Source organism: Lonchura striata, chromosome 13, assembly GCF_046129695.1.
Source record: "Lonchura striata isolate bLonStr1 chromosome 13, bLonStr1.mat, whole genome shotgun sequence".
Classification (NCBI taxonomy): Eukaryota; Metazoa; Chordata; class Aves; order Passeriformes; family Estrildidae; genus Lonchura; species Lonchura striata.
Genome location: NC_134615.1, coordinates 20,744,985 through 20,888,131, shown reverse-complemented (window position 1 = coordinate 20,888,131; position 143,147 = coordinate 20,744,985). Strand labels below are relative to the sequence as shown.

General features: G+C 44.7%; 3 protein-coding genes across 4 annotated transcripts; 1 reads left to right on the top strand and 2 right to left on the bottom strand.

The window, feature by feature from the left end:
* Positions 1-35,342: 35,342 nt before the first annotated feature.
* LOC110476243 (uncharacterized) lies at positions 35,343-49,495 on the bottom strand. Its single transcript, XM_077786244.1, has 12 exons — positions 49,275-49,495; positions 43,604-44,456; positions 42,587-42,721; positions 41,685-41,809; positions 41,346-41,414; positions 41,052-41,165; positions 40,163-40,278; positions 39,821-39,876; positions 38,450-38,502; positions 37,631-37,758; positions 36,909-37,065; positions 35,343-35,827 (listed from the first exon to the last, which is right to left on the bottom strand). Exons 1-12 carry the CDS (start codon positions 49,493-49,495, stop codon positions 35,749-35,751), a joined length of 2,106 nt encoding a protein of 701 aa, XP_077642370.1. The 3' UTR covers positions 35,343-35,748.
* Positions 49,496-50,359: 864 nt separating this feature from the next.
* ZDHHC7 (zDHHC palmitoyltransferase 7) lies at positions 50,360-70,179 on the top strand. 2 transcript variants are annotated; one of them, XM_077786383.1, is made up of 8 exons: positions 50,360-50,443; positions 55,901-55,985; positions 58,228-58,556; positions 61,214-61,338; positions 65,652-65,748; positions 65,996-66,077; positions 67,228-67,358; positions 68,353-70,179. In XM_077786383.1, the coding sequence occupies exons 3-8, from the start codon at positions 58,245-58,247 to the stop codon at positions 68,527-68,529; spliced, it is 924 nt and encodes a 307-aa protein (XP_077642509.1). In that variant the 5' UTR covers positions 50,360-50,443; positions 55,901-55,985; positions 58,228-58,244; the 3' UTR covers positions 68,530-70,179. The 2 variants fall into 2 exon arrangements, with proteins under 2 accessions (XP_077642509.1, XP_077642510.1); XM_077786384.1 differs by lacking the exon at positions 50,360-50,443 and adding an exon at positions 50,750-51,168.
* A 1,654-nt stretch (positions 70,180-71,833) lies between these two features.
* Positions 71,834-97,952, bottom strand: LOC110476369 (hepatocyte nuclear factor 4-beta). The gene is made up of 10 exons (XM_021541249.2): positions 97,724-97,952; positions 91,084-91,255; positions 89,129-89,223; positions 81,949-82,055; positions 80,837-80,992; positions 80,223-80,310; positions 79,308-79,460; positions 76,709-76,945; positions 75,456-75,569; positions 71,834-74,406 (listed from the first exon to the last, which is right to left on the bottom strand). Exons 1-10 carry the CDS (start codon positions 97,836-97,838, stop codon positions 74,270-74,272), a joined length of 1,374 nt encoding a protein of 457 aa, XP_021396924.1. The 5' UTR covers positions 97,839-97,952; the 3' UTR covers positions 71,834-74,269.
* Between the last annotated feature and the right edge of the window lie 45,195 nt (positions 97,953-143,147).

The window sequence follows — 143,147 nt, the reverse complement described above, 5'->3', positions numbered from 1 at the left end:
ATTTCACTTCAAAGCTTGACCTAAACAGCTCTTTGATGTCTTAGACTTCAGAATAATTTATTCACCCCCTATGTTTTTTCATTTCCCTATAGATTTCTGTTACAAAAACACCAATGTATGTGTTTTGATTTAAACAACTAAAATGCTGATTAACACAGGTCATTTTAAATGGTTGAGGTTTGCTTAGCTACATGGAACTTCCCCTTTCTATGGAAAATTGTAGGAAATTAATAAAATGTTCTTAGTTTAAGCTGTCTAAGCTTATATACACTGAGATTTGGGTGGTGGTTATATAGGCACATAGGAATGGATGGATGGATGGATGGATGGATGGATGGATGGATGGATGGATGGACGGATGGATGGATGGATGGATGGATGGACGGACGGACGGATGGATGGATGGATGGATGGATGGATGGATGGATGGATGGATGTGTGTGTGGGGGGGGAATGGAGAAGAAGCTAGGACACGCTGGGAATTTCCAAGCAGCACAAGTGGTAGGCCATTTTTCTTAAGAGTTTTATTGGGGTTATTTTTTTTTTGCTAAGGTGTGAAAATTGGCAGCTCGCTGCATTTTCTGACAGACTGCTGAAGATTGGCTAATTAGAAATCATGTCTAATTCCAAGTCAAACAAGCTGAGGCCACTAAATCTTCATGGGGTGTTTGTCTGAAATGTTTCAGTGAGCGCTAATGTTTGCAGAAAGAACAATATTGTTGATCCATGTTCACAGGCCCAATCCACCACTTGCTACAAAGCAAAAATAGTATAAAATTTGCTTTATGTGAGTGATCAGTCTTCACACTCCTTCCAGGCAGGAAGTAGAGCCCAAAGCATACTATTTGTTTGTTATTTGTGTAAGTGATAACACTGATTTAAGTGCAGAGTTGGCTTTTTAGCAAAGGTTTGATGGTTTATTCAGTTCCCCAGCTGGGGTGATTAACGTTAAAGGATTTCCCAAAGGCCCCAAAATTTGGTGATGCACCAGCCCCTGTAGAAGCCCCCCATCCTCCTCCCCTTGTCATTCAACAGGCTCCTCTGCGTTCTAACAAGCACCACACCAGGGAAGCTGCGGACAGAATTTTGGCCTCATTTCCTCGAGCTTATTAATTTCAAAGTGCTCTTTTACTAAATACACACCGTGGGCTGCATGAATCCACATTCCAGCCCCAGAGACCTGGTAGACAGTGAAATAATTTTCCCCAAAGATGTGATGGAAGCTCCATAACTCAAATCAGGCAGAATTGGGTCTGACAAAGCCCGGGCGAACACATTGGTGCAAAGAGAGTTCCTCTGGCAGTCAGAGCAGAGGACTCAATGTGCTCTCGTGCACCATTACTCACCCTGTGGTCTGTGAACCACTGGTGGTCCATGAGACATCAGAACATGGCCCCAGAGATGATGGAAATGTCTTTGTTGTGTTTTTGTTCTCAATAAAAAGGCACATTCTGAAACAAAAATAAATGAAAGGGGAGAAAATGTAAGCCCAGAGCACTTAAAACTTACCCTCGTTTTTATTTGGTTATAAAGGAAAGGCCTCACAGCAGCACCACACAGGAGGGCCCTTGGATTTTACATCCTGCAGTAGAGAGGTTGTCTGTGGATTTAAGGATCATAGAATCATGGAATGCTTTGGGATGGAAGGGGCCTTAAGGGTCATCTCATTTTAACTCCGTGCAGGGAGACCTTCCTCTGCACCAGGCTGCTGAAAAACACTCAGGCAGCAGGTGAAGATGAAGAATGGAATGGCAGAAGCCTTCTCCTTCTGGGAGCGATGGCAAGATTTCCAAATGAAAAGTCACTCTACATGAGTTCTTTTGCCTCTGCTTGTAGTAAAATCAGGACTATTTTATTGAGAGCCACATTTCTTCTACTGACTAAACCATCCAAGCCATCTGCAAATGCCTGAGATGCTGCTGGAAGGTCTCTTCCAATCCTGCTGCCTGAATCTCCCATCCAACACAGCCCTCGACAAAATGAATGCTGCTGGTTGAGAAGTTTTTGGTAAAATTTTGGATTTGGTGGGCAAAGGATGGGCACCAGGAAAGGTGAGATTATTGTGAAAACCAGTTTTGACAATTTGCGTTTTCCTACAAGGAGACAAAATAATAATTTCATTGATTGCAACACTACATGGATTCACAATGGCATCACAGAGGGGATTATCCTAAAACATTTTAAGGATGAAAAAAGACTGGGTGAAAGCAAAGGGGGCAATTCTTTGTCTCTGAAATCAGCTATTTTTATTCCATGTGAAGACTGAACCCACAGAGAAAGAAACATCCTTATTTTTCCCCTGTGAACAGTTTGCCAGAATATTGGGAATATCCCAATTGCCTCACATCATGCTTTGAACATCAGCATGATTTGAAAATGAGAGTAAAACGTCTGGGATTTCATGGCCACCACGGGGCCATGCTGAGGTGGCCTCGGAGGCCATCCACATTCCCGAGATGTGTGGTCTGTACCATGCAGGCTTGGGAATGCTCTTCGTGGTCCAAAATTCAGCTTTCAGCCTGTTTTATTTATCCTGACCATTTAAACCACTATCTCTTTTTGAGCGTGGCCATTTTTTTAATAGATTTTGGAGATCATTATTTGCACAGTTAACTGCTCTCCCTTTAGTCTTTAGCTGTTTTTCTTATATACATATGAAGTGCTTTGGATCCAGCAGAGTTCATAGAGTACAAAGACTTGTGCTGCAAAAAAATATTTGCATTTCGCTCGTATTCAAGAGAAAGGTCAATAAAATAAAGCAAGATGAGAAATCGTGGGGTGAAATGTTGGCCCCACCATAGTCAATGGGAGTCTTGCCATTGCCTTCAGTGGTGGCCAGGATTTCACCCGTGTTGCCTCAGACATGGTGAATGACTCCTTTTTGTCCACATTTTTCAAGCCTTAGGAGGCAAATGGAACAGAAATAAATCAATATCCCAGCAGAAATGCAGATTTCACCTTGTCCTTTCTGTTTCTGAATCCATAAAACATAAATTCTGGGCAAACTTTGATCTGTGCGTTTGACTTAGATTTTTGTTATTCCTTCGTTTTTCAGGGAGGCTGACTTTGCAGAGGTTGCCTGGATGGGCTCAATAGGTGGAACAACCTGAAATGCACAGCATTCTTAGAAGATGAAAGCATCTCTCATATAGATCCAGGACTGGACAGGCTGTCTGCTGCACACAGTAACAAAGCCTGAAACCAGATTGGCCTGGTGCCTGACACAACACTCAGATCTTCCCTGTGGCTTTTTACTCCCAGGGAGAGAGAGCAAAGGAATCAGCAGGGAGACCAGTGGAAATCATGGTTTGACAACATCAAAGAGCAGCTTGGACCCTATCCTTATAGAGAGAAAAAGGTTGCCAGGATCCCATGAGTTGGCTGACTAATAAGTGAAGTGCTGCCAGCTCTCCGATTCAGGAAGACTTGGGGTGACCCACTGAGTGATGGCCACTGCCAGTGGAAGAAGTTAACAGAGAAAAAGCAGAGAGATAAAGAAAAATACCCGAGCAAATAGAGGGATTTGGAATGCATAGGAGCACGGGGGGAGTCGTCTCTTGGATCAGAGCTGTCTGTGTGAGTAGTGAGGTCAACAGTGACCCCCTGAGAAGGCATTTGCAGCTTCTGTCCCCTGACAGAGACACTGGGGTGTGGTGCCATTTGTCTTGTCCACACTGGTCAGGACAAATGGACAACACTGGGGGAAGGAGGAAAACACATCCTTTATAAACCAGGACAGCCAGAGGTACATTTAGGGGCTCACTGGGGGCCAGCCCTGCTCATTATTACAAATGACCTGAGGTTCCTTTATGGAGACCAAGTCCCCAGGGAGGGCTGAGTGACTTGACTTGCAGAGCTGTGAGAGGCAGCAATGACAGCCTGGGACAGCCCAGGACACCCTGCTGTGGACAAGGAGGAGGGACAGGCGGTTGCTTTTGGGCAAGATTTGGTGACTGCTTTTTGAGACAACAATTGCTCACAGTGGATAGAAAATATTTTCTAGTTCTCCAAAATTTGAATAATCCATAAAATGGTTGAAAAGTGTTGTAATCTTGAAGTTCATTTTCCAAAATTAGATGTTCAGAGGGATGTGATGAGCAGCGTGGCTCCTGGTCCGCTGCATACCATTTTTCCTTTTTCTAGAGGTGAATGTAGAACCATGGAGTCATTAAGGCTGGAAAAGACCTCCAAGATCCAACCTTAGAGCTATCACCACCCTGCCAACTCAGCCACAACACTCTGTGCTGTGCCTACTCATTTTTTGAACACTCGCAAGGATGGTGACTCCACCACTTCCCTGGGGACCCTTTTCCATATTCTCTGTGACTCCTGAATTTCAGCTCGTTCTGAACAGCACTGCCAGACCTTGCTTTCCCCAAGCACAGCATTAAAGTCAACACCTTAAAAAGAGGAATTATTTTATCCACAGCCATGCCTGTGGCAGCTGGGTCTTGTCTTTAGCTGGACCACTGGGTGACCAAAGCAATGGGGAAGGGGAGCTGCTTCCAGCTTCCCTGGATTTTTTGGCAAATCACCTCCCTGTATTTCCATACCTCAAATTTTTGCCTTGGCTGTTTACACTGTCAGCTCTTCAGAGGGTTTTGTACAGCACCCTCTGCAACAGGACCCCGATCTCTGCTAAAGCCTCTGAACACCACAGGAACACAAATAGAACGAGAGCATTTATCAAAACTTACAAAGGCGACTCTCTGTGCTTTGATTTAAAGTGTGTAAAATGAGTCTTGGAAAACATTGCTCCAAGGGAGCCGAGGATTCACGAACAGCACGGGTGGTGCTGGGAGCCCTCAGCACCCACTGGCTTTCCAGCAGGATTGGCTTTCACCAAGGGGTGCAGACAGGCACTGGATCTCACAGGACACCACAGATCTCCTTGCTTTCATTGGGTTTGCTTTTCTGCACCAAAACCAAATCAAAAATAAAGGGGCAAAAAATGCTGATATATTTAAAGAGATAAGGATGGAATAGTTCAGCATCTTTGAGGCTTGAAGTGCTTATGGCTAAGCCTCCTGCATATTTGATTAAAAACCATTTTCAAATGGGAAATCAATGAATCTCCTCGTGGATTGAGAGGCTACCCACAGGGGTTCAGCTCTGTCCCATCATTTATCCACCACAGGTCCACGGGGATTCACATGGATCTGTGGGGAGGTCAGCTGTTAAAAACCAAGTTCCCAAACCCCATTTGCTCTGAGTTCCTCAGAGCTACAAAATCATGGAATCAGAGAATGGTTTGGATTGGAAAGGACCGTAAAACTCATCTGCCATGGGCAGGGACACCTTCCACCATCCCAGGTTTCTCCAAGCCCTGTCCAGCCTGCCCATGGACACTTCCAGGGATGAGGGATCACAGCCTCCCCTGTGCCAGGGCTTCACCACTCTCACAGAGAAGAATTTCTCTCCAATATCCCATCAAAATCTACCCATTTTTCATCTTAAAGCCAAGCTGGAGTTCACTGTCTCACATGGTTCAAATTGCAGAACCCAAGAAGGGAGAATGTGTTTCCAGCTTTTAAGCCAGGATAATTTGCTTGCTTTATTTTTATTTTATTTTATTGTAAAAATGGTTTAAATCAATCAAGTCACTTTTCAGAGTTATAGACCTGCAATAAATCCTGGTCTGTTTGGACTCAATTTCCGATTAATTTTTTTGCCAAGCGCCCTAATAAAAATGGATTAATTTAAAGCTATGTGGAGAAAATATAGATAGAATTTTACAGCAGCTATTTCTTTAGCTGGACTATGCTTTTCTTGTATGCATGTTCAAATCATTAGAATGGCAATAAAAAGAACTGGTAATTGCACTGCCTGTAAAAAGTCATTAGACAGGAATGGAAATTTATAAAACCCCACAATTAATGGTAGGTGAGTCCATACACACACACACACACAGATGTGCTCGAAAAAGTATTAATATAGAGGATAATTTGGGATATAGGCAAGGAAGGGGCTTCTGTAAGGTTTAAATGAGTTGTCTTCTAGCAGTCTTGAGTTGCCTAAGAGTCCTTAAAAGTTAAATTCTCACTGTACCATCACTAGATACATCCCTGCAGGAGATTCCTGGGCAAGGAAGAACATGGAGTGTTTTGGGGTGGAAAAAGGGTGCCCCAGTCACGTGTGGAGCACTCCAACCTGCAAAACTTGCTGGATGGGAACTCCCACATCCACAGCAGATCCTAAAAGATGGATAGAGAAGTCACAGTTAGGAAAATTATTCAAACTTTGGAGAACTAGAAAATATTTTCTATCCACTGTGAGCAATTCTTGACTCAAAAAGCAGTCACCAAATCTTTCCTTGCCCAAAAGCTGTGCCATTTCTGTAGCCAGACATAAAAACAACCTGCCCTAATTTCTCAAATTAATTTTGTAACAATGATGGATGCCAGGACTTGACATTTATTGTCCACAGTCCTGACCATTGGCTCAAAGCAGGGACAGCAAATAAACACTTCTGGATTGGGACAATCCCTTGTCTGCAGGGAGAAATACTCCCTGGGAGTATTTCTGAACCCCAGAGTGACAGCTGCTGCCCAGAGGGGCAAAAATCATCCTTTGGATAATCTGGGAGCAAACACCTCCTGATCCAGGCTTTTGTAGCCTCAGGATGTCAGAATCTGAGCTATTGATGATTCTGAGATTGTAAAAGTCTCTGTCTGTCAGCCCACTGCCAAAGCAGAAGCCATAATTGGTCTGTGCTGGTTTCCAGGTTGTTTATTCTGTTTATCTCTCACATGTTCTGCTGCCCTGCCCAGCTCTGTCCTGCAGGGCAGCGTGTGGGGCTCTGCCCTCAGTGGGATGTGACAAACATTAAATACCAGAAACTCCCTGGGCTGCATTTACAAGAACGTGCCAATATCTGTCACCTACGTTGGACAGTGTGTCCCCAGCCTGAACCAACAGAAAAATGCCAACACCACAGTGAGACATGGAGGGCATGAAGAAGGAGAAAAAGGACAAGACACACCCAATTTCCTCCAGCTTGTCCCCTTTGGACCCCCAATCTAGAATCCTAAAATTTTACTTTTGCATTTGTGCCATACAATTATTACTGATATCAAACACTCAGAGCTGGTAATTCATCCTGTAAGATTGAAAACTCTTTTCCATGGGCAGAGATCACAGACAGTGTCTCTGGGGGCTCTGTCCAGGGGGTTCCTGACCCCTGCCAGGGTCCCAGGGCAGCCAGAGGGAAGCCCTGGATTCCCACACCAGGGAAATGATTTTTGTGTGGTGATGCTGCAACAGGACCTTGCTGAGCCTCTGCCATGGGGAATTGCTGGAATCCTGCAGGAGCAGGTGATGGGAAAATTGGAGCAGCCCCCCCTGGCCTGGGAGAGGAAGGCAGGAGTTGAGCTATGGGTCTTGGGAAAGAAGAATTGGTGTTTAAATACTCAACTTCCACCTCTCCAGAGAAACACGCTCGGCAAAGACAGGGAAGCACATTTCAGGGAAGTAGAGATGGGGTCCTGTCACCCACCACAGAGGAGGTCTGGGCTGGACTTGATAAATATGTGGGAAACAAAAAGAAAAGGCCACAGGAGAAAATCATCCCTTCTTCACTCAACCATCACAGTGCAAAAGGATTATTCTTAAATTTATGATTTAAAGGCATTGTCAATCCTTGAGGTCAGTTGTTAAATTTTAAAGGGAGTAGCAGATGCTCAAAAGCTGAACAGAGGGATCATTTACATGCTCAATTCAAAGAAAATGTAACAAAGAAAAATAATCTCAAACGAGTGAGATTTTCTTGCCAAATTCATTCAAAGGATATTTTTTCCCCTCCAATCAGCTGCTCTTGTATCCAAGGAGAACGATCTCTTCCCCTTTTCAGAAAAGCTTTGGACTGACATTTGTTTATAATATCTTATTAGAAATTACTAAAATATTTTCAGCATAAGACCCACAGCATCAACTCATCTTTCCTCACTGAAGCAATAAGCAGCCACTGAGGCTCGACGCGTTGGGCTTCCTGTTTACATCCCCAGATGGCAAATTAATGTCTGCTCATTCCTCACGTGGATTAATCTCTCCTTTTCCCACATAATCTGCAAATGAAGCCCAGATGGAAAGAATTAGCTCAAAATCCCCCCCTCCTCCTGCCCACCCTCCCTGAAAAAATGTTGGGAGAGGGGTTTTGGTAGCAGTGATTACACTGCAAAATTGTTCAGTGATTCCTTAAGTCTATTGGAATCTCCCAATAGAAATATAGGATTATTCTGCTGGTGTAATACAGCACATGATATATTATGTTATTCTCTGCTCACAAGAGCAGGGGTATTGAAAAGAAGCCATTGGAAATGTATAAAACAAGGAGCTCGAGACTGAGAGACACTAATCCCAGCTCAGGGAATCCAGGGAAGAGACTTCCCAACAGCAGACACAGGATTAAACCTCTCCAAGCTTTACCAAGCTCAGTTTGGTGCAGATCAAGCTCTTCCACTGTTTAGATGTTTTTGACACTGCTCTGCCTGGATAGGAGGTCATAGTTGCGGGATTAAGTTTTTTCTGGTCTAGAGATGGGGTAATTCAGAGGTGTTTTTAAAATTTGTATTTTATTTTTAGTCTTATTTGAAGGGTGAGACAATACAGATGTTATAATTCATGCTGTCACAATCAGAAGCCAACTGTTTCCTAATTACAATACACTATTAGTGGTTTTTAACATAACAACTTTTACTACACCATATTATAAATATCTTAAAACAAATAATCTAAAATTACCCCTTATAAATCTTACTATATTACATCTTTTATAATTCTATTTCTCTAAAGTATTTAATCTGTTTTACAAAACCATCTTTTAAAACTTATTTCTATTTCCATTTCTCTGTCAACAACATCCATCCTCTTCCATAACATTTCTAAATCAACATTTCTTATCTCAAAATTTACACACTATATAAACCTTCTATCAAATTTTAAAAATTTTCTACAAATCCATTTCCCACAATAGTCTGTATTCTTTATTTTTTGAAGGAAAAACTTGCCATAAGATGCCTGTGATGCATTTTGTAGGCAGTGGCTCTGAAAGCTTTGGATGGATGCTCCTTGTGGCACCTTGGCCAGGTGACTGATGTCACATCAGTGTCACCAGCTGTGTCCAATTCCCACTGGAATTTAGGGAATTTATAGCACTAAAAAGCACTGATGGATGCCTTCCTTGCACAGATGGCAAGGGAGGAATTGCAACATGAGCCGTGCCCTAAAAAAATGGGAGCAGGAAGGGTCATGTCCAGCCCAAACCTAAATTCTTGTGCCTTTATTAACTGCCTTATTAACAATATTAACAATATTCACACCTGCCTTATTAGCAATATTCACCACTTCCCAGGCTCCAAACACATGCCTGGATCTCTGAAGATCATGGAAAATGGCCTCAAGTTGTGCCAGTGGGGTTTCAGGTTGGATAATAAGAACAATTTAATCACTGAAAGAGCGATTAAGCAGTGGAACGGGCTCCTCAGGGAAGCGTTGGAGACACCAGCCCTGACAAAGTTCAAAAACAAGCAGAAGTGACACATGGTGACACAGTTTAGTGGCAGTGCTGGTATTTGTTGGAAGGTTGGACTGGATGATCCTGGACGTCTTTTCCAACCTTAATGACTCCATGATTTTTTGATTCTGTTAAAAAATGAGCAGAAGTGACACGTAGTGACACAGTTTAGTGGCAGTGCTGGTATTTGTTGGAAGGTTGGACTGGCTGATCCTGGAGGTCTTTTCCAACTTTAATGATTCCATTATTTTTTGATTCTTGCTGCTCTTTTCCATCATGCCCAGCTCCAGAGATGTTGTGTTGATCAAACCTTTAAGGCTGGGGATGTCCCACAGTAGGAATTTTCTGCAATCCCAATTTTGCACGACGAGTTCCTGCTCATCCCTTTGGGAAGAGCTGAGGCTGTGCTTCCAGAAGGACTTTCCCACCTGACAGTGGATTTTTCCCTGACTTGTGCAAACCATGGGAAAAACTCATCAAAGGGAATTAATGAACTGCTCCAGCCTCACTTTCATCCCATTCTACTGGAGGCCAAACCACAGATACACTCATTTTAATCCTCAATTATGAAATTGCTCAAAGGAGTTGCCGGCCCTGGGGAACTCTGAAACATTTCAGACGTGATGCCAACAATTTATTTGAAGCCCCGCGTGCTGCCACATGCCCTGAACTGCTCGTGAACCTTCCCAAAGCCCAGGTCATGAGCAGCAGAGCAGAGTCTGGATCCCAAGGAGAGGAAATCCATGTGCCAGGGATTGAGCTGGGAGGAATTAAGCCAAGAAGCCACCCAAAAAGGTGGGTTTGGGTTTGATCCCACCATATTCTTCCTGCAGAAGTTAGTAAATTCCATTGGGAAATAACTCTTTAATGACCAGGAAAAGCTGGAAGGTGAGAATTAATTGTCATGAAAATGACGCAGTTTTTAAAAGATTTGTTATATGGGTGATTTTGGAGTTATTTGGATTATTTTATTTTGTGAGCATTTTAATAATTAAAAATGTTATTTCTCTGTTTGAGTGCAAGTAGCTTGTGTCAAAACAATGTTTTACCTTCAGAAACACCCCACTCTGTGAGGAAACAGAAATCCCTGTGGGCAATGAGGAAAACAGATCTGAGCTGAAAACCAAATGAAAAATGAGAAGACAAACAAGAAAATTAAAATCTCCATCCAAAATATAGACATAAACCCAATTTAATAATGACCAGTGACCTTTAATGTTAAAAAATGAGAAAATAGCTAGAAAATAAAAATGATTGCAAGAAAATTTGTAATAAAAATAGTAATTTCTCTCCCACTGAACATCAAGGTAGGACTCAGTGGAGAGTTCATTATTTCCCACCCACAAATGCTTTTTAAAAAAAGGATAATAGTAAAAAAAAAAAAAAAGAGTTACACAACTTTAGTCTGAGCTAATTGTTCAAGGAAACAGAGTTTCCTCCAGGACTGATAAATCCCACAGGCTATTTCAAACAACTGGGCAGTAAATCACAGAGAAGTGCTGGTACATTATACAATGAAATCAAAGTGATTTGCAGAACCCTAAATGTTTCTTCATTACTCTTAATCCTACACCATTAAAGTAACAAGGAACTCTGATAAGGTTTTCAGACAGTGACAAGGCAACAGGAAAATTATGGGCATTTTTATTTCAGGCATTTTCTCTTAGTGCTTTTGGTTTAAAATATAATGAAATATTGTAAATACTTTTATGAGGTTGTAATAAAAAACCCTAATGAACCTAAAACTGTGAGCTTTGTTAGAGCTGAGAGCAGGACTGAGTCATGCTGCTACCCTGGATTAAGAAAAAAAAAACAACAAAACAAAACAAGAAAAAAACAAGAAACAATGGAATGTTTTATGTCTTATCATATAAGATATAAAGATATCTTAGTATAAGATATGGTATATAAGTATAGAAGTATATATATAAGTATAGAAGTATATATATAAGTATATATTAAAGTATATAAGTATATAAGTATATAAGTATATAAGTATATAAGTATATAAGTATATAAATATATAAGTATATAAATATATAAATATATAAGATATAAGATTTTTGCATTTAGAACATTTAAAAAACTAATAAGACATTACTGTTGAGTGGCCCAGGGAACATATTTAGAATACAGAGAACTAAAAACTAAGAGTTTATAATCAATACAAAGAAGCGAAAAAAGAGTTATTTCCTTAAATCCCCGATGCCATTAGGACTTTTTGGCATCATATATAATATAAACATGGGTTACATCAAACCTCTGTCACCTATAGACAAGAGCAGAAGGATTTTTAACATAGGGGATGTGCTGGCAGAGATCATCCCTGCTTTTATATGACCTGTGTGTATGGATGTAGTGGGAACAAACATTTGTTGTGTTCATTTTATCCTGCAGAGTTAATGACATCTGAGATAAAACTTCCATCTGCATGGAAGCACAAAACCCCAGAATGGGCTGGGTTGGGTTGGAAGGGACCTTAAAGATCATCCCAGTCCATGGGCAGGGACACCTTCCACTGTCCCAGGCTGCTCCAAGCCCTGTCCAGCCTGGCCTTGGACATTCCAGGGATCCAGGGGCAGCCACAGCTGCTCTGGGCACCTGTGCCAGGGCCTGCCCACCCTCTCAAGGAACAATTCCCTCCCAAAATCCCATCTGACTCTTCCTTCTGGCAGTTTGAAGTCATTCCCCTTTGTCCTGGCTCTCCATCCCTCATCCCAAGTCCCTCTCCAGCCTGTTCTGTCTGAAAATGCGACACTGAAAATGTGTCAGTACACACAGGGAGACATGGAGAGAAATTCAGAGCATCAGGCATGACTGAATGAAACTGCATGGTTCATTTGCTGGTTTATTTGGGCATTTAACAGCTCCTGTGGGCTCATTTGCTCCCAGAAAATTGCTCAGTTGGGGGGACACTCATTCCTCTGAGGCCAGTTGCTTATGGAGTGACTGAGAGCAGCTTTCCTTTCAGCTGGGCAGGATTTAAAGGTTTCTCTGTTAAAACAGATTTTTTCAGGAGTGTGGATGATTTTCTGCAGCAAATCTGCATTGGCAGGTGTGAGAACCCAGGGCTTCCCTCTGGCTGCCCTGGCAGGTCTGGGACCCTGGCAGGGGTCAGGAACCCCCTGGACAGAGCCCCCAGAGACACTGGCTGTGATCTCTGGCCATGGAAAAGAGTTTTCAGTCTCACAGGATGAATTGCCAGCTCTGAGTGTTTGATATAAGGAATAATTAATGTGGCACAAGTGCAAAAGTAAAATTTTAGGATTCTAGATGAGGGGTCCAAAGGGGACAAGATGGAGGAAATTGGGTGTGCCTTGTCCTTTTTCTCCTTCTTCATGCCCTCCATGTCTCACTGTGGTGTTGGCATTTTTCTGTTGGTTCGGGCTGGGGACACACTGTCCAACGTAGGTGACAGATCTTGGCACGTTCTTGTAAATCCAGCCCAGGGAGTTTCTGGTATTTAATGTTTGTCACATCCCACTGAGGGCAGAGCCCCACACGCTGCCCTGCAGGACAGAGCTGGGCAGGGCAGCAGAACATGTGAGAGATAAACAGAATAAACAACCTGGAAACCAGCACAGACCAATTCTGGCTTCTGCTTTGGCAGCGGGGCTGACAGACAGAGACTTTTATAATCTCAGAATCATCAATACCTCAGATTCTGACAAGCAGGGGCTGCCCAGGGAGGTTTGGGGTCTCCATCCCTGGAGGTATCCAAAGATGACGTGGATGTGGCTGGGTGACAAGGTGGGGATCAGTCACAGGGTGGACTAGATGGTCTTGGAGGTCTTCTCCAACCTCAGTGATCCTGGGATTCTCTCTGAGCATCTCTTCCACATCAGGGGAGCTCTGACCAACTCCTGTCACTTGTTAGCAGCAGCAGAAGCTGCCTGAGCAGAGCTGTACCTGCACAGCTGATCCAAACCACGTTCCCCAGTGCAGGGAACACTGCTGGAATTCTTCAGGAGGGCACTGAAAGGCCCCTGTGCTGCTGAGGGGTGGCTGTGAGTGCAGCTGCTGGACACAGCCATAACTCACTGCTACTACTGAGCTCGCTGCTATTTATTTACTGAGTTCAGCCAACAGACTCCAAAGTGATTTAGATGTTCCTCCAGATAAAAGCAGCAGAGTAGTCAGGGATATTTTTTTTTTTTGCATTACATCAGCAATGGAAAGGGAGCAGGCAGAGAGGGGGAAATGGTTTGGGTGCCAATAGGCACGGTTTGGTCTTTCTGCTGAGCAAAGTGCAGGAGGTTTTACTGCTCCTCAGGCAAGTCTTTGGTTTGCTTTTAGCACAGAAAACAGACAATATAGGCACGAAGGGACAGGGGTGGAACAGTGACAGTTCTCCAGGGTGCCAAGTAAAAAGAAAAGTAATAAATGAGAACAATCAAAACAAGGCAGGCTCTGGGGAGAGGCAAAAAAAATCAATTACTAAAGGGAATAAAAAGATCACTGTCAGAGGATGACAGGAATTCCTGATATGAGGGATTTAGCAGTAAAGGACAGATTCCTTTCTTTTCTTCTTGTACTTAAAGGAAAAATGTAAGTTCAATCTGATGAGCATTTTTGAACTTTGAACTCTGTGACCTTTAAAGCCTCTGAAATAAATCCTGGCCAGCTCAGAAGAAATGGCAACAACCAGCAGAGTTGGTCCCTTGGCTGCCTTTGGTCACACACCCGTGGCATCTTTTGGCTGCATCCAGCACCACAGTGGTGGCAGCAGCTCCTGGGGACAGACAGACAGACAGACAGACAGTGGCCAAAATCTGCTCCATGCCCCCAGAGTCTGGGGCTGCAAAAATCCTCGTGGATTTTCAGAGGATTATCCTGGCATTCTGGCAGGGGTGATGGAATTAGGATGGGGAGGCAGAATGTGCTTTACCACGGATACCAGAAAAGTCACATTTTGCCCCAATTTGCAATTTTGGTTCCTCCTCCAGTTTGCCCAAGTGAGGTTACAACACTGAATCAACAACAGAGTGATGAATGCCAAGATCTAAAACACCCAGAGCCATTTTACATTAGAGAAACTTTTAAATCCTGCCCAGCTGAAAGGAAAGCTGCTCTCAGTCACTCCATAAGCAGCTGGGCTCAGAGGAATGAAAGTGTCCCCCCAACTGAGCAGTTTTCTGGGAGCAAATGAGACCACAGGCAGTGTTTTGGAGTGATAGGATTATTTTCTGAGCAGGGTTGGCTCCAGATATTTAATAAACACGTGGAGGCATCTCTGCCTTAGCATCCTCAGAACCATAAATGACAGAGCTCTTCTTAAAACTTAACCTCTGCCAAAGGCTCGGCCCAAGGAAAGGGAAGAGAGGAAATCACAGAGAGCAAAGCCCTCTCCTCTTCTGCTCTGATCCTGGTGGAGCATTTTTGCACGGAGGAAGGAAATTGTGTTCACATCTCCTGAGCTTTACTGCTCCTCCCTACCTGTCCTGGGGCCTCATCCAGTATAAAATAGTGCCATCTACTGATATATGTTAGCAGTCATGGGTACTCAGAAAAGCTGATTTTACTGCTTAAAACATACTGATTTTACCTTGAAAGCTGATTTTTCTATCCCTTCATCATTGTATTAACTCTCTAAACAGAACATGCTACTCCAAAGGGACTAAAGCAGTTGCAACCTCATCCTGGAAGAAATTATCCCAATGTTAGCAGGGCATTAAACCTGCTGGTGTCAATGGAAAGTCCCTGATGGAAAGGCAAGGCCACTGCAGTCTGGATTTTCCTCTGTGGAGCACAGGGAGGTGTCCAGGGGAATGCAAAGAGGGTGAGGTGTCTTCAGCAGTGCTCAAAATCATCTTGTTGTGTTGTGAGATGCAGTGAAATCCTTTTTTTCTGGGATTTAAGACAAGAGGAACCACCTGAAAGGAAGGACCAGAGACAGGGAGATGCAGCTTGAGGCTGTCAGGTGAGTGTCTTATTTACAGAGGGGAAAAATCCTTCTTGGGAGCCGCACACCTGTGGAGGAGAGGATGTGACATCTGTCAATTCAGGCAGAGTTTTATTAAAAGTCACTTCACAGAGGAAATATTTCCCTGCTAGACTAAAAACAGGGGCAAAGGGAGAGTGATTTTCCTGGTTTGGAGATCTAGGCTTGGAATCTGCCAACATTGATATTGTTGTTTTCTGATCACACCAAACTCACAGGGGAAAAACGAGACTGGCCCCAAAGGCAGAAATACTCGGAATATTTTCACATTGCTCACAAGTGCTCCACTCACAAAAACCAAACATGGCAGCAAAAAATGTGCAGTGGCAGGCTGGGAGAGCTGGGGGTGTTCAGCCTGGAAAAGGCTCTGGAGAGACCTCAGGGACCTGCCAGGGCCTGAAGGGGCTCCAGGAGAGCTGGACAGGGACTGGGGACAAGGGATGGAGGGACAGGACACAGCACAGGGATGGATGGGATATTGGGAATTAGGAATTGTTCCCTGGGAGGGCTGGCAAGGGCTGGGATGGAATTCCCAGAGCAGCTGGGGCTGCCCCTGGATCCCTGGAATGCCCAAGGCCAGGCTGGACAGGGCTTGGAGCAACCTGGGACAATAGAAGGTGTCCCTGTCATGGCAGGGGTGGAATGGGATGAGTTTTAAGGTTCATTCCAGCCCAAACCACTCTAGTGATTCTTCATGGCTCCAGATCCCTGGAGGAATTTTAAGGAATGGACCTTAAAACTCATCCCATTCCACCCCTGCCATGACAGGGACATCTTCCACTCTCCCAGGGTGCTCCAAGCCCTGTCCAGCCTGGCCTTGGGCATTCCAAGGATCCAGGGGCAGCCCCAGCTGCTCTGGGAATTCCATCCCAGCCCTTGCCAGCCCTCCCAGGGAACAATTCCTAATTCCCAATATCCCATCCATCCCTGTCCTCTGTGTGCTCCTCCAGCCCAGCAGGCTCTGGCTCCTCGTCCAGAAATCCCAAATGATTCCGTGTCACTTCCCATGTGCCAGCCTCCCCCAGGAGGATGTGCCAGCACTTATTGCAGCCCATTTTCAGATCCCAGCTCTGGGATTTTCCCCTCTCCTGTTGTTTTTACGAGCAGGAGAAGTTGTCACAACCTTTATTTTACAAGGCAGCGCTCGCAGCCCGAGCAGGGTCGCTGATTGCCCTGACTTCCCTGCAGGTATAAAAGCTGCTGATTTATGGCAGGGGAAATTCATATTAACCATAAATATCTTAATAAGTGGCCATCTGGGAGGGAGGGCAGGCTTTGGATCCAGCAAGGACTAATTGCTGTTTAATGGGCAGCATCTCCAGCACCGTGTAAAACAAAGCTTTTGGCAGGGGGTGTTGCTGAGGTTACAGAAAGGGCTTTTCGTCTGCCAGGGGAAATGTGGCTGCTGCTCTCAGCTCAGTCCTCCTGGCCCGTGTCCCACAGGAGATGATTGTCCCAAATTAAACACAGAGATTCAGGCCCCACCCTCAGCCACATTCAGACATCACCGGCTTTTGCATCAGCCCTGCTGTGATGCCTCAGGTTTTAGTTTTTATATTTTTTACATTCTGCTTTAGTGATGCCTCAGGTTTTAGTTGTTATATTTTTCACATTCTGTGCTGCTTTAGTGTGAGGGTCTGGGTTTTACATGAGGGGATGGTGAGCTCTGTGCACAGAGCAGGGAGACAAAACAATTACTGCTCCAGCTGGGCACCAAGGACAAATGATCCAAAGCTCAGCCCAGGAGCACAAACAGCGTGGGCTGGAGAGAGAAAAACAAGCAGGGTGGGACTGCCTGGGCTGGAGCTGGAATGGGACAATGAACTCCAAGGTGCCAATGGAGCAGAACTGATCCCAGGGAGAGCCCCGGGAGCGCTCGTGCATTTTGGGACCATTTTGGTTCACCTTGGGTTCATTTTGGGACCATTTTGGTTCACTTTGGGTTCATTTCGGGACCACTTTGGTTCATCTTGGGTTCATTTTGGGACCATTTTGGTTCATCTTGGGTTCATTTTGGGACCATTTTTGTTCATCTTGGGTGCAGCCCTGGCTGGGCTCTGGTGCTGCCCAAGGTGGATCCATGGAGGAGATCCTTTAATAAATCCCTGCTTTATTCTGGAACTCTGCCCAGCTCTGTTCTAGGTCAGCCCTCACAAGGCATCAGCTGAGCTCCCCCTCCAGGTCCCAGGTGCCCAAAAGGGACCTCACATCCCCAAGCTTCAGCATGGGAATGGAAACTCTGATAAAAGCTCGCTGATTTTGTAACATTTTGTGTCTCCCTGCTGCAGGGAGGCTCACAGGTAGTGTGATGCCAAGTTGGCAGAGGATGTGGAAGGTGGGCACTGAGATGCTGTGGGTTTTTATTCAACCTTCCTGCACAAAATGGGAATTATGGAGACTTCTTGGATCTGTCTGACCCCCCTGGGTGTCTCCTGTCCAAAACAAGCTGCTTCTCACCAGCTCACCCACTGCTTTTTCATTTTAGGAGAAAGCACTCTTTGGTCAATGTTTTATCCCAGATATCAACCTCCCTCTCCTCTCTTGAATCAACAAATCAAAATCACCAGATCTCAGCAGCTCTTGCACTGCAGGGGGAGATAAATGAGGAGAAATCTAATTTTTTCACACAAACCCCATGGTTCTGGTTCACAGGAAGGTTCCATCTGCGCCGCAGCCTCTGCAGAGCCCTGAGCCAAGGGAGCCCCTCAGGGTTAACACCCAGCTAAAGCATCAATGAAAATAATAATAAATATCAATGAAAATAATAATAATACTAAATAATCTGCCTCAGTGTGGGAGCATTCACAGGGATTTTGGGATCAGCTGAGGCCTGGCAGGCAGCAGTGCTCAGGTGTGAGCTGTGTCTCCTGCCTTTCTGTTCCAGATGCTGATCAGGAGAGAGTCCTGTGCAGATGTGAGTGATGAGGAGACACAAAAACAGTTCAAAGGTCTGGCTATTTCCCTGCTTAGCCAGGATATTTGATGGAGTGTAGCTGAAAACATTATTAAAGAACTCATCTGGTTTAGCACAACTCTTCAGAGTTCTCTGAACCAAGGTGAAAACAGCTTTCTGCTGATCTTCCCTTTCCTCACTTCTAATTAATTTAAAAGCAAGAGCTATGAAATACATGCTATAATTTTTTTTTTAACCTGGAAATGGGCTACAAAAATATGGTTTGGGTTACTTATAGTACGTAAGCAGTAGACATTGACAGAATTAAATCACAGGAAAATTCCCTATGGAAGGAAAAAAAAGAGAGAAAGAACCTGGAGAGCAGAACACGCCCATGGACAAGGAACCAGGTTTCTTTAAGTTAGTGGCCAAAACACCAAGGAACAGGGCAGCTGGTGAAGGTCTGGTGGAAGGTGACAAACACTTGTTGTGCTGTATTTATCTTCCAGCCCTGCTCCTGTTCCCCACGGGCCCCTCTCAGCTGTCCTGAGGCCAGGCAGGCTCCTGGAGGGTCCATCCCAAACACAGCAGGGCAATAAATGTGGGCTGGAGATCCTGCTGGGTGGGCCACACGCCCAAAAAATTCCCTCACAGTGTGGGGGGTTGCTCCTCCTGTTCATGTCTCCTTGTTTTATTGCTTGTCACTCAATCCTCACTCAGCACTTTTGGTTTGAGTATCAGTACTGACACATCAGTGTGCTGGCTGCAGATAATTGTGAGTGTTTGGGTGTTTAAATCCCCCCCAGCATCACCCAGAAGAGTTTAACCTGTCAGAAGCTGATGGGGAAATTGCTGCATTCATCACCACGAGGTGCAGAACCACCTGGAAAAATAAACCCCAGACCCACTCTGCCTGGCACAAATCAGCATTTCCTGAGGGATAGCAGTGCCTCACGCTGCACTCTGCAGCTCTGTGCTGGTTGTCATGGGGTAAAAAGCAGCTTTTCCAACTCCTCTGGATTCAGGATGCAATGCAGAACGTCAGCAAGCTTTGACTGCTCTGAGTGTGGTGACTTTTATGCTGAAGAACATTGACCTGTGTGAACAACCATCCCTTGGATGTCATATTTTGGAATTGGAAGTGAGCACCTCACTTCTCTGCCCATTTAGATGACCAGGCTGGAATTCCTCTAGCTGAAATTTGCCTTTTGCAAGCAAATCCCCTGCCAGAGCACCAAGAAGAGAAATAAATCTCCCAAAGTGGTGCCCTCACTTGTGAAAAACCACTTCTGCATTGCCTCAGCAGCACATTCCACATTCCCAGGTGTTACCATGGGGGTCTGGGGCAGAGGGACCCCAAGGGACACACGCAGAGCCCAGCGTGTGCTGCCTCAGGGACTGGGGAAATGCAGGAGGAGGAGCTGGCTTGTGCATGTTATAAATGAAAATTTGTCCAGCCAAATTTAAAATGAAAATATAAAATATTTATTTGCAATCCAATTCTATCTAGCTAGCCATAAGGAAAGAATAGAGCTGAGCCTTGGGTCGGCCCTGGGTGTGCAACAAGGAGTCAGCCTCAGCAGAGGTTTTCCTCCATGCCCACACCTCCATCCTGGCACAAGTGGGTTTTATAGGGAAAATTCCACCTGAGGCCAAGAGTTCAGCAGTCTTTTCTTCCATTCAGAGTCCATAGGTTGATGAGATTTTCTTTTTGTTTGGTGATGAGGGAGAACAGTTCATTGTCAGGAGTTGTTGAATCCCTTGATGAAATTTATGGGAATGCTGCATTCACATGGATCTGCTGAGGATTTCCATGGTATACATCCCAGGTCCATGATATCCATCTTGGGACCATGGTATCCATCATCTCAGGTCCATGATATCCATCCCAGGTCTATGATATCCATCTTGGGACCATGGTATCCATCATCTCAGGTCCATGGTATCCATCTCAGGTCCATGATATCCATCCCAGGTCTATGATATCCATCCCAGGTCCATGATATCCAGCTCGGGTCCATGATATCCATCATCTTGGATCCATGATATCCATCTCAGGTCATTCATGCCATGATCAGTGCCTGGGGTCCCCCATCTCTCCAGCCATGGCCCATCCCCATCTCCTGGCCGAGCCACATCCTTTTACGTGTAAATTGGGTTTCAACATACACCAGGTTTTGATGGGGGGGACTCCTAATACAAACGTGTATACTCCAGCAAATATTCAATATCACATATATCATACTAGAAATGGCATGAATTATATCTACCACACATAACATGCAGGAGAGAAATGGATTTCACCAAAGCAGGTGAGGAGAGGTGAAGCTCCAGGTGTGCTGCCTGTGAGCTCCATCCTGGGGATGGACCAGGCTCCACCAGAGCTCAGTCTGCTCCCCAGAAACTGAATTTTCTCATCTCTTTTACAGCTTTCCAGTAGGACAGAAAATTAAAAACCACCTTCCCCAGCCAAGACAGAGACTGAGGGGTGGAGGTTTACCGAGCTGTTCTTAGATACATTCCCAAATCCACCTCCCAGCAGACCTGGAGGCAGCTTTTCCACACACTCCCTGGATTTACATTTATCTCCACCAGCTTTTCCTCAATCCTGCAACCCAGAAATGCCCGAGGCAACACCGTGTGCCCACCCAGCTGTGCCTTCATCCCCTGCAATCCTCAGCATCGTCTGCAGCCCACAGCTCATTCTCCTCTTGGAAATAAAGCTGACCTGAGGAATTGCAGTGATAAATGAACAAGCAGATTCACTCCTCAGAGGAGTGGGGAGGGTTCAGCTTGGCAGTAAAACACCGGGCAGTTGGCACATAAATTTCTCCCGAGTGTGGAGATGAGTGGCAGGCGATGTCAGAGGCATTAACACCTCCCATCAGGTGTAATTATTCCAGGCTGTTCCCAGTCTGGGGGTCGAGAGGCATTTCAAAAACTCGGAGAGAAATCAAAGCCTGGGAGGTCTGTGGGAGCCATTTCAGGAGGCTGTAAATTTTATTTTAAAAGGAAGAATTTGGAATTGCATAAACAGCCAACCTTTTCCTAACAAAGAGTGGAGTTTCACATCAGCTTTTGCCAGTAATCAAATCACTTGTTGTATTAAAATAATGGTGACATTCAAAATTATATGCACATTCCAGAGAAAAATACCCTTGGTAAGATTAAACAGTAACAGAGAAAGCCTCAACAAATGTCTCTTTGAAACACAGTGAGTGGATTTTGATAAAGCCCACTTGTAGATGCTTTATTCAGACAAATCACTCCTATTCCAAAGAAATGTTATCCACGCTACAGACATTTCCCAGGGAATTCAGAAGCAGCCAGCTCATGGAAAAGTCTTCTTCTAAATAACAGCAAGGAGCAAAGTCAGGAGCAGGAAAAGCTCAGCTGAGAGCTGGGGGGGAATTGTCTGCGCTGGATATTCACAGTTCAGGGAAGGGCTCTGCTGCCAGGGCTCTGCACTCCTGTTTCACACCTGCACGTAGCAGGGCAGAGCTCAGGGCAGGTCTCACCCCCTCCGAGGTGTGGGAAAGGTTTCTGGGTTTTAGCTAAGGAGCAGCTCAAAGCTGGCCCCATTCCTGCCAAATTCTGCACCACAAGGACTCCTGTGGCTCTGGTCTTGCGGGAGCTGAGCATCCATCTCCTGGAAAACAGAGAAATCCCATTTTCAATGCCACCTTCTTCCTTCTCCTTTCATTGGTTTTTCTGGTATTGAAAATTTGTAAAGACTGGAGATATTTCCTGCCAGGTTATAGCTGACCTTATGAGAACATTCTGCCAAGGTGTGCAGGGAAAAGGGACTGGATATTCATGAGAGCAATGGAAAGCAGTTTGTTTTATCCAGAGAAAAAATGGAAAATGGAGACAATCCTTTGCTCTGAAGGATTTAAAGGATGATTTCTGAAGACTTTTCTATTTAGAAGTGACACAAAACCTGTTACGGATAGGAGTGAAGCACAGGAGCTCCAGGCAGCAAGTTAAATTTGTGTATAATAAATACACACCAAACAATGGCTGGTGCTCAGAGATAATTTCTTAGATAGGGGATTTAAAAAAAAAAAATCTGTTTTTATTTTTCCCTTATGAATTTGCAATAAGAACATAAAGCAAACCCACCCTGACACCTTTGTTGCAAGGACACTGCTCCTCTCTGCTCTAACAACAACCTCTGTACACACCAGGGAAAATCCATCGATTCCCTCTGAGTCTTCCTGAGCCTTCTTCTCTTGGAGTGAGGAATCACAGAGAGGAACCAGAGAAACATCTGTCCTTCTGCAGGACTCTTATCTCAGTTTCTTCACTTCACTTCTGCCACATCTTTGCCTTTTGGCATCTGCAGCCCCAGAGGTGCCAGCTCAGGGCTGCAGCACCACCAGCTACAAAAATCTGCATTTTCTTAGTCTTCTCAACAGCCTAATTTCTTGATGCCAAACAAAAAAAGTGGTTCAGAGACCACTTCTCCAAACACCAGACTCCCCAGCTCTTGCTTTCTCCTCCCCAGCCTAGGACAGCAATCTGGCTGCACTTGAAACATTTTGCTTCCCATCTTTAATCCCTTGGAAGGGACTGGAGAGGTTTATTACACTCTGTGATCTTATCACAGCCCTTGGCAGGGAATGGAGTGTCCCACGGAGGTTGGAATTGCACCCTGGCATCAGTGCAAGGGCTCCCTTCCCATCAGGAGCAGCTATATTTAAATTTATTTATTTATTTATTTATTATATTGTAGATGGATAAATGTTTATCCAAACTTTTCCAAGCCATGCTGGCAGTTTATTTGTGCACCAAATGGTCGCTGGGAGATTTTCATGGAGTGTTGATGAGGGTTTAAACCTATTTTGCCAAATTGAAGGTGAAGTTAAGCCACACACTGAAAGCTCTTCCAGCTAAAGGCTGTTGGGCACTCATAGTGCTCATGGCAGCTACAGCAAAGAGAAAATAATCTCCTTTTTCAGTTATCTCTGTCATTAACTGTCCGTGGGTTGGGTTGCCCTATGTATCAGTCACCCATGAAATAAGTTTAATGGCTGAAGAGCAATGCTGAGAAAAGAAAAAAAGAAATGTGAAAATTATCCTCTCTCAATGTGTTCAGCACTCCCAGGATCTGTTTATATGGGGGAGGACATCATTTCATGTTTTCCAGAGTACAAATTCACCAGGATTAAGCACCATGAGCTAAACCCTTGTCTGAGGGAGGCCAACTTGACGCTGATTTACACCTGCCCAGGAATGAATCCTCTGAATCCAGCATTAAAGCTCTTTGAGAAAAATAAACCCACCACCAACAACTTGTTCTATTCAATAATAACAACTAAAAAAAAGAATAAATACCCTAAATGATACGTGGAGAGGGGGAAAATCTTCCAAAATCAAAGCTCAGGGCAGCAGCCAAAAAGAGCCGGTCTCCTTCAGGGGCAGATGAAAGAACATGTAAGTTCAGCATGATGTCATGGCTGTTTATGCACTTCAGTGGCCCTTTATCATCCACCAGACACAAAATGACTTTCTAAGGCTCCCACTGGACGGATGGTCCGTCTCTGGAATAAATGTTGACAAGTTTTATATCAAACCGTTGATCATTTTCAATTCCCAGCGCGGCCGTTCGAGCCTGTGATTAATAACCTCCCAAATCTTATCTGTTTGAAAATAAGAGGAGCTGGGTTTGTTTCCTTCAGATTAGGGTTCAGGGCTTAACAACAGGAAAATCTCCTGCTGAGCTCACTCTGCTTTTGCAGAGCGGCGCATGAAAATCCAAGCCCAGAAAACAGAATTTCGGAATGGGCTCAACCTTCCTATCACAAAGCAAATAAGATACTCCAGGAGTGGTGATAACGTCGATTCCTGGAGCCTGGGAGCAAGGAATTGTCTGATATCAGGCAGAATAGCTGTGGACAGAGAGATAGGCACTTGTACGTTTCAATTAAAACGCTAATTGGCCGATAAGATGTACCACGAGAAATAATATCCAGCTCCAGCTTCCTGGTGGTTTGTCAAAGTGCAATGAGAAACTTTGGGGAGCGAGAGAGAGCAAAATGGGGCAAGGATTTGGGATTCCAGATCTGTGCTTGGCCTGGATACAGCTGATAGCCAGCACTGGGGAAAAAAAATGGGAAAAAAATTTAAAATCCATTGCCACCACATTTCTCCAGGCTTTCCCTGATGCCTGGAAATGACTTTTGTTGTGAGAAGATGTTGGTTTGCAGTCAGCACAAGGAGAAGGATCAAACAAAAAGTGGTGTCAGAATTATGCAGGTCTTGAAGTTGAGCAGAGCAACCAGCTGAAGAATAAAAATTCCTTTAAAATCTACTTCAAAATCCACTTAAAATGTGCACAATATGTAAGGATATAAAGCATTCCTAGCACAGTTTGGGAAAGAAGAGCTCACCCTGAATGCAAACGTCTTTATCCTTCTCTCCCCAGTTCCAACATTCCATCTTTGCACCTACAACCAAAGAATAATTTAAAAATATTGCCAGACCTTTCCTCTGCTGAAAAAGGGCAGAGAAGAATTAAAAAGGATTTTTTTCCCCCCTGAAAAAAAATCAAAGAGCATTCAGCTGAAATACGTTTGGTTTTCAGCACTCTGGCACATTGAAATTTTCCTGTGGAAAAAAAAAGATTGTAATTTATTTTTGAAATTGAGCTTTTTGTCCCAAATGGTCAGTGGATTTTCTCTTAAAAGAGCTTAGAGTTATTGCAATATTAAAAAGAAAAATTGCCTTTGCCTTGCACACAGTGGGCTGCTCACAGGGGCTGGAGATAAGCACAGAGGGCTGAGCAACTCCTTAATTACCTCTCCTTAATATTAAATTCTTTGTCTGCCTTTAATTTTACAGCACTTTCATGCAAAGCCAGGGCGGGGAAGTAAACAGGAATTTCTCCTTATGCTTTTTGTTAAGTGAGAACATCAAGGGCCACCAATAACTCACCCAAGTGAGGAAAGAATGGAGCTGGAAAATGAGGCGGATCGTGGAAAAAATCAAATAATCCCTGTGGAAAAAGCAATTTATCCCCACACTGGCAGATGGCTACAGACAGAGGATTTGGGGATAAATCTCATCTCACAGGAGTCACCTCCCAGGGTCTGGGCACAACCAGGTTTACGCATTTCTCAGGGGAGAAAAAATCGAGTTTTTTTATCAATAAATAAAAATTCAGTCGCTGATTTATTTCTTGTTTAAGAGTGATGGGTTTCAACCATTGAACTCCCCCTGCCAGCCCCAGAAATGCTCAGCAAATTCCAGATTTCTCTCTGGTTCATGGAAATTTTCTGCTTTGTGACAAAAAATGGGCATTAAAATTGAGGGGGGGAAGACTCAATAAATTGAGTCTTAATAAGTTTTTCAGATGAGGGAAAAAAAACCCACATTCCAAATAATTTACAGTCAACAATAAATACATAGAAATGAAATGTAGTGCTGCTGGTTTTTCTTCCTTTTCTAGCACCTTTATTGTCTGATAAATCAAAATAGTAAAAAGCCCAAACCCAATGTGAACTGAAATTATTTTCCACTGCCAAACACCACTCCAGAATGCAAAAGTCCTAACAGAATATTAAATTGAGGACAAGGCAAAGGGGGTAGGTGGGGAGATATTTAAGATGCTATTTGCTTAATCATCACTGTAGGAGTAGAAGCCACGTTTGTGTCACCATGGAATATATTAATAACATGGAATATAATTATATTATATATTATATTACATTCTATTATTATGTAATACATTATATTCTATTATTATGTAGTACATTATATTTCATTATATTATATAATATAATTATATTGAATATAATGTTGTTATTATAATGTAATATAATAGTGATAAATGAATGATCAATAATAATAATAATAATAAAGTATTCATCATAATAGTAATAAATTATTGGCAAATAAATACACTTTATATCTAAAACAAACATGTCACATGAAGAAAGCAAAAGTGTTTGTCCACGAGAGGTCTCTAGAGCCCTGATAATCAGAATATTTCCATGGATTTTGGCTTTGAAATGCTCCTGCTTTGAAATGAGACAAATGTTTGGAATTTCACGTCCTCTCACCAACTTATTGGGTTGTCCCCTCTGGATCTGGCACTTTTTGGGCTTCTTCAGCCAGAGGAGGAGGAGGACACAAAAAATCCCTGTTAGCCCATGGCTGTGAGAGCAGATCAGGCAAAGAGCAGCCTGAATGATTCTGGGATTTTGGGATTCTCCTGCTCGTTCATCCCAGAAGAAAAAGGAATTCTTCCCGGTGAACACCTCACCCAGTGCCACTTCCTCCTGTCCCATCTCTTGTCACCTGGGAGAAGAGGCCAACCACACCTGGCTGCACCCTCCTGCAACAGAGTCATTATGGACCATTCAGAAATCAAATGAAATGCCATTTTGGTTGCATAATTAGCAATATTTCTGTTTAACTTACTGACCAGGAAGCACAAGAATTGCCAGATGTTTACAGCACAAACACTTCTATAAGTAAATCCCATTTCGAGAAGACTTTAAGAAACAAAGAGAGCCTGGAAATATTTATAGCTGATAATGGACACATTTGGAGAAATCTCTGGAGAAGCCATTCTCAAAATTTCACAAGTTTGTGTTTCTCATCTAAACAATAATTGTTGGCCTGTCCCAATATTCTTGTGGGATATTGGCTCTTCAGTCTCAGGAACTGCACTTTTGAGTCAAGGTAGGATTAAATCCAGGTTCTACATATCATTCCTCAAAATACAGCTCCTTGCTGAAGAGCTGGAGCCTTCTCAGCTCCTGGGGTTCCCCTCAGTGCCCTGTCACCAGACACTAAAGCAGAAGAAACATTAAACAGCTCACCTAAAGGAAAAAGCAGAGTTTGTTTTTGGAAGTCCCCATTTCCCGGTGTTGGTGACTGGGAATTGCAGAGGGAATGAATGCAGAACCCAAAGGGAAGACAAAAACTGAAATATGCTGGATTAATGCTGGTTTTACCACTTTTGAAAATTCCAGCCACCACTTTTGACTTGGCCAGCCTTGGTGACTATTGAGTCTCATCAAAGGATGCCATGAGGAGAGCAGAATTCTGCTTTAAAGAAGCTTTAAAGAGGAATAAAATCAATCTTTACCTCTTCCAACACACATTCCAGCAATCCCCTGCCACCAGCAGGGCATTAATCTCCATATCTAATACCTCGGCAGATTCTCCCTTGGAAATTTTTCTGCTTGCTTCCAATCCCAAAAACGGAAACATTTCCCTGAAAAACAGAGAGTGCCTGAGAGCAGCAGCCCCACCCAGCCCTGGGTGAGGGGGCTCCCACAGCCCACCCCAGCACAGAATTCCTTGGATCCACCCCCATGGAGCCTCCAGCAGTCCCAGGGATCTGGGCTTTGAACAATGAATGCCTTAAGTGTGGTTTTCAACTCTTTTTTTTTTTTTCTTTTCTAATTTGTGGACCATTACAAATGTTCCAGCGGGGATACAGGATACCCTTTAAAATATGGAGATTTCTGTGTAGCACATGTGAACTCTTCTTCCTCACTCCCCTTTCATGGAGCCCCAGGGAGCTGCTGGAAATGCCGGCCCTGGGAGATCAAACAACTGGGGGTCAGTGAATCAGACAGGAGAAACAAATCCAAGAGGCAAGGTCCTGGTGGAAAAACCCTCTGGAGTCACCGGAGAAGACAAATTGGAAGTGCTGGACTCGGGAGGCTGAAAGGGGAGAGACAGAGAAACCATCCCAGATTCCTGGAAAGTGAAAGCAGCATCCTGGAGGTGATGCCTCAGGTTTTAGCTTTTCTATTTTTCACATTCTGTGCTGCTTTAGTGTGAGGGTCTGAGCTTCACATGAGGGGATGCTGAGCTCTGTGCACAGAGCAGAGACAAAACAATTCCTGCTCCAGCTGGGCACCAAGGACAAATGATCCAAACCTCAGCCCAGGAGCACAAACAGCATGGGCTGGAGAGAGAAAAACAAGCAGGGTGGGACTGATGGGCTGGAGCTGGAATGGGACAATGAACTCCAAGGTGCCAATGGAGCAGAACTGATCCCAGGGAGAGCCCCGGGAGCGCTCGTGCATTTTGGGAGCGTTTTGGTTCACCTTGGGTTCATTTTGGGACCGTTTTGGTTTATCTTGGGTGCAGCCCTGGCTGTCCGAGGTGGATCCATGGAGGAGATCCTTTAATAAATCCCTGCTTTATTCTGGAACTCTGTCCAGCCTCTGTTCCAGCTCAGCCTTCCCAAGGCATCAGAGAGAGCAGAGATGGGGATGGGGTGGTGCTCTCCTCTGGGGTTGTGCTGTGTCAAAACAGCTCCAGCAGATGTGGGAGGCACAGAACACATCTGGGGCCTTTTCTGCTCCATTTACACCTCAGCCTGCACAAAATCCTCACTCCTCAGTCAGTGGGAACTAATAAAGTGCCATAATTTACAGCTTTTCTAGGAAATATTGCTAAATAATGTTCGTAAAAAGCATTGAAGTCAGATGCGGTGTGAGTGAGGATGGATTTAAATAAAATAAACACAGAAAAGAATCTCCAGCTTATGATTTGATATTTCTTCCTTGAGGAAGTTGGTCAAGTCCATGTAAAACAGGATGCAGAGTCACAGCTCAACAGTGGCACTGGGAAAGCCTGAGGGAGAAAGGGATGGTGAGAAATGGATTTTCGTTACCCAGTTTTTATGGGCTGCAGAAGAGCCTCAAGTATCACCAGAGCCTCAAATGTGCTCCAGAGCATCCCTAAGGGTACAGGAGCCTTTGAGGGGCTGAAGTGAGGATCCAGCTGAAACCAAACCCAATAATCCCTCCCCAGAGCAGAAACATTTGGTGTTCTGGTTGTAACAGGAGTGGTTATCCATGGAAAACCTTGTGTTCTGGAGATCCTGTCTGAATGCAGATCCTGAGTCTTCCTGTGAGCATCACTCCGTGGGTTTGAGAGGAGAGCGGGACTCCAGTGGAAAGTGCCCTACCCATGGCTGGGGTTGGAATGAGATGATTTTTAAAGTCCCTTCCTTTTACCCAAACTATTCCATGATTCTTTTGAATGCTTTGCCAAGATGAGACAAATGTTAAAAGATGGAAATAATGTTTAAGGAGCAATTTATCCACAGTTCATTAAGGTGAGGGATAACAGATCTAATCCTCACTCATTTCAGTGCTTTTCCATCATGTCCAGGATACCAAATTACCCAGGAACAAGGTGCTCCACTAAGTATTCATTCGATGCTGACTGAGTAGATCCAGTTGTGACTATGAAACCCAAAGCCAGGCAGTGACTGGCAGGGAAAACCCTGGCATTATCATCATGGCACATTCATAATGTGCATGAAAACTGAGGATTCTTCATAGTCCAACTCATCCAACATCATTTTTTGCAGTCACAGTTATAACCATGTTACTGGGGGTGTTGCAGAGCGTTTACAAGGAGCATCACACACACCCCATGTATCTCCAGTGGGTGCTGCCAGGTTTCATTTACAGGTCTGACCATATCTTGGGTTTTTTGCAGACTCTCCCCCCTTTTTTCACCTTGCCTGCTCCGTGTCCCACCCCAAAAAGCTGAAAGGCTGCTGTAGGTCTGGGCAGAGCCCAGGAGGGGCTGTGAGGGCATACGGGTCTCTGGGTTTGGGTGTCGAGGTGACCCCAAGATTATAAAAGTTCTTATTCTCCCAGCCCATGCAGCCAAAGAAGGAGCTGGAATGTGTAGGGTCGGCTTCTCAAGGTTGTTTATTTTCCCTTATCTAGAACATTCTTTCTCTGACCTGCTGAGCTCTGTCTAGCAAGTTGTCCATGGCATTCTATCCGCAGTCTAGAGTGGTGTTTACATTTTATATCAAAAATTACGTGTGTTATGTTTACAATAACATGCCAATATCTATCATTTATGTTGGACAGTGTGTCTCTACCTTAAACCAAATAGAAAAGTGTCACTATCACAGCAAGACATGGAGGACAACAAGAAGGAGAAGAAGGACAGGACATGCCCAAATCCCTCCATCTTATCCCTCTGAACCTCATTCTAAAAACCCAAAAATTTCATTCTTTTTCACCCTGTGTTAATTGAACTGCCACACTACTCAAACCCTTGTGGTTTGTAATTCCTCATACAAAGTTGGCAGTTTTTTCCATGGGCTAAAATCGAAGCCAGAGGTGTTTTTGACTTCTTGCCAAGGTCTCTGAGCCCCTGCCAGGGTCTGGAGGCAGCCAGGGCAGCCAGAGGGATGTGCTGGGCTCCGACACACGGGAGCTGCGAGGAGCAGAGAGCAAACCCTTGGGTTAACAGTTAAAGAATGCTGCTATAGAATTGGCCAGACAGCCTCTTCCCCAGAGTTTTCCCATGGGTGAAAGGCAGATTATAGCTCTTCCTTCCCATGAAAGGCACTTTGATCTCCCTTGATGAAATGCTTTATGTATCTGGGGAGTTTTGTGTAATTGGCTGCGGTGGCTCAAGGCTCTTCCCCGTCCCCTGAACTCCCCTGTGCTGGTGTTTGCTCTGAAAGCCTCACACAGCACACGGCTCCTCCGAGCACAGCACAGGTCAAGAGCAGCATATTTATGGCTTTGGGAAAATCTCCAAAGAGATCAGTTAAAATCCTCCTCCTGCACTATGAAAAGCATTTTGTGTGGCTGCTCTGCCCTGCTGGGAGTCCAGATCTTGTCATCAGAAGCTGCCTGACATGTCCAATTATGAATTGCTCAGCAGTGGCTGCACAAGGGCTCGGCAAAGTCTGCTGGGATTTACTCTCAGATATTTGGGCTGAGCATTTTGTCAGCCCTGCTGTCACCACTGAGGGTTGCCAGCCCAGCAAAGCAGTGGTGTGGCACCAGTGTGACAGCAGAGCAGAACATTTCTCATCTACAAGGAGATGCACAGCTCTTACAACAGCATTTAGACAAGAAACTCTTCTCACCTCTCCATAAATTGTGACATTTATTCACAAATATTGTTTTGGTGTAGAAAGTCAGGTAAACAAGGCTATATCTGCAAAGTCACTTATTTTGTTAATGCAATAGAGGAAGGAAAACATTCCTGGCATTATGGTTTTATCAGCTTATAAACATGTAGGGAGAAGCTTACATGCCTTAGAATAACAGCAGGAACAAGAGTGGGAAAGGAAACACTGGGATCTGGATGCTTGAGCAAAGACAGCAGCACAGCCCATTGTGTAACCTCACAGCTTTTGCCACTCCTCACCTCTGCAAAGCACTATAAGTATCCTTAAACCTTATTTTAGAATTAATTTTTTCATTCTTTATCAACCACTTACCTAGCCCTCTCTCAAAGGACATTTAGGAGTGACAAAAGCAACAAAGAGTGGAATTTCCTGTGCTAAATCCAAAAGGGAGGTTTGAAAGTTAAAAAAGGTTATTCAAAAGCTATCAAGTGTGCATAATTTGTGGCGTTTTGCAGAAGGAAAAAATAGAGAGTCATCATTTGGATCTCCTTCTGCAAACCCATTTTGGACACCTACAGCAGCCAGGAGTCCCTTGCCAGTCTCTGATGTCCCCAGGGCTGTGACACGGACTTCAGCCACGAACCCTGCCCAGGTTTCTTGTGCCCAGGGCCACTTCTGGCCTTCTGTGACCGAAGCATTTGGGGTCAGCACTTCAGACACGCTGTCCCATGCTCAGCTACCAAGAAATGAAAGAGGACATTCCAGCTGAGAATGTCACTCCTACTTTCCCCTTCCTTATCTTTCCTGGAAAACGGGATAAAATCGTGACACGCTGGGACATGTCAGATCTGCATCTCCTCCCCAACCCTGTGGATGAAGGAAAAAGAAAAAGGTCATTCAGCACTCAGCACATTTGGAAAGTCTCTCATGCACCGAGCAGACACCTCCAGATGTCTCCATCAGTGACGTTATTTATAAGAGGACCAAGCAGCTCGTTAGGCTAATTGCTCCTGAAGGGATTTAACTCCACTGAGGGAGCCTGAACAGGGCTCAACTGTTCCAGAGCATTTGCTGCCACTCCTCCCTTTGATTTACACCTCTCATAAAATTTTATGGCCAGATTAGAATGAACTTCACTTGCACTATGGTTTAATAAAAGTTTTTTATGCTGAAGAAAAGCAAAAATCAATGCGGTAACTAATTACAGCTTTAACGAGGAGAGGAAAATTCCTCAAAAGGGGGGACTCACAAAACCCCCCAGGACAGATCCCTGTGGAGACTTTGCTTCAGACACCTGAGCTCAGAGGCTGTTGGGAGGGCAACAATAAAAAAGTCACATTTCAGGGAAGAGTAGTTTTGGACGGAGAAAAAGCAATGTGAGTTTTTATGGCAGATGTGAGGGAGTTGGGGTTCCAGTAAATGGGAGAAGGGAGTGAGTGGTTATCAGTCACTCTGGCTGGAATGTCTTTGAGTTATTTGGCTGCTGAGCATGTTCTTATGGAGGGAGAAAAGTCCACTTTGGAAATAATCAGTTGCTTTGCAGAGATAATTTGGCCATACAGTGCATTTCTGTTGATAAATTACAGAGCTCCCTGGGCTACACTTTGCTTCACCAACTGTAAAGCTACAACATAAATCCAAACAGAAAAAAAGACTTTTTTTTCTTCCTTTCTTTCTGACATTGAAATACAATGTCACTGAAAATGGCCTTTATAGCTATGCTATGACCACATGAAAAATTGCAAGAAGGAAGGAGAATAAATAAGCACGGTAAAATATTTACCATTTTAGACATCAGTAGCCAGGGGCAGATTGATGGGAAATGCTCAAGTTTGGGGCTGACAGCCTTTAAATGACCTCTTTACAGCCTGAATGCTGAAATTCAACGTGCAGGGAGCTCCAGGGGGACGTGCAAGGGTTTGGTGGGAGCAGTTGGCCGTGACAGCAGCAGGAATTACAGGTGTTCCCTCCTCCAGATGCTGGGAAAGCAGCTCATCCCAAGGAGGCTCCAGCTGCCCGCCTTCACACAGATCACATGCTGCATTTCACTTCTGGCCAGGGCTCACCTCCATTTATTGCTTTTTTGGCTCAAAATTAATGCTTTTGGGCTGCAGAAGCACTTCCCAAGATGGATTTTTCCACTGAGAAAGGAGCCACAAGTGAAGGACCACTTCATACGGTCAAAGCGTGGGGCTTGGGAGATTTATTTTAAATTAAATAAGTTATTCCATCTGTCCTGGACACAGGCTTGCTCTAAAGCAATTTGAAATCCAGGGAGAAAAGCCCCAACAGTCAATTATTTCAGTCCTTGGAGCTGAAATACCCTACCAGTAGTTCATCACCTGGCAAATAAACCTGCCAGCTCCAAACTTTATTAATCATTTGCTGTACCCTGCTTGAACTTTTCCCAACTGAACTCAGGAGTGCTCTAATTCTCCACCCACTGGTACCAAAAGAAACAAGAAGACAAAAGGGGAGTGATGAAGGCTTCATGTCTTCCTCCTCCACTGCAGGAACATGAACTTCCAATAATCTGGGGGGACACCTACCTTTTCCCCACAGCATTCCTAATTCTAAGACCAGTTTCTGGAATTAGGAGATAACCAGACCAATCCCTTCCTTGATGGGATTTTTTTTTCTTTTAATTTTTGGACTGGACAGGGAATTCTTTTTACAGTGATTTCTCAAACTGTGATTCCAGAGTTCTAATTAGCAATTCTTCTCATAATCTACATGCTCTGACACCTCCAAAACCTTGCTTTATTATGTGTCTGTCTTCCACCTTCTAAATGTTAATGTTTTAGCCTTGAAGAAGTAAGTGAAAGGGAAAGAGATGACAAGAACTCCACAGGAAAAAAAAGGAACAGATGTTCCTGAGATCATAGCAAAACAAGCCACACACTTAATAGGAACAAACTGTGATGTATAACATCATTATTTTTCTAACCTTTCTAAAATTACCTATTTGACTGATTTCTGAGGTGTAAAAAGAGGCATAAGGCCTTCCCTCCTGTCAAAGTACCATTGTCTGGAGAAATTTAGAAGCTCCCTGTTTCAGCACCTCGAGACCACGAGAGCACAGACAGATTTAAGGCATCTTTGAGGTTGTGCAAGGCTCACAAGAATGTGGCCATTAATACCACTGTAACTGGAGAAGTGTTTATAGAGGTCCAGCTCGAATCCAAAGCTCTGAATCAGTGCCAATCCCAAAAGAAATGCACCCAGAAGCCAGCTTGGCTCATCCAGAGGTGCTTTGGGATGAAGGAGGGGCACAGCACCTGCACCTGTTGGGGTGCAGCTCAAGGGCACGATGCAGAACTGGGATAAGGGGATAACTGGGATAAGGTTAGAAATTGGGGAATTAATTAGGGAATTAGGGAATGGGAATCTCTCACAGCTGCAGGAGGGTGCTGATAAAACCAGCCTGCCACAGCACATCAGGCTTGCAGCACCCCAGTCTTGTTCAGGGTCACATCCCCAATTGCGACATGCATGTCATAAATACAGGTGGAATCATTTTATATTCATGCACCCATTCTGCAGAAAAGGTTGTTGTAGCAATAAGTGTAAGAACTGCCTCAGAAAGGAAAAATTATTCTTTAAATTCTATTAAAGTGTCATCTTCTGTCAGCCTAAGCAGGGATTATAAAAACACAAAGCTGTGCACCCAGATGTCACTATTTTCTGAAATATAATGGTGGTACTATTCTAATTATAAAGTGTCTTTCCTTAATTTCTCCTCTCCACACTTTCCACTTAACTTTTTTTTTTTTTTACATATTTTAAGTATGTTTAGTTTTCAGTAATTAATAGCAAGATGCATCTAAGTAGGGAATACCTACCTTGGGCCAGTGAATACTGTTGATGCTGTGGTTAATAAGGCACTTACAAGGGAATTATGAGGAATTCAGATCCCTTTCTAAATTGGATTACCAGACCCTGCCTTCCTTTCAGACAAGGGGAAATCGTGTTTGTACCACTTATTTCATTGGCCATTAATGCTATTCCTAGAGGACACCTCATTTAGATGTGCTTTCTCCTGCTCCTTCATGTTTTACCCAGCCACAGACAAAACTATCAGTTTCCTGTAACAGGTTTTTCCCACGTTTTAATGACTATAACAACCAGAGAGTTCAGAAATACACAGTTTTTATTTCAAAAACAAATCTGAGAGAAGAGAGGAGCTGCTAAATTGGGTCAGTGATTCACATAGCCTGAGATCCTGGTCGTCACGGTGGGGAGCAGCTGGAAGTTTAGGAAAAACACCAAAGGACAAAGCATGGAATGATCCCTCCCAGTGCATTCCTCCTGCAATCAGACATCCTTCAAATTGCCTCCAGACCACCCTGGTTAGCAACCACTGAAAGCTGCACTAATAAAAATAGATCTCATTTCTCTCCAAATCCTTTTATACTCCTGACCTCCCCAGCATCCTGTGACGAGTTCTACACTCAAACCAGGGGTGTTTTTTTGCAGGGAATTACATTTTTTTGGAAAGCTGCTGCTTGCTAACGTTGCTGGGATGAGCTGGTGGATGATCACAGGGGAGAGGCAGCGGTGGCAGGGTCAGCTTTGGAGCCAAGCTGCAGATTTGGAACCGGCTGGGCGGCCTCGTCCCTGCGGGAAGAGCAGCGATGCTGAGCTGGTGTCTGCTGGAGAGGAGGAAGAACAACCCCACCCTTCCATTTCTCCCATGGGGTTGATTTGGGAGCAGATAGGAGGTGGAATTGTGTCAGCACTGCCAGATGAAGGCTCCCTGGGGCAGCTCCAGGCCGGCCGGGGCTGTCTGGACTTGCGGAACCGGCCCCGTTTGGGTTTTACCCAAGACTTTCCCTGCTGGGTCATTTCCTCCACCAGGCAGGTTTGGACAGCCCAGGAGGGGAGGGAGCAGGGAGCTGGCAGCACCTGCAGGTTCAAGTTCAACCAGCAGGTATTTTGTACTTTTGGCCTGTTTTATGTGCTTTAAATTTGTCTGGTTTTTGGAAGGAGCTGCGGTCTCCATCTGCTGAAAGTCATTTTTTGGCATTTCCTCTAGCAGCCAAGGATTAGTGTTTATTTTTAAAAAGCAAACAAAATGTATGCAACAAAATTTGCCTTTTTCTTTCACAAGAGCGAAGACTCCATATGGAAAAGGCTCCAGGGAAAGAGTGGCAAACACGTGGCAGGAGGAGCAGCACTCCACTGAAAAGGGAAGCACATTCTTTGTGGATGTAATTTTATCCCAAACATTTCTGTGGGGATTTTATGAAAATTTATCTGTTCAAATAAATCCTGTCCACACAAATCCTTGAGTAAGCAAGTTTTACCCCTAAACTGCCTCTGTTTGCGGTGAAGACTCTTTTTCTAAACAGAAAAATACAGATTTTCTAAATATGAGAGTGTCCAGAATGGAGCATCCTACAACTCATAAACCTATATGGAGTTTAGGTTTTATGGACACCTATATAAAATCCACATAAACCTATAAAACAAACAAATTTCTGCACCCATGAAGTGCTTGTGCAATTATTCCTTTGTAAATAATATGAGTGCTTGTCAACTTAATAAACACATTAAGCACTAAATGGGCAACATTTTTTTTTACATGAGGTAAAAAAATCAGTGCGTTTATGCTTCAAATATCAATAGAGTTGTAACCATACAAGTCAATATAGGAGGATGGGAGATTTTAACCTCTTCTTTCCTGACATTATTTTACCTGTAATAAAATTCAACCAGGCCCCAGCCTGGTGTCAACCCATTGAGCTGGAAATCTGCAATGCACTCGTGGAAAACTCCACTCCCTGTCAGGCCATTGTACACCACGGGGCAGGTCTGCTTATCCAGAGCTGCAGAAACATCAAAGCTCTTGCCACCTTGGAGAAGAGTAAAAAGGGAACAATGTCACCAACTTTCAGTAGTATTTTATCTCAAAATAATCCCAATATCTATTATTTTTGTGTATAGGGGTTTTTATGCTTTTCTGAAGAGTGATAGTTCTGTCTGCTCTGTAAATCAAGTAAACTGATCAACCATATTTCCAGCTGAATCCACATCATAACAGATGTTCTGACACCCCCCAAAAAGTGGAAATTGTTATTTTTTGTGGATTAGCACAAACAACAGTCACCACAAACAGAATCTGTAACACTCCCTCTGTGGCCTCTGGCCCTGATCCTGCAGTGGACACATTTCACCAAGGACGCACCACAACTATAATTTAATTTAAGCAGGGAAGTGCCCATGGCAGCGGGGTTGGAAGCAGAGGATCTCCAAGTCCATTCCAAGCCAAACCATGATTATCTGGTTCTAAGTAGATTTCTCAGGGTGTAAGATGATGCATTCCCCAGGATCACACGGGATCTCACCGAACAGTCTCCCCTCCACTAAAGGAACTGCAGGCCAAGAAATGAAGATGCAGCTGGACTGTGTTGAGCTTACCAGCAGTAAAACTGACTCCATACTCATCCTGGATAAGCCCATCCTCAGCCAGCTGAGCCAGGGAGGCGTTGGACCACTCAATGCCAGCCTTCCTCCCATCAGGAAAAAACACATAACCTACAGTGAGGCTGAAGGGGAGAGGAATGCAGCAGGTTTAAAGTTCAGACAAAACTCAAATGCACCAGAACAATGGCAGAGAGAATTGGGACTGTTGTGCCTGGAGAAGAGAAGGTTCTGGGGACTTCCAAGAGAGCTGGAGAGGGACTTTGGAAAAGGGCTTGGAGTGCCAGGATAAGGGGAAATGCTTCCCACTGCCAGAGGGCAGGGTTAGATGGGATATTGGGAAGAAATTCTTCCCTGTGAGGATGGTAAAGCCCTGGCACACGTTGCCCAGAGAAGCTGTGGCTGGCCCATCTCTGGAAGTGTCCAAGGCCAGGTTGGATGAGGCTTGGAACAACCTTGGGGCCATGGACACTGGTCTTTAATCTTCTGGATGCAGGGAACACCAGGCAGGGCTCCTTGTGGAATGTCCCACTACAGCTGGAACCTTCTCAAACAGCTGGGAGTGCCCAGTTTGTACCTCTAAATCATCCAGACACACAGGCAGCTCCATCTGAAGGGAAAGGAAGCAAGGGAAGGTAAAAGCTGTCCTCGTGACTAACTACAAATAAAAACTGGGAGTAGGGAGCATGAGGGCGTGGATGGAAACTGGGCTGTACAGGTTCAAAGCAGGAATTTGCACACAGGTGTCCTGCAGAGAAGCTTTTGCCACCTCTAAGATGAGTGGTTTTAGCAACATAAAGTTCTTTGGTCACTTACTGAGTTGTGGTAGCTGGCATGTTAATAACTGTTAAATGTGCTGCAGTCCCATCCTGCAAGAGAGAGAAAGAAAAAGCAGCCAGAGTTGTGCAGGTTCATTTCTGAGGGCCCTTCACTGGCTGGACCAAGAAGACACTGGATAGAATTCAGCTTATGCAATGTGCTAAAATCCCCTCACTACATCTTCTGTGAAAATCTGCCTGCAAACAAATCCAAACACATTCAGGACAAATTAAGGACAATGGGAACAAAAGAAAGTCCACAGCAAGAGGACACAGGAGGGAAACAAAGCCTGCACAGAGGTACAAAACTGGTGTACTATGACCTGACTTCTAACCTGTATTCATCTTTGTCTGGGAGCAGCAGATAGGGAAAATGTTAAGAAGGAACTGGAATCTCCTGGTTTTATTATTTTCCCTTCTATCCTTAGGTCTGGACTCTTCATGGTCCACTTGGGCTGCTCTGAGGCAAATTTAAGCCTCCTCTGTTGCTATAAATGTACAGACACTCAGGGTAAGAGGACTCCAAACTTCCATCTGCAATAAACTTCTTAATGAAGTCAGCTGGCTTTTAATTAGGGGCAGAACAGCCACAGTCACTTTGAAACTTGAAAAACTGGCCAACAGGGAGAAGTTGGTCATACACATTGTGGTGCCAAAGCTCAGTCTTAGTAAAAGATACACAGGCACATGATTTGCACAGAAGTGGCATTTTCCAGGCTGGGAAAAGAACTTTTATTCTGAATTCAGTCTAAACCCCTGTAATGCTGCCTGTAATAGAGAGTTTTGATTTAATGGCTGGCTTGGCAAAGGAAATGCCTTTTCAGGAGCATCTGCTGGGCTTGGCTGGCAGCTGGCAGGGCCTGCCCTCAGCGTGTCCCTGGGCTGTGTGCTCTGAGCAGCCACAGCTCTGCCTCTCCCCCACACAGCACAGCAGAATTATGGCTCAGCACAGGCAGAAATATTTGCTGACTGCTGTCATGAAGGCTTAGGATGCTTCAAACACCTCAGGCTTCCCATTAATGGGAATCAGCTCTGCAGCAGCTCCATGGAGCGCTGGGCACTTGCAGCAGCTGAGAATCTCTCCTGTAAAGCTGTCAGCCTAATTTTTCTTGAAAGAGCCAAAACTAACTGTTTCAAGTATCAAACAAGTTCTGCTTCAATCAGTCTTGCAAAATCTCAGTTTTTACACACACAGTTCTGCTTTTGAGAGCTTCTCCCAACACTGATCTGGGCTAATGGTGCCACCAGTGAGCACTTCTGACTGTGCACCATGGATGTACCCAAATCCTTATTTCTGGATGCTTAAATATGCCTGGAAAGCTCAGAAAAACTTCCTGGTTCAATAGCACATTGCCATGTTAATACCTACTTCAAAGTGTGCCAAAATCATGACATAACGGTAAATCTCAGCCCAATTCCGGACACCTGCAAAAAAAGAACAAAATCCCCCAACCTGGAGTTTCACCATTCCTGGGAAATGTGAACTAACAGTACCTGACTTCACAATAATTTTTTTTTTTAATATAAAGCAATATCCAGTAATTGATAACAAGGTAAGCAATGTATGACCCCAAAACAGTGATGGTATTTCCTCTGGAATATCTTAATTGTTATTTTAATAGATAATCCCTAATCTCACTGCTTTGCCTGTGCCAGCTACAGTGAAGGCATTCCCTTCTGGGAGGGAGGGAATTCTTTCCAGGGCTGTTACCATAGGAGTGGCTCCGAATGCCTTTGAGGGAAAGTTCCGTTTTCCCACAATTTTCGATTTCAATCTCTCCAACAGAGCGGCCCCACTGCTCGTGTCGGAAATGCTGCTCCCTTTGTCTGGAAGGAAGAAAGGAGTGGATCAGCACAGGCAAGAGCTCCAGTTCTCCTCAGGAAGCCTCAATGCCAACCTGATGGATTTATCCCCCAAAATGAAGGAAATTTCAGAGAATTTGGACCATGGCTATCCCAGATTTCACACATCATTTCTACATTTCCCAGTTACTGTTATATAATGAGACACCTGAGAATGAATGAAACAGCAGCAAATTCTCACCCTGACAGAAAATAAAGTCACCCTTTGTTTGAAGAAATGCTGGGCTGCCAAACAGCTGCTACTTAGAACTCAGCAAGCATCACCAAACCCCACACATTATTGATATACATCATTTCTGCTTCTATTTAGATAACACACCATTGATTCTCATATTTAACCCACCCACTTCAGCTCCTTTCTCACAGGATTATATTCCTTTTCTTAGCTATACCTGGACCATTGACTTTGGAAGCTGACTAAACCAATGAAAATAGAAAGAAGAAGAAGAAGAAGAAGAAGAAGAAGAAGAAGAAGAAGAAGAAGAAGAAGAAGAAGAAGAAGAAGAAGAAGAAGAAGAAGAATATGCTGAGGGTTTCACTCAGATGTCAGGAAGATCCCACCTGTGTGCAGGATCCCCCAGGTGTGGTGTGGCATTGAAACCAAGAGCCATGTCCTTTATTAGAGCACTTCAAATTAAACCTATCTTCTAAATTCAACTATAACACACATCAGACCTTGAAGAGAACTGTAGAAAAAATTATTATTAACCCCAGAAGACATTAATCTTGTCCCTCACTTTTTGACCCTCTGGAAGAGCTCTATGGTCCACGGCTCCTGGGCTAAAGCACGAGCAAATGTGCTGGGGTTATTATCAACATTAAAGTTAAAAACATCTGTGGAGTTCTCCCAGCTAGAAAAGAGAAAAGAAAAAAAAAATACATTATTAGCATCCAGCTCATACAAGGCCAAGTTGTGCACTTGCTACTTTGACAAAAGTAATCTTTGTATTTTATTGGAAAATTCTGATTTTTGCCATTTTAAATTAGCCATGAGCTTACTGTACAACCCAAAGCAAAGATGAAAAACTTACTGCAAAGAGAATTTAACTGGTACAAGTTCTCCTTCCTCTTCACTCCACTGCTGTCTGTAGGGTCCTTTCCTGCAAGGCAAAGCACTATAATTTTATATCAGTCCTGAACAAACAACAAAATATTTCTTGCATGTTTGGAATTGGGTGGAATTGAAGAATCTATAATACTCTACACCACCAGTTTTATTTTCATTCCTTAAAAACCAAAGTGTCTTAGTTACCAAGCAGCTTTTTGTTCATGCTGGTTAAATTTAAAATAAATTAAATCTATTTCCAGATAGTGCTGAAACAACCTTGGTTTTATCTGTAGATAAATGAAATTAGGGAGTGCTACAGTACCTGAGTAATCCATCAAAATTTATCTTCCAGCACATTTGGGGCTCCAGGTATTCCATAGTGAGTCCTCCTCCACTCCAGATCTCTTTGGATTCATCTCTCACCATCATGTTTGGGTGCTGTGGGTGCTAAAAAGAGGAAACATTTCAGGAAAACATTTGCTTAATTCAATTGTGAGGATGCCACAAAGCAGTCTAGTTATACTAAATAATACTAAAAAACAAAAATAATGCACATCAATCCTCTCTTTTTCCCCCCTATATTCTACAAATAGGATTTATCTTGCTTTTTCTGGTCATGGCTACTTAGTGAAATAGATTTGTGAACATAAAGAGAGTTGAGTGCAAAGGGATTTATGTCCTTCTTTACTATGTAGCCGGCTCTTAATAAAAAAAGAAAATCCGCAGACAAAAATCTGATTAATGATATCTGATTAAGCTTTCTTTTCAGCAAGAATGAAGCAGATGTGCACAGAACACCCAACCAAAAAGCTTTTCCCTTTCTTTTAAAGAGGCAATTCCAAATGGTTTTTATAGCATGAAAATGAAAAAGGAGGGGGGCGGGGGGGAAGCAACCATACGCAGAAAATGGAACTCATTAACCACGTGCTGCACCTGATTGGAAAAACTGGATGCTCAAATTCTTCCTGGGGGATTTAATAAGGCACTTTTTAGAAACTGTTCTGTTTTGTGCAGATTGTGGGGAAGGGCAATGAGTGTCAGATCCTACAAAGAAAGAGCCATACCCAGTACTCTGACCAGTTCTACCGCTGCCTTTAGACACAGCACGGGTGCCTTACTGGTGTGAAGATGCAGAGAACATAAACCTTGGCTTGGGATCCCATCACAGGGTCAAGAAAGGAGTTAAGCACTGCTCCTGAACATCACCCCACATCCAGCACCTACTTCAAACTCGCCTATCCCATCCAGCCTCAGGAAGAGCCACATCTCACAGAGGCCAGCGGGGCGTCGGGCCAGGCGAGCAATCACAAAGGTCCTGTTGGTCTCTGCAAAGCCCGTGAAGTACAAGGAATCCAGAGCCTGGGAAAGGGAAATGGATTTCAGCTCCCGCTGGAGGCAGGAAAGGGAGGGGAGAAGCTCAGCAATCCTTTGTTTTCCATAGGCTTCTGCTCAGGGATCAAATTTTGCTTTCACTTTTTGCATGACATAGCAGGCATCCCGAGAACAGCCAGGCAGCTTTAAAAGCAGCACTGCAACTTCAGCCAAAAGAAAGGAAAACTCAAAAAAACCCCCAAAGATGTTGGGCATTGAGGGGTGCCAAGCACCGGGATGCAGGGAACGGGAGTACCTGAGGGATTGCCAGGGCGACGCAAGGTGCTGGAATGCAAAGGGTGCAGTGGGGTGGAGGTGGTGTAGGTCTAGGGAAGTTTGAGTCCAAAGGGGAAAGGGTGTTCTGAAGGAACGTGGGGATGCCGAGGATGGAAATTCCAAAGCTGGGTGAACAAGGGAATGCTGGGGATAGGAGCTCCAAGTCTGAGGGAACGTGGGGATGCGGGGGATGGGAGTTCCAAAGTTGGGGGAACGAGGGGATGCCGGGGATGGGAGCTCCAAGACTGGTGGAACGAGGGGATGCCGGGGATGGGAGTTCCAAAGCTGGGGGAACGTGGAGATGCTGGGGATGGGAATTCCAAAGCTGGGGGGACAAGGGAATGCTGGGGATGGGAGCTCCAAGACTGGTGGAACGAGGGGATGCCGGGGATGGGCGTTCCAAAGCTGGGGGAATGAGGGGATGCCGGGGATGGAATGCCGGGGGAACAGGGAGATGGGAGCTCCAAGGATGGAATGGGAGCTCCAAGGAGATGGGAGCGCCAGGGATGGGGGACACAGGGATGCCAGGATATGCGAACGGGGTGTCGCAGAAGCGGGTCCCAGGGAAGGAGGTCTCAGGACCGGGCCACTCACGTTGGGGTCGGCGCGGAGCGGGCGCGGCCGGCGCGGCTCGGCGGTGCCTGCGGCCGCTCGCTGCCGGCAGGCGCCGAGGCAGAGCAGGAGGCAGCCCAGGGCCCAGCGCTTCAGCGGCGCCCAGGAGCCGGGGGCGGCCGCTCGTCCGGCCCCGAGCAGCGCCAGCAGCGCCGCGGCCAGCAGCGCCAGCAGCGCCGGCATCGCGGGGTGCGGGCGTGGAGCGGTGCGGACGGGGAGCGGTGCGGACGGGGAGCGGTGCGGGCGCGGAGCGGTGCGGACGGGGAGCGGTGCGGGCGCGGAGCGGTGCGGGCGCGGAGCGGGGCGGACGGGGAGCGGTGCGGGCGCGGAGCGGTGCGGGCGCGGAGCGGTGCGGGACACGGAGCGGTGCGGGCGCGGAGCGGGGCGGGCGCGGAGCGGTGCGGGACACGGAGCGGTGCGGGCGCGGAGCGGTGCGGACGGGGAGCGGTGCGGGCGCGGAGCGGTGCGGGCGCGGAGCGGGGCGGACGGGGAGCGGTGCGGGCGCGGAGCGGTGCGGACGGGGAGCGGTGCGGGCGCGGAGCGGTGCGGGCGCGGAGCGGGGCGGACGGGGAGCGGTGCGGGCGCGGAGCGGTGCGGGCGCGGAGCGGTGCGGGCGCGGAGCGGTGCGGACGGGGAGCGGTGCGGACGGGGAGCGGTGCGGGCGCGGAGCGGTGCGGACGGGGAGCGGTGCGGGCGCGGAGCGGTGCGGGACACGGAGCGGTGCGGACGGGGAGCGGTGCGGACGTGGAGCGGTGCGGACGGGGAGCGGGGCTGGCTCCGGCCGCCCCCAAACCCCGCCTCGGGGCCGCTCCCCGCCGCGTCCCGGGATGGATCGCTGTCATTTCCGCGAGGCGCTTGTCCAGCTCTGCTTTATTTACTGCGCGCTCCGAGGGAAGTTCAGGCCGTTCTCCTAGAGCAAACCCTCTGGTGATGCGGTGCAGGAAAAGCGGGTGTTAGGTCTCTTCCCCGAGCCTCCCAACGCTTTGCTGCAGATCGCTGAAGGACAGTCCGCTTAAGATTAGAGATATGAAATAAGTGTTTGATAAGGAAGGTGGTGAAACACTGACACAGGTTGCCACAGAGGTGATGGATGCCCCATCCCTGGAACCATTTGTGTGCAGCTTTGAGCAACCTGGTCTAGTTGATGATACCCATGGCGTGGGGGGGGAGGGGGGTTGCAAAAGCATCCTTCCAAATCAAACTATTCTATGATTCTGTGATTTCTTATCCTGTTTTATTGGGCTCTTGGCATACGTGGGTCCTTCTCTTGCTCCCACTGCCAGCTCCAGCCAACAGGCAGCAGCCCATTTCATTCAAGGAACCAAAAAATCCCACCCACAGCAGGCATCTTAGCATCTCTCCAGGTACCATTGTAGGTACCATTTCTAGAAGCCATATTTTTGAAGGTTTTTGGCTGCCTGTACAAAAGATCTTTTTTTATTCCTTCTACAATCAGCATTTAGTCTCACTTCCCTGCACTGAAACAAACTCAGGCTCTCAGGAGAGGCTGAAGTGCACCTAATCTCACTTTGAAGAAAACTGGGGCTCTCAGAACCTGTGATTTCTTTGTCTCCTGGGTGTTTGGACTCCTGTGAGCTCTCCAAACTTCTCAACAGATTCCCTGTTACTTGCAAAAACATGTATTGTGCATTTTTCTGCCTTGTTTCAATTGTGCCTCCGTTTGGTTTTATAACCACCTCTGCCCTGGTTTGTGTTTAATGGATCAGTGCTTATGGTTCTTTAGATTTTCTTCTCTGAATGTAACTTGTTTTTCCTGAGCTCTGCTTTTTGCCCTTTTCCCAGTTTGTCCAGATACTGATGTGCACTTACACTGCCCTGGTGATCATGTTTCTATTGTTCCCTCAAAAGCTTTTAGCGCCTTAGATGTTCCTTTTACCTTTTTTAAGAAGGTTCCTCAGTTTTTCACAGCTCCCCTTTTCTGAGACCAGGCACAGCTGTTCTGTTTTATTGCTGTCCATGGGCCACATCAAATTAAAAGAAGGGCAGAAGGCACCAGAGATTCAGACAATGAGGCTCAGAAATTAATTTCAGTAAATCACCATTGCTTCAGCCAATATTGAAGGGGCACATCTTCAAGTTAAGCACTCAGAGTAAGCAGAGCCAATAAGGTTGTTTTCCAGAGAGCCAGAGGGATAATAAGGTTGTTTTCATGGTGTGCAGGGACTGAAAACAGCCTGAAAGAAAGAGATGTGTCACAATGTTATCACCCTGCACCTGCAGCACAGCAGATGTGGCTCAGCCCACAGAAAGGCTGGAAAGGGGATGGATTATGAAAAACAGCTTTTCTTTTTTGCTATTTATTGACAAAAAGCAATAGTCAGTGGGGAAAGAGCCACACAAATGACAAACCTTTGTGACTTTACAAACATGCACATAATTAAATCCTCCTCTGCCTGAGGTGGAAGGGGCTTCAACAAATGACAGATTCTTCTAAAACTTTTTTTTTTCCCCAATGCAACTCACGAGCAGCTTTGCTGCCCTTCCCCAAATTATTGGAGTCCTTACACAAACCACTTCAATTTCAATATTTGCATGTCTGAGGGGAGGAGAAATGGGGCGTGAATATTTTTATGCCTGATCTGTGAAGCATTCCACAGTGAAGGCATTGTGTGTATCCCTACAGAATCTGTACCAGAGATAAGCTCCTTCCTCCCTGCGAGGACAGGACATGGAAACAATTTGTTTCGTGCCACCTTCTGTTTCCACATTTCTTAGGTAATTTGTTTGAGGGCTTGAAGTTATCTCTGGCAAACAATTTATCTTGGCAATGTTATTTGTGGTGGAAATGGGTTCCAAACCATCAGGACCTGTAGAAGAACCGAAGTCCTGACATGTCTGGGGATGTTTTTAGCGTGACAACATCAACTCTCTGTGTATTGAAACAAGTCTAAGAGCTGCTCCATGTGTTCAGTGAAAATGTGGGGAGGAAAATATTCAACTTGATTTGGTTTTAAGATCAGGAGGAAATCAGGAACCTGTGACTGATGCACGGTGCTAAAACACAAAGAAAAAGCAAGCTGAATTTAAGAATTTCTGGTTAGCATAAATTTAAGCTTCTGCATAAGGTCTTAAGCATCTGCAATATTGCTAAACAAAGATGTCACAGTACTTCACTTTCTTGTAACTCCTGCGTAATTCTGGTATCTCAGCCACCCTGAGATAAAAGTACAAAAATGGTAGTTGTCTCAAGGGTTAAACTCACTGTAATTTAATAAAAATAATAGAATATTATTCTGTTTTCATTTTTATTGCCCCATAAATAACATATTAGTTACATTAAGGAAAAGACTGAGGGAGAAGGCACTTTTAGAAAATTATCAGCTCTTATGATTTTGTGTCTATAAATATTTACATAATTATATTTAAATAGCAGAGGCATTGGCATAGACTAATTTCCTTTCATATGTGCAACCAGCTGTTGGGAAAGAGGAGAAAATATATAAAATCAAGCTTTTCAGAGGTCCCCAATATTTCAGCACAGGAGACAGACAGGCACGTGAGCAGCTGTGTTTTATTGCACTTATCAGCACACACAACCCTTGTGCACTGGCTGCCCGTGTCCCACTAGATGGTGGTCATGCTACAAGAAAAAAAAAGGACGCAGGAGCATGCCCGAGTTGTCATGGTTTCTGTTCATCATCCTTCAGCGTTTTAAATTTGTTTTAAAAATATCCTCAGCTCAAAGTTTGCTGCTTTGCCTGTATTTTTTGAGCCACTGGGTCTGTATTTTTCCTAATATACAGTGGGAAATCCTGAATGAGTGTCATGTAATATTTCCATATCAAACAATTTAACTATTGATGTTTAAGCAGAGTGAACAACTGCTGAACATGCTCTTGAATTAGGTGCTAAATCACATTTCTGGGACTCTCAGAAGTGAAATCATAGAAGGTTTGGGTGGGAAGGGATCTTAAAGCTCATCCCATTCCACCCCCTGCCATGGGCAGGGACACCTCCCCCTATCCCAAGTGGCTCCAAGCCCCATCCAACCTGGCCTTGGGCTCTTCCAGCTTCGAGGTACAAGTTAATGAGGGACTGTAATGAAATATGAGCACGAAAATGTAATATATGGTTTAGAATAAATTCATACTCAGGACTAATAAAAAAAAAAAAACCAGTATCTTTTTTAATGGAACCAAGTGATGGGAAAGAGCAATATACGCAGGATGAATTCCTGTGGCCAGAACAAGATATTCAAGGGGATTACCGTCCAACAGGATTTCAGCAATCAAAGTATTCCGGGAAAACCTCCATTTAGAAGCACCACAAAAAAAGAACATGTATGAATATGTGAAAAAGGACAAAAGGAAACAAGAGGACCCCCCCACAGAATGCTACTAAGTCTGGAAACAGTATAAAAAGCCCCTGTGAAATCCATACCCTGTGAGCTGCCAGGGTACGGTGCCGCATTAGTTCACCCAGCACCGATGGCCTGGCTCGGTGCTGATTTGCTTGTGCAATTTTCCAATTCTACTTTGATTTAATTTAATAAATTCCTTTAATTATTAAATCGACCGATTCGTTTATAACAAAAATATGCGTAGACATAAAGCAAAAATTCTTCATGGAGAACCTGAAGTAACACCCACCACCTGTGTGGTCAGTTCTTGCAGGGGCAGGGCGATGTCCCAACTTTCAGAACTGCTTCCAGCCCTGAGCCCAGCACAGCAGGGACCAGGAGCTGCTGCAGAGAGCCCAGAGCAGGCTCCAGGGTGATCAGAGGGATGGAGCAGCTCTGCTGGAGGAAAGGCTGGCACAGCTGGCGTTGTTCACCTGGAAAAGTGAAACTTCAAGGTGACCTCAGGGCAGCCTTGCAGTGCCTGCAGGGAGCCCACGGCAAAGATGGAATGGGACTGTTTGTAACAGCCTGGAGTGACAGGACCACAGGGAACGGCCTCAGATGGCAGAGTAGGTCTGGATTAGATGTTAGGAGGAAATTCTCCCCTGTGAGGGTGGGCACACCCTGGCACGAACTAGATGTTAGAGGAAATTCTCTGCTATGAGGGCGGGCACACCCTGGCACGAACTGCCCAGTGAAGCTGCGGCTGCCCCATCCCTGGAAGTGTCTCAATCCGGATCAGGCAGTGTGGGATTCCTTAAAATCCGAAGGTTTTGGGCACGTTGCAAAAGGCAGGCCTCAGAGACAGCAGGATGGTGATTACAGCTAAGCAGTAGCTATAAAATTTGTCAACAGAAAAATTACAGAGGAAGTAAAAGGAAAGGACAAATAGAATAGTCAGTGTATTAAGGCTTGGGTAGAATAAACTCCGTAAGTTGCAGAAAAGTATATCTGGTGAGATATTAGGAAGTTCTAAGCTTAATAATAGAGTTCTGCGCATTGTATCTTAAGGTTTACAAGCAAGTATTGCATTCAAAACAAGAAGGCATTGTTTTAACCAAAGGTACGTGTATTTATAGTGATTAGATAGAACCACTGTCAATATGCTTTTGCCTTGTGTGATTGGTCAAAAAGCTTTTGAAGTAAGTTGCAACATTAAGTTCTTGGTCTGCTGCCTAGGGTGTGAACTGCTGGCATCTTCCCATTGTCATAACCATGTAATGAGACTGATGCTAGAGAATAAACAGCTGGAGACGCGTTCCACAGCAGCCCCGTCCCGTTCGCGATTTGTACACAGCGACAGGACAGGGCCCGAGCGGGCGATGTCCCTGCCGGCGGCCTGAGTGGGACGGGACGGGATGATAGCTGCCCTCCGTGCCCGCTCCGTGAGGGCGCTGCGGGTTCCCCAGCAGCGGCGGGACGCTCGCTGCCCTCTGTGCCCGCTCCATGAGGGCGATCGCTGCCCTCTGTGCCCTCTCCATGAGGGCGATCGCTGCCCTCTGTGCCCTCTCCATGAGGGCGATCGCTGCCCTCCGTGCCCGCTCCGTGAGGGAGCTGCGGGACGCTCGCTGCCCTCTGTGCCCGCTTCATGAGGGCGATAGCTGCCCTCCATGCCCGCTCCGTGAGGGCGATCGCTGCCCTCTGTGCCCGCTTCATGAGGGCGATCGCTGCCCTCCCTGCCCGCTCCGTGAGGGCGATCGCTGCCCTCTGTGCCCGCTTCATGAGGGCGATCGCTGCCCTCTGTGCCCTCTCCATCACGGCTCCCCAGGGGCGGCGGGACGATCGCCGCCCACTGTGCCCTCTCCATGAGGGCGATCGCTGTCCTCCCTGCCCGCTCCATGAGGGCGATCGCTGCCCTCCCTGCCCGCTCTGTGAGGGAGCTGCGGGACGATCGCTGCCCTCCCTGCCCGCTCCATGAGGGCGATCGCTGCCCCGTGCCCTCTCCATGAGGGCGATCGCTGCCCTCCCTGCCCGCTCCATGAGGGCGATCGCTGCCCTCTGTGTCCTCTCCATCAGGGCTCCCTAGGGGCGGCGGGACGATCGCTGCCCTCTGTGCCCTCTCCATGAGGGCGATCGCTGCCCTCCCTGCCCGCTCCGTGAGGGAGCTGCGGGACGATCGCTACCCTCCCTGCCCGCTCCGTGAGGGCGATCGCTGCCCTGTGCCCGCTCCATGAGGGCGACCGCTGCCCCGTGCCCGCTCCATGAGGTCAACCCCATTTCCCCGGGCGCAGCCCCGGCTCTGCCCGGCCCTCAGAGCCGCGCCAAGGGCGCCCCGCCCGCCGCCGCTGCGTCCCTTCCGCCGGCCGCGGCAGCGCCGCCCCCGCCGCTTCCGGGATCCTGCGGCTCCTCGGGAGCCTCGGGAGCCGCGGGCGCGGTGGCGGCGGGCGCGGAGCTCCAGCGGCCGGGGCCCGGCCCCAGCGCCGCGCCGGGGCAGCGGGGCCAGCGCCTCCGCCGCTGCTGAGGTAAATCCGCTCGCGGCCCCGGAAGGGCGAGCGGGGAAGGTTAGCGGGGCTGGGCAGCCTCAGGCCGGGCTGGGCGCTGGGTGCTGCTGGGGCGCACTCATGGGGTGTTTCTGCGTCTCCTGCCGCTTTCCGCGTTATCTGCACCCTGTCAGAAATTAAAAGCTGTCCGCCGGGAGCTGCGGGCAGAAGCGTGTCCCTGTGGGCAGCGCGGGGTTGTGGAGCCCGAGCTGCGGCCGGGGGAGGCTGGAAGGGCAGCGGGCAGATCCCGTCTGCGCCCACCTTTCCGGCCCTGCCCTGCCGGGGATGGTCCCTGATGTGAGTGCTTCTCGTTCTCCTCATTTCCAGGAGGGGAGAACAGCGAGATTGAAGTGCTTCTCGTTTTCCTCATTTCCAGGAGGGGAGAACAGCGAGATTTAAGTGTTTCCTCGTTCTCCTCATTTCCAGGAGGGGAGAACAGCGAGATTTAAGTGTTTCCTCGTTCTCCTCATTTCCAGGAGAGGAGAACAGCGAGATTTAAGTGCTTCTCGTTTTCCTCATTTCCAGGAGGGGAGAACAGCGCTTGCAGGAAGTGGGGATGCAGATTGCTGTCAAACGAGAGGGTGGGTTCGTACAGCGCAGCGTGTGATCTGTGCCATTAAGAAAAAAAGAGATTGGGAAACCACTGGCTACTTTTTGTACTGAATATCCACTCATATGATGGTATCGGGATGCAGAATTACAGTGATGTAAGTGTTTGCTTTGCTGGAGACATAATTAGGTTGAAGTCGCCGTGACTGTTCACATTAACAGACTTAAATTAGCTCTTTTGAAGTGAATGCTTACTGACTTTGAAAATTTACAGATAAAAAGGAGCCGTAGTGGTTCATTAGGAGATGAAACTGATGTGATATTTTAGTGGTTTGAGATTAGAGTTAAATAGCTGAGATCTCCATGGCTGAAAGGAATTGGTAATACTTTTATCTCTCTGAATACTCTCTCGTCTTGGTTTTCCTTTAGCATAGTATATTTTTTATGTGATCTGACGATTTCTTTTTCATGTGTTTTATGAGGATGGAGAACTTCTAAGGAAAGTGAATGGATGGAATTTTGCAGTGGTTGAATGGCTGAATGTGAAGAACATAGAGGATGTGAGGGTTTATGCGTCTGGCATGAAGAGCAATTGAAACAAAGGCTTGAACATTCCTCTGATGAATATTGGAAGTTGCTAGTGAGAATATTTTGAGCAATAGCATTATTTTTTGGAACCTAGGAGGAAGAATCACATGGGCATGGATGTGGATATAACAGCTGACATAAAAATGTGCTTGCCAGGTTATTACAGAGCAATCACTGTATGTGATACCTGAGCTCTTCAGTGGAGTGTGAGGATAGAGCCTGCACTGATGAATGCAAAAATTAGAAAAACAAAAATTACTCTCAAGTAGGATATAATGCATGCAATTGCTGTTGGCAAAGAGGTAAAACTTTCAGCTTTCACATGCCAGTGTTGGTATTGGTGTGAACCTGCAGCCTTGTGGAGTCTTAATCTGAATTTGAGCCTGTGGCCCTGTTCCAGAAGAGGCAGAAATCAAAGCCCAGCCACAGATTGTGTTCGTGTCCTTCTCAGGTGAAGGTTGTTTAATCCAGGAGCGTTTTGTCCTTGCTGCTGTACCCAGTGAACTCCTGGTGGATCAGATATTGTGGTTCTTTGCTGGGCAGCAAAGTCACGTGTAATATATTTTCTTTGCCTTTCACATCTCAGGGTGAAAGGTGTATTATTGAAAAGATATCCTGTTGAACATCTCTGGTATTCGTTTGTGCTTTTGGAAGAGTGATTTGGTATCACAGATCTATTCCATGTCTGATAGCAAGGTTTGTGATATTTTGTACAAATACGTGTTCTGAATACGTGCATTGGGGTGTTTTCTTGCATTTTTAATAAATTCTTTTACTCTGAATTCTCATTTCTGGGTTTTGAGGATGTTTATAAAGATGCTACTGGCATAAATCATAGAAATGGTTTGGTTTGGAAGGGACCTTAAAGATCATCTTGTTCCCAGCCCCTCTGGGAACATCCTCACCCAGATGGGATTGCTCAGAGCTCCATCCACCCTGGCCTTGAATAATTCCAGGGATCCACGGGCAGCCACAGCTTCTGTGGGCACCCTGTGCCAGGGCCTTCCCACCCTCACTGGGAGCAGTTCATTCTGTATGTCTAAACTAAATTTCTTTTCTTTCAGTTTGAAAAAATACATAAGTAATGAGATGATCAACTTCCCAAGAAGACCTTCATAGTTATGCTGAAGTATTTCTGTATACCTTTAGTCTGAGGTGATTTAGAAGCAGCACATCCCCTTTTCACAGCTGGAAAGGAGCAATTCCACTGTTTCCCTATAGGCTGGCTTAAGGAGAATTGTTACAGCAGCTTGAAAATTGACTGTATTAAATATGTACTTAGTGAATATTCTCTTCAATGTGTGCACACAAACAATCTCACATTAATTCCATGTTCCCCTGGCCTGTCCCTGTGTGCCTGCAGGAGAGCAGAGTTGGACCAGCACAAGGAAAGGGCTGCAAGGCATAAGTGGGAAATTCAAGAGATAAACACTTAGTATATTGTAAGAACAACAGCAGGGTTTTTGGGAGATGGTGAGCTGTGCCACTGAGCGTGGATCTGGGGATAAGTTGATGGTGACACTCCAGGGTTGTGTCATGGATCTCCATCACAAGTTATTTCAGCTGCTGCTCTCCAGAGTTGTGTGTGCTGCGTTAAGGACATCCCAGATTCCCAAACTGCTGAGAGGGTGGCTGCTAGACCAGTCACTGGGAAAGAATTGAAACAAGCCACAGCTTATTTTTTAAATGCCATTGCAGCTTGGCTTGCCTGAATCTCTAATAAAAGTAGGTGATTCTTCTAAATTAGACATGACTCTGTGCAGACATCATCTGATAGATATTTATCTGTCAGCAGCGAACAGTCCAAATTGCCCATGGGTGCAGGAGGAGCTTTGCCTGCTTGGTTTACTTCAAACTCCCAAGTTCCTGGAGTTAATGTTTATGCTGTAACCTCTTAGGGAGATTACAGGGCTGTAATTTTGATTTGCCACCAGTACTCTTGCTTCCAGGTAGGATTTAAATCCATTGGATGCAAGTGCTGCAGGATTATTATTCTAATGTGCAGTATGTGTTGGTGTCTCTGCAACTATTGAGAGCAATCAGAAATGTTGAAATAAAGGCATTTTCTTTATTGCGTTACCACTGAAATGGGAGGAATCTTAGGAACTGTCCATTGTGTGGCTTAAAGGAAAAAGCAACCAAAAAAATTTATGCTTTGACAGCTGATGGATTTTTTAGCCTGTATATAAATTCTTACTTGTTCAAAAAAATTACAGAGAAATAAGCTTTTCTTTTTTCCTACAACAATACTTTTCTATTTATACTCAAAAATAGCAGGAAAAAGGACTGTTTTTAATCCTGAAGTGCCTGTTTTTTAAAATTTAATTACCAATTCAGGGGCCTTATGATACAATTATTTGTGTTGTGGCATTTGTCTTCCTAATGCCCTTTGCAACCTTCTTCCACTAAACAAAATGATCTTACAGGGCCGTCTTTCTGGTGATCGTGAATTTATAACATAACTTCTTCAAAAGTTGTTTGGTTTTCTTTATTCCAGTAGTACCATCTGCATTTTAGACCTGAGTTTCAGGGTCAGATGAGATATTCCCAACCTGAGAATTTCAAATAACACCTAAAAGTGGAACAGGGTTGGGTTAGGTTTAGTATAACCACATGTGCAAACATAACATTGGGCATGAAGCATTGAATAATTTGGTGTTATCTTCTGGTGCTAAATAAAGATTTGTACGAGGTCAAATTAAAAACTGTTGCTTGATGTATTAGAGATTGAAATGTAATGCTTTGCCCTTTTGTACTCTAAGGATGCAACAAAGAGTAAATTTGGTTAGGACAGGCATTGAAGCAAATAAATGAAGAGCAGAGGGAAGCTGTGAGCATCTCGGTGGGGATGCTGAGCTCTTCACAAAGGGAGAGCTTTCAAACGTTGGTCCTCACAGGGACCCAGGTGGGGACACTGCTGTGGGCAGCTGGGGAGGAGAGGGAAGGGGGAGTGCCGAAATCCATCATCCCTGCCAAGCCGAGCTGAGGGGACACTTGCACATACACGGTAACTGGTGAGGCTGTGCTAAACACAGGCTTTGCACAGGATTGCAGCTGGCATTAGGGACTGAGTGAATAAATCACGTCCTTGTCTCGTCAGTGACTCCCCACGAGCAATTGCAGCCGGTTGCTGTGAGTTGAGTATTTCACCTGCAGAGGCTGAGTGTGTCGTGCTCCACTGCTGTCATCCCCAGCTCCCCACGGGTGGGTGGCACTGCACAGGAATGGCAGACACTCAGCCTGTCTGCTCCTGTGCCTCTGCTCAGCTGCCACCAAATGCCACCTCAGCGACAACTTAATGGGTGTCATTTCACAATATTGTGAAGTTTAAGAGAAGTCTAAAAGCTTATTTGTAAAGCAAACCATAAAGCAATCACAGCTTCCTGCAGTGATACGGAAGATAAGGGGGATGGTTTTAAACTGAGAGAGGGTCAGCTGGGATTTGATATCCAAAGTTTTTCACAGTGAGGATGGGGAAGCTCTGTCAGGGATGCCGCATCCCTGGAAATGTCCAGGCTCAAGTTGCTTGGGGGTTTGGAGCAACCAGGGATAGTGGGAGATGTCCCTGCTTGTGGCAGGGAGTGGCACTAGGTGACATTTGAAGGTCCCTTCCACCCCAGTCTATTAAATAATTCTGATATGTTCATAATAAACATTTGCGTTACCATCTAGTCTTGCACTAGGATGTTTGGGTTTGTTTAAATAAGGTAAGAGACTTCTCCTTTTCAATTCCCCTTGAACTGGGAACATTTGAAAATGGGTACTAAAGAACTCCACCAGTAATGTTGTGTTTGGAGTATCTATTTCTAACAAGCTGCTTTCTGAAGCTTTTCAAGAAAGTGACTTTGTATTTGCTGTAGCTCTTAAATGTCAGAATCCTTATGTTACTCTCAAAATATATTGTTACCCTCGCAAATAAGAGTGATTTCCCCATCTCAAAATGTACTTCAAATAAATAGAGAATAAAACCAATGAATAAGAAAACTCTAGGTACTTCTTTAGGCAGCCGTAATCAGACAGCAATTCAGGCCCACACCTCTTCTGTTCTCTTCCCCAAATAGAAATGTAATGCAAGGTTCTGTGCTGCAATCCTGCTCCAAGTGCCATGTGGTGATTTCCAAAAGTTAACAGTGAAAAACGTCAAGGTTTCAAGTACCTGGTCTTCTAAATAAAACACAAACTTTTTCATTGGAGCTGCATGCAGCATGTTTCAGAGTGCTACTGTTGATGTCTGTTATTTGTATTTAACAGTATTTTCCTGTTGCGGCTTTGCTAATCAGTTTGTTGGTGATGTCTTTTCAGATTACATCAGACATGACTATGTGAATAACCAGGGATAACCCAAAGGCAGGAAGGATGTCAGAATAACATACTAAACATTTTTGAGGTATTTGTTTTGTTTTGGATTTCTTTAATTGTGCTAAAATTTGTTGGTTGTCTTTAAGATATTTAAGCAAAATGAATGCAGTGATTCTGTGCCATTCCGTACTTAAAACATTCCTTAAAAGTTTTAGAAGCCCTTTTTTTTTGAAGTAATTACTGATTTGCATGGTTATCTTCATGGTTCAACTGCTAATTATGTATTTTTATGACACTTAAATTTTCTTGACCACAAGGGGTGGTGATGTCCCAAAGTGCTATTTGACTTAATTGGGGCACATTGTAGTTTTAACTCTGAACATTAAGAAAGATCAGGATAATTTGAACTGGGTGAAAAGAGGGCCTTATTTAGGTTAAGATAAGCTTAAATTACTTTTAAGAGAGATAAGGTTCATTTTTTTCTAAGGTAATTTTCTAGTGTGTGACATCTTCATCCTTGGCTTAGCTGCATTCTGGTGAGAGAGAGGAATTTTGTCCAAAAAAACCCCAATGTGTGAACAGAAAACACAATTTAACTCCTAGAAATTGTAATAGATCCAAGCAGCAGAGCTGAATTTCAGTTTGCTCTGTTCCACAAGCAGAGGATGTGTCCTTCAGACACCTCACAGTGTCCTGGGAGCTTCCCAGCTATTTTTGCAGTTGCTCTCACATCTCTCTGCTGCATCTGCATGTATTTATTTTCATTTCTGCTTTCTTGGATTGCTCCTGCCTGGTTCTAACATCAAGGCTTAAGGAATAGAAGGATTTCCTGGGCAGAATGTGTTCTTCTGATTCCTGATAAAGAGTTTTTAAGTTTAGACAAACACAGCTTCATCAAAAACCATCTCAGTGCCAGTGTCTTCATCTGTAATAGTCACTTGGACCATTCTAGAGGTCCCATATTCAAGGTCTTGGGATGGAAATTGCAGTGCCATAATCCCTACAGTTGTGTATAGGCTGCCATTAATAAGGGGAAAAAGGGAGACCTCTGTATGCCTGTCATAAATCAATAGAAATGCTTTCAGGTTTCTCTCAGATATGGCCTTTAAGAGCAGGAATCAATATGATTTTTAAAACACAGTATACTTTTAAAGCAGCAGGATTTTCTTGAGGCCTAATGTTTAAGCTTTAATTTGTCTCCTGTTTGTTGATAACACTTCAGTTCTGCCATGCCATATCTTTCCTTGGGAGAGATGTCTGGAAAATAATTCTGTTTTCATGAGAATTGTTAAGGCTTCAAGTCTGGTTTTTGTTCCATGTTGGAAGGACAACAAAGCCCTAAGAGAATTCTCATGAAATTAAATTAATTAGTGTGTTCTTTGAAAATCTGATTCATGTAATCTGTTGCCATGTTAATTTAACCAGAACTATTTATTTCCCTTAAGTTTAGGTTGATCTGAGACCATTTGATAAGTTATCCAATACATCTTTGTAACACACTTGTGGTTTCCAAAACAATAACATTTTTGTCAATAAATTTAACTTGCTGTGTTGTTTGTTGTGAGTGAAGTATCAGAACAGCTTTATTTCCATCCTGGTTTTCCTTTCTACTCTTCCCTCACTTGCTGGAGAAAAATGAGAACTCAACAGTCTGGTGCCATAATTTGCTGTTTTCAGAGAGACAGGAGCTGTAATTTAATGAAGACTTTGCCATTTTAGTTTGAGATAAAAGAGAGAAGTTGAGATTTTAACAAAGAGGAGGAGTGGTTTATGAGCACAGCGTGATGGAAATGAAAACAGTCTAAAATCCCTTTGTCAGGCATTGAAGTTACGTGTTAGTGGAGGGTTAACCCTGACTTGACACCCACCAAAGCTGGTCTGTGTCTCTCTCTCAGAAATGTGTGAGAAAATATTAAAAAAAGGCTTGTGGGTCCAGAGAAGAGCAGGAGAGATCATGCAGCAATTACCATCACAGGCTTGACCTGAGGAAATCAGCTTAATTTATTACCAATGACATTAGAGTAGAATTATGAGAAAACTAAAAACAAAAAAAAACAACCAAACAAAACTAAAAACAAACAAAACTAAAAACAAACCAAAAAAAAACCCCTAAAACCAAAACCTTAAAATGTGTTCCTGCTTCCTTCATGTTCATCTTGCTGTAGTCACAAAATCGCTCAGATGTCAAAAAGAATCCAAGTTCTCATTTGAACTTGAACATGCTTTATCTCCCAGAAACAAAACCCCAGAGCCAGCTGGACTCTATTTCCTCATTAATAATTAATAAAATGATGCTGATGGTGGTGGTGGGGGTGTGTTTGTCCCTGCAGGGCGAGGCCAGCAAACCATGCAGTCATCAGGGCACCGTTTCCGCGATGTCGAGCACCACCCGCTCCTGGCCGACAATGACAGCTACGACTCCTCCTCCTCCTCTTCGGAGGCTGACATGGCTGAGAGGGTCTGGTTCATCCGGGATGGCTGTGGCATGGTCTGTGCCGTCATGACCTGGCTCCTGGTGGTCTATGCAGACTTTGTAGTGACTTTTGTCATGTTGCTGCCTTCCAAAGACTTCTGGTACTCCGTGATCAACGGGGTTCTCTTTAACTGCTTGGCAGTGCTGGCTCTGTCGTCGCATCTGAGGACTATGCTCACTGATCCAGTAAGTATCCAGGAGTTCCTTGGCATTGGATTGTCCCCTCCATCTGCACAGAAGTTTGGAGAAGTGATACCAGGTCTTCTCCTGCTGGGAAAAGTAGCGTTAGAGTCAAAAGCCTCATGTTAGAGTCAAAGTCCTCATGTTAAAATCAAAATCCTCCTGTTAGATTCAAAATCCTCATGTTGGATTCAAAATCGTCCTGTTAGAGTCAAAATCGTCCTGTTAGAGTTAAAATCCTCATGTTAGAATCAAAATCCTCATGTTGGATTCAAAATCCTCCTGTTAGAGTCAAAATCCTCCTGTTAGAGTCAAAATCCTCCTGTTAGATTCAAAACTCTTAAGGTTTTGATACTACCTGTGCTTATCATCAGGACAGTACCTCTACTTCTTCTGTTACTCCATTAAGGAAATCATAGAGGAGCAGTCAATATAAAATTTATAAAAGTGTTAGACTCAAAAAAACCCAGTAAAATATTACTCCAGGTCCTGAAGAAGCTAATAAAGTTTAGTCTTTTCTGTCCTCATTTTTCTTGCTTTTTTTCATCAGATTTATTTTCAGAATTTGTACCTTCATCCTTTTGCATCTCTTGAAATGCTTCCATTTGTAGCACATGGAAGAACTTTTAGAGGTGGATGTGCTGCAAAACCTCAGGCACGCTTGGCATAATGGAAAAACCACTGTCCCATGTGATTCCTGCATTTTTGTCTTGGAATATTTGGAGTCAGAGGGAAGGGAGATTTAAGCTGAACATACATTGAAGCATTGTAAGAGTGTAGGAGTTCATTTCTTAGAACTTTTACTCCTCAAGATTTCAAGAGATGAAATGGTTAATTTTGCACTAATATCTATTAGTATTTTGAGGGAATAAATCAGGGGAAACATCTGTTTTCTCCAGATTTTTGGAGAAAAATGGAGATTTTTCTCCAGTAGCAGTGTAGAGAGAAGTTAAAAAACCCAGCAGGGTGTTATAGTTAATGATTTTCTAAGTCTTTGATTTACTTCTGTCCACACCCAGTGATGAAATATCACAGCTTCTACAAACTATGACAGCTAAAGAGAGTTAATGATTTAAGGAGTTATTGCTTATAAATATGAGCTGGTAAAACTGTGTGTCTTTCTAGACCTGTGGTGTTTTTTATGATCCAAACTGAGATGAGTCACTGCTTTTTTCCTCCATTCCTTTCTTGCTGACTCCCAGAATGGAAGACACAACTGTGTGATAGAAATTAAGATGAAAGGAATGAAATGCCTCAAAACTTATGTGAATTGAATTTACTCTTGTAACTATAAAAACAGATTTTTGGTGGCTGGCTGTGACTGTGAAAGATATTTTTGAAATAGTCTATTTTTATCATCAAAATGCTTGAAAGAATGGTCTGAGGTTCACACCCTTGTGGCAGGTGAATAGGGGAATGTGAGATGTTGACACTAAATATTAACTGGGGTAGGAATGTTCAGATTGCAAAATCCACCTGAGGAGTACAACAGGAGTGTTTCAGGAAGTCTCTGTGTACCCCTATGAGCACCTGGTCAGGTTTGAAGCACCACTCAGCCAAAGAGCTCACCTAGGACAGGACCTGGGCTGTGTCTTGGCCAGCACAAGCACAAATTTATTATTCCAGGCCATGGATAGCAAAAACTCCCTGCCTCAGCAGAGGGGTGTTTGGCAGTGGAATCTGAATTCTGCTGCCTTCTTAATTCTGTCCCTGAACTTCTTAAGGTGTCTGTGTCAAGTGCTCATATTGCCAGGGGACTTTTTTTGAATGAGAATTAATTGTAGAATGTTGCAGTTGACTTAGGCTGACCTGAAGAAAGCTTTCCCTGTGTGAAGGAAGTGCTGACCTGGAGCAGTTGGTACAGAAAATCCACTTGGCTGTCACATCCCAGTTTATTTCACAGTCATTTCCCCTCACAGATAAGGCTTTATCTCCATAAATGAGCAGGGTGACAGTGGTGCTGTCCATTATTTTCTCTTGACTAATCCAAATTGAGATCCTGAACTCGGGGTGCAGCTCTGTGATAATCAGATCATAGAACTAATCACTAAAAGTTCTTTTCCCAATTGATTCTTTTTCTTTCAAATCAGTTCCTTCAACTCTTTACCACGAAGCTGCACAATAAAGATTAAAGAAGCCAGTGCTGGTCCTGCTAACAGTGTCCAAGCTAAAGATTTTAGGAAAAAAAAAAAAAAAAAAGACTGTTCTCAAGACTTGGGGCAGGTGGTTAAACCTTCAGAGAGTTGAAATAACATCTTTCAAGTAGTTGCTGATTTAACTTTTTTGGATGGCTTGGCCCATTAATCAAATGCTACAAGAAATACTCAGGGTAACTTCTCAGCAAATGATGGGCAGTGCTTGTATCTGCAGGGTAAGATGTGTCTCCCTCTTCATTTCTGTGGGCTGGTGACAGGATATTCTATGAGAATTAAGCTAATACTTGGCCAGAGATGAGTCTTGCTGGAATAAAGCTGAATTTGAGGTCAAGCAGAGGTAATTTATTCATTTGGAATTGATTCTGGCTTATAGCAGACTTGCTTTGAATAAATGAACTTATTTCAGCAATTATCCTGAGGTTACTGGTATGAAGTCTATGAAATGTATTTTTAAATGCTCTCATGCCATTTAAGAAGCTTTCTCTCCTCTAATTGAAATGATTGCAGGGGGCTGTGCCCAAAGGAAATGCCACTAAAGAATACATGGATAATTTGCAACTGAAACCAGGAGAAGTGATCTACAAATGTCCCAAGTGCTGTAGTATCAAACCTGAGCGTGCACACCACTGCAGGTATGCCAGAGTTCCTTAAAGAGTTCTGCATTTGGAGGCATGGAATAACAGTCCTGATATTTGTTCATTTTTTTTCCTCCACAAATTTCTTTTGGTATCTCAAATTCTTACATTGCAGAGTATTTTATGAGTGTAATGTACTATGGCCAAAAATGACTGTGGATGAGGGGAGAGAAGTAAGAAACTCTTAAGATTTTATTAAAATAACTGTGCACTGGTGTCTTAAATAATTTTGATCAGTGAATATCTTTTCTTGTACATCATTCCAGTTATTGTGCTGTGGGTAATGCAGGGCAAAGAAAAGAATCTCTAAGAAATTTCTGAGAGGAGCCAATTTAAGAAGTGACTCCTGCATTCTTAAATTAACAAAATTTAGAGTAGTTTTAAATTATTACTTTGTGTCATCTCTTCTTTGCAGTTCATTTGAAGTTATGTGTGAATTGGCAGAATATTTTTTCAGAGTTGCATGAATAATCGGTTAAATGCACTTCCACTTATTGAAAATCCATTTCAAAAAGGACAGAAATGATGAACTAAATATGCTATGGAAGACATAGTAAATGTATATTTTTAATTCTCAATCTTTGGCGTTTTCAGGCACTGTGGAAATGCTTTTGTAGTGTTTATTGTGTGCCAGTTGAAAATAGCTGTGCCTGCATAATCAGGGCTTACATAAAGATGCAAATGCTTCTGGTGGCTCTCTAGGTGTGGGGAGTGATGTGTGTTGAATTGTGAGAAGTCCTAAATTGAAATCTCTGAGTTAGTGCCTGTCAAAAGAACAGAGCAGAGTCTTGTCAGGACTCTGAGATGATTCTGGAGCTCTGTGGGTTCTAAATTAAAAGTGTGTGTCAGTGCTCAGTGCTACGGCTGAGAAGCTGCTCTCATTTATAAATACTCAGCCTTGGCATGGAGCTCCTGTTCTTCTCTCAGCTGTGAGTGGGATTTTGGATCTGGAGTGTGAAGGGAGAAGTTCCGTGGATAAACAGGCGAGGATGGAACGATCTCCAGTTGGTTTGTGTGTGCTTTAGGCTGGTTTTGCTCAGGTGCAGATCCCAGGGCTGCCATGCTGTGCAGGGATGCTGCTGCTGCTGCTGCTTTATCAGCCTGAGAGTGTTCCCTGGAGGATGGCTGGAAAATCCCTGGGGATCCAGGAGAGCCCGGCTCTGTGTCCCCCTGGGAGCCCCTGCAAAGAAGGGCTGGGTCTCACTCATTTTCTCATCCCATAATCAGGTTGATTCCTATAGAGACTTTGCAGGTATCTATGGAAAGCATTTCCCACATCTTTGGTCCTGGTCTGATTTGCTGATTTGGAAGGAGCCCTAAGTGAAGATATGCGATATCATCTGTTGAAATACATATGACAGAAAAAGATCTGGAGTATCAGAGATCCTGGAGCTACCTTCTTTATGGCAGGAATTTCAGCAACATTTATTGTTAAAGCAGAGCAAGAATGGGTAATGTCTGTGATAAAGAAAATACCTGGTATTTTCAAAGGCTTTGTTTTCCCCAAGCACCTGTTTGGGGATCCAGCTTTGTGTCTTAGGAATTGTTTTAATATTTGGTCAAATATTCTGTCAGATGTTTTACCTAAGGGCAAAAGAGGCATTTGGGGGCTTGCTCAGTGCATCCATGGCTCCACAGAACATCTGAAAGAGAAAACCAGAGCCTGAAAGTGTTATGAGGCTGCTGTCATGTTTTTCTCAGCAGCTGGATTTCTGGTTTAATTGTCTTTGTTTCTGTTAATCTGACTCTTTGCCTTTGATTTATCACTGCAGGAGTTTACCCAATAGAAGAAATGTTTGTTTGATTATGCTGCCAATTTTTTTATTGGTTTGCAAACCCATTCCAAGGACATTAAAAGAATGATCTAGTCCCAAGTATTCAAAGTGGCAATTTGCTGATAGAAGAGACTTGAAAATGGAAATTGAAGTTGGTTGCTGTTGGGAAATACTTACACTCAGAGAGAGCCACAGTGCATGTTTTGAGTAGTAAATTATTAACAGAAGAGACTCTTAGGATGTAGTTACGAAAATTGTTGTGCAACACTGCAATAGAAGTTCTTTTAAGGAAGAAAAATAGTTTCATGATACACATTAGTGATGGGGAAAAGAGCAAGAACCTTTTATCTACATCTAAGCATCTCTGAAATAAAGTGATGAAATTAAAGTGGTGTTTTAGTGAGCAGTTAACATTTTCTGCACAGGGAAGAACCCTATCCCGAGTGAATGGGATTTCATTTTCACTGAAGGAGCACAGCTGTCATCATTTCTACCTGTTCTGTGTGTGGGGAACTTTTCCTGTGAACAAAGTCACTGAGATGTTTCCACCAGGCTCCCAGGGAATATCTGTTATCCACACCCATTTCTCTTGGGTCTTTAGCTGTGTCTTTCTGAATGTTATCTTTGGCATTCAGAGCTGTAATTGCACCTGCCTGAGTTCATGGAGCAGCAATTCCAGGCTGGAGGAGAGGCTTTCCTCCATCCACGGGTGCTTGTTCTGTTTGCTTCTCTCTCGTGAACAACCCTGGGTGCAGCTGAAGGAGGGATTTCCCCACACTCCTGCTGTATAAAAAGGAATAAAATACAAGGGATGGGGTAGGAAGAAGGCAGAACCACTGCTTGGAGCAGTGAGATTGTTGGTGGGAGATCAGGAATGAAGGCAGGGCTCCAGATACCTGAGCTTTGTGAGAGCTCTGTGTGGGCTTGTGAGAAATTCTGAATGAGCAGAATCAAGTCCTGCCCACCTCACATCCTCCAGCCTTCAGCTCAATTGAGCCTGGGTAGGATTTTACTCAGCACTTCACATTAATACTGCTTTTTAGAGTGCTGGCATTGATTCTGTGGCACATCAGGAGCCTTGTCTGGTTGTGCTGCTCAGGGAAATGAGAGGCTGATCTTGCAGGCAGCAGGGAAAGTCTTTTGAGGAGCCTCCTGAAGGTCTCCTCTCAAGTGATACCCAGTTTTCCTGCACCAGAGAGCAGCTGTGGTGTTTATCTGGTTTTGGGATTTTCACTTATATTTAAAAAATCATTTGTAGCAGAGGATGAGTCCTTATTGCTGTCCATAAAACAAGAGGCAGGGGGAACGTAGGGGTTGGATTTTGATAGCCCAGAGCAAAGCTTCGTTTGGGATTCTTCCCCATAACCTGCACATGGTGTGTTCTGCCTCGTGCTGAATTACTTTAGAATCATACAAATGTGATGACTTAAAAATTATTTTCTGCCTCAGAGCATTGATTTCCCCCCACACCTCCCTCTTTTGTCTCTCCAGTGACAGTCACGCAGCTTTGCTTTGTGGTTTGTCACTGCAGCACTTGTAGATACCCCACGTAAATCAGCCTGTGTTAAAACAAAGGGGTTTGAATAACAGTGCCTGCATTTTTTAGGCTGCTGAAGTGAAAATGTTTAATATTCTGGATACTCTGTAGGAAAATCTGGAGCACTGGGTGTGTGGCTGTCCTAAGTACAAAGCTGGGAAAATGGAATATCAGCATTGCTTAAGCTATTGATTTATGAAGAACTACAACAGATGTTACAACTGTTTCATTTTTGGTGTGTAATTCTTCATATTTGGCTGCAGAACTGAGCCCTCTGATGCTGTATAGCAGATGTAAAATGGAGTTATTGGAGTATTTATTTGTCTTCTGTGAACATAGCCTGTACTCAAAACTGGGCAGGAACCAAGTGAACCAGCAGAGAACAGGAGTGTTCAAGCATTAATGAACAAGTGGCTACTCCATAAGTGCTGGTTATAGTTTCAATATTTGTGTTTTCTCTTGAAGACAGGATTGATACTGTAAGGTTTGATACTGTAAGCTGTGCTTTAGTTGAGATTTTGATTGCATAAGTAGAGTTTTATGGCCAGTGTGACCTCAAGAGTGACAGTTTCTCCCTTGAAGATGTGAATTTCTTGGATTTCTTCTTATCCACAAACAAAATTTACAACTTCAAAGCCTGTCAAAGTGAAATATTTACTTTACCTAAAAAACTCCTCCAGAAGGGAAAGGGTCTTATTAATACTGAATGAGAGAGAGCTGAAGCTTGGCTTGTTCTGAGCTGCAGGTGTCTGAAGTTCTGTATTTGCTTGATACTGTTTTATTGTGAGGGGTATTTTATGTACACAGTCTGTTTTGGTGCAAACAAAAGCTGAGTTGTGAGAGGGAACAAATAGTTTCTTTAAAGAAATACAAATAAAATCCCTGTCTGGACTTTGTCAAGAAATATTTCAGTACATCATCCTGTGACCACTGGCTGCCCTTGTTTCTACATTTTAAACTACAATTTCTCACCAGAAGCCTCTTGTCCTTTGTTCCAGTATTTGCAAGCGATGCATCCGAAAGATGGATCATCACTGCCCATGGGTGAACAATTGTGTGGGGGAGAAAAATCAGAGATTCTTTGTTCTGTTTACGGTAAGAGAGCAGCAACAGCAGCTTGATTTTAGCCTGAGTCTACCTTGGTTATAACAATTCAGTTTGTGCTGAGTGAGTAATGGCTTTAGGACATGATTGTGTTGTTAAATTTTGTGGTTTTTTCCTTCTATGCAAGGTATTTCTACACCTATTGATTTTAATTTTTTGCTGTTGTTTCAAAGTTTCTTGGTTTTGCTGTTTTTTCTGCAGTGACAGTGAGTGAAATGATGCTGTCTCTTGTTTGCAGATGTACATAGCCCTAATTTCAGCTCATGCTCTTGTACTCTGTGGATTTCAGTTCTTCTCCTGTGTCCGAGGGCAGTGGACTGGTGAGCAAATAAATCCTTAATTTTCATTATCATAATCTAGTAGATATTGGGGAAAAGTCATAGCATTCCTATTTTAGCCCCACCTTTCAGTGATATCCATAAAACATTTCAGATTTGTTTATCCATCACTCTCCTTTTCCTTTCAGGGTTTTTTCTCCCCTTTCCTTTAGTCATTCTCTGTGAGAGCTGTGTCTGTCAGGGGCATTCTCAGTCCCTTTACACACAGTAGTAATTCACTACCTCTGTAGTAGGAAGGAAACTGAGCTGGTCCTCAGGCACCTCAGCACTATATCACCTAAAACTGGGCCTTGTGTGCCCCACCTCAGTTCTGGGAATGACACCTAAAATTTAAACAGATTTCTCCTTTGTTCCATTACTGGAGTCAGCTGTGGGGCTCCTGGAGAAAGGAAATTCCCTGAACTATCCCAGTTTTTTTTTTGTTTGTTTGGTTTTTGGTTTCTGGCTGGTATTTCTTAATGTTCCATTGTGCCATAGCTCATTCTGGTCTTGTGCTTTTGGCAGACTGTTGAAGTGTTCTTTTGGTAAATGAAGCAACAGGGAAATCCATGTGATTTTTTTTTTTTTTCTGGGTATTTCATTAAATAGATGGACTCTTAGGACTTTGTTTTATGTGAAACATTCGCCTTCCTGTACATTGTCCTTGTTTAAATATAATTGAATTAATCAGGTGATCAGAGGCTCTCCAGAGATAGAAGTGTGAGGCAGAAGCTGATTACTTTGGAGAATTAAAAAAAAAAATTAATAAAGCAACAACAGCCAAGTGGAACATCTGTATTAGCAAGTCAGAGCTGACAGTGGGGATGGTTTTACAGCATCTGCCATGCAGGAAGATCCAAGCTGCTCTCTCATGTGCAGTTCTGAGTTCTTCACTCACCTCATGTGCAAACATTTATTTGACAGCCTTGAAATCCTGAGGCAGGATTGCAGAGATAGTAACCATGTGCCTTATAGGAAGCCAGAAGTGTTGCTTCCATAAAATTCTTTCTTTTCTTGATCAGCAAATAAAGCTGCTGCAAAATCAGAAGTTTGTTTTAAATGTGAAATATTATTTCAAGTGCCAGACATGTAGGACATGCTCTGCAATTTGCTGTTGGGCTTTTTTTGTAACTACAATATCCCATTTTCACAGAGTGCAGTGACTTCTCTCCACCTGTAACTGTGATCCTGATGATCTTCTTGTGCCTTGAGGGTTTTCTGTTTCTCACTTTCACTGCAGTCATGTTTGGCACCCAAATCCACTCAATATGCAACGATGAAACGGTAAAAACCTTGACTTTTTTATATTCTGTAAAATTTATTCTGGGAAGATGTGATTAGATGTGGTTTTATTTGCATGAGGAGAGGTTCTTATTTTGGAGAAAGCTGCAAAACTTCAATAGTTCATAATTTTTATTTTTGACAGTTGGGAAGATTGGAATGATTTACTGGGGTTGCTTTCTAACAGAAGCTCTTGCACTATTTGCTTTTCTGGCATTTTGTAATTTGGGTTTAAATGACAAAGAATGCAAAGCTTCTGACTTGAGGTTTGGCTTTCCCTTCTCAGCTGGCACAAATTCCTGCTGGGTGCCACGGGAAGTGTCTGCTTTTCTCAATTTTACACTGAAAATCACTGTCTCTCACCTCACTGTGATACATTTTACCAGAGGATAAAACAGAGTTTGGGTCATTGGCTCCCTGGTCCTTACATCTGCAGTGTCACATCTGGGGAGAATAATTGCTTGGAAACATAAGGAAATTGAATCCTGTGACTGTTCAATGTTTTCTCATGTTTAAAAGTGTATTTCTGTACTGAGGAGTAAGTGCAAAACAGCTGGTGAATATTGAGCCTTCATTAGTGGGAAGCACAAAAAATGACCATCAAAATAATGCATTTGGGAGAGTAATCCTGCCTCCAGTAATTGTGGAGCAGGAGCCTTCCTGTCTGCTTTCATTAATTGAATAAACAACTTGTAGTGTAGGATATTGCACGTGGATCCATCAGCTTTTCTGGGATTTTTGTCTTTTAGCTTGAGGGGGAAAGAGATAGAGGTATATCGACCTTTTTGTATGTATTTTATGTTCTAAATCTCCTGCCCTGCAGCCACAGGGCTCAAACAGTTCCTAACTTCTTCCTTAATAATTAATAAATAACAGTAAGAAACTAATCAGCTGAGGAACAACACAATAAAAATGCAAACCTTGGTTTTTATAGCCACTATTAGATGAAACTAAACCTTGGACTTAGCAGTGCCTCCCTGCCTGTGTTTATTTACAGGAGATTGAAAGACTCAAGAGTGAAAAGCCAACGTGGGAGCGCAGGCTCCGCTGGGAAGGGATGAAATCTGTTTTTGGGGGCCAGCCCTCCCTCCTGTGGATCAACCCCTTCGCAGGATTTCGGATCAGGAGGCTGCTACTGCGAGGAAAGAAAGGAGGACCTGAGTTCTCTGTTTGAGTCTAAATATGCTGGAACTTGCAAGAATCCTATATAGTATTTATTTTGGGGCCAGAGAAGGCTGTCTACATATAATCTGTGACCAGGTGAAACTGATATCAGACATTTGCTTGTAGCAAGCAGAGTTTTCTACGTTTATTGTCACAGACATCTCATTAATTCCAAGACAGGAACTGGATCTGCCATGATCTTCACAGCAGGATAAGCACGTGGTCACACTAAAGAAGCCAAATGTTGTCATGCTACTCTAATTTATTTTCTGAGATTACTTCCCCTTTTTTTTTTTTTTTGTTCAACTCTTTTTATTTGATAAATGTCTGGGGAATTACCTGTGTGTTTTTCTAATGAGTCCAAGTCCTTGGATGCAGTTGTCAATCATTAGGAGGAGCGTGCTGGTGGAAGTTGATCTCCAGCCTTCTCAGTCCAGATTTCAGGGAATTGTGCTTTGTTCACTTCTCCTTTTTCTTTCAGCTTGTCCCTGTGTCCCACACGTTCCTCCTGTGCAGGTGATGCCCAGGACCCCCCCTGGACAAACAGGGGGTAATTCACTGCAAACACTTTGTCCTTGTAGGGTCTTGCTCTGCCCCTTTTTTACTGTACAGACTTTGCATAGAGGGAAAGTTGTTCATGATCCCTTGGACAAAGCAGAGAAAGATGCAACTTCCCTCCTTTTTCAAGTACAGCACATCTTAAATGTAGAAACATCTGCAATAGAACGAGTTGTTTTGAATTTAACTATTTCCAACCAAAACTACTTTGAAGAAACCAGAGCAATATAGATCTAGAGTTGCTTCATGTGGGCCTGACAAACAACAGTAGTGCTAAAAAATGTTAATAAATCTGCAAGTAATGAAATACAAGCTGCAAGTAATAAAAATCCAGCTAAAAGTTGATTCGTTAAAAATGACATTTAGACTATTTTTTTGTATTATTGTTAACCTATAAATGACTGACCATATAAAGGATAAAGCAGGAGCCTTGATGCATAGCTTGAAATCGTGCCTAGAAAGTAAATAGCTCCCTGTTTTGGGACTTGCCTTAAAATTGTCCTGTTCTTGCTTTTGCTCAGCCAGTGGCACTGGTGACCTGTCCCACCTCAAGCAGCTCAGAGCCCTGCATCCCACCCCACCCTCTGTGCCCTGCAGGAGCTGTTCCCTTTCTCAGTGCCCTGCTTCCCCATCTCTTCCTGGCATCCCATCCCAGCTCCATCAGTTTCTGTTCCACGGGCTGGCTGAAGGGACTGAGGGATCCATTTCTTGTCTGTGCCCTGTGAACAAAACTGTGCAATACTTTGGGGTATTTTTGCTTGGGGGAGGGTGGTGCTGTGGAATGCTGGAGCCTTCCTAGGTGGGAATCCACTGGAATTTCAGTGAACAAAACTGAGGGGGAAGCTGGAAGTTCCACAGGATTCTGTGCAGATTCAGTTGCACACCTTAAAGATTGAGGAGAAAAAAAAAAAGGTGTCTGGCTTTGTCCCAAGGCTCTTACTGTGTATATTGTTCCATGAGAAAATCAGAAAATAGCACTCCAGGTGGTTGAACCCTGTGACTTGGCAAATGTGTGCGTGTGAAATCCGGTTTACTCGGCTTTTCAAATCCTTACGTTGTAATTTTTTTTTTAATGTACAAAAGAATAAACTAATGAATTGAAGTCTTAGCTGATTAATTTCTCTACGTGTCAGGGATTTTTACACATATATTTAGATTGAAGCAGCTTAAGGGAAATAGTCTTGAATCCTTCAGTTTGTAATTAATTTGTATTTATATTAATTAACAGGTGATGCTGGTCCAAATTAAAGAGGCTCCTCTCCTTTTAGCCCTTCTTGAGCATTCCCTTTTCTTCATCCTCTGGTGTAGTTGCTTATTTTATTAGAGAGCCATGGAATGATTTACATGGGAAAGGACCTTAAATCTCATCTTGTTCCCACCCTGATTGTCTGAGGTGAGTGGGAAAACACTTCCAACCTGAAAACTTACCTCAGTATTCCAGCCTTTGCACTTCCAGGAAATTTGGGATAAATACAGGTTTGAGTTTACAGTTTTTCTGTGCGAATGTTGCATTTTTCCTCTGTTTCTGCAGCTTCAGGAGCAAAGAGAGTTCTGAGCCTGGAGCAGCAGGTTGGGAGTGTCCACCCAAACAAGGGGGAGGAGGAGCAAATGGCAGGAAAGGATGGAGAGACTCAAAATTGTTCGTTCCCCCTTTGCAATAATTCTGAAATACACTGTGAGATATTTTCTGGGTCTGTATCACACTCTGCTCTGATGTTTCTATGGAGAAAAGAGCTCCAAATCCAGGAGCACAGGCTTTGTGCCAGTGCTGCTGATATTTTGGAGCAGGTTAATGATTTGTGGTTTTGTGTATTTTAAGGAAGAGTTTGTTTATTCTCTGAAAGCAACAGGCATCCCTGCAGATGGATCCTGCCAGTTTATCTCCTTTTTATTTTCTTGTTTAATTCCTAGTAGCAATGTCAGTATTGTTCCAGGAATCCTTTCTGAAGTCTTGGACTTAGCAAGAATTCATTTATGGATTTCTTTATGCCTGTCCTGTGCAGAAATGTTAAATTTCTACAATTGTTCTGCATCTCTTTGTTGGCTCCAGGTCCAGTAATGTTGGAGAAAGAAAGTGGCTTAAGGGGTTTTGAAATTGGGCTGTAAAATTATTCTAGAATCTGTTAATAACACTAAAATGAAGTGCACCAGCATTGGTTTTATATATTTTTTTTTTTTTTTTCTTCTGAACAGGGTTACAGGTCAATTCTAATTTTAATGTGGTTGGTGCTTCTTCAGTGACAAGATTATTAATTTTTTTATTCTGCTTCTTTCACTTAGTCATGCTTTTTTGTGTTCTGAATATCTTGTAATTTTTTTTTCCTGCCTGTGTTCCATTAGCATATCTGCTCCTGTCCTGCACTTCACTCTTGTCATCCCCAACCAGAATATAAATACAAATTAATATAAATTCAAAATTGCCTGCTGGAAATTATCCAGCAGGCATCAAAGCAAGCACAGGCTGGTTTTTAATAACAGAAGTAAAACTTTGCACCTCCAAAATATTTCTGCAATTTCTCCTTATATTATAATGCAGCATAAAGTTAATATTGGACCCACATTTGGTGTTAAAGATGTTAAATATTAGAATTGGTAAGGAAACGGATAACTCCGAAATATTTTAAGATTTTCTTGCCTGAGGTGCCCCATTCTGTTAAGCAAATGGCACTTGGCAAGGGAAATATTATTAAATGATGGCTTTGAACCTCTTGTTAACAAAACCATGATTGCAATAAAATAGTCACTTACAAGGTGTGTTTGCATAAGAATATTGGTTTAATTTAGGGTGGGGTTTGAGATAGGGAAGCCAGAAAGATTCACAGCAAAACTCTCCATTTTGGGCCTTTATACAGTAAATTATTCTTGCTGCAAACCTTCATCAGACCAACTGAACACAGGGGGCTAAGTCTGATATTCACTGGTGCATGGACAACTTTATTTTCTTCTTAGTTTGTGAATTCCATCAGTATCCAGCAGAAGCCAGGCTTTGCAGCCAGAGGTGATTCTTTTTAATGAAAAATAGATATCTGTATTGGAGAAATCAGTGGAGAACCTTGGAAACTTGGTTTTGAATTCAAGAAAAAAGGCAGACTGTCCGGATGAAATACGAGAATATGGAATTTATTTCCCCTATAGATTTATTTTCTTACCATTAATGAGTATAAATGCACATTTAATGTCTGGAAGAGGAATGGAATGGAGCTGCTGGAGGCACTGGAAGCAGTGCTGGCTCACAACAGTTGCATCTGTCATGCAGCAGGAATGCCTGCAGTGGAACCTGCTTTCCAGATTGAGCTGTTTCAAATCAGGGTTATCAGCAGAAAATGTCAGCTCAGATTCACCAGAGGCAGGAGAAGAAGAAAACATTCTGATCCAGGTGAAACTCGAGCTGCTCTCTGATGGCTTTGTGGTGCTGCAGAATGGCAATGCTGAAATTCCCCTGCTGCTGGAAGCTCTGCTGCTGTTCCCAATTCCCTCTCAGTGGCTGGGGTTGTTTCTTCCAGGTGAGCAGCTGAAATTCTCCTGCTGCTGTTCCCAATTCCGTCTCAGTGCTGGGGTTGTTTCCTCCAGGTGAGCAGCTGAAATTCCCCTGCTGCTGTTCCCAGGTTCCCTCTCAGTGCTGGGGTTGTTTCCTCCAGGTGAGCAGCTGAAATTCCCCTGCTGCTGTTCCCAATTCCCTCTCAGTGCTGGGGTTGTTTCCTCCAGGTGAGCAGCTGAAATTCCCCTGCTGCTGTTCCCAATTCCCTCTCAGTGGCTGGGTTTGTGTTTTCTCCAGGTGAGCAGCTGAAATTCCCCTGCTGCTGTTCCCAATTCCCTCTCAGTGCTGGGGTTGTTTCCTCCAGGTGAGCAGCTGAAATTCCCCTGCTGCTGTTCCCAATTCCCTCTCAGTGCTGGGGTTGTTTCCTCCAGCTGAGCAGCTCCAGGTGCTCCCCAAACCCCTCTGGGCTCCACCAGCTCGGCTTTGCCATCAGCAGGGAGGGGTGGGTTGGGAATTTGTGCAGAGGGTCAGAACCAGGAATTCTCTGTCGTGTCCCAGTGCTCAGGACGGCCTCTCCTGATCTCTCAGTGGCTGTTTGGTAGAGGTTGGTGCACAAATGAGCTTAGGTTTTGTGGAAATTTGATAATTTGCTTTTTAATAAGGTCTCATTCATTCAAATCAACTCCATAGCACAAACAACAGCACTTTGGGAACTCTTGAAGCTGTGTAGTCATCACTGGGCTGATTTATTTTGTTGTTTAAGTGCTGATTAAATTTTACATTAAGACAGAAGCACCTTGTTTTAAATAGAAACCCTTTTTTTTTAAAACGTGGCTCACAGACTTGCCTGTTCCTTTTCCTGGCTAATTTAGAGCCACGTTGCAGACATTAGAAAGAAACACAAAACTACAGAAAAATCACATCTGTGTACTGGAAAAAGGTATTTTGGGGCACTTGCTTCTTCCAAAAATGTTTGCAGGAGATAACAAGCAGGGTTTGGGATAAGTCAGCCTTGATTTGAGGATCGACCAGAGTAGCAGCCGTGGTGAGAGGCAGAGATCTTTGCTGCTGTCTGGTGTTAGATGTGCTCACAAGGCAGAGTCCACCCACTGGCTCACAAATGGACTCTGGATAGACTGGAAATTATGGAAAATAGCAAATGTTGGCATTTCTGTTCATAAAAGAGAACTGGACAGCATTAAGTGCTGGCTGCCCTGTTGGGACAAGGCCCTGTGGGTGGAATAAGGCCTTCAAGCACGATGATGATATTTTTCCTAAAGCTTAACAGGAGAAACGGGAGTGCAGTTGATTAGATTTGTGCCGGGAACAGAGCTTTTCATCCCAATTCAGGCCACGCCATGGGCATGAAGGGTTTCCAGGGGCTGTGCCAGGCTCTGGGACTGATGGAGGGAGCGGCCGCGGGCTCCGCGAGGGTCGCGCTGGCACCGAGCAAAGATCACAAAGATCACAAACTGCTCCTGGCCCTGCTGAGGAGGGCACCAACCCCAATCCTTGTGCCATGGGGGTGCTGCTGGTGGGGATTCCGTGGCGAGGCTCCTCTGCTGCTGCCCCTGTCCCTGGGCTCACGGGTGGGGAAGGGTGGGAGCGGCGGCCGCAGGCAGGGGCGTGCTGGGCTTGGCCTCTGCAAAGAGAAAGGGCCGGGTTCACTGTCAGCACGGATCCCACACTGCTCCCAGCTCCTCCTTCCTCCTCCCTATAAAATCTCCTGCTTGGGCATCACTGGCTGAGGCAGCAGCTGCACTACAGTGCTGGGCCCTGCGCTAGAGCCTAGCTTATAATCTTCACTGCCTGTGCTGGCAGAAGGAGATGGAAGGGATGTCTCAGGAGAGGCTGTGGGAGAGAAAAGAAACAGAATTAATGTGGACTTGGATGCTGTTCCATAGAAATCAGCAAACCATCCTACCAGCCCAGGAGAAGGAGGATCCTGGCACATCCTCCTTTCCTGGTTTGTGAGGAGGCACAGGGCGGACTGGCAGACATGGACCAGTTCTTCTTAGGAATGTCCCCCAAGTGCTTTTCAATCCTTCATCTCCTTGTCAGACAGCCTGCAGCCCCACTGTACCTCATCTACAGAGCACAGCATTTCTCTAATCTCCTTTGCTGGAAAGGGGCTTAAAAGCTAAATAAAAGCCACTTAAAATACAAGATGCCAACATTTATATAGCTGAGAAACAGCAAAATAAACTATGGAAGGTAAATGATTGTAACTGGCAGAGGGAGGGAGACTGTGAGTGCAGGACATGGTGATTACATGGCAGTGGGTGTTAAATTCCCCCTCCTGTTCCACTTTCCTTTTCCACAGCATGGTCCTACAGGGGATAAATGCCTTAACCCATACCCCAGCAGTGCCCAGGGTGATTGAAGATGGTCTCGTATTCAGGTGCTGTTGTTTGGCAGCAACCACAGGGAACTCCTGCCATAAAGAACCATCTGTCCTCTACTGTGGCATCCTCCCAGTGCTGCCAAATCCACAGAAACACTCAGTCTTGATTTCTCGCCCTTTCTTTCCAGTCTTGTGTTGTTTCAATAACATCTCCAAACCCCCCTGGGTCATTCTACCATTAAAAATCCTAACTTTTCTTTGGAATCATGGGAAGGAGTCAGCCAGGGGGGCTGTGAGCTCTGATTCCAGTGTAACACTTAAACTCATACAAATAAACTTAAAGAACTTAACTAAACTTACATTTACTTCAATAAACTTAAAGAACATATATTTTTTTAATAAATAAACTTTTTACAATAAATAACATTTTAAATAAATAAATAAACTTTTTTTTTTTTCTGAGCTGTGTCTGCTGCCCAATTCCTTGGCTGTGCTGGCACTAATGATGTAAATAATGTAAAAATGGGCTGTAAATAACATAAAAAGGGGGACATACGGTCTGGAGCAGTGTGGATCACAGAGGTCATGTTGCTTTGCAGGACGTGTCCTGGCAGCTGCTCCAGGTTGAGGTTGGGAGGTGCTGACTGGTACTGGAGATCAGCAGAGGTTCCTGCAAGAGGGATTGAGAAGAGACATCATTCCTTGCACAGTTCCTGACAAGATGCTCTGGGCTAAATCTTTTCCATCCAGAGGATGTGGAAGAGCTCTGTGGGTAAAAATTGGTGGCTCATCTTTGCTTCCTTCCCCTGCTCTCAGCCTCTGGCTGTGTAGGAACACCCCCTGGGATGTCTGGGCTTCCAGCAGCTCTCCAGCTGCTCTCTCCTGCCCGGGGTGCTGCTCTTCTCCAGGTTTCCCATAAAGTTATAGCTTTTACACATCTCCAACAAAAGATGTGGTGTCTTCCTTAAATTGCCTCAGTTAGGTCAGAGGCCTAAGTTAAGTGCCACAGCACAGAGTGGGTGCTTTGCTGTGAATCTCAGATTTCCAGAGCTAGGCTGGAAAGAATGGCTCTGGGATTGGACTGGAGTGAGAAGGATCTTTCAAGCTACAATTCATCAAATGGTTTTGGCTGGAAGGGATCTTAGAGCTCATCTCATTCCAACCCACTGTCCCAGGTTTCTCCAAATCCCACCCAGCCTGGCCTTGGGCACTGCCAGGGATAGCCACAGCTGCTCTGGGCACCTGTGCCAGGGCCTCCCCATGCTCACAGAGAACAATTTTTTCTTAACATCCCACCTAAACCTTTTCTCTTTCAGCTTAAAACTCTTTCCTTCCGTTCCTCACAGAATTCATGGAATCACTGGGTTGGAAGAGACCTTAAAGATTGAGTCCAACCCAGCCCCAACACCTGAACTCAACCCTGGCACCCAGTGCCACATCCAGGCTTTGTTAAACACACCCAGGGATGGGGACTGCACCACCTCCCCAGGCAGCCATTCCAGAACTTTATCACCTTTCTGTAAAAAACTTTTTCCTGATATCCAACCTATATTTCCCTTGATGCAGCTCGAAGCTGTGTGCTCTGGTTCTGTCAGTTCCTGGAGAAAGTTCCCAACCCCACCTGAGCACAGCCACCTTTCAGGAGTTGTAGAGAGTGATAAGATCACCCCTGAGTCTCTTTTTCTCCAGGCTGAGCACACCCAACCCTTTCCCTCCATCCCCCCCAGCAGACACAAACCCTCACCCAAACCCCTCCAACATCTTTGACACCACCCAGCCTGGCTGCCCTCCCCGGGAGGGCTCCGTTACCTCCCAGCAGCATCTCCTGCAGCAAGCTGTCGATCCTGGCCACGCCGAAGAGCTTCACAAACTGCACCTGCTCGATCATCTGCCAGGTGATGCTCTGCAGGGGCGGCAGCAGCAGCAGGATGTCGCTGAAGCGGCCGCGCGAGTCGTACTGGCGGTCGTTGATGTAATCCTCCAGGTTCACCTGCACCTGGAAGCGCATGTTCTTCACCTTGCCCGCCTCGCTCAGCCCCTTGCAGTCTGCCAGAGGGGGAGATGGAGTTAATTGGTGGCCTGAGCAGGCAGATTTGGGCTTGTCAGGCAGTGTGAGAGGTGAGTAATGCGATGGTTGACTCGCACAATTAATAAGTATATCCTGTATATATGTTAAGAGAAGTTTTATAGATTTATAGTTGGTTTTTTTACCCCCTTTGTGTTGTTATTATGGGTTTGGGATATTTGGGAGGTTCACCTCATTACCACATCAACAGCTGACCTCTGAAAAAGATTTAAGGAAATGATCACCACTGGACAACAAAGAAGAAGTCAATGGACAGAACTTTGTCAGGAACTAAAGGGTTAAAATGTCACTATAGGACACGTGAAAGCACAACATGAGCCACTTGCTATTTGCAAGGTAAAGAAGGAAGTTTATTATCTGACTCCGACTTTTATACTTTCCCAAAGGTGACAGTGGATTGGAGAGTGAATGGGCCACCTCTTCAAAGACATTGGACAAACCACCAGTACATTAAGTTTCTCCACCCCCATAAAAGAATGTAAACAATATGTTGTTTACAGAAATCGTGTGGGAAAGTTCTCCAAAAGAATGTAAACTCAGAAGGCTTTAGAAAATCTTAAGAATCAGGGTGACAGTTAAAAGCCAAAACCTCCACTGTGTGGATGAGCACGTGGTGGGAAAAATCCTCTACTCCCAACACCATAATATTTTCTCAATTCAGTCTTCTGTTGTATTTTTGATAAGGTTTCAATAAACCTTTCTAAACTTTTGGAAGTGAGGATCATTTCCCACAGGCAGGCTATGTGCAGGGAAAAGGGTGAGATGGCAGTGATGCTCTGACAAGATCAGCTGGCAGGCTGGGCTGCCATTGCTTCACATGGAACAGTGAGGGGAACTGGAGGGAAAACAGTAATTGGAGGAGAAACAGTATTTTGAGGAGACTTTGAAGGGAAACTGTAAGAAAATAGGAGCTTGCTTCACATGCATGTGTCTGCCTACTGCCATCAGTGAAGGGGAAAAATTTAGAAGTTAAAATATTTATCCTTCCAAGGAAACAGCCTGGAATATTCCCCTGAAAACTTTGAGTCACAGCTGCCACCACTAAATGCAAGGAGTTTTAGTGCCTGTGTGTTGTGATTACACTCGCTGCAGCATCAGGTTCTTGTCTTGCTCTCCTGTCTTTGACCTGTGGTTAATCCTTTTTTTCAAGGACCACTGGTCCAGCTTTGCTTAAGCAAATAAATTTGTCCCTGGGTGGGGTGAAGTGCTGGCATTTACAGCCTCCTACTCCTGTCTTTGCTGCTATCAAAACCTGAGATTTCTGGATCACTGCACCGTTTCCTTCACTGTCTGCAAAGAATCCACAGGCACCGCATTTTCGGGAACATAGTGCCAAGAGATTAGATAAAGTGGTTAACAAATGATTGTGTGTCAGCACCAAGCTCTGAGGACATTCCTGCTCCTCAGCATGGATGAACTTCACTTCACACCTCCTCCTTCCAGCTGAAACCTCAGCACCTCATTGTCACATTGAGCTAGAGCTGCAGGGAGACACTGATCAGCTCAGGAGGTAATTTGTCAAAATCAACTTGATGAAAGCACCCCTCCTCTGTTCACAGCAGGCTTTGGTGAGCCAAAGTTCACCATGTTCCTGAAACTCACAGTTCTTGATTTTGAATCAGTGAATACAGTAAAAAACCCCAATAATCAATGAATTATATTCTGATTTCTTCATGCTAAAAGACAAAAGGGTGTTATCTGGACTTGGGATTGTTCTCCCATCTCCAGGGAGATACCCACTGGAACCTGGGCTGAGGCAGAACCCCCTGTGCTCCTGGAATAAACACAGCAAAGCTTCAAAACAAACTTTTTTCTGTGTTTCCCTGTTTCCCATCCTGTGGATCAGCCCTGCCCTGGGTTGCTGCTGGCTTCCAGCAAGACCCATTAGCAGATCCCTGCTATTTCTGGGCACTCTGAGCTGCCCAGCTCTCTGTGGTTTCTGATGGGGCTCTCTGGACTCTTACGGACACTCCACATTGCTGCTTGTTTGCCTCTCTCTGCTTTTACATTATTAATGTATGCATGTATGTCCTGAATGATCATCTCCTGCATTTCAGGCTGATGGGCTTTCCCAAAGCCAAGCTCCTGCAGCAGCCAAACTCCTCCAGGGCCTGCAGAACCTTGCACATCAGCCTGGCTGGAGCTCACACTCGCTAAACAGTGTGGAACACTCAGGAATAGGTCACTTCTGCCTTAAAACCTCACTCCCGAATTTGCTCACTACAGCACGGGCAGGCTGAGATGTAGAGCCGCTTCCAAGGGGTTTTCCTGGATTTTGGAGAGCCCCCAAGTGCTGTGCTTGGCAGTCAGAGGGAATCTCACCTGGGTCGAAGAAGATGATGGCTTTCAGGCAGGCGTACTCGTTGTCGTCGATCTGGATGTCCCGCAGGGGCTTCACCAACTCGTCCAAGATCCTGGTGGCCACACGAGCGATTTCCAGTTCTGGGCAGTGCATTGGGATGATGAAATCGTTCCCTGGGAATGAGGAATTCCCCATCAGGTTCTGGCTCTAGCTCTGGTCTCATCCAGCAGCTCCCAAAGGAGGCTTGCCTGATAGTCCCAGTGCCATTTGCAGCAATTTCCAGTCTGCAGCTTTTTAATCTGCTCCACGAGGGAGAAGCAAGCCCCAGATCTCATCCCCTGCTCCTTATTTACCTCAGCTGCACCTCAGGGCACCCACACTGCACACAGCCTGCTCCGTGTTCTGCTCTGCTTTGCCCTGTCTTACACCGAGCACCTGTTTGTAAGCAGGGCTGAATCTTTATTTTTGGTTGTCTTTTCTCACACAATGTTATCCCTCTCTCTTTCCTTTAATGTGAAGATTTTAGGGTCGGTATTCTCATTTTTCCAAAAACAATCCCATCTATGATGGCAGTGAGCTACATGAAAAAGAAACTATTTGCACTGTAATTTTTAATAGACATTTCTGCAAAGTTTCCAAGTATCTATACCCAAATACCTCATTGCCTGGGCCTTGGCAATTTCAGGTACAAAACCAAGACAACCTAGTTTGAGATGCCATTTCAATACTGGCGCTTTCTCATCCACAATTCCAAAGCAGTGAGGGAACAGTTTAAAAAATCCCAGATAATTTACTGGTTCCTTTTTACTCCAGCACGGTGTCTCCACCCAGATGTGCAACCCAAGAGTGCAGAGGGGGTTTCAGGGATGCAGAACGTTTGGGAATTACTTGGGAGGGGTGAATTATAAAAGCAGGAGTGTGTTTCACTACTTTACCTAATAGCAGGAAATCAGTGTATGGTATGGACCTCTTGGCTACCCCGAGGAGCAGATGTTCCCCTGCGTGGGCTCTGAGCAAGGCAACCTGGAGGTGGCACAGGAGAAAGAAATAAGATTCCATTGGAAAAGCAGAGAATGGAGTGCTGAGCTGTTGCTGTCCCCATTTGGTGTTTGCTTAGGTCTGGCAGATCTACAGATAAAGTTCTGTTCAGGGCTAGAAAATATCAGTGTATGCTCAATTTGAGAAGTGCTACATTCGTGGCAAACGCTGTTTTAACTGAAAGAGCAAAGAGGGGCTTGAGTAATTTGAGTTCTTAGGAAATAATCAGATTCCAGTAAAGGCAAAATCAGAACTGCCTTGTGATTCAGAACTTCAGCAGTCTGACACATCAGAATTTTTTTGACTGGCTCTTTTGCAGGTTAGACTGACCAAATCTATATTTTGAGGGACTTGAGGTAATGCAGTTATTTTTAACTGGTCCCTCTTTCTCTCCTGCTGTTTGTAGCTCTGCATAGGGTGATCTGTTAATGCCAAATTCTCCCGTGAGAGGCCCAGCTGGGAATTCCCTTCAGAGGCACTGGATTTACCAGGAAGGGCCATTGGGCTGTACCTGGTCGTCGAGGGGGAGCTCACAAAAGGCTGGGATGTATTTTGCCCACTCCACCAGCACCAGCAGCTGCTGTTTCATGGATTCACACACGTCGTTGATGGTGGCAATCTTCTTCATGGCAATGTCTGTGCTGTGCACGGGGCTCAGGGATAAATACTGGAAGAGAAACCCATCAGACTGATCCCATCAGAGCCCTGAGATGTCCCCGTTGGGGTTGGGCACTCTGTGCTCAGCTGTGCCCGACTCGGAGCAGCTTCCACGAGGTGGTGCTCAGTCCCAGCACACACCCAGCCCTCCTCAGCCTCCTTCCCTGCTCTCCAGGACAAAATCAATGCTCCCATTCCTAGCAGCAGCCAGCAGCACGGTGTTTTAGCTTCTCACCAATCCCTCCAGCCAGCAAATGCATGAAATGCATCCAGCTTTTCTCCCCCACATTGCTGTCGGGGACACAAAACTCCCTTTTTTTGATCCCTTGCGTGGCAGGGCGAGGGTTAAAACCAACAATTTTTGAAAAGGAAGCGGGCTCATTGCTGCATGAAATGTGCAACATCTGGACCGTGTGTTTCAGTGGGGAAAGGGTATTTGCATTAGAATTTAAAGGACTCTCAGGGTGAAATTAATGGTGGAGCATGAAATAAAAAAGCAATCAGCATCAGCTGAAGCCCAGTGGATTTACTCACATTATTTTTCCTGCCCTGATAAAGAAGGTATGTGGAAAGATACAATCAACCATGACTGGAATATTATGTTCAGAGCAAGACAGAGAGTGTAGCTCTCCTTCCCTAAAGGAAGGATAAAATTCTGTGTGAATGCAGTGAGATTTTAGGGGTGCAGCAACAATTTAGGCTGGGGGAGGAGGGGACCTGGGCTCTGCTACATCCCTCAGCCCTTGGAATTCCAGTTTTCTATCTCCCACCAAAGGTCCATCTGCTCCCTGTAGGATGTATTGCCCTGATAATGTATGTTTTCCTGCCTGCTTTTGAATATTTTGCATTTTCTTCCCTGTGAGTTTGTGGAGGAACAGAAAAAACATCCAGAGCTGGTTGGTTTAGCGGGCTGGAATTGCTGAGGGCCACAGCCCCGTTTGGAGGGGCTGTCCCCACGTGTCCTACCTGCTGTGCCATGGCCTCAGCCTGAGTGAGGATGTTGATGGAGAGAGAGCCATTGTCCTCGTAGCTGCTCCTGCGGATGCTGATCCTGTCCCGCTCGTTCTGCACGGCTGGAAGGAGAGAGAGGTGCTGGTGTCAGTGAGAATCTCCCAAAGGCTGTGCCAGGGAGAAAATCCCATTGCTTGTGTCAGTGAGAAACTCCCAGTGCTCGTGCCAGTAAGAAAATCCCAATGGTTGTGCCAGGGAGAAAATCCCAATATTGTGTGAATGAGAAAATCCCAGTGGTTGTGCCAATGAGACACTTCCAAATGTTGTGCCAATGAGACACTCCCAGTGCTTGTGCCAGTGAGAAAATCCCAATAGTGGTGTCAGTGAGAAAATCACAATACTTGTGCCAGGAGAAAATCCCAATGGTTGTGTGAGTGAAAAAATCCCAATACTTGTGTGAGTGAGAAAATCCCAATGGTTGTGTTAAGGAGAAAATCCCAGTAGTGGTGTCAGTGAGAAAATCCCAGGGGTTGTGCCAATGAGACACTTCCAATGGTTGTGTCAGTGAGAAAATCTCAGGGGTTGTGCCAGGGAGAAAATCCCAATATTGTGTGAGTGAGAAAATCCCAAATGTTGTGCCAGTGAGAAAATCCCAATAGTTGTGTGTCCTGACCTGGTAAAACCAGCAACACCACAGACCTTGGACACACTGCAGGGTCCGCAGCAGAGTGAATTCAGCCCAGACCCTTTGCTGGACATGCCATGGTGAATTGGAAAAAACTCACTGATTTTTGAGGCCAATCGCACCCTTTAAACCATCCTTCCCCCTGAAGCAGGAACCACATCCAGCCTCATGCCCCATCAGCCCTGCACGGGGAACAGTAGGCATGGATTGCACTTCAGCACTTATTTTTGCAACAATCTCTGCGAGCTGACTCACCTCCACTGCAGCCACTGAGTGAAACAGCAGCAGAGAAAAAAGGAGAATTTCAATTTAACCCAACCTGGTTTCAGTGCTGGTTTATCTCCCAAGCCCTCCTGCCTCTGTCCAGCAGCTCTGGGCTGGGGGAAGGAGCCTGAACACACTCGGTGCTGTCCTGGCAGCTGGCAGATCTTGGCTACAAACAGCTCAGAAAGGCACTTATCCTGTCCCTGAAGCAGAGGGAGCAGGAAGATTTAGCATGTGGTGATAGTGCAGCACATCCCTCCTCCTTCACGAAGCAATCCCAGACTCCTTTCGCTTTATTTTGGGGGAGTGACTCAAACAGAGCTGCCAAAGCACAACTCACTCTGTGCCTTAACCCCTTGGGTGCAGAACACTGTGGGTTTGTCTCAAAAGTGGCCACTGGAGAAGATTTTTCCAGCAAATTTTTCCCCTTTCTGCAGAATCAGCAGAGTTATTTTGCCATCATTCTTCTGAGTCTCTGCCTCGCTGCTGGGTGTTGTTTTAGAGCATCAGGACCCATTCCTGGCAATCCATACAAAGGAAAAACGTGAGCCCTGCTTTGCACAATTTGGGGGAAGGTTTTTCTTTCTGCCAGCTCGTGTCCATCCGCTGTTCTGTTTGTCTAACCTGCCTCTGATGAGGGGCCAACAAAGTGAAAGGGCAGAAAACAAGCCCCAGTGACAAAAATCAATGCCTCCCCTTATCGACAGGAGGGCAGGGTTTGTTTTCCAAGATCTGGGGCTCAGCCTTGCTGTCAGTCAGGGTCAGCTTGTGGGGATCTGACCCTGCAGCTCAGAGCCAGCCCTGCCTGCGAGGGGCTGCATCCATTTCTGAAAGGTGCCACACACAAACACATCCCTGGAGCATTTTCAGCCTCTACAGAGAGGCAATTTTTCATCAGTTTAGAGAAAAAAACAACACAGCTTTTGGGAGGTTTTGCTAGCCCTCCTCAGCCAGCAGCTTAAGTTGCCCTGTGCATGAGGAGAGGGTCAGCCTGGAGGTGAAGGTGCTTACAGGAGCCATAATCTTGGCACTTCATGAGTTTTACTGGTCCACCAGAAAGGTGAGTGGCAGCATCCAGCACTCAGGAAAAACAAGCCTGACTCCATCTGTGTCATCACTGTCCAAGCTTCTGATTTGTGCTCTCAGAATGGGCCTCTCTACATACTGACAAGAAAAAGGAAAGTTTTGCCCTTCCAATCGAGTCACACATCTGATTTTATGTAAATCCTACAATCCCAGGCAGACCTGGTCACTATGACAGGCTCCTTTGAGAAGCCTCAGCCTGTTTTTCCCCGTAGTGTTTTTATGGCACATATTTCTGTGCTTCCCTCATGCTCTGATAAGCTCAATCTCCCAGTGTAAGTGGATGGTACAGAGTGACTTTCTCAAGGTGATTTGGGTGTTATCACTGAAAGCACCCAAGATGTGATGGAATTAGATACAAAGGGGAGTTAATGTTTCACCTGCCACAAAAATTAATCTATTACTGCGCAGTGATTATATTGCTCTATTTATTGTGCTTGTGAAAGGGAGGGAAGGGACAGGTTACTCCTGGTGAGGCAGTGGGAGTGCTCAGGGGACGTGCTGGCCCTGGGGGTGCTGGGCTCAGGTGTGATCTTGGCTTTGCCGTCAATAAAACCTGCAGGAAGGACTAAAAACCCACTGCTGGATCCCTCTGTCTCCCAAGGGCTGCTATTTCTAGAAGTGCCTGGCAAAATCTTTGCCACCTTTTATTTTTTTTTCCCCCTCTCTGCACATTCCCAAAGCCAGAAAACACCACCAAGAGCCACCCAGCCCTGCAGGAAGGGATGTCAGCACTCGTCAGCCCCCAGGATGGAGCTGGCCAGGGACAGCGTGGCCCCAGGCTGGGTTTTCCCACAGGGAAAGGGGAGAGAGGGCAGAACGATGCTGGTGTCTCCCTCCAGGGATTTGTCCCTGGCTACAGCATGTCCTGGCTGTGGGAAGAGGATGGGAAAACAAACATCTCCTCCGTGTGACGCAGGGAGCCCTCGGAAGGGTTTTGTCACTCAGAGCAAGGCTGGACACTGTGCCTCGGGCTCTGGGCAAGCAGGGTTTGTGGCACTGCAACAAGCCCCTGCTTCCCAAACTGTTTGTCCTTGCTCCTTGCCACGCAGGGCCAGAGCCTGGGATGGGGAACCTTCAGGGAGTGCAGAAAATGAGGGAGAGCAGCAAACTTCCCACAGCAACTGCACAGGTGCCAGCTTTGCCTACACAAGAATACTCTTTCCATCATTATTCCACTAAAACCAGCCTCACTTAATGCTGGTGGGGCTGGAAATGTAGTGATTAATGGCATAAGGGAGCAGGAGGAGGGAGGGCCCTGCGTGGTGCACTCACCAGTGCTCACAGTGTTTCTGTCTTCACCGACAGATTTACTCCTCCTGCTGCCTGATTAATTTATATCCACAAATAATCTTTTTTTTCCTGAGCTACCTTGGATTTTATAGGTGTGGTGTGTTTTATTTGCAAATAAATCCCAATGGTACACGTACATTTAATCCTTTCATGAGCTTGTGGGCTGATTTATGACTGCTGAAGGTAGAGAAGATCCTTTATCTTTTCCATCCTTCTTTGCAATAAACTGCAGTCCCAGCATTCTGAAAGCTGGCACAAGAAATGTGTAAACAAAAGGTATGAAACTAGATAGAGGCCCTGTGAAGCACTAATAAAACTGTCCTATAAACCTGTCCAATTTCACAACAGTAAAGAAAAGCCTCAAACCCTCCCTCAAACACTCCCTCCCCCTTACTGTTGCAGAAGTAAGTGATATAACAATTCTTTTTCTTCTTCATAAAACTAAAGAAGTTCATTCACATTCATAAATTACTTTGAAGGGGATGAGAGGTTAAATATTAACCTCTCATTTTATTTTTTCCCACCAGCAAGCTGAATCCTGACAGTGCAGTGCTGGCCTTTCCAAAGGCTTCCAGGTTTTTTTCTCAGCTCCATGTGAGGAGGTGACCTGGCTCACTTGAGAAATCACACCCTGCTGATTTATCCCAGGTTAAACATGATCTCAGGGAGATGCTAAAAATAGAATCCCACTGTTTTCTTAGGGTGTTCAAGTACCTGGTGTTCTACTCAGCCACTGATGCTGCAGTGGCCAAAAACCAGTCTGGTAGCATTGTGCAAGACAATAGAAATCGAACCTTCTGAGCCAGCAGAGAAACTCAGGGGGAAAAGCCAGAAAATCCCCAAAACATCCAGCCCACCCTCTGGCACATCCCCAGCCTTAACCCCAACACAAGAATAAAGGAGTGAGTCTCCTGTAAAGATCTTAGATCCTGGTCACAGACGTGTTTAGGACATAAGAGGGTTTTTCTTCAGGCAAGGCTTACCCTCTCCCCTTATCCTAACTTTAATGGCTGTTATTAAAGTGAATTATTGATACCAAAAATGCAGTTTGGATAGGAGTGATTCTGAGTGAGTTATTTTCTAGGAAATCTGGGAACTGGACTTTCCACAAGACTCAGGTTTTGTCCTGTCCCTGCTCTTGTTAGTGCTGATGGAACCTGGGCCCCATCTCAGTTCACAAGCCTCTTGGGGAGGGCAGTCTCGGTTCTTCCTGAAAGTAGGATCAAATTCACCCATACAAACAAGGCAATCCAAAGTTCCTACAGGTAATTTTCTCAATTACCTGTAGGGAGCCTGTTCAGTGCCCCACAGCCCTCTGGGGGAAGAACCTTTCCCTAAGATTCAACCTAAACCTCCCCTGACACAGTCTAAATCCTACAGCCCCAGCCAGATCTGGTCACTATGTAGCTCAGGTATTTGTATTATATGGCTTTTTCTTTAGGGAGATATTTCTCTTCTACCAGGCTTGTAATTTCCTATCCACTAGAAAAGTTTCCAAAAAAAAAAAAAAAAAAAAAAAAAAGAGAGCGATAAAGAAAGAAATATCCAAACGTGTCACATCACATCTTGCAACACATGAAGACTGGGGAAATAAAACCAAAAGAACAGTCCCTCTGGATCCCAAATTCCCGTTTATCAGTTAGTTCTGCCAGGGAACAGCAAGTTCTCTGAGGTTGAGCACACAGAGACTGAGCAGTGGGTCAGTGGGGCACGGCGAGGGTGACACAGCCCCGCTGACCCCACCCCAGGTGGATTGTCACAGCCAGCCTGGGAAAAGGATCTCTTCCAGCTCCTTCCCCTCTGCTGTGGATAAACAATGCCATTGCCACACCCTGGAAACTCTGCCTGCCGTTATAAGGGCTGGTCCTAAAGGAATGTGCCAGGGAAAAAGGGTTGTGCCAGTGCTGGGACACTGAGCGAGGGTGGATGGCACTGCTACCACCTCCCAACACGAGCCCCTGCACGCTCCAAAATATTTTGTACAAATATTTGGACACTCCAATAGTGCTCCATCCAAGACATGGCTTCTCCTTCTCCCTAGTGCTTCGCAATACTGTTTAATATTAATCTAGAACCACCCAAAAGCAAATAGCTGTGTTCTTTTTGTGCACACAATTGTGCAAGAAGTTTTCTTTCCCAGTCCTGCACATCTGCTCGGGATAGAGCTCCGGTCAGCTAAGCTAATTTCTGCACAGCAGTTGCTCAAGGTGCTTTAAAAGCTTCCTTGCCAAACACAGGAGCATTTTCTGAGCACACAACCTGACTGCACTCATAAAATGTTTCAAGGAATGTGACGATGTGGAACTTGTAATGAGTCATCTCCCATCAAGCTGCACTCAGTGATGGAGGCATGAGCCAATGTTTTATAACTTTTACCATAAAAACCAATAAAAATCATGCTTCAGCTCAAAGAATAGATCTGATAACAAGATTTCAGCCTTTCCAAGCAGTGCAGTTTGCTGCATTGGCAATTGGCTTTATCCCATCTACAACTGACCAAATCAGCTTATTTTTTGTCTTCATTAATTTGAGCACTACTTGTTTTTCCACCTGCTGTATTTACTCCATTTCTCCTAAATTAAGCCAGTTGGCATTTTTGCTTCATCCACAATTTATCCAAGGTTTCAAAACACCCTTCTTCTCCAGGAAAACATATGGTCAGAACATGGGAAAGATCACTTAATCACCAGTAAAATCTTATGAATTACCAGAAATCTACGGCAAATTTCCCCTTGGGTTCAGTGAGGCCACAATTCCACCCATTGGGTGAACTTGGTGACATGGAAAGAATCTTCCAAGCTCCCTCGTCTTTTAACTGCCAGTGGGTTGGGAAACAGCAGAAATGAAGGGTGAAGAGTATGAAACAGCTCAAAGGGTGAAGAGTGTGAAACCATCACCCAACAGCCTGCACCTTGGGTGGGCTGGGCCCCCAGTTTGTCAGGCACTCCATGGACAAGAACAGGATCATCCACGCTCTCCCAGTGTGCAGAACTGGGCAAGCAGAGACCAGAAGTGCTGTGGTAGATCCCAGACTTCCCCAGGGAAGCTGCATGTAGGCACAGGATGACAGAAATGGTTTTTTCCTTGCAGAGCATTAGGCACTATGACAGCATTTCCTTTAGAAAGGGCACATCCCGAGGGTCACTGGCACCCAAACCTACAGCTCTGCTCCTCCTCAATACAGACGATGGGAAGTGCCACAAAAGGTGTTGGCCAATATGCGATTGGCCCTTCAGTGCTGGTGCTGGTGGTGGCTCCACAGTCACCCTGCCACCAGCAGCATGACCAAAGGGTTTTGCTCTGAGTCATGTTCCCTGCTGGGGTACATGAGTCAGCCACGGGGAACACAAGCCACCCTGCTCCTGGAGCTCTGCCCGTGCGCCCTGGGCCACTGAGGAGAGGCTCCCACTCCTTCAGGCTCTGTGCTCAGGCTGTACCTTGTCCTTGCATGCAGCTACGTGAGCATCAGCTGAGCCAACCACACCACCTGAAGCAGCAAATTGATGGCGTTTATGAGATTGGAGGTGGCAGATCCTCATTGAGATTGGCACAGGTGGGATTAGGAGTCACACCAGTGGGTATGGAGAGAGGAAATTGCTATTGTAAAGCACTTAGAGACCAAATAAATCCTGAGGAAGCCCATCCCTTTCCCAGGACTAAAAGACCAGCCTGATAGGATGGGTGAAAATTGTCACAGGGCTCTCATTGAAATTGAGATAAAATGGCAAACAGCTGCAACAGAAAATATCTTTCTGTGGCACACAGTCATCATCTCTCCAGCCAGTGCTGCTGCTGCTCCCCACCATGCTCTGCAGGGGAACAGGGCCTTAGACAGCAGCAGGAAGGCTGGAAATGTCTCTTTGCACCCACCTTCTTTCTTCATGCCAGCTCTGAAGCACTTCTTCAGCCTGCAGTACCTGCACTGGTTCCTCTTGTCTTTGTCTATCACACACTGTCGGTTGAACCTGGGAGGAGATGGGAAATACAACATGGAGTAACCATCTGCAACCCCCTCAGCCTGAGCAGCCTCAAATACAGCCCCAGACCTCCCTGAGCTCCACGCTGCATGATCTTAGAGAAGAGTCCAAGGTTTGCCAGAACTGGATTGAATCAACCTTGGCTTGGCCCAGCTTCTCCTCTTCCCCACCGCCGCTCCTTGCAGCTGGGACCACCCACCCTGCAGGGATTGGGATGGTTTTGGCCATGAAAACATGACTGAGACTCAAGTTGTGCTTTTGCAGGAGATCCATCTCCCGCTTCCAGACAGTTTTTGGGTGTTCGGCGCTGGGGTTTGTCTGATTTCACTTGTTAACTATGCTACGATTTGCGTAGAAGAAAACACGGTGTGGGCCACGAGCCCTTTGGGTCTGCAGCCTTGTGCTGAGGCCCATGGGCCTCCTAATTCTTCTTCCACTCAGTGGGGATTTAGGAACTCTTGTGCTGTTCCAGGGGTGGCCCACACAGGCTTGGCAGCTCTCCCCACACTGGGTGAAACAATGGAAGGGGACTCTTCATGCAGAGAAGAGATGATGTGGGTTGCTCCCAGACCATCAGGCTGTAAAAGCTGAGGCATTTTCCCAGACTGGTAAAAAGCCAAAGGTACAAAAGCCCAAAGACTTCCAGAGGAAATCACGTCTGCCATAAGCAGAGCTCCGAGCTGGGCTGAGCTCACCAAATAAGGGCTTGCACACAAGCTTGGCTTCAATGCTGTGGATCTTCCCTGAGCTGCCAAATATCGCAGAGATTTGTGGATTCCTGGGAAGAGGCAACAACTCCACTCCCAGGAGACCGACAGCTGAAATTTCAAAGAAAGAAGTAGTAGAGTTCATCTCCTGCAGGAATCCCACAGTTTATGGGATGAGCACTATGTAGGTGGACACTGCTGTCACCTCAGGTGACATGGCTGGTGCATCCTGGAGTGATAAGGGCACCAGGAGCAAGTAGGGTGATTCACATTGGAAAAATCTGGAATGTCCTTAGAGGAGAAAAAGCTTTGGAACAGAAAGAAAACTTCCAGGTTTCAACTAGAGATGAAGGGCTTAAAGTGTATTGAGGTTTGGGATTTCTTTCCAATTTTTCCTGTGCTAAAATAAATATCATTTTTCTAAGGTCAATCAAGATAGCAGCTTTATAATTTATAGCCTCCTCCTGGCAAAAAATCTCTCTCAAATGTATACCCGTGTGCCAGAGTGGATGTGAATCATCTCTGGTCCACACATATTTCTCAGAATATTCATAAAATCATCACTGATAAGTCAGTGTACATAATTTATTGTATTTCAAAACAATAATGGGGAATCTGTGAGAGGGCTTTGGAGGTGAGAGATTCTTGAATGCCTGTTGTTTTTTACTAGAAAAAGCAAGAAAGATCAAATCTCTGGAGCTTTGGTCCTTTGCCACCTTGGCTTCCCCTTGCTAGGCTGTGACAAGCTCATGGTGTCACTCCACACCCAGGGTCTGTATTTGTGTATTTTACACATCAGTCAAACCTCAGGTTCTTGGTTGGACTGGAGGATCTCAAAGATCTTTCCCAGCCTAGTTCATTCTGTAATTCTCAGGTCTGTGAGTTTCCCTCTATTTACCCCATGGGGAAAGCAGTGATGGGGAATTCACTCAATGTGTGGCACAGAAGGTCTCAGCGTCCAAATGAGATAGGACTGAGTTTAGACTCAGGACTGAGTTTACTCCTTGTAAACCAAACTGCAGTCCTCCTGGTGGCCTTCACAGTGTGGCAACTCAGCATTTGAGACACAACCCCCTGCTGCCCACCCCGAATCATTTCCCACGTCCATCCATCGCGTTCGCTAATTGCCGAAATTGGGTACCTGCAGGAGTAGACGTGGTTCTTGCGGACGCTCCTCCTGAAGAAGCCTTTGCAGCCGTCACAGCTGGAGGCCCCGTAGTGCTTGCCGGTGGCGCGGTCCCCGCAGATGGAGCACAGGGAGCTGACACCGTTGGGGAGCAGGTTGGTGTTTGCTGACTCGGCCGCGATGGCGTCTGCGGGCAGAGAACAGGGACAGTTAGAGCTCCCTGCGATGGGAACCTCTGGGTTCACAGAATCACAGAATAACGAGGTTGGAAGAGACCTCTGAGATCATCAAGTCCAACCTATGCCCCAACACCTCAACCAGACTATAGCACCAAGTGCCACGTCCAGTCTTTTTTAAACACATCCAGAAATAGTAATTTTACCACCTCCCTGGGAGGACAATTCCAGTACTTTATTATTCTTTCAGTGAAAACTTTTTTTCCTAATATCCAACCTGTACCTTCCCTGATGTAGCTGAGGCTGTGTCCTCCTGTTCTGTCAGTGCTGCAGGTGGAAGAGATCGACCTCACCTGTCTGCAACCTCCCTTCAGGAAGTTGTGGAGAGCAATAAGGTCACCTCTAAGCCTCCTCTTCTTCAGACTAAACAACCCCAGCTCCTTCAAACGTCTCTCACAGGGCTTGTGCTCCAAGCCCCTCACCACCTTGTTGCCTCCTCTGGACATGCTCAGTCATCTCAACATCCTTCAGTTTATGGTCATGCCCTTCCCAAGATCAGCTCCTTTGCTTCTGGCATCGGTGTTTTCCTTCACTTGAGTGATCAGAGAGATTTCAAGCTGCATAGCCCAAACTGCTCCTGAGAATTTATCAATTATCACTGCTTTCCTGGAGAGATATCAAGAAACCTCACTTGCATGTGAGTTTTTTGGTTTTGAGGGATGCAAGCCAAGCCATCTCTTCAATGAGATACCTGGAGAACATGCTTCAAAGCTGGTCTCCAAAGAAGAAAATGGAAAAAAAGCTCATTAACTTGAATAAATAGAATGCAGAGAAGAAACAGCAGAATCAGGAAGGATGAACTTCTTCATGCCCATGACAGAGGTGCTGAAGATAAAAGACTGTTCCTGAGAGCTCCTCTGCAGCTGGAAAGCAGAGACAGCAGCTCCCACAGGGATCACTTTAGTTCTAAGTCTGGTCCCTCCTCTGAAATTCTCTCTGAAGAGGCTCACTGCTTTCCACTAGAAAGCAACAGAGGTGTTCAGGAAGATCAGATTTCTAAATTAGAGACCTAAAATTAGGTCATATGAATGCCCTCTGTCATGTCCTTCATTTGCACCCACTCATTTGGAGCAGGAATAGCTCTGCCCCTGTGTGTACACACTGCTGAAAACTCCCCTTGGAACCTCTCCCTCTGCTCTAACCACCAGACTTGCTGCCCTCTTAATCCTCCTAATTTGAGGCACAGGCTGGGGAAGGAGAAGACAGGAGACCCTTGCAAAGAAGGAAGCTGAAGGTGTTTGTATCTCCCCGTCTGTTTGCAGAGCCTGACCCGGGCACTGGCTGCAGGATGATTTTATGAATTTATCACACTGGGAGCACGTTTTGTGCTCCAGGGGAGCCCATCTTGTTCTCCAGTGACCTCAGAAAAGTCCCTGGGACAAGGCACACCCCGACACGTCTCTGGGATGGGACATCCTGACAACAGAGATGGGGAAAGCTCAGCTTAGCAGTTTCTTAGAGAAAACTACTCAAAGGGCAGGAATTGCCACCTGATCTGCCTAGAGAGAGTTTTCTAATCCATAATGCATAAAAATAGCTCTGGGTAATCCACACACAGAATATATGTAAAAAGAGAGTGAGAGAAGGTTGTTTTTTGTGTGTGAATATATGTAAAAAAAATTATAGTGAAGGTATCTGCTGTGTAATGAAAATTGCAATCAACCCCCCCCCCCAAAAAAAAAAAACAAACAAACAAAAATATGAAAACAAACAAAAAAAAAAAAAAAAAAAACACAAAGTCAACAAAGCTTTAGTTTTTCAAAAACTGGACAGTTTCTTAGCTAAGGCTGAGACTAAGATATTTTTAGCCAAGACTTCACTAATGCAAAGTTCAGACTTCCTCTCACCTCCTGAAATAACCCTTTTGGTCCATGTTCACTTTCTGCTGTATGGATGAATAAATAAGTGGGTTACAGCAAGATGGAAGCAACATGACAAGAAAGAATGGCAGCACCAAAATCATTCCCAGGTCATAACGACAGGAATTGAGATTTGCCTCTTCCCAAATTCTGTGTAAGATTCTCCCAGCCCTGACATTTGTCAGGAAGCGACACTTGGGTCCTTTGGGAGCATTATCTATGTCAGAGGTATTGAATGGCAATTTAGGTTGATTTGCAATTATTCTTGATTTTATATTATTTAATAACTTAGTATTAAATTAACTGTACAAAATATTCCTTAGAGGATAACTGCAGAATATTTGGGCACCTGTGGTTCCATCCATTTTTTGAAGGAGCATATGACCATAAACAAATGCACTGTGTTGGTTTCCATTCTAAAAATTTGCACAACTGAAATAAAGATAAGGCAGCCAATTTCCTCTTCACTCCACTCGTGCTTTCTCTGGACTTCAGAGGAATCAAGCCAAGGTCAAACAGTTTAGGTCTCCAACAGACCCTTCATCCAGGTCCAGACTGCAAAATATTCCTGATGCTGGAAAGCATTTACTCACCAGAAAAGACTTTGTTTCCTTTTATGTGAGTAGGAAGTGAGAATCTGCTTGCTGATATGAGGAAGAAATTAATAATCTGGCCTTCAACCAGGTGTTACTGGAGGAGGAAACATCAGCACTGTGTGTGTGAGGGCCTTTGGAAATCAGCAAACCAAATTTTGCCCTCATTTGTGTCCATGGAAGCACAAATGAATCACCAGTGAGTTGGGTGGCTCTGTGTTAGGGCAGCTCCACAGCTAAAAGCTCAAACCCTGGGAGGGAGCCACGTGTCCTTTTCAGCTGAATTGGATGAATGTGAACAGAATTTTTAATAAATAAAAGGAAATCCCTAATCCAGAATGCACGTTAATTATGATCACAATTTTTAATTACAAAATCCTGTCAGCAGCTAATGATGGGCTCCAAATGAGAATTAGCTCAGAGAAGAGCAAAGCGCAGCTGATTATCACAGGCACCAGGAGACTCTCTCAACACAGCTTTCAAACCAATATTTGGGTTTTTCCTGGCTGATCTCTGCAAGGAAAGGCAGAGGAAGGCCAGGATCCCTGGCAGCACAGTGAAATCCCCTGCCTGCCTGTGAAATCTGCTTCGTGTGCTCCATCCCTGCCTGACACAAGGAGATAACCTGAACAGCTCCTGCGCTGTGCCACGGTGCCTTTGACATCTCCACTGGAGAGATGCACTTGATTTTGCTCTCCAAGAAGGGACCACAACTCATCCTGACTCTGTGTGGCTCCCAGGCTGAGCTGAGGCTCTGCTTGTGGCCAGACCCCTCAGTGGGGCTGCCCCCAGGGTTCACAGGCAGAAATAGCTGAAGTTTTGACCATTTTTTGTGTTATATATAATCAGTGTGCAGATTGGGAGCTCCCTAAGGCTAAGAGCACCCAGTGGCTTCCCCAGATTTAGGATCAGCCAAGTTCACAACTGAAATGCACACAAATTTTTTGGTACCTACTGGCTCTGTATGTTAATCATTGTCTAACCAGGGCTGAGATGATAATGCCAGTTTTACAGTGATAAGAAATGACACTGAGGATGTTCTCATCATACCTGACCCCTGTGCTGCTTTTCCTTTCAGTTCTTTTACTGGCTACAGCTCTTCTAGATGCGCATTGTAAAAGAGAATTGTCTTGCTATACTTTCCAGGGTGCCTTTTCTCTACCAGGCAATCCAAGTTTTGGTGCACATAATTTGCAGTTAACAAATCCCCAAATTACACGTGCTGGGCTAGAATGTGAAGACATCACAAGTGTGGGTTTAGGGCTTGAACACACAGAGTCAAACTCGCTGCCAAAGCCAGAATTGTGAAACCTGTACACACAAATGTAGGCCAGGAGGGGGTTTAAACCCTGGCCACGTGCAGGTCAGCCTCTTTCTACATCAGCTTTTAGCAAACAGAAGAGTTTTTGAGATATAAAACATAGCTGTGGTTTAGTGGCCCCAAATCCTACAAGAGTGATGATGAAGGTGCTGTTCCAGGCGCTGGAAGCTCGAGGGATGGTGAATCACTGCCAAAGCATCTCTGGTGGCTTTTGCATGGTCTGAACTGGGTCAGATGAAACGGGATGGGAAAGATGCCACCAGCCTCGTGCCAGAGTCCCCAGGATCAGTGTGGAGTGAGGGGTGAGGCAGGACAGTGAGCACCACCCTGGGAGAAAGCTCTCCCCAGCTCTCCAATGAAGAGTTGGGGCTGCTTGCAGCAATGCTTCACATCTCCACCAAAATGAGACAACTCTGACAGGACTGTGAGGGAATGGGCATTAACCACACATAAAAACTGAGAATATGGGCTCCCTTCACCAGCCAAGGTGAAGGAAACAAATTTGTACAGAATAGGAAAATTTCTGCTGTTGCAACATATATTTCACATAGGAAAGATAGAATTAGCAGTGATTTTTGCTCCTATCATTTTGCCATTCTTTCTATTTAAACCTTACATATTTTTTATATCACTTCCATAAAGTGTTCTATTCTTTATTTTGGATAAATCTTAAAATAATTGGCAAATTGTGGGCTATTTGAAGGTGGAAAATACAAAATAGTTGTCTGGGCAAATCTCAGAATTGTAGCAGCTTCATGAAGGAGAAACATCTAAGCACAGCAAGTGCTCCACAAATTAATCCACCCAAAATTGTGATGAAATAATGTTCTGAAGAAGGAAAGAATTGGTTTCAAGAAAGCATGACCTTATTTGAAAATATTCCAATTTTCACTTTTGGAATTGTTCAGAAGGTAAGAAACTGTGCTGAGTCCATCAAAATAAATATTGCATCGTTTCCTGTTCATGTTTATAGAGGGCAAAGCTGTCATCATTTAGTAGAGAAAATACAGATGAACATTAGGAGACATATAAGCAATCTTAAAAAAATCCAGTATAGTTATAAAAAAATACCTAAAATGAGGTTGTTTTTTGATTCTAAGAAATTTTTAAATATTTCTGAAGCCACAAGGAAACTTTGATTTTGAATTACCTCAGGGGCCTGAGGTAATTAGATTTCCATGCATGGCCATTTCAGGTATTTTTTGAAATTATTTTTACAAACTGTAGAAAAGGACACTTACCCAAGACAAACAAGCTAATTTCAAAGCAGCTACTTCCCGAGAGAGCTGGTTAGTCATTAACAGCTAAACAAACAACACAATACCGAGTTCGATAAAGTTCAGAAAAAAAACTCAACCTGTCAGTTGAATCTGCGTGAATCAACAGAGAGCCCAAACAGGCATTGGTGGTTTGTTTATAAAATTATATTGAATTTTGGGGAAATTTGTGTTGCTTCAAAAAGTGAAAAATATCTTGTTGTTCAATGGGATGTGACAAAGAGAAACATCTGTGTTAAAATGACATTTCTGGAGTAGGATGGGAGGTGGAAAGTTTTCTACAAGAATAAGATCCAGTCTAGCTGGAGTTTACAAAAATTATATATACTGAAAATCCTTAATTTGGGGACAGCCAGAACTTTACAGAAGGCAATTTTAAATTCAAGTTCCTTCGGGGCCTTTTAACTTCACTTGTCTCCTAACCTCCTTCCATGCCCCACAATAATAAGTCTAATCATTTTATATTGTAGGTGATATCCCTATTGAAACCCTGATTTCTTCTGATGAGCCAGTTAATGAGCAAATGTGAAAATCCCATCTTCATTTCACTAAGCTTCTTAACAAAATTAAAAGGCTGTCAAAACTCTCCAATGGGATCGCTAAGGCTGGAATCTCATTCAGTTGCACGATTGGTTTCGTGCAAGATGACCAAAATGCCCTTTATTTTTACACAGCGAGCAGTTGATTTCACAGGATGGAGCTCACTTTGTGTCAGAGTAGTTATGGCTGCAGAAAAATTAAATGCCACACAAAGCGCTTTATTCCTGCAAATCAAACGGAAGCCTTGGCGTACAAACACTCCCATCTCCCAGCCAAGTCCTTTGTGCCCTAAAAACTGTTGGCCCATCTTGGTAGCCAGAAAAGGAATACAAAGCTAGCAGTGATTTGGATATTCCTTCTCAATCCAGGTTCCCAGGACCAACCTAAACAGCGCACACATTCATGGACAAATGCCGTCTGGGACGACATGTTTTCCCGAGGATTAAATATCAGCTGAAGTCATATACGGGAAAGAAACACACATTTGAAGGAGAAATATTGGTAATAACTCCTCTCATATGCAATACAGCAGGACAAACCCAGGGAACGCCATGAAGACCTCGTCCAACCTCTGCAAAACCTGGTGGGCTCTTCGCGGCATGACGCTCAGCCCACCAACAGAAAGAACAACCCAAAATGGGACCGGCAAGCAAAGAGGTTGCATTTCAGCCCAAACATACACACAGTGCAACAGAGGTTGACAGGTCAGCTGCTTAAATATTACCCCTTCCACCCTTTGCCCCATACCTCCCACCAGCCTTTCCTCTGTGTTCATCTTTGCAGCAAAATTAGTGGAGCTTATTCAAGAGAAAACGAATAAAAATCTCACCGGTGTTATTGGGGAGCACGCGGAGGTTGTCGAATTCCAGCATGGTATAAGAGGAGTCCAAGGAGTCGACATAGTCTGGCATATCCATGTCCATGATGGACTGACAAAGCTTCATTATGACTTGACAACAGCGAGGGAAGTGGCAGAAACAGCCCCACTGTCAATCACGGCCAAGGTTTCCTCTGCAAAGAGAGACACCCCGGTCCCCGCGATGACAAATCATTACCCAGCCCTGCCCGCAGTCCCCTCCCCGTGCCAGGACAGAAGGGACGAGGCCAAACCCTCCGGCGCAGTCCCCTCCCTTCCCGGGGTGCATCTCGCTCGCTGGCTCCTGATAAGGTGATGTAGATAAGGCCTAGGCTCAAACGCCTTGGATTGCATCTTCGGGTCAATACAGCCGCGTTTATGGCTGCTCCTGCACAAACATTTTGAGAAGGGCTGAGGAGAGACGTCACACGCGTGTGTCACTCTCCCAGGGCAGAGCAGTGGTCATGCCCAATCATCGATTGTCACCTTGCTCGCCTACCAGCCCTTGGGGAGAGAGCACATGAGGCTCATAAGGACAATAAATCAATGTCCCACCGAGTGAAGACCACGAAGGCAGGTCAGCATCGAGAACCTGAGTCATTTCCGTGAGACTCCACAGTGCTCACACCTTGAGTTGCAGCTGGAAGGGGGAAATGAGGCTTCATTCCAGCTGTACACATGGTCTCACCCTGCTCCATAGGCAGAGGCGAGGTTGAGGAGGTGACTTCCACCCACCACCCTCCATCCCTCTCACCTGTGTTTTCCTCCCAGGGTTCCAGAGCTCCCTCCAGGGAAGAGCTGGGCTCTGCTGGTGAGTTGTCATTGTGGAAGGCTTCAAACGATGGCAAATGATGGAAATGGAAAAGGCTGGGAGGGCTGGGCAGACTCCCCCACAGATGTGTGGTGTTGCATTTCACGCTGACCCATGCCTGGCTTTTCTGGGAAAGGTCTGTACTACAGAAATTAAATTCCAGTTTTTCCCCCACAGCTCCATGGTGTTTGGTCTGGATTTTTTGTTTGATTGTTTGTTTTCATTTACTGAATTTTACACAAACCAGCTTTTTCGATTTACTGAATTTTATACACAAGTTCTTTCCTTGTTACGACTCATGAGCTGTTCTTCAAAAAGCTGGAACTAAAATTCAGCCATGCAAAGCCGTACAGCTTGGAGTGAGTGGTTTATTCCCACTTTGATCTTCCAGATGCCCTCCCTGACATTGCAGTTCCCTCTCCAGTGACGTGGTTTTGTGTCAGAGGGTCTTTCCTCTCCGTGAGTTGTTCTGAGAGATCCAGGTCAACATCCTGTTGAATCTGGAGCAAAAGAAGAGTCTTGAGAAACAGGGAGATGTGTTGCCAGAAAAGGAGTCTTGGCCAAAAGGATGGGATTGCCAGACTGCCTGAACTCTCACTGAACCGAGGAGCAGGCCAGCCCCAAGGATCCCAGCAATCTCCAAATAGCAAGAAATATTCAAAAATCTGAGTTTTTAACTGCTTTCATTATACTAATTTGATTTAATCCCCATTTCACTTTTTGTTTTAATATCTTTTTTTGGTATCCTGGGGTTTTACAGTGGACATTGCAAGGGGTTAACTCTAGATAGGCTTCTCCTCTATAAAGATTGGGTGTAGAAACTTTTAGCTTTGCTTTCTTATCGTTTCTAGGGAATAAAATAATTTCATGTAGTGTATTTTCCTTTTCCTTCTTTCCCTTTTTAAGGACGTGTTGTAACCAGTGGTGCACAAATGACTCCTTGCTTAGATAAGACATTATGTTTTTATCCTTGGACTGTGCCCCAGGCTCCCAGTAATGCCAGCATCAGCTAAGTTGGGATCTGATTACTCATTCTTGCCTCTTACTCAATGTCAGGCTTGATTATGCCCATTAATCTGGTTTTTATTTTTTATTTTTTTAACTGAGCTGTGGGCACAATCCTGATTCTCAGCACTTTGCTACTATTACAGCAAGGTTTTTCATATTTCTACAATTCTAGGCTTTTGAGTTTTTGGGGTATCTTTTGGTTTTTTTAATGGATTTCTCACCATTAAAATAGCCATTTTGTTATTTATCCAGCTTTTGGGAGCTGTGGCTCAGAGAGGAGAAATCTGGGCTTCTGCCCTGATCTTGTTGGCTTTAGAGATCTCTCAGTGTTTTCCATCCCTCAGTCTGATGTGAGGGTTGAGGATAATTTCCAAGGAAATTTGTGGGATGATGATGTGCTTGGACAATTTTCATTCTGGGAACAACTAAAGGTTATAGAGCGAATTTCGTAGTTCAGGACCAGATTTCAGCACCACATCCACACTGATAATCAGGACTGACTCGTGGAGGGTGGTGTTGGAGGGACAGAACATGGCATTTGTTCCAAACAGATGTCAGCACCCTGCTCCAAATCAGCACAAAAGCAGCCCTGAAGATGGACAAAACCTTGCTGAGGTTTGGGCAGTTTCTCCTTTTTCCTCTCCCTGCTTTCTTACATCACTTTCTGAGCCACAGCTGCAATCCAACCGGGACCTGCTCAAGGTTGAGTTTTATCAATATCAGGAGAAATCAAACTCACCCAGAGGTGTCCTCACATCTCCTGAGCAATGCTCCCTGTCACAGTGAAGTGACAACAGCCCGGCCAAGAGCCAGGAGTCTTCAGCTGGTTTCTTATTGCCTCACCACGATCCAACCTGACAGAGCAGCCAGGGAGATGGGAAGAGAGCTCAGCTCCTTCCCAGACTGTGGCCACAGAAAGGATGGATTTGAGCAGAGATTTGTGAGGTTGACCAACACTTTGTGCTGAGACACTTCCCAGGTGCTTTCCTTGGGTGCTCAGGCATTGACTCACCTGGACAGGCATCTTAGATGGATAACCAGGGGCAAAACTGGATGGAATAACTCAGTCTTCCCAGTTTGGAATCCTCCTCCATATGGACATAATCCTCTTTTCAATGTGTTTTCCATTTATTCCTGTGTTGACTCTGAGGCTGGATATAGCTGGAGGGTGCAGGGGAAAGGGGAGAAGGGAGAAAGAACCAGAGTTAAGTTTAATAAAAATAATGTGAGCATTCAGAGTTCGGGCTCTGAGAGTGAATCAATGTGGATTCTCCTATGTGAGGGCACAGGGCAGGCTCTGAAGAACACATGGTCCCAATAAGACAACACACTTATTCCTAGAAATAAAATTCAGGTGCTCTTGGGACACTTGTTATACAAGATGAAGTGCAGCAAAGATAAGGACACTTGAATTGATTAAGAGAGAACACAAAGTACTGTGGGCAGGGTGTCAGAAATAACATTTCTTTGGCGAGGTAAGTGCTGGGGAAGACGTTTGCAAGCCATAGAAGCTGCACAACCATCTCTGGAGGCTGATTTTAATGGAAAGTAACTCAATGCTGCATATGGGGAGAGGTGTCTGAGAGACTAAAACTTAATGAAGGACTTGTTGGTATGCAAAATGGTGGGGCAGAAGTCACTAAATGTATTTTTGGAACTGAAGTTTTCTTCTTTTATTCATAGAAAGCCATTGAAAATCTCCTACCACTGTTTTGAAATTTTCTCTGACTGAAATGCAGTAATAATTATATTTTTATGTACTTACAGAGTTCAGGAAAATGATTTTTATTAAGTGAGCATAAATCCATCAATGATCAGGTGGTTCTCAAAAACAACCCTAGCCATAATATTACCTACCTGGACATGTGGTCTCTGGATACAAACAATAATTTAAATACAAATCAGCAAGGCCCTTTTCTGGGTAATATATAATTAGAAACAGTGTGCTTCTGACATTATAAGCCGTGTGAAATCATATCCTTAACATGTAATTACCATGGCAGATATTTCAAATTTATCTAGACCAGAGGTTATTAAATCAGCTCCTTCCCTTCCTGGGTGCAGTTTGATATTTGTGATGCACTAAAGAGCAAAATGTTTCTTTCCACTTTTAGGTATTTCTTATTACAATGAACATTACATTTCTATATGTTGTGTCTTCCACTATGAGGGTCTCCTTGTTCTCCCAGCTGTTATGTCCCGAAAAGATCCTGTCTGTGTAGTGATTATTTATAAATAAAAATAATTTAAGAAATTTCCCAAGTCCAATGATGGACAAAGACCTGATGGACATGGGAGAACATCACCCATCATGCAGGAGGATGGAGAGGAGAAAAAGCTAAAAAAAAATATCAGGACCTTCACCTCCTTTCTCTCCAGACAAAACTATTTTCTTTACTGCTTCCAAACACCTTCATTTATCATTTACTCATTTTGTTTCAGAACAATGAGGTTAGCTCTTACATAACAACCCTTTGGAGTAAATAGAAATTTCAACAAGCTCCAGTCACTATGCTGGAAAAAAGCCTTTACAACAATTTAAACCAACAAGCAAACAAACCAGGAAAAAAAACCAAACAAAACAAAAAAAACCAAACACCAAACCATGACGCTCCCAAAACCCTACAACAACAAGAGACCAAATCAAATTAAAAAACCCTTAAAATCTCTTTCCACCAGGTTGGAATGATGGATTCTTTACACATTGTTAAGTACAAATCACCCCACTTCCAGCAGTAACTTCAGGCTGGCTAATTTATGAAATTCCCAGTTATTTCACCAAATGTTCAGCACAGATGAAACCTGACTTGGATTTGGGGAATAACTCTAAGATGTTTTACATTTTTCTGGTGACCAAAGGTCAGGCTGATGACTTGTTCTTTCTGAGTTCACTTAACTTTTGTTCTTGGCTGCAGAGCACTTGGCCAAGGCTGGAATTTCAGAAGCACAAAGGGCTCCCTTTGATTTCCAAATGTGAAGCAGCCTGAATTTCAGCTCTGTTGAGAAACGGGAGCTCCCGTTGGGAATAACTGGATTTGCTAAGAAATAGCCACAGATTTAGAAATGAATCCCCTTTTTTGGACACCTGAGTGAAATCTGATTAAAACCTCACTTCTCTTACATGAGGTCCAAGATCTTTTAAAAACCTGTCCCTGCCTGGCAAATGCTGCATGGCCAACACCTGGTGCCTTCATGCACCAGTTGGAGTTTCTCTTCTTTGTTTTCCATAAGCAGAATTAAATTCTCAGAAATAAGAAACACCTTATTTTTGGAAAAAAAAAATCCTTATTTTTGAAAAAAAAAAAAAAATCCTCACATTAACAAATACTTCTATCAGTGGGTATTCCTTGAGGATATTTCAGAGGACTTCTTGTCTCTTTTCCTTTCTGGAAAGAGATCAGTTGATCAACACTTGAGGTAATTATGGTAAAACAGGAACAAACTTCATTTAATAATTTTTTTGTAGAAAAAATGTGTTGGTTTCATTTGCAGTTGAACTTTGAAGTTCACTGAAGGGAAGGCAATTAAAATATTTAATAATGAACAAAATTAAATGTACTAAAAGGACAGAAACAAAACATTCTTTGTTCTTATGTTTGCTTGCAAATGTTAGGCATGGCACCCTTGGCAACATTTTAAAGCTAAAATTAAAGTTATGTCCCAGGTAACAAAACTGACAAATTTGTGGGAACATCATCTTCTTCCTGTCTGAAAATTTAAGAGTTTCAATAGAGAGCAAATCTGGCACAATGAACTCATGAAAACATCAGTTTGTTTGTGAAAGTCCACCTCTCACCAAAATTAAGAATGAATGAATTAATTAAGTACTTTAATGAATTTATATCGTGTTACACAGGTAAGATTTTAACAGCGTTTCACTCTAAGTCTGGGAAATGTTCTTTTTCCAGTTATTTACTACAAAGATAGCAAGTTTTTCCTAGGCTGGGCTTACACGGGAAAATCCAAACTCAAATAATTGCAGGAGAAACTGAGCAGAAACTGGAAAACAAAGCTTTGGAATATGCTGTCCAGAGAGAAAAAACATAGGGAAGAAATCATAAAAGAATCCAACTTCAATTTTTTCCCCTCATTCTCCCCTCACTGCCCTTGGGATGAGTTGTTCCCAGGTGTTCATGCAGATTTTGTCGGTCAGAGAACTACGAGGTTGCATCAGAGCCCCTTATTCATATCATCACCACTCAGTTTCCCTGATTTTCACCATCCCAAACCAAAATTTCACATATGGATTGGAAAAAATCAGTATCCCTGCAAGCCTTGATGAAAAATTGGCATGTCACAGAATTATAAAGATTGGAAAGGACCTCCAAGACCATCGAGTCCATCCATTGCCCCAGCACTGCCAAGCCCGCCACTATCCACACATTTTTAACATCTCTGCAGGGATGGTGACTTCACCACTTCCCTGGGCAGCCAGTCCCAGCACTTGATAACCCTTTCCATGAAGAAATTTTTCCGACTATCCAGTCTCAGCCTCCCCTGGCTCAGCTTGAGGCCGTTTCCTCTCCTGCTGTGTCCAGAGGGTGATTCATCCCAAACTCACACAGGTGTCCAAGGGACCTCAGAGGAACTGCACATCCGTGCCAACCTCCCTCCACGGAGCTCACGGGCAGCTGAGGTGACTTCCACTCAAACTTTATGGAAGGTGAAGTCACAGAAGGTAAACTCCCCCTGAAAAGAATGAAAATTACACCGGGAGCTGTCAGGAATTAGGTTGGATTCCTCTGCCACGGGTGGTGTGGGCCCCTGACTAAAGCAAACAGCAAACTGCAAACAAATAAATAAATAACAAGGAATAAATAGCAAATAGCTAATAAATAATAGCAAATAAATAACAAATATCCCAGCCTGAGACAGGGCTGGCAGCACAGAGGAGAGAGGAGCCAGGGAGAGCATTACCTCACCCGCTGTTGCTGGAGTAGGCATGGGATTCATCTGGAGCACTCCACTGCCTCTGGGCAAGATTTTGGCTTTTCTTGCTGAAAACACTGTTTAGTCAGGAGTATCCAGCCTTGAGGAGAATATTTGCTGTGACTCCCATGTCCCCTGTGAACAGCATTCCTGCCACCTCGAGCTTTTTTGGCTGCGGTGTTGGCACTTCTTCAGATCCGTCATTAGCTCAGCTGAGGAGAGAACAGAAATGCTATTCAAGCCCCAGCTCCAACGTGGGAGGTTAGGAGTGCAAATCCTTGCCTTGCACTGAAAACATGAGGAGTGTTTTATGTTGGTGTTGTGCTTTCTATTTTAGGGAATGCCTTTGTTAGGTTACGAGCCCTTTCCTAGCACATAAAGCACCGTTTTAAAGGGGTTCTTCTATCACACCTATACTAATTTATTCTGATCTGTAATCTCCCACATCCCCAGAAATTAACCCAGAGCACGGAATTTTGACTTGTATCTTACAAATTCCTAGTTCTGGGTTTAAAAGCATTTACCTTGACCTTTGTTCTTCTTTTGTATTTTAAGATTTTTGTGGTGGAATCTGGATCCAGTTTACTCACAATGAGGATTCAAATGTCACCAAAATTCACCTTCTCCGGTTGTAAGGGTTGGTTTTTTTTGCAAACCATTCTCCTCACTGCCTTCACTCTGTATTTTTGTTTTATGAGATAAACCAACAGATTGTATTTCAGAGAATCACCAAGAGTGGGTTGACCTTTGACTGCGATCACAGGAATCATCAGCAGGTTTACAGTAAACTGAATAATGTTCCTTCCAGGGAAATGAGGCAGCATTTCTTGGGGTAGTTTTGATTTCTCTTTCTGTCCCCCAAATTTTCTATCTTTGCCATTCTTCTGACAAGTTAATGATTTAGGACGAAGATGGGATTCCACCAAAATATTCCTTTCAGTGTTGCCTGCTAAGTAAACTAAGTGCAAATATAAAAATTTCAGAGGAAAGATGGACCACTTAAAAAAAGCCAAGACAATGCAAAGGTTAAGTCACTTTTATCTGCAATAATCCATTATATATTTGCACATCTGTCCTTGCAGCTCATTCACACACACAAACATCTTGTTGGAGCTCAGCATCAGGGTAAAAGGGAGAAGTCCTCAGTCAACATTTTAAGTGTTCTGGAGAAAAACTTTCCATTTCTGCAGAGGACTGGAAACCTGAAACAGGCCCAAACCTAAATAAATATTGATTTTATTTTTTAAATGATGGATTACCTGAAATGTTTATTGTGTTGAAACTGAGGGGGCTTTGGAGTAAACATCTATGAGTTATAATAGCATCTAAGGGGTAAAGTCAAGAAGACAAATGAGAAAATCTGCCAGAAAAGATCACAGAATTATAGAACATCCTGAGATGGAAGGGACAAGAATCATTGAGTTCAACTCCATCAGGTCAAATAGCTTGTTCTAAAGAATTGAGGTACAGGACCAATCCCCATTTTATGTCTTTTTAAAACAAGAGATGAGAAATCCCAGTAATTCTGGGTTTGTCTGTGCACCCAGAAGTGATTGAAAATACCCATCTCAGCTGGACATGGAGAGACAGAAAATGAGACCCATCAGGAAATATTTAATCCAGCAGTGTTGTTTAGAGATTCCTTCACAAACCAGAGCTCTGAGGGACATTAAGGCACTCCAGTCTCTGGGAATGTGGGAAAGAAATGTTGGTTGGGTGCAGTATTGTACCCTCCCAGTCCTCAGCACCCTCCAGTGTGGGAATCATCTCTGACAGGCTCCCAGGCCTCGATCCCATTGAGACTTTTCCTTTTTTCTTATTTCTAGTGAGACATAACTTTTGAAAATGCATTAGGGACCGCAGAGAAAGCACAGAATTGTATATACAACACAAGTATTCAACAATGTCCATGAGGAAAGCTGTGGTTGCTCATCAGTAAGACACCTCTTACTCAACCCCAGGAATTTCAGGATTGTGTGTTGGAGAGGGCATTGGTGATAGGACAAAGGGGTGGTGGCTTTTAACTGCAAAAATTTAGGTTTAAATGGGATATTAGGAAAAAAATTCTTCCCTGTGAGGGTGGGGAGGCCCAGAGTGGGTGAACAGAACAGCTGTGGCTGCCCCTGGATCCCTGGAATTGTCCAAGGCCGGGTTGGACAGGGCTTGGAGCAACCAGGGACAGTGGAAAGTGTCCCTGCCCATGGCTGGGGAGGGAATGGGATGATCCTTAAAATCCCTTCCAACCCAAACCATCCTTCATAATCCAAAATGACAAGTTATTTTAATCTATCTGGGGCAAATTCAGACAGATTTTCCTTTCTAAAAGATTCTCCCCCCCCCAACAAAAAAAAAAAAAAAAAGGCCGTAAGCAGACATGTGGAAAGATGCTTTTCATGACTTTAAATTGAAGAAATTACTGTAAACATTCAGCTATATTTTCCCCCTAATATCCATTTTTGAACACTTCAGTCTCTTCCAGACTGTCTTACTCATAATTGCTGCCCTCTCAGTGGGTATAGTAAAAGCAAGTGGCTTTTTGCCAAGTGACAAACACAAATCTCCAAAGCCCTGAGCCTCACAGATATTTTCAGGGAGCTGTAACCCCGATAAATCTTTGCAGACCACTGAGATGAATAATATTTGTGGATGCATTTTTGAGGCTGCCATACTGGAGAGGTATTTGTGGCTGTGGGCTTTGCCACTCACATGGAAAAGTATGCTTTCCCTATATCCATCCTATAGGCTATATTTTGCACATCTGCCTTTAATTAGAATCATTCCATATCTTCAGGAATATGCGCCATCAAATGAATCATTTAGAAATTGGAGTTAACCAGCAAATTATACAGGCCTCTGTTTTTTTTCATTCATGAATTGCCAGTGTCAAAATTCCCTCAGGGCAGAGTTTTTAGCAAATCTGGTGAACCCAAATGTCACAGGCTCAGGGGGACAGATCAGACCTGCATTTTTACACTATACACTTATTTCTAACAGCTATTTTTTCCACTGACACATGGAATAACTTAATCTCTGTCCTCGTGTTTGTTTGGGGTTTTCTCCCCCAGATATTTCAGGGAAAACAGTCTTAAATCCTTGAGGAGCTCTCCAAGCCAAGCTTCATTTCTGATTTCAGTGATGTTTGGAGCATTTCATGGGGTTGTTATTCCATGGTCCCTTGCTGAAACAAAAGCTGCCTTTTGCTCCAGGCCAGAATTCTGCATAAAAACACCAATGAATTATTAGCAGAGGGAAAAGGCTCTTTATTGCTCCCATTTATGCTTCAGCAGCACTTAAGGGATGGGAGCTCCCAGCCCAGGTGCTGCTCAGAAATAAAGAAACATCCCTGCTGGTAAAAACTGCAGCAGACAAGAGGTGAGGAGGAGAAGGAAAAAACCAAACCAGCTCAGTCCCACCTGCACATCTTCCCCACCAAATAAAGCCACTGCATTGTGAGAACCACCCAAGCCTGACCTCACTGCTTGGAGGGCAGCTAATTAACCAGCTAATTGATTTAATTGAAAAGGAGTTGATCCACAGAACTGACTTCATCGCGAAAATGAGAAAGAACAGAACAATTACTGAAAATTATTCAGCAACATCTCATGAGCCAATGGAGTCTCCATGAGCTCAGACAGAAACTCCATCACCAAGGACGGGGACAGTTTCATTTTGGCCTGAATTTCATTGATGGGTATACAAGGTATATATAAAACAAATTACCCACCACTCTGGAACTCTGTTTTCCCAATTTTATACACCAGCTCATCTCATCTTTCTCCTGGACACCTCCAGCCTTGCTCCTTTCTTCCAGTTAGAATTTTCTAAATGGCATTGGCCCCCAGGAATAACAACCAGCCTGGCAGCCACAAGCAATTTATGCTCCACAGTTGCAATATTCTCTTGATGCACTTAGGTTTTGGCCCATTTTTCTCTCTAGGAGATTATGCAATGCTAATTACATTCCTTTTTTTTTTTTTTTTTTTTCCCAGAAGAGTTGATAGAAACACATCCAAAGGCATATTTCCCTAGGCCTGCTTTAATAAATTCTGGTTGCACTGGAAATATTTGTATTTTAATCTGTAAAACAGAGATTAGGCAAAAGTTTCTAATGTTGCTTAAGCACTTCAAGCCAAGAAACAATTCCATTGTACTTTAAATTAAACACGCAATTTTCATGTCATTCTTAAGGGGGGTAGATACATTTCTTACTCAAATGTATGTTCCAGTTGTATATTCATGAGTTTAGATCAGATATTAAGAAAATAACCAACATTTGCCGAGTGCACAACAGGTGACACACCAATGCATTGCTAAACCCCACATTGCTGATCAAGTTTATTAAATATTTTTGCAGAAATTTAATCTAATTCTTGCCTGAAAAATAAATCCCAGACAAGAGCAATTTGGATAAGGGGCTTTCAGAGAAAGCAGTACTTGCTTAGGCAAGAGGGATAAATTAAATAATGAAATTCACAAAAATAATAATCCAATTTTTTTCTATGTTTTCTTAGCAGGCAGATCCATAGATATTGTGATAATCTATAGGCAATCAGATTTAGCTACTGGATAATTTATCCCAGTACAAAATACCCACAATTTAGGGGGGAAATCCTTTCTCTTACTTCTATGCTGCAGCATTGAAACCAGCTCCCCTGAAGTACGGTTATTCTGGATTTACCATCATTCTGAACAGAATCTCTTCCAGTTAAACACACCCAGAGAATAAAGAAATCCTGCTGGTAACACAAAAACCGTTTTGCTTCATTTGTTCTCAATTTTCTGCAGCACAAGGACACTCAGCATCAGCCATGGTGAGCATGGAAACCCTTCCTGGGGCAAACAGAGCCTTGCCAAAGCTTTGAGCACCAGATAGCATATTTGATACAACAATTGAAGATACATAACTGAACAAAACCCACTTTAAAAATCTCAATCAAGCAGTCGGAGAGATGCTCAGGCTTTCCTCTTACTCCAGATGGCAGCAGAGTCAGAGCAGAGCTGGCTCCTGGGTTTGTTCCCTGCACCTCCAAGGGGGCTGCTCCCAGTGCCTGGAAGCAGCTTCCTTCTGGAATGGAACAGGGCAGAACCCAACAGAAAATAAAGCAAGGGAGTCAGGAGCCGATTCCGGATGTTCCTCACCGTGTCCTGTTGCTCCTGGCCACCTCCCCTGCTTTCCACATGATGTTTGCACAGCCCCGCTGCAGAAATGACCTGTCTCCGGGCTGCAGCATCACAAACTGGAGGAGTATCCTGGAAAAGGAGGAATGGGTGATGTGAAACAGATGTTTTCCCTTAATTGCTTATTGCAGAGGCAGCCCAGTAACTAATCCACCTGCTGTGTTCCCACAGGGATAATTACTCAGCCCATGCTCCCAGCCAGCTGAATTTATGTTTTCCATGCCTCATTATATCCATCTCTGCCCAACAACGTGCCCCAAAGTGCTGCACAAGTGCCACATTCATACAAATACCCATCTCCTTGCTCAGAGCAGCTGTGGCCACCCCTGGATCCCTGGGATTGTCCAAGGCCAGGCTGGACAGGGCTTGGAGCACCCTGAGATAGTGGAAGGTGGATGGGAACAAGAGGATTCTTAAGGTCCCTCCCAACCCAAACCATCCTATGATTCTGCAGCTCGAGGTACAGTTAGGAGTAGAGGTATTTTCAATGAGAATCTGGAGATGTTAATTAAAAATAACAGTGTGGTACATGTGAGAGGAGAGCTTACCAATCACAGAAGCAAATAATTCATGTCTGAAATCCCTGTCTCTTCTAAGACCCCTTTTGTCATAGGAAGGGATCAGAAACACTCAGCAAAGGTTTCTGAATATCCAGGTGATGTTAGTGCTGATTTTTAACATTGCTATTCCAAGTCACGTTCAACACAGATCAGTGGTTAATGTTTACCCATCGTTTTCCCCAAATATTTCAAGGCTTGCACTCAAAGGTGCTGCTCTCCTGGAGGAGAGAAGCCCTTGGTAGTGAGTTCTGATCATGGCTAACATGCAATTAACAGTTACCAAAAGTTAATTGAATGAAGAACACCAGAAGTTTCGAAGGGATCCCTGCTTCTCCCCTAGACCTTGGAAGCAGGGGCAGCCCATGTCCCCAGTGCTCCAAGAGTGGGACTGGATCCTTCCCACTGCCAGAGGAATTTGTCTTTGATGGAGTGGCTGCTGCACCAGGGATGGGAGGTGAAAAATTGTCACTGACTGGACTTGATAGGGCTGGAAGCAGAAGGTGACCTGAGCTCCAAGCTTGGTTCTGCTCCTCGTTAGCACAGCCTTCATTTTTCCTTCTTTTCCAGGGAGCTACTTATTTCAGAGCCTCAGGCGAGAGCCAGCACCAGCTGGAGATAATTTAGTCCTACTTCACTAATGTTGATGTCTCTGGATCTAATATTGGCTTTTCTGGAACCCTCCTAGGGCTCTTTGGCTTGGCGAGGTGGCTCAGGTAGTTATCCTGAGCATAATATTTTCTTAACCAAGTGGGTGCAGATCTATTTCAAATACAAAACAGGAATCTGCTCATCCAGGACTAACAAAGCTCCCCAAACTCTTCCCCCTGCTGAATGCTCAGCAGCCCTCAGCTCAGGGGAACATCTTCAAAAGCCTTTCAGGCTTAACTAATGCCTGCTGGAGCAACACTCAAAGGCAAAATGAAGTCCTCAGAGGGGAAATCCAGTGGCTGGAGAGATGGATGTGGATGGAAGTGGATGTGCTGGGAATGTAGAGAGCAGGGGTGAGCATTGAGCTTTGTCGGGGGGGCACCAAGGGCTTTGCTCAGTGGAAGAGGAATCCAGAGAACCCCCAATGCTCTCCCCATAGCTCCTGGGAATACCTGATCCAGGGTGATGCCTTGGGAAGGCTGAGCTGGAACAGAGGCTGGGCAGAGTTACAGAATGAAGCAGGGATTTATTAAAAGGATCTCCTCCATGGATCCACCTTGGGCAGCACCAGAGCCCAGCCAGGGCTGCACCCAAGGTGAACCAAAATGATCCCAAAATGAACCCAAGGTGAACCAAAACACTCCCAAAATGAACCCAAGGTGAACCAAAACGCTCCCAAAATGCACGAGCGCTCCCGGGGCTCTCCCTGGGATCAGTTCTGCTCCATTGGCACCTTGGAGTTCATTGTCCCATTCCAGCTCCAGCCCATCAGTCCCACCCTGCTTGTTTTTCTCTCTCCAGCCCACGCTGTTTGTGCTCCTGGGCTGAGGTTTGGATCATTTGTCCTTGGTGCCCAGCTGGAGTAGGAATTGTTTTGTCTCTGCTCTGTGCACAGAGCTCAGCATCCCCTCATGTGAAGCTCAGAACTGCACTCTAAAGCAGCACAGAATGTGAAAAATATAAAAGCTAAAACCTGAGGCATCAAGGGGACCTGAGCAATGGCCTAGGGAGGAGCTGGGAGGGAGCCCAGATAGAGCAAGTTTTGAGAAGAGCAGACAATAAAAAGCTGAGGCACATCACAACAGCATCTGCTCACACCCTTGTGCCTGGAGACAGGCACAAACCCATGAGCTGAAATCCCTGGCAAACCAGAAATCCAGAGGGAGATTCAAAACCTGCCCCTTTCCAGACACTGGCCATGGAATATTTTCCTGCACTGTCACTCCTGAGCTCTGCCCAGGGGTGATCCCAGCCTTGTTCTGCCTGTGTAACTCTGTGCAGGATGATTTGGGACAGAGGGGCATCAGGGATGGAAAGGAGATCCCAAATGTGTCCCCATCAGTGCTATAAACACCATGGGTGTTATCCCAGGAGCAGGACAAAGGAAGGTCACAAAGAGACAGAAGAAACCTGTAGGTTTACAGGTTTACAGGTTTACTTTCCCAGACTCCCCTCAGTCACGTCCAGCAAACCCAATTTTAAAATATCTTTTCACTTTAATTTCAAACTGTTCAGTCCGATGCCTGTTTTGCAACATGGTGGGAAATGTTGGTGTGATAAATATATCACAAACAGAGTTTTTCCTTCAAGCCTCTCAAAATCCCATCTGTTTTATCAGTGGCTGCTGTTACATCCAGTTATTTATGCAGGTAACTGCAGTCCCATTACTTGCCAGTGGCATGGAAAAGCCCTGGAATTAACCCAGCAGTTTTGATGTCTGCAGTAGTTGTACCCCGCCTCCTCTTTCATGAAGAGAAAAATTTACTACAATACTCAAGATAAAACAAATAAATCCAGTATGAAAGCCCATCTAATTGAATTAAATGAAAGTAGCCTCTCCGACTGCCCTTTCTGTGAATCACATTATCTTCATGTTTACTGACTCTTTGACAGGAGACTAAATGATCCCAAATTTTATCAGAATAAATCAACTAAAAAAATTTTTAAAAACCCTTCTAAAAAGGACAGACATTCTTAACAGTCATCTGGAAGAGATTATTCCTCTCCAAGTAGCATTGTTGATACTGAAAGTGTTGTAACAATATCCTTTTCTAATGTGGTTCTGCTGTGGCTCCATCCATAATAAAACCAGTCAGTGCCAAAAAACCCACTTAGCATGACAAGCTCCCCAAAACCTGGATTATTTGTGTAAGACTCTGATTTGATTTTCCATGATCTGATGAAATTTCTTTTAATATTTTTAAAGGAGACCAAGGAATGAGCATCACCTAATCTGGGGAAATGTTTTTGCTGAACCATACACACTTCAATTCCTTGTAAATTCTAAATGCCACTAAGAGATGGGGACTGGAAATCAAACCATTTTTCCCTGTTTTCAGCCTTATAAAGCCTAAAATAACTGCACCTTTTTTATTTTCTTGAGTATATATATTTTTTTTATTGAGTATGAATATATATATTTTCTTGAGTAAACTGTGTAGTATGTCTGCATTCAAAGGTTACAACAGATAAAGCAGAATGTATATTAATCTCATAAATGACAAATAAATCTCAAAGAACACCACCTTTACACCAAGATACTCAGAAAAATCCAATAATATTGAGGGCCCAAAAGGAGGCAACTGGAACAAAACTACTCAGCAGAAGGAGCTGAACACTCACCATTTTTTTAGCTCAAATGGATAAAAGAGTGCTCTACCAGGATCCCAAATAAAGGCATTTCTACCACATTAATGGTGGGCAGTGCTGGGAATGTCCTTTTTCCCTAAAATGCATCTCCACTTCTGCCACCTCACAGATATTTCTCATTGTCTCATTGCCCAGCACGTTTCTGTCTCAAGCCATAAAGAAGTGATCAGGGACAGAGAGATGAGGACTGCAATTCCCTAGGAAAATGGCATTTAAAATTAAAGAAGTTCCGTTGTTTTCACCCTTTATTTTCCTTTTCCCAGTGCTCACTTGCTGATGTATGATCTGTTCCTGTCCTTCTTATACAACCTCAGTTTCTCTAGATGTACACATTCATGGTTACACCAAAAAAAATAGTTATTCTCCAAGCTAAAAGCTCTTCAGAACTTCATGGGGGAAAAACAGTAAAACAACATCATAACAGAGCCTGTTAGATGCTGGACATTACCAGTTCCAGCTGTTCTATCAGCCAAACACTTCCAAACCATTTAGCCCAGAGCAGCAAATCTCAATGAAAAACTGATCAAAACAAAACAAAAAAGAAAAAAATGAAAAGAGAAGGGATGAGGCGAGTCAGAGCCACTTCAGAACTTCTTTGAAGTCTAAGTCTTTGCCATCAGTCTGCTGTTCCCTGAGGTCACTGTGCTGTTCCTCAGCCCAAATGCCATCCCCTCGGAGGGAATGAAAATGAAAAGCCCTGGGTGCAGCTCGGCATTGTTGCCTGTCCTCTTGGGGAACGGAGCCCGTGGTCCATGAGGAGCCACAAAAGCAGCCAGCGAGTTTGGTCCGTGCCCTTGCTGGCAAAACAAGGCTTGGAGTCAGCACAGGACCTGTGTCCCCTCCCTCCAGCCCTGCCAGCCTCGCTGGGAGCCAGCTGGGAGCTTTTCTTCTTGTTCCCTTTGTTGTCCGTGTTGCCTGATAGCAGAGGTCCTGCCAACCTACAATTAGAAACAAGAGCTGTGCCTCTGTGCTCTGTCTGCCCAGAGATAGGGCAGGAATTTATGGAGCCAGCATGCCAAGGACTTGACAGCAATGTCAAAAGCAAGTTCATAATAAATTAGTCTTTTTGGGGCACTTCCTTCGCTTGCCAATGGAGGAAAAGCAAAGAAAAATGACAAAGAGCCCCTCTCCTTTCCTTCAGACAACTGTGATTTATTACAGGCGAAACAAGGAGGATTCCAAAAACATTACTCCTATAAGGGAAGGTAACTCAATCTCCAGCAAAAATAAACAGCCATGTTTAAATAAACCTTCTGAGAAGAGCTACTGCCCTTTTCCCTAGGAACTGGGGGAGCATTTCTTTGCCCTGATATTGTTCCGCTGTGTGAGACGCTGACCCAGGGATCTCGTCTGGTTTGGGTGGCCTGCTAAGTCATCAAAGGATAAAAGACAGAGAACAAAGGGGGAAATAAAAGCATTATGAGCTGCAGCTGAAGTGCCTGGCAGATGTTGGGTGGTTGCTTGTGGGAGCTGCCTTCCCTCTCCAGAGCAGAGGGCTCACCCCGCTCACTGCCCAGGCTCCTGCTGGGGAAGGGGTGGGATGGGCAAGGTCTTTCCCCAGTACACCACCCCAGAGGCCACTGGTCAGTGGTTTAGGGACTTCCCCCAGCTCTCCCATGAGCAGTGAATTCCATAAATCACAGCAACACTTAGGTCACATACCCTGCAAGGGTCCTCACAGACTTCAGAGCATTCAGCAGTACCAACAAACACAAGAACATCCTTCCCGTGGCTCAGAGGACAGGACCCAGCCCCGCTGCACTGACCCTCTCCAGACCTTTTTCTGTCCCTAGTGGGAAAGGTGGGAAGTTTAAATCTCACCTTCTTTCCTCCTCTCCTGTTTGGCACCAGGATGGCACATTGCCCAACACAACCAACAGAAGTGGGTTAATAGAGTTTGGGAACAAATGCAGACCTTCAAGAGAAGCCAGGTCATGGGCATCCAGGCTGGCAAAGCTTCTGGAGAGATGGCATCCACCTGCCCTCTGCTGAAATCACGCTCCAACCTCTTATCAGGCACGCAGCACCCCAGCCTCTGCCGGCGTGATGTGTGAGAGCTCCCCAGGGCCCTTGCACAACCACAGGGGATTTTTACTGCCTCCTCAGTACACTCAGTGTGATCCCAAGGCACGCCCTCTGCCTCCTCTTGCTCTTTGCTTGACTTCCTTATTCCAGAATCGCTCCCTCATTAACACCAGTAATTAGGAAAACTTGCTCCAGTCATGTCAAGTCTTATCCACTGAGATAAAACAGGATTAATGACACGAATTAGCCATACAGTTGCTTGTGTTTGTGGATCTCTTGGATGCTGTGAACACATCACTCAGACTCAGGGTGGATTTTTTTTCTTATTGAGCTTATTGTGCTTTAGGAAGTTCATCAGCAGGAGAAAGGTAATTAAACCAGCCTTTCCTACCACACTTTCAAACTGGTAGGGCAAAGGAGTGGGGAGAAAAATAGCAAGGCTTGGCTTTATGGATTTCTGTGATGATGAAAAAGCTGGCAAGGATAATTTACTCATAATTTAATAGTGATCTGAGCTGCTGTGGTCAGCTGAGTACAAGAGCTTGCCTGGAGCTTCAGGGTTAAATCCCTGAGGAGCCCGGGCAGCTGGGACATCCTAAATGCAGAGCAGGCAGTGCTGCCAAGGCTCCGTTTCCAGCCCATGGAGACAGCAGGACACCTTGGCCCAGGCTCCAAAACAGCTGGCATGGGAATCAGGGAGCTGCTGGCCAAGAGAAAATGCCAAGGGAAGAAGCATGCCCGCAGCCACAGCCTTGCAGGGAATTGGGTGCTGGCTCCTAGTCTGTGTACCCATCCAGGGCTGGATAAACGCCCTGAAGCAGAGTCCTGAGGAGAACCACAGCCCTCACCTGCTCATTCAGTGCTAGAGGAGTCACCTCTGGGGTGTGGGACATCTCCCTTTCCCCTGGGCCAAGAATTCCTGCTGTACCCCATGCCCTGGTGCCAGCCCTTGTCTTTGGGGATGGCCATGCTCTGGCTCAGTTCTCAATCAGCTCTCCAGCTCTGTGACTAAAAAATTATTTGGGAACATCCTCCCCTTGCAGGCAGAGGCCTCTGGAGAAGACAGGACAGAAGGAGGAGCGCTCATGTCACGGGGTGGGAATGAAGAGTTGGACACCTGTGTCACCTTCCCCGAGGGCAGTGACAGCCAGCTTGCCCAGAAAAATCAGCAGAAGGGACATGCTGATGCCTCAAGAACCTCCTGGTGGGAATAGAGGTGGATTTTCAGGGCTTTTTAACTAGGCAGCAAGCCAAAGAGGGGAAGATGAAGGATCTGTGCTTTGGACAGAGACACGCTGAGCTAAACCATGATCAAACAATATTTTCCATTGGTGACTTCACCCCCAAGTGCTTAAAATGTCTGCCTGGGAAATCCAGCTCATCACCCCAAGCCCCTGTGTGCTTCAGGAGTTCTGCAGAAGGTCTCAGGTGGGACCAGGAGGTCCCACCTGAGACCTTCTGCAGAACTCCTGAAGCACACAGCCTGCACAAATAACCCTGCAGGAAAGCTCCATTTCAAAGTGGTTTGCAGTGAAAAGAAAACACTTCAGCACAAGGTGTTCTTCAAAGCACACACCTGTAAACATGTGTTGTTGTGATCTTTTTGTAATTTCCCAGATTGATTAGAAATTGATCTATTTCAAAAAAACTAAGATCTTCAGAGCGGTCAGGAAAACCTCACCTGAGTTATGTTCTCTGGTTTCTCAGCCTGAGCTTCTTTGGTTTGAATTGTGTCACACATCCTAATACAGCTTCAAAGGAGACACTTGAAAGCATCAGAAACCACCACCATAAACTGACTGAGAGAGTATTTTAACAAGTATTTTAACAAGTCAACTCAAATACCTTTCAGAGACAGATACAACACCGAACTGCAGGGCTCTTTTCTTTTTTCCCCATGGGATAGTTAGTTTTATTCCCCCCCAAAAAAATGATTACTTACACTCCTGATCCCTGTTCTTTCTGGCAGCTTCCACATTTCCATCATTTGGCAACACAGCAAGGATTAGGAGACTTCCTGATGTTCTCCTCCTCCCTGAAAGAGAACACATGGCTGATGTGCAGTTTTTGATTGTCATATTTGGGCACACAACCAGTGGGGATCTCTTACCCGCTTTGTTGTCACTTCTCGTGCTTTGCCTGCCTCACTGATGTGATGAAATGCAGTGAACAGATTTATATCAGGGAGGATTTATCCTGGAAAGTAGGATCCACTCCCCATAACCATTCCTTGCTTCTAAGGGTGTGGAAACACAGCATGGAGCTCCTAAAAGGGAGAAGAAAACAGAGGGAAGAAAGCACCACATCTACCAGGTAACAGGTGATGATTTGCTGGATTGGGTAAAACAGGGAGCACATCCAGTTTATTGTGAAGGTTTGGTACCTCCTTAATATTTTTGGTTCAAAAAGTAGCTCTTAGTCTGGCCCTTTTTGGGCAGATCACCACAGAAAAGGTGAATGGAAATCCACTGATTGAAGAGTGTGCATTTACAACACTAAGAGATATCAGCCAGCCATAAAAGGGCTGTAAACCAATATTTCATATCTGGTCACACCAGTAGCCATAAGCAATTTGTGATACTCTCACGTGCCTGATCCGTGACATCTTTTATGACTTTATCTGCAGATTTCCTCAGACCTGGAAGTGTCCAAGGCCAGGTTGGAGCAACCTGGGGTAGAGGAAGTGTGAGAAATGAATTTGTAAAGAATTCTCCAAGACCTGACAGAAAGGTAACACAGTTCTGTACATCTGAGATAAGGTGTGCTGATTTAGGAAGGCCATGGAAGAGAGATGATATTGTTGAGAGAGAGAGCTTGAACTAGAAACAAGTTTTAATAGCTTCAAAATATGGTCTTACAAAAAGATCAGATATTTTAGAGAATTAGAAGCGTAAAAGATGCACTGTAGTAGGAGAACGTGGGGAAAAATATAGGTGATTTGTGTTAGAAGTAATAATGTGTCTCACTATTCATTGAAACTGATAATGGAATAAAATCTTTTAAAACACCTCTCAGTTACCCCATCTCTATAAAAACTAAAAAAAAACCAAGGAAGGTGTCCCTGGCCATTGCAGGGTGTGGAAGAAGATGAGGTTTAAGGTCCCTTCCAACCCAAACCATTCTGTAATTTCGTGATATTCCCTGGATCTGAGCACTAAGGATATTTCTCTACAACCTCAGGAAATTAAGGCAGCCTGAATAAACCTGTGTCTCCCACCAGGCAGCTTTCACAGCACCATGGCAAAAGAACTCCCAAAGGGAAAGGCAGAGGTGTGGAATTGGTGACTGTTTCAATAAATGCTACATAAAAAGCAAAGGCTTCATACCTGAGTAAAGACTCAGGTAGGGTCTGCTCCCAAATTACCTCACCTCTGCATTCCCACCTCCTCCAGGCCACTCTTCAGGCCTGCCCCAACATGGTCTATAGGTGATACAGCCTTCTCTTATTATCCCATTACTGTATTTAAAACTTCCATCTCCTCATCAGTGCCACATTTTAAGTAAATTTAAGGGCACAGGTATTTTTTGGTTGTTTAAGAACATTTACTGATGGAAATCTAGATTTCCCTGGCAGCTCAGTATGGGGCTTGAAGGTATGAAATTTAATTAAACCACTAAAGGAGGGATAAAATAGGACTAATTGTTGTGCCCCAGCTAAAAGTAAGTTGGCTGACATCACCTGGGCAGCAAACAGAAAACCAGGGAGCTCCACACATCTCCCACACTTGGCTGGAGACTTTGGTGCAAGGAAAGACAAACTCCCCACTGACCTGGCTGAGTCTGTGCCCTCTCCACATCAGGAACAAGGACATTAAAGTCTCTCAGACCTGTCTGACCTTCAGGATGATCTTTCCTGTTTAATTTGACTGCCCTAAAACTTGGGAGTAGAACTGCAATTTCAAACTGGTAATTACTTGGCAAGTAAATAAACTGCAGTAGTGCTGGACCCTGAAAAGTTAAACTACCATGTGAGCTTTCATTAAATACTTTATTCATACTTGTTTTCTAGAGAAAGCCTCCAAATTTGAAATAAAACAGAAGAGTCAGCATGAGGAGAAAGTGCAAGCTAAGTGCAAGATATTTCTTTTGCCTTCAGTTGCTGCATTAAGGACAAGAAGCCAAGAGGAAAATATTAAATAAACACTAGGAACTACCAAGGTTTTGATGTTTCATGACAATTGTTTTCAGATGGATAGACATAAAATAATCCCACATCAAACTAACTGTGTCTGACATGCCTGCCACCAGGTATGCTCCAAGAGAGGCAGATCTGGAGGAAGTGGTGAGAGGGAGGATAAATCATTCAGCCAAAACCCACTCCCAGTTCCTCCAGTCCATTCCAGTGAGCGCTGAGAGTTGTTGCCACCCACACCTCTCCATTCAGTGGTGTTTGTCAGGATTTTCTTCCAGCAGCATTCCTGAAAGGTCACTACTGACAGAAGTGAACCCTGTCCTCAAACACCTGCAGAACAAACTGGTTTTCCAGCAAGAATCTGGACTGGGCGGGAAGATGCTGAGGGTAAGACCTGAATTAGGAATTTGTGTTGCTCAGAAGCTCAGGGAGAAAACCACTCTCAGATGATGCCACCAGAGAGTGACACGGCCACGGCTCCTCTTGGTGAAGGAACATCAGGAGAGAGAATTCCCACAGATCCCATCAGGTCTCTGGCCACAGCGCATGGAGAGGTTTTGACAACTCATGGAATGGCACCCCTGAAGTTATTCCATGTGGGTCTCAGATTCAGTCAAAGAAAGAAACTGAGAGTTTCTATCCAGGCAGAGGCCTAGGATAGAGCTGGGAAAGAATGTAAATAATTCTTTATCTCTCTTATTTTTCACATTATTTGTAATTAAGTTCTATCAGTGTGCATCAAGCACTCTGCACCATTGGTGGTGAGTTGTTTTCACTTCAGAACCAATAAATTTAGTCCTTGCGGGGCTCTGTATAAAAGAGCAGTATATTTTAAATAAATAGGAGTTTTACTCTCAACAGCCTTCTGAGTCAGTCTCTTCATTCCCGTCCTGCCTCGACAGCGACAATTCCACCTCTGGAAGGGAGTGTTTTGAGCAGCACTTGGAGATGGCAGCATCAAGCTAAACCTTCTTCAAAAGGAAGAATCAACCTGGAGGAGCTAATTCAGAGAGGGGTGTGAATTCCAGTAAATAACAGTGGGACATCAGTATTCCTGTCCCTCACAGCTGCAGGAGGGAAAAGCCAAGTTCTGTCTGTTCCAGGTCATCTGTTTCAAGACATCCAGGAAGCAAGCTACCCGTGAAGTTAGGCAGGACACTCAGACACTGAATTCCATCCTGGAGAACAAACAATAAGGAGAAGGAATTTCTTGCCTTGCCTTTCCTGAAATCTGAGCTGCTGTTAACCAGCCCTGTTGAACAACAAACCCACGATCCCATCCCTCACAGCATCTCTGGATTCAGCAGAAGGAAACCTGGGATTTTGGGATTCCTGTCTCCAGAGAGGTGCCCACAGGACACACCACAATTCATGCTCCCTACCACAGTCCTTCGAGGAGCAAAGGAAGACATTTCTCCAAGACTTCTGTGTTCCAGAAAAGATAACACCAGATTTACTCATGAGTTTCTTCCAGGGCAAAGAGAAGGAAAGTTGGAAAGGCAGGAGCATTTCTAGTAGGTGAGGTCCCTTCTGAAAGCTCCACATATCCCATGCCAGTATTACCACAGCTTGCACTGAATATTTCCTTTTAGCAATGAAATTTAAGGCTGAAATCTGAGCTCTTGGGACCCCGGTAACCTGAATGCCACAACAAAAACTCAGCTCTTTACCTGCTCTTTATTTATTCATGTATGAAATATGAAACATGAAATATCTGGGCAATATGAAGGTTGAAGCTAGATGACCTTTAAGGTCCCTTACAACCCAAATCATTCTGTGATCCTATGAATTATGAGATTTTGAAGTTGCAAGCAAAATCCTGCCCATGCTGTGCAGGCAGAATTCCCCCTACTAGCTGTAGAAAAACAAAATCTCCATGAAAACCTTCCCCTTCCATTGCCCTAACTGTGCTTGGAGCACATCTAGCAGACCACATCTATTCCTTTATTCTGGAATTTCCTTTGGAAGTCCAAGGAGCTTTTTGGAGCACAGAGTGGCTCTTTTTGCTGTGCTATGGACAAAAGGAGTCCCATGCCTCAGCAATCTCCCATCCACTGTAGGACATCCTTGTTATTCCAGCCCCTGGGTGGGATGGCAGGAGACAGAATCAAGAGAAGCACAGTGGGTGTGCAGGAAGAACGGGGTGACCTCCAGCTCTGCTCAAAGATGGGTGTTTATTGCTTTCCCAAGATGATAAAGCTGAGCTCAGTCCCTTTCGTGCCAGCACTACTGAGCCATTCTTATTTCCTGTATGTGGAGGTGGAAATGTCATGTTTCAGCCCCGATTTATGCTTTTTTTTTTTTTTTTTGTTATTTTGTGGTTTCCATGTGCTAAAAGTGCCTGGGAGGTGTGTGCTCTGTCTTGGTGAGGGGAGCTGCTTTCCTGTGAGCTCACAGCCCCTCAGCAGTGCCAGCAGTGAAGCTGTTACTGGAGGAGGTGTTTTTATTGCCAGGGTTTCTTCTGTCTCTGGGGCTGAGGCACCACAGCAGATTGTTACCACTGCTCAGAGCAGCAGAAATAACCCTCTCAGAGCTCTTTAGGCTCTGTTAAAATGGATTGGTGCACGTTTATGACCTTCATGGGATTTGATTACAGCACACGAGTCTTGGGTTTCTGTGCTGGTGCAGAGGGTTGAAACCCAAACATGAAACTCTTTCTGGCTGCTGCATCTTCCAGGAGCCACCACTGGCACAAATGACTCTCCTCCAGTTCCTTCCTGAGCAGACCAGCAATTTAACCCCCTTTTCAAAAGAAACAAACTGGTTTTAGTTTCCATTAGAGTTAGGGCTGATTACCTTGGACCTCTGCTCTTCACAAGGGCACGAGGACAGCAAGGAAGATCCATGCAGAAACCCAATAAAAGTCCCAAAACCTCAGTTATTGCCCTGGAACACATGGGAATAGTTGAATGAATCTGAGAAATTCTGTGGAAGGGAGAGCTGCTCTGAGCCAGTGTAAGAACTTGAGCAAGGGGCATTATAATGACATTAATATTTATTATAATTACATCAGTAATTGTTCTCTGGGAGATGATTTCTACTTCTTTTGTGTTAGATACAAAAGGTAGACTTCAGTTTATCTGCTTTCAATTACAAACATCTGTAAAATGACAAAACCTTCAAGGCACAATAGATATCCTATTTACAGATAATTTCCCTAGAGAATGATCCACATTTGTACCTTCAATAAAGCAATTAAAGAGTACCTGTCCAACCAAATGTCATCTCACCTCTGACCAGCACACCCTTCCTCTTGGTGAACCCCCTACAAATCCAATTTGGTGCTATGGAAACAAAGAAATGTCCCAAATCATTCTTAACCCAGGCCATGTTTAACAAAAACAATTGTCATAAAAATTTCAGATACCCTAAAATGAAACAACTCACTGAGCTGCTGAGTGAGAAAAGATCAAATGAAAAAAAGATGAGTCTGGCAGCATGATTTCATTAAGTTGCCAGTTCAACTTGCAGTGGGGACAGCAAAAATAGGAAAAAACCTCCCAAGAGCTCCACAGCACAGCCCCTGCTGCCCTGATAAAATGGGAAATCATCCAATGGAGCAGGAAAATATGAGGCTGATGTCTTTTCTTGCAAACTTACAGCCTAATTAGAGAAGCTAATTAGAAGAGCAGACAGATCTTCTTTACAGCAAACCCGGGAAATACTAAACCCCCAGCAAAAATTATTACACTTCCAAAGCCATCATGTAATTTAAAACATCCCTTCAGATATGGAGTAGGGGAAAAACTTCCATAAGAAATAGATCAGGAACTTCCTTTCATCCCCTGCTTCTTAGAACTTTCCAATGAAGGGAATTTATTTTTTTTTTTCCTTAATTTTAAAATATTGTATCATCTCAAAAGCTAGATTATTTTATCTCAAAGTTTGATTTTCTACAAATAATTATTACCAAAAAAATAATAAGGGAAAAATTGTACCGAATTTCTGGCTCCTTTAGTTCCTTTCCTGGGATGATCTTGCAAAGGGGTTTACATGTCCCTCAGCATCTTCTCCTAGAAATAAAATAAAATAAATAAATAATCTGCCTTTTAGGGTGTTTCTTTTTAAAACAAACCCAGAAATAACTCCACTTCACCCTCCACTTTTGCCAAAGCACTTTGGAAACAAAGCTCCCTACAAACCGAGGAGAGGTGCTGAGGGTTAGAAATAAATAGGAGGGTGTTAATTGCAGAGTAAACATCAACCAAATAACAGCTCTGGGGTTGCCAAAGAGTCACTGGCGAGGGGCAAATCTTGTGACAGCTGAGGAATAAAACCACGAGGTGTTCCCTGGAGGGTTCTGGAGCACTTTGAGGGACACCCAGGATGCTCCAAAAAGTCTCAGTGCCATGGATGCATCCCCCAGCGCTCCTCCAGCTGGGCCCTGTGCCAGCACAGAGCTGGAGTCTAACCCGTTAAACCACGAGGAATTCTCTTGGTCCAATCCGGAAGATTTAAAGATTCCCTTTTTTTGGCTGGGTTTTTTTGTGTGCATTTTCTGGGGTTTTTTGGGGGGTTTTTTGTGTGGTTTATTTTTGTTTGTTTGTTTGTTTGGTTGGTTGGTTTGGTTTGTTTTGGTTTTTCGTTGTTGTTGGGTGTTTTGGGGGTTTTTGTTTCTTTGTTTGTTGAGGGGTTTGTTTGTTTGTTTGTTCTTTACGGCTGGAATTGCTTAATAAAAGCTTTGCAATGATGGAATGTCTATGGGGAGGAAAAATTTCTGCCTGTCCCTGGCAGGACTGAGGGACACTGAGCAGCCACCGTGCTTGGGAGGTCCCTGCATCTTCTCCCTGTCCTGTGTCTCTCTTCATCCCCATTTGGGTCCCCTCCTGCCAGGTAATTCCTTCACCTCTGGCTAAAATTCCCTATGGCAACAACCCAGGACCAGCAGGTTTAGGGGTGTGGGGGTGGAATCCTTTCAGGAGCCACAGATCAGCAGTGCAAGCTCGAAACTCACTTCTAATCAAAGTTTTAAATGGAAATCTAATTTTTGCAGTGAAATATTAGTTGTTAGGGAAGGGGAGAGGGCCTCACTGTGGCCCCATTTGGAAGCCAGGCCAGAGACACTGGTTGTTTGCTGAGGCACATCCTCTTCCCATCCCATCCTATTTTCCCTAAAATAACTCCACCAAGCAGTAATTCATGGTTATTGACTAAGCTATAGAAAATCTCAGGGGAATCAAGGAGATAAATGGCCTTTGGTTTTCCATAAATAGGAAACAGAGCCTTGATGCTGCCTCAGGCACTGCCAGGAGGGTTTGCAGCTCCTCTGCCAATCTGTAGGATTATATTGCTCTGTGCCTAAAAACATATTTACACTAGGAACAACAGCCTGGGTGGGAATGGCACTTTTTATACTGACAAACCACTGGAAAATTAAAGTCCTTGATAGATTTTTTTGCACCACACTGAAAAAAAATAGAATTTAGGAAAACATAAAGGCACATGGACTGACATTAATAATGGTGAAAACCTCTGGCTTTTTTTGGCAAGTGTCTTTCCAAAGCAGCTCCTCGTTGTGCCCACCCTCCTGCAGCTCCAGTCTCCCCCATTTGCTCCCTGTGGAAATGTGGTGCTGAAAGGGCAGATATTGGGTATGACCCACCTCTTCCCTGGTCATTTTTATTTTTCTGGGTGATCTCGGGCTCTTCCAGCTGGGGAAGCTGTTGGAGCAAGGTTAGTTCTATTAAACACAGCTGCTTCTGGGGTTCTTTAGAAGATGGGATTGCTGTTCACACTTGTTACTACAGCCTTAACCTTCCTTTTAAATCCATTTATTACAGGCATAAAGGGGGATGATTTCCCTGGAATTCCTGGGAGGAGTTTTGGGATGTGATCAGCACTAGCAGCACATCATGGGGGCAGTGCTTCTGGGAAATAGTAAAGGAAAGAAGATTTTTAGAAAGTTGGGGAAAGCAGGTTTTAGAAACAGAAAGAGCAAAGAAATTAGAGCTAACCACAGCTGCAAAGTTTCAAAGCAGAAAAAGTTACATTAGTACAGCAAGCAAGGACATGAAACAATAGCTTGAGTTTTAGGCTTGGCTGAGACAGACCTTAAAACTGCAGAAAAATAGGCCTAGCAAGATAGTAGAAGGTTTTAAGCTTAATAATGAAGAATTGTGTGTTGTTAATAGAAGGCAGACAAGCAAGCATTGTGTGAAGGAGGTGTGTGTGTGCTTCTAGTAACTAGCTAGAACAATCCTAGTAACTAGCTAAAAACAATCCTAGTAACTAGCTAGAACAATACTAGTAACAACCTAAAAATAATTCTAGTAAGTAGCTAGAACAAGCCTAGTAACTAACTGGAGCAATCCTAGTAACTAGCTAAAACAAATCCTAGTAATTAGCTGGAACAATCCTATTAATTAGCTGAAACAATCCTAATAACTAGCTAAAAACAATCTTAGTAACTAGCTAGAACAATCCTATTAACTAGCTAAAAACAATCCTAGTAACAAGCTAGAACAAGCCTAGTAACTAACTAAAACAAATCTTAATAACTAGCTGGAACAATCCTAGTAACTAGCTAAAACAAATCCTAGTAACTAGCTGGAACAATCCTATTAATTAGCTGGAACAATCCTATTAATTAGCTGTAACAATCTGAGTAAATAGCTAGAACAATCTGAGTAACTAGCTAGAACAATCCTAGTAACTAACTAGAATAATCCTAGTAACTAGCTAAAAACAATCCTAATAACTAGCTAGAAAAATCCTAGTAACTAACTAGAACAATCCTAGTTGCTGGCTAAAAACAATCCTAATAGCTAGCTTAGAACAGCCCTAGTAACCAGCTAGAACAACCCTAGTAACCAGCTAGAACAATCCTAATAACCAGCTAGAACAGCCCTAGTAACCAGCTAGAACAGCCCTGGTAACCAGCTAGAACAACCCTGGTAACCAGCTAGAACAAACCTAGTAACCAGCTAGAACAACCCTGGTAACCAACCAGAACAGCCCTGGTAACCAGCTAGAGCAGCCCTGGTAACCAGCTAGAGCAGCGCTAGTAACTAGCTAGAACAACCCTAGTAACTAGCTAGAGCAGCCCTAGTAACCAGCTAAAACATCCCTAATAACCAGCTAGAGCAGCCCTGGTAACCAGCTAGAACAGCCCTGGTAACTAGCTAGAACAGCCCTGGTAACCAGCTAGAGCAGCGCTAGTAACTAGCTAGAACAACCCTAGTAACCAGCTAGAGCAGCCCTGGTAACCAGCTAGAACATCCCTAATAACCAGCTAGAACAACCCTAATAACCAGCTAGAACAGCCCTGGTAACCAGCTAGAGCAGCCCTAATAACCAGCTAGAGCAGCCCTGGTAACCAGCTAGAGCAGCCCTAATAACCAGCTAAAACAGCCCTGGTAACCAGCTAGAGCAGCCCTGGTAACCAGCTAGAGCAGCCCTGGTAACCAGCTAGAACAGCCCTGGTAACCAGCTAGAGCAGCGCTAGTAACTAGCTAGAACAACCTTAGTAACCAGCTAGAGCAGCCCTGGTATCCAGCTAGAACATCCCTAATAACCAGCTAGAGCAGCCCTAGTAACCAGCTAGAACAGCCCTGGTAACCAGCTAGAGCAGCCCTGGTAACCAGCTAGAGCAGCCCTGGTAACCAGCTAGAACAGCCATTGTAACCAGCTAGAGCAGCCCTGGTAACCAGCTAGAGCAGCCCTGGTAACCAGCTAGAACAGCCCTGGTAACCAGCTAGAGCAGCCCTAGTAACCAGCTAGAGCAGCCCTGGTAACCAGCTGGAGCAGCTGCTGCTGGCTGTGGGTGAGCTTTCACCACGTCTCTTGTCTCCATTGGGAGGAGGCCGAAGCTGCACTGAAAGCCCCAGGAACGTCCCCCAGCAGCCCTGAGCCGTCGGTGAAAATTGAAAAATCTCCCCAGCACAGAGCTCAGCCTGGTTTGTGCCCAGGACGTGCCACAGCCCCAGCACAGCGGGTCAGAGCTCCGGTGACATCTGCCACACCTTGGTGGTGACACGAGGGGACAGCCCTGACCAGCCTCCGCTGTCACCTTCCCCGGCAGCCGCAGGAGTTCATGGACACAAGGGGAAGCAAATCGCGCCCTTCCCGTCCAGAAATAAAAGCAGAGAGTTCCAGGAGCAAGAAGAGTTGCAGTTTGCTGGTTGGCAGCACTGATTCATGCACTCAGCCTGGATGTACATCAAATCCTCTGCTGGACAAGCGGGATTAGTCATTGTTTCCAGAAAAATACAGCTTGCAGCAGACACCACAATGTATCTCTTTTCTTCTGCAGTTACTCATGCAATTATTACTTACGGTCTTCCTTGGCCGATTTAAAAAATTCAAACATGAAATTAATTATAGTGCTCGTTAATTCCTCTGCTCCTGGACAAAACCTGCACACACAAAGCAAAGGCTTTGTCTGCTCTGATGTGGCTGAGGGGTCTATTGTTTCTCACAGCATCCCCCAAGGAAAAGGGGTCAACCTTTCCCCAGGAGAGAAAGAAAAACTTGGCATGAGGGCAGGAAACACTTTGGGTTTCCTTTTTCTGTGACATCCCTCTCCCTGAGAACATTTTTTTTCCCTGGGCAGGACAGGCAGAGTTTTGCACCCAGATTTCAGCTGTAATCCCTTTTTCGAACGAGCTGCTGCTGCTGCCCTTCACCAGGACTGCTCTTCCTGACACTTCCTGACACGTTTATTTGTCATGGCTGGGGCAGAGGAGTGGATGGAATCACACCTATATCCATTTCTAAGGAAGGCTTTTAAAGCTCTCCAAGATGCTTTTTCCTCTAGGTATTCCTATGGCTCATCTGCCAGACCACCAGCCATGAGGCACTATCGAGTGCAGCAGCTCTCTGTTATTTTATTTTTTCCTCCAGTTGGAAATAATCAAACCTTGCTAGAGCTGTGTGGCAAAGCAGGCTTGAAATATTAGTGATACGTTAGGAGAGGAAAAGAATTGTCATCACATAATAAAAGGCAAAATTATATTTGCATCTGTCATTGCTGCCACTTTTCCTGGAACACCACTGGAAGGAAATAAATTTACCTTAGCTGAACTAGATACCAACACCACCTTTGCTTTCATTGCTGCTGGACTTCTGTATTGTTTTTTTACTGTATTTTCTGTCAGTGTAGCTAACAGAAAACAGTGAAAATGTAAAGATTTTCACAAATTCTAAAGTTTAGGATCATGTGGACCCTGATAAACAAGCACAGAGCCACCATTGCCATGGCCAAACCCCATCCCTGCAGGGAAGGAGACACTGCAAAGACCATTATTTTATAAATACCTGCCTGTTTCCATAACTCTTGGCTGGCTTCCACTCACACACATTTTGCAGACAAATGTGACCATTTTCTCTGCCCATCTGAGAGGCTGCAGCCATAACAGCTCTCTGGAGCATCCCTTCTGGATAACAAGCTGTGACAGACTCAGTGAGATCAGCAGGAAAAGAGGTGAGTCTGTTATGGAGATCTCATCCCTGCCCAGAGCAGGCTGCTGCCAACTCAACATTAGATTTACATTTTCAGCTCACTCAGGTGCCTTGCAAAGGCTTCTTGGATGAGGGACAAACCACAGGAGTCTCAGCACATTTGGGCATTTCGGTGGTTCTGGGCACTGTTTTCTCCAAAGGAATAATGCCAAGAAAATATCTGGAGTGATGGACAGCTGAGTGGCAGAGGAACTCCAGATAATCCAGTCCTTTAACTGTCCTCTGCTTTAAAATGCAAAATATTCAAACACAAAATTCCTCTAAATGTGGACTTGCATGGAGCAGACAGTACTTCTGCTGCCCTTTTTCTTGGTGATCTAACCCAGATAAAGTCAATGATTTCAAAGAGAAACTCAAAATGTAGCTCTTTTCTTCACCCTGAAGAATCTACAGCTTTAACTAGATGAGGAAAAAAAAGACAAGAACGTGTACAAACAAATACAAATACTTCCCGGGGAGAGGAGGACTGGGAAGATTTGCTAATGGTGTTAAGAGAGGATTTGCAGGAAAGGAGAATATACAAGGTATAGCAGCTGTTATGGAAATGAACTGAAAAGATTTCTTTTTACTGTGGAAAAGGACATTGGACCGACCTTTGCTGGAAGACAGAAATTAAAACAAAGAAACTTTTGTTTTCAAGCTGTGTCAAAAGAACTTTGCCAGGTTCTGACAATCTTTTGAGGAAAGGGTTTTGGCAAATCCCATATGAGGAGAGGTGAGAGGATAAAGGAGAGCAGAGGTGCTGGGGTCCAAAGCCATTGCTGGGGGCAGCAGAGAGGAGCAGCAGGGGACACCAGGAGGAGCCAGGTCAGTGATATTTGTGACCCACAGTCCAGGGTCATTTCCCCAGCTTTTTTATCTTTGGAGTCTAGAAATTGTCTTAATTTCTCTCTTTTTGAATTTTAATATGTGAGTTGTCCCCACAGCAGCTTTTCCAGCTGCTCCACAACAGGCTAAACTCACACATGGACAGATGCAACATCTCACAGGAAAAATAAAAAGCAGAAAGGGACTGATCAAGCACTTGGTTCTTTGTGACATGGAGAACAAAAGGTCTAAAATCCAGCTTTTTGGGTATCTGGCTGGGCATTTCTTTGCTGCCTAAAGCCCAATCATCAAAGCAACAGAGGATCAGAGGAGACAGAGGATCAGAGGATCAGAGGAGAACTGCTCCTCATTGCAGTGATTGGGTGCAAAGCAGGGAGAGGATGCCCAGGCAGTGATTGGGCTGCTAGGAGGAACAATGTGGAAAGGCCAGGCTTAAAGAAATAAAAAAGAGAAGACAGGCCTCTTCTTGGCGTGGAGGGAGGTGTGAGATAAATCAGCTCTGCCTAAAGAAAATCCATAAACTGCTTTCAGGTCGTAAAGAGAAATATGCTGCACATGAGGAATTTGTTCTTAGCTTTTCTTCATGAACGGCCGGGCTGAGGCCCGAAAGAAGTTACTGTCATTTTTATAGAGAGAAGATATTTTAACAAGGTGTTCTGTTCTTGGGCAGTCTCTTCCCTCTGTGGGGAGCGTGTGGGACAAGAAAAGCAGCTGAGGCACGGTGGCCTCCACCCTGCAACCCCAGAGCCAGCAGGAGCTGCTGGAACTGATGCCTGGTGAAGGCTGGCCTGGAACAGAGCTGGGCAGAGTCACAGAATAAAGCAGGGATTTATTAAAGGATCTCCTCCATGGATCCACCTTGGGCAGCACCAGAGCCCAGCCAGGGCTGCACCCAAGATGGACCAAAACGGTCCCAAAATGAACCCAAGGTGAACCAAAACGGTCCCAAAATGAACCCAAGATGAACCAAAATGGTCCCAAAATGAATCCAAGGTGAGCCAAAATGGTCCCAAAATGAACCCAAGATAAACCAAAACACTCCCAAAATGAACCCAAGGTGAACCAAAACGGTCCCAAAATGCACGAGCGCTCCCGGGGCTCTCCCTGGGATCAGTTCTGCTCCATTGGCACCTTGGAGTTCATTGTCCCATTCCAGCTCCAGCCCATCAGTCCCACCCTGCTTGTTTTTCTCTCTCCAGCCCACGGTGTTTGTGCTCCTGGGCTGAGGTTTGGATCATTTGTCCTTGGTGCCCAGCTGGAGCAGGAATTGTTTTGTCTCCCTGCTCTGTGCACAGAGCTCAGCATCCCCCGATATGAAGCTCAGACCCTCACAGTAAAGCAGCACAGAATGTGAAAAATAGAAAAGCAAAAACCTGAGGCATCAGACCAGGCTTTGCTCCTGTCAAGCACATAAATCTCTGCTCCTGAAGCAGCTCCCTGAGAAGCAGCTGCCCTGCCCTGCCCACAGGCTCCCGTGGGAGCAGGGAGCATCCCAGGGATGCTCCAGCTGTGTTGGGCATTGGCTACATCTGCCAACCCTTTTCCAGTGTCCCTCTGCTGCTGCCTCCAAGTTTGGAAACAAGAACAGCTCCCAGGAAAAACGAGGTGTTTTTCCATGGCTGGAATGCTTCCTGCCTCTCTGACAAGGCAAAATTTGGGTGGAATCCAGGCAGTGTCCCTCCAACCACCACCTTCTGGGGTTGCTGGATGAATCCCCAGCAGGGATTAAACATCTCAGCAGAGTGCCTGTCCCTTGCCTGAGGGACAGGAGATGGGTCACTGTGCCACCAGGCTGTAAAACCCCTGTGGGATGACCTGCCTGCATGATCCCAGCATCATCCCTTCCTCCTGTGATTCAGCCTCTCCTCTCCTGGTGCCGTGGGCACAGATCTCAGCCTTGCAACACCCCACACAGATGCTTTATTCCCCTTTAGGGATTAATGGCCTAAATTTCCAGATTTCAGGGCAAGCTGGCAAAAAAAGCCACATCCTGTGTGAGTCAGGTACAACAGCCTTGTGGTTCCATCATGCTGTGATGTGACATCCTGGGCAGATTCCTCCTGCTCCTGCAGATTCCTGCTGCCCCGTGTCAAAAAACAAGCCAAGGCAACCCTGTCCTAGCAGTTTTAGTCAAACCTTTAAGCCCTTGAGGGTTTTGGAAATATATAAATATACTTGTGCAGATGCAGAAATAAAATAGAAATAAAATTCAGAAATAAATAGAAATAAACAGGGTGTTTTGCTTGTTGTTGCTGGCTTTGACAGGTGCAAGGCTTTGGGGTGGTACAGGGCTGGTGATGGGACCCATCAGAGGCAAAGCATCAGCCAGGACATTTGGGCAAAATCCATGCTCCTCTCCAGGCCACAGCATTTATTCCAAGCCCAGTGTAAGGGTATTTTTCTTTCCAGCAGCTCATGATTTGTGCTAAGTTGTTGTTGGCTACTCTGCATCTGTTGATATTTTCACATCTGTAAGCCTGTAAAAGGTGACACTGATCTTTCTCTGTTTCTGTGGGTGAGATTATTTTGGAAGAGGCACCTTGTAGGTGTAGGATAGGCTTCACCTCGCCCTTTAATTGGGTCAAAATAGGGTGGTCAAAACAAAAACCAAAACAAAACAAAAACCCAACAAAACAAACAAAAAAAAAGAAACCAAAACCCCAAAAACCAAACCAAACAAACCCAACAACATATATATATATATACACACACACACATATACATACACACACACACACACACACACATATATATATATATATATATATATATATATATATGTGTGTGTGTGTGTGTGTGTGTGTATATGAAAGACCAGTTTCAATTTTGGAATTTCTACAGATGCCAGCCCTTGTTTATTGCCATCAATCTGTAAAGTCGAAGCTCTTGGGGCCATCTTCACCAAAAGCAGGTCAAAAATGACAAAGTAAATGCACTCTGACTGCAATATGACTTAATTTTAACCAGCAGGAGTTTCAGGGGGATTTAAAAAAAAAATAAAAAAGAAAAGAACTTGTTGACATGAAGCCTGTGGAGTCACTCATCCAGCATTGTGTAAGGGCTGTAAATCTGCCTGGAAATGAGGAATGAAATGCATCATAAAAAGTATATCATCAAAACTATAAGATCAGCTTAAAATTTATGGTAGATAACTTGGGGAGAGCGTTGCATGTCTGAACTTTAAATCAAATCAGCTCCTCACCTGTGCAATCCTGCAAGCTTCTGCACAGGATTTTTTTTTATTTCTTTTTCTTATTTCCCCCTCCTTGCACAGCTCCCAGCAGTAAAATCCCCACACTGTTTTCTGTAAATTCAGCAATGAACACTCTGTAATCTGAAAGTCAATACAAAACCTGCCACAGCAAGTGAGGTACAGCAGAAGCATCACTGGTTTAAACTCTGGGGGCAAATAAAACTCGATAATGAAACAGAGGATTTGTCCTCTCCTGCAAAGGGTTCAACTAATGCAGCTCCCCATTCTCCCTGTCACTTTGAGATGTTCTTCTGACCTCCACAACTCCACTGTAATACTCTTCTTGGTGTTAGTTTCTGTTTCTTCATCTCCCCAAAGACTATTATTGTCTCTCTGTGACCAGATGAAAAACAGATGGGGAGGATAAAGTGGAGAGATGAAGATTTTGGTGTCTACCTGATTTTTGCTGTGCCTGGTGAGTATGGGCAAGCATGATCAAAATTGAAGCATTAAATTGCTCCCTAAAGCCTAAAAGAAATTGTTCTTTTGGTTTCACTGTTGTGCCAGGGGAGTGGGGATCAAGATCGTTCAGAATTACACATGGCCAGAGGTTTATCTCACGTAAAATTCCCTGCACTACAAAACAGCCAATGAATTGCCCAGCACAAATCTACAGGAGATCTCTTAATCTCCAACCATTCATCAAGAAAAGGCTCCAGAGAGCAATGGGGAAAAGATTCTCCTGCCCACTGAAAAACCACAAAATAAGAGCAGTCTCTAAAACAAACCAAGGCTCATCTTTTCCCTGATATCTCCTGCAGCTTCCTGGTTTTTCTGCTAATTCTTGAAGTACTGAACCACAGTCCTTACATCCATTCATGCCATATATTTATATTATTGAACTGCTTCATCTTAGCTCTTGTTTCAATCTGGGATGCTCTGTGCCTTTCCCCTGTTTTTTGGAGCCTTGGGACCAGCATTGTGCAATCCCCCATTGCTGCAACTCTGCCAGTCGTAGTGGAAAACTTTGAGCAAGAAAAAAAAAACTTCTTGGACGGGCACCAAACACTCAAAATCCACGTCAGGGTTTTGCTAAGGCTCAGCTTTCATGGCCAGCAAGAGCTGCTGTGGCCTCGATCTGCAGCAGGCTGCTGGCACCTTCCCCCATCCTGCTGGGGCTCTCCCCAGGGCTCGTGTGCAGGGGAACCCTGTGTTTGCTCTGCTCCCAGCAGACTGCGGGTGAAGGCTGGGCTGGGTTTAAGCATTTCCTTGCTCTGACAGCTGATTTGTGGCTTGCAGCTTGCTGCTTCCCCAGCCACGACTTTGTGCTCTCACTGCCATCATCTCCCGAGCAAACAGAAACTTGTCCTGTCACCTCATCACCAATGCCAAAGCCAGGCTCACAGGGCAGAGAGCAGAGGAACCTTCACCAGACAACATAAAACTGTGAGCAAGCTCATCCTAGGGCCAAAAACAAACACCCATCTTTGTGTTCAGGTAACCCAAAAGCTGCTCAAGCCTGACCTGTCACAAACATGTGACACAGGAAATAAATTTTACTGAGTATCTCCAGATTAAGCCAAATACTTCTGCCACTGGGCAGCCCAGATGGTTTTTAGTGTAAAGAGGTACAAAAAGTGCAGCAGAAATTTGGAATTCACAGGTGAGCAGTAAGGCCTTTGTAACCCCTGAGTGAGCAGGGATAGTTGTGTGACCCTAAAACTCAGGCAAACTTTTTGTTTATTGCCATCAATCTGTAAAGTCAAAGCTCTTGGGGCCATCGTCACAAAATGATGTCCAAAAGCAGGTTAAAAATGACAAAGTAAATGCACTCTGACTGCAATATGACTTAATTTTAACCAGCAGGAGTTTCAGGGTGCCTGAGGTATCTCCTGGAGGAGAGAACAGATGTTACCTTCATCCCTTGCTCAGCTGCACTGATGGGCTTCTCAGTCTGGAACTGGAGACAAAAACTTCCCAGCCTTCATCAGCTCTGGCTGGGAGAAAGAAAAGGAGTTTCCCAGTGGCTGCTTCCACAGTGCTGAAAAGACCTGGGTGGAGAAGAGGCAAACAGGTCTGTGATCCCTTGCTTGGTACACAAGGTGACTCTCAGCAGGCCCTAGAAAGAAGCTGGCACCATCACCCAGAGTGACAAGGAAATCCCAGGGTAAAGTGAGGGTGAAACGTGGAAGAAGAAGAACACAGATGGAAGGCAAGAGTAAAGACAGAAGCAACAGCCACCAAATATCTGAGTACAAGGTCTACGGATCTCTTTTTGCAGGCTCCTTGCGCTGTCCCCTGCTGCCTGCATGTCCCACCCCACCCTCACTCGCTCTCCAGGGTGATTTCTGCCCCTCAGTGACACAGTGCTTTGACATTTGGACCATCAAGGCAACAAATAAAGATCTCTGAGGAGCAGCTCCTGATTCCAGCACACCATGTTCTGCACCACATTCCAAGTCTCCTCTGCTCCATTTTATCACTGAAGTCTTGGCTGCATCTTCTGCTTTTTTCCCTCTTTTCTTTTTTTTTTTTTTTTTCCTTTTTGTCCTTTTGCCTATTTTCTTTTTTCCAGCAAGCTTTTCTCTAGCAATCTGCTGGAACGAACAACCAGCCTGCATCAGCTGGGATGCAGCTGAGCATGGAGCTGAAATTTATGTGAGCTGAATGCTCAGACAGTTGTTCAGGGTGGAAACTCTTACCCAGCAGAGCCTGCTGGGTGATTTTACACAAGGCTCTCTGCCTGAGCTCTAGGAACCTTTGCATGCAAACCTTGTAGACGTGCTCACCAACAGAGGCAGCACCAGGAGATGCAGCAGCTAGAGAAGAGTTTGGGCTCCAGCCCTTTGCCACCTGGCCAAACCCAGTGCCTCAGTTTCCCTGCAGGGTGGCTGAGTACCCTCAAGGCTGGATTTTATGGATTCAGGACTGCCCACCACTTCTGCAAAGGTTGGATCTGCTCTGGAGGAGGCATCTCACACTTACACCAGATTTTGAAAAGGCTGAGATGCAGAACAATTTCCAGGTGCCCAAATGAGAGCAAAATCTTTTCAGTCGAGCCCTTCCTCACCCTTCACAGTCTCACAAATCCAATGGCTGTGCCACAGGGAACATCCTGCAACAAGGAAGAAAATCCCCTGGAGAAAAAGAGGAGCAAGAAGCTCCCCCTGGCACCACTTGTCATGAGTTTTTCAGGCACTTTGGGACCTCTCCCACATGGGTGCAGCCCCAGGTTCTGGGAACAAATCAGTTGTCTTTGCTGATTTGATTTTGGGGCTTTACTCCTTTGCAAAGGGTCTTTCTTGACTTTAAAACAAAAGCATGAAAGAAGGGAAAATAACAGATCCCCAGGGGAAAAAAAAAAAAAACACTCGTATAAACATAAAAATCTAACATTGTTAGATTTAAAAAAATACATTACTTCTTAAACCATTCATCTGTGGGGACTGGTGATACCCTTGGCACCCTTAAAGGTGAAAACATGAGGCTCAGAAAATTCAAAGTAGGGGATTAAGCAGCTCCCTTCTCTCAAAGAGGCATTGCAGAGCTTGGTCACATTTTTCCTCCTTTTTTCTCAACCCAAAGCTCCTGAGATCTCTTCAGCAGGTCTGGGCTGGGTTGTGTAGCAGGACATTTTCATGGGAACAACCCTCCCTGAATAGGGAAGAGAAGAGGAAGAGAAGAGGAAGAGAAGAATAGAAGAGGAAGAGAAGAGGTAGAGAAGAGACAAATCAAAGTAAATTATTGAAGTAAGAAAAACTTAATTAATTAAATTTAAGTAAACATCTAAGTAGGCTTTGCTGGGTTAAATGAAGCTGCAGAGATGTGTCCCAAGGACTGGGTGGGCTGTCACTTGTCTGCCCCACTCAGCCCCACCACACGTGGATCCTCCTGAATGCTCCAGAGCTGGAGGCATCCCAATTTTGGGTGGGGAATTCCTTGGGAGGGCCCATTGCAGGCCTTTGAGGGAAAACCCCACGTTTGTGATCCCCTTTGTACAAAATAAAAGGCATCAAGCCCGACTCTGGCCCGAGCTTGGCAGTTTGCCTGTGGAAAACATCACAATATGTAACGTTCCTCGTGCCAGTGGAGAGCCCAAAAACTATTTTAATTGCTGGTTTTTGTAACTGAATGACAATAGAGAATTCAATAGGACATTTTTGGGTTCTTAACTCACAGTCCATACATTCCTCCTCCATACCCTGGGGAGGTGCTCCAGCCAGGATTATTCTGGTTTGGAGACACTTAAAACCAGTTTAAGGGTAGTCATGGCACATTTGTCCAGACCTAAGCAAATTCTACCCAAGATTCCCCCGAACATTTTTGGTTGCTTTGAATGGCTGATGGGACCAGGAGCACTATGCAACTCTGAGCCCACAAAAAGCCACCTCAAGGTTCCAACAACCAGTTGAAGATCAGCAGAAAACTGATTTTGGAAGGATCACAGAAAGCAAGGCAGCTTTACAAAACTAAGGATTTATATGAAAATATGATGGTGGTGATAAAAAAGGAGCAGTGAGGGAGAATTGCTGCACTGTCCCCCTGCAATCACTGTCTGACTGACAGGTCAGTGACTGATGTGCAGATTTTAAGAAATCCCACAAGCAGAACCCTCAGCATTAACCACCCCTCTTTTTCTTCCCTTTGGTTCCTTTAAAACCAAAACTTTTTTGGTTTTAAAGTCCCCATGCCCCTCATTTTAACTAATCAGAGCCAGCCAGGTGTCCACCTGCTCCCCTCAGACTGAAGTGAAAATCCATTAAAAACCAAAACACAGGGCACACTCGATCTTTCCAGAAATGAAACAAAATCCAAGGAAATACCTCGATGCCGTTGTCCCGGGGAAGGCTGAATCTCATTTCTGACCTTTTCTCCAACAGCTGGTTTGAGTTGCTGGGAGTGATGCTCCACTCAGCCCTGGGCTGCTTCCAGCCTGTGGATTCAGGAGCAGAGTCAGGACACCTGTACCTAGAACAAAACCATCCAAGTCTGGTCGGATGTGCTGCCTGAGAGAGATTAATCTTTTCAGATCAGAAGGAGCTATTCAACCCTGCCTATCCTGGAAACACAATATTGTATTTTTTACTGGGATAATAATTCCTGGCACAACTCAGGACATTTCTTTGCTCTCCTGAAATCCCCCTACCCTGAGTTTACATTTGGTGCATTAATCTTTATTTCCCCCCCCCCCCCCCAAAAAAAAAAACAAACTCAACTCCTGCTGCCTTGCCAGTCTTGTCTGTCTGTACAGCCCAGCCTGGAGATGCAGTGATGAAGGAATGTGCTGCAATGCTATGCTGTGCCAAACCTGAGTTTGGATTATTCTGGCCTCTCCAGGCCTTTAAAAACAGGCATATTTTGCTGCCTACCCTGCTCTCCTGATGGAAGCAGCTCTGCAGCAGGCAGGAGGCCACCAGTCCCCTCAGATGTGCTTCAGGATGAGGGTGGGTGCTGTCCCTCAGCTCTTTGGGGATCAGTCTGGGACTTGGCACAGATAAAATAATCTGAATTATTTTGCCACCACCTTTCTGGGGGTCACCCTGGGCTCACACTGGAGTGAGGATTAAAGAAGAGACACTGCAGTGAGAGCTGTGGGCACAGGGCATCTGGGATGGAGGAGTTTTGGCCCTGCAGCAGTGGGGTCAGGGGCTGATCCTGCCAGAGCAGCGGGTTTTTCTGGTGCAATATCATCTCAGCATAAATAACCAGGCAAACAGAAAACAGCTCCATTTATAACAATTCAAAGTGACACTCTAAATATCAAATTATACATTCCCAAATAAATAAATCTCCAAATAAATACTCTTGAGGCCATTACTAAGACACACCCTCTCCACTTCAGGCTTTTTCTAATGAGCAGGAGTGAAGCCTCCAATAAACCTGGCTCATGCCAAGCTCATGGAGCACAGCTTTGCAGCCCAGGGGCTGGACCACCCAGGCCAAAAGGTAAAAAATCACCTCAGGTAGATCTGAACTGCTACAGGCACCAAGCAAACAGCTCTGCAAGCACAGGACTTGGAGTTATTTACCATCAGCAGGGGCCAGAAAGAAGGGAAGTGACCTGTGAAGCCAAACCTGCTGTGGCTCTGACAAATCTCAGGATATTCCCCTTCCAGGACCTGACACAATGGCTGGGTCTGGCCAGACACAGCGCCTTTGAGTGATGGAACTCCAGCTCTGTCTGGGCAAGGAGTCAAACTCCACAAATCTCCATCCAAGCCTCACACCTGATGGCACCTCGAGCCAGTCCAGACAATCATCTGGAGTTTATGCTCTGCTCCTTCAACCCCGTCCAGCTGCCAGCCTGCCTTCTCTCAGAGAGAGCTGAGGAGATAAATGCCAGCAGATCCTTCCAAACAGAAAAAGAATCCTGGGAAAAAAAACAGGTTTTAGGCAATCTTAGACCAAAGGCAGGGACCTCAGTTAACGGGAAAGCTGGACAGGACTGAACGCACATCCAACCAATATGATTAATGCAACGTTCTCCCCTTTGTGAGAAGATGGCAGTTTATATACACTTCCATATAGTTTACAGTTTACAAAGGCACTCTGATTGGCAAGCTAACATTGTTTACCTTTGCCTAAAGGTGGTCAGATTTTTCACACTGCAGCTCTACTCTAATTCACACTCAGCTCATTACTTTTTAGTTACCTTAACGTAATTTCTAACTGTGCCACAATTAATTTCTCACTGCATCAAAGCTTCCAGGCCCCATCAAGGCTGCTCATCAGGGCCGAGTCTGAGGGGAAGCTCAATTCTCACTCCAGACATAAATCCTGCCCTCTCTCTCTCAGAAATTCTGTAACATTGGACAGATGAGGAGGTGTGAGACCATGTGGCTGACAGGATCCTCCAAGCCCCAGCTGGAGGAAGTCCAGAGTCACAGGGCAGTGTGGGCTCTAACGAGGCTCTGCTGGGACCAACTCTGCCTGAAACAGGGCTTCTACACTCATGGAATCTTCCAAACTCATGGAATCGCAGACTGGTTTGGGCTGGAAGGAGATGATCTGGATCCAACCTGCTTGCATGGGCAGGGACACCTTCCATGAGGAGGAATTTCATCAGGCTATTCACGAGCATGCCAAGCTTTGAAAATCTCCAAAAAAGGGGATTCCACAGCCTCTGAAGGCTTTGTTCCAACGTTTGAACACAGCTAAGGGGCTCCTCTTTGTGCTGGCTCCTGCATGGCCACAGCATCATCAGCTCCTGCAGGTTCTTGGATGGTTCCATTCCACCACTGGCCACTGTTCCTAGGGCATAGAATGAACTGAAATTTGAAATGAAGCTTTTGTAGATGGTCTCAAAATATCCAGAATATCCAGAAGTCAGGAATATGCTGGTTCTTTCATGGTGACTTTTTTTATGGTGATTCCTTCTCCAGTATTTTTGCAGTGTCAGAGTTGCTGTCATCTCAAAATAAGGCAGAAAGCCTGAAAATCACCAGAACTGTAACTGCATTAGACATAGACCTGGCAACTCAAAATTAAAGGAGTAAAACGCAATTTCCTTGGTGTCTCATTAATCTCAGAAATGCAATAGAAAAACTGAAGTCACAATTCAGGAAAAAAATTATTGAATAAAATCAGCACCTAAATTATTCCTGAGGAACCTGTTGTTGTAAACCCTGCTTTGAGCAGAGATTCCCTCCAACCTCAAATACCCTGTGTGATTTTGGTGGGACTTCAAATGATTTTTCGCATTGTTTTGAATTTAACTGTATTTAAATGTGCATTTATGTGCATTCCTGAAATGTAGCATTAGTGGGGAACTTGTTGATAAAGCCATGGAGTAAAACTGAGAAATTTTTCAATTATATTTGATCCAACTCCAAGCCTGGTCCAGAAATTAATTTATTTTTTTAGGGATTTCTCTGCATGAGCTCCTCAAGTCCTCTGTTTACCATTGGGGTTGTTTTACTCATACTTGTTTTCTCCCTGTCAAAACCACACACCTTCTTTATTTCATTTATTGCACGAATTGCTGGAATTGTGCAACTCCTGTGGATTCTTTCTAAAGCCTTAAGACAGATGACATCCAAAGAGGAAAAAAATAAAGCCAAAGGAAAATCCCTTCTCAGAGAGAAAGAACCTGAAGTCTTCCACACTTGGCTTCCAATTTTTGGTAACAGCAAAACCCCAAATTTGCATATTCTAACATGCATTATTTTGATAGAAATGTGGCTTGAGCATCCTTGGTGTCCTGACACTGAGTTTCCAGAGGATAATATTGGCTGTTAAACAAAGGTCTCCAAGATGGATAAAATCTTCAAACTCAGCACTGGGTGCTGGGGAGGGATGGAGCTGAGGGAAAGGGAACATGGACGTGGAGAAGGATTGAAAAAGGGAGAGGGAACCAGAGGAGGGGATTGGGGTGGTCTGGGCAGGAATGCACAAACAGCACTGGGGGAGTTTCTGCACCACAGGACATCACCTGCCCCACCTTCTCCTCCGCACATCCCAGTAAATTTAGGCAAAAAAAAAAGTCAAGCATGCAGAACACAAACCCTTGTGCAGCTCAGCTGGTGTGGAGGACAGTTTGCTCGGAGAGCAGGCAGGAAGGAGATGACTCACAAAGATCTGTAAGAAGGACCACAAGGCAGCAGCCTGTCCCTGAAGATAATCCAGTCCTAGAACTGGGACAAAGAGCTGGGAATTACACTGGCAGTGGAACAGACAGGCTCTTCCTGGGGATAAAAGCCAGAATATGCTGATTTATGGCAAGAGGAGGAGGGATTTATTTTTATTATCCAAGCCAACCTGAATTGCTGTAGAGGCAAGAGATCAAAAATAAAGGCCAGGTCCATGCCCTTTCTAGGTTTAATTGCAGTCACTCCAAGAGGATTTTGTTTGAACAAGGGTTCCTGATGTTATGTCTGCACTGAAAAGAAAAAAAAAATAAAAGTTTCCATTTCAGTTTGGTCAAGCCCCATGAGGTAACCTGGGCTAAAATAGAGGTGAGCAGACTCCAGGGTGAGGAGAGGGATGGACTGGGTCAGATCAAAGGTGCTGATGTGCTCAGGGAGGAGCACCCGAGCACAGGAAGCTGTGACTAATTCCCACACCATATCCAGCCTCAAAAACCCACAGCTTTAGGGAGGTTTGAAGTCACAGGTCCCAGGCTGGATGTGTTTGTAAGCTTCTCGTGAGCCAACCCACAACAGCAGAACCTCCTCAAGATCCCACAGACATGAGCTCCTGGGTTGGAGAATGGGACAAATTACTGCTCCTCAGCTGACCCAAACCCAGCTCCTTCAGGTCAAAGCAACAGCCCAGAGGTGATTTGGGTTTAGCTTGGGGTTCAATGAAAATTGCTGAATTTAGTGAGACCCTGTGTTGGTTTTCTTTCTTTCTCTTTATCCTCATTTTCATTGGAGATAATTAATATAATTTGGTTAACTGGCACTAAAAACATATTTTCCTCTTTCTGCCTTAAATTAAAACAGAATCAGGATGTAGGCATGAACTAAGCCAAGGATCCAAGGCTTAAGGAAAGCCCAAGTTCCAACCTAAATTTTGTGCTTGAAATCAAGGAAAAAAATACTTCAGTTTAGTAAGAAGAGTTTCTTAGACTACAGAATAATATTCTATCCCATTTTTCTTTTATCTGAGCCTACCTGATTGCAACAAGGATGAGTGATTGTTTTTTTCCCAAGGCTCCAATCCCAGTAGTATACATCCCTTCATTTTTTTTTCTTTTTCCTAAAGATCTTTGGCAAATAATTTCCATCCCTGGCTTCTTGCACCCTATTTTGTGTAGGAAGGCTCAGGACATGCCTGGCTGCACAACGGGGTCACCCTCCAGGTTACTGATTAGGAAATAGTAGGGTTTGTCAACATCTGGCCCTGACAAACTTTTAAAATATAAATACAGATGGTTTTATTTAAAAGGTAAAAGGTCCAAACTGAATTCAAGGATGAAGCCTGTTTTCTTTCCAATCTCATTTTTCTCCTGGTTATTTGGTACATTGTGTTCCATT

Bases quoted from the DNA above. Each gene is read 5' to 3' on its own strand.
- LOC110476243 (XM_077786244.1), bottom strand. From the start codon at position 49,495: ATGGAGAGGGCACAGAGGGCAGCGATCGCCCTCATGGAGAGGGCACAG. The intron at 41,810-42,586 runs GTAGGTGCTGGA...TCCTCTTTTTAG, and splicing joins ATGGGATAGGCGAGTTTGAA to CACCCACAGCACCCAAACAT. The intron at 41,415-41,684 runs GTACTGTAGCAC...TTTGCCTTGCAG, and splicing joins AATTTTGATGGATTACTCAG to GAAAGGACCCTACAGACAGC.
- ZDHHC7 (XM_077786383.1), top strand. From the start codon at position 58,245: ATGCAGTCATCAGGGCACCGTTTCCGCGATGTCGAGCACCACCCGCTC. The intron at 65,749-65,995 runs GTAAGAGAGCAG...TCTTGTTTGCAG, and splicing joins GATTCTTTGTTCTGTTTACG to ATGTACATAGCCCTAATTTC. The intron at 67,359-68,352 runs GTAAAAACCTTG...GTTTATTTACAG, and splicing joins CAATATGCAACGATGAAACG to GAGATTGAAAGACTCAAGAG.
- LOC110476369 (XM_021541249.2), bottom strand. From the start codon at position 97,838: ATGAAGCTTTGTCAGTCCATCATGGACATGGATATGCCAGACTATGTC. The intron at 79,461-80,222 runs GTAAAGTAGTGA...CCTCATTCCCAG, and splicing joins CACTGATTTCCTGCTATTAG to GGAACGATTTCATCATCCCA. The intron at 74,407-75,455 runs GTATGTCCCCCT...TCTCTCCCACAG, and splicing joins GATCCACACTGCTCCAGACC to CCTCTCCTGAGACATCCCTT.